This window comes from Sus scrofa, chromosome 10 (genome assembly GCF_000003025.6).
Source record: "Sus scrofa isolate TJ Tabasco breed Duroc chromosome 10, Sscrofa11.1, whole genome shotgun sequence".
In the NCBI taxonomy this organism is placed as follows: Eukaryota; Metazoa; Chordata; class Mammalia; order Artiodactyla; family Suidae; genus Sus; species Sus scrofa.
In genome coordinates, this window is record NC_010452.4 from 22178247 (window position 1) to 22322425 (window position 144179).

Here is a 144179-nt window from a genome sequence, read left to right on the forward strand (position 1 = left end):
AAACAAAAAAAGTGTCCTTCACGCGGAGAATGGAGAATGGAAAAAATTGTGACTATTTATACAATGGACTATTACTCAGCAAAAACAAACTAGTGCTATGTATACAATATGAATGAATTATGTCCATTTCAAATGTGCATAACAGGTGCATTATGCTAAGTGAAAGAAGGCAGATTCAAAAGGTTTCATACCATAGGGTTCAGTTCATGTGACATTCTGGAAAGGGCAAGACTATAAGGACGTAAATCCAATCAGTTGCCAGAAATTGGAATGAGGGGAGAGAGTGACCATACAAGGGCATGGGGGGATTTTTGAGGAGTGGTAACTGTTCTATATCTTGATTGTGCTTGCATATTTGTAAAAATTCACAGAACTACACTCAAAAAAAGAAAAACATCCATATCTTGATAAAACAAGAGAAAAGGAAAAAAGCCTACCAAATTTTTCAAATATGAATATAAAATCATGTGAATGAAAAAAGTTCTGATAAATCTAATAAAAACAGCTTTCTTAATAAAACTTATTTGTAACCCTCAAAGTCTATGCCTGTGACGCTTTCATTGTCATAGATGGACACGCGCAGGTGGCGAAAAATTGAGTTGCCCAGTGAACCCGCCCCCAGCTGAGGTCAAATGGTGATACTTCTTTTTCTTGTCTCGGGTGTCATCCTGTAGTCAAGGGTCCTCTTCCTGGTCTCTTCAGTGATATATTTTTCACATTTTCCGTGCTTTTTGTCGATGATTTTGCTTAAACAGCCAAAGCATTACGCTGAAATGCTGTCTCATGTTTTGGAACATGTCTCACGTTTCAGAACAATGATGTGTATTTTGGTAAAATCTTCCTTCATCCAATTTTTTTTTTTTTTTTTTTTTTTTTTTTTGCTTTTTAGTTGCACCTGTAGCATATGGAAGTTCCCAGGTTAGGGGTTGAATTGGAGCTGCAGCTGCCTGCCTACACCACAGCCACAGCAACATGGGACCCAAGCCACATCTATGACCTACACCATAGCTAGGCAACCCCAGATCCTTAACCCACTGAGTGGGGCCAGGGATCAAACCCACATCCTCATGGATATTAGTCGTGTTCATTCCCACTGAGCCACAACAGGAACTCCTTCTTCCATACAATTTAAAGAGCATCTCTACCTATAAGTCGATTCTTGAATAAGCAGGTAATAGGCATACTCTGATAAAATTAATTACTATAACCTTTCCATCTTTAAACATAAATAACATCTATCTAATGCATTTTTCTTTTGACCTCACTTTGGGATTACTGTCTATAGTTGTAGAAAAAGTGTAAAGTTAGTAAGTGCTTTTATTGACACTTAATTGAATCCTTTTTGCAGAATAGAGTTCAGTAATCCTTTTTGCTGAAGAGTTCAGTAATAATAGAAATGGTTAAAGTAGGTTTTAAAGTTTTCATTTTCACAATCATTTTAGGAAGCAGGCACATTATTACACAGTTTTAGAGATTAAGCATCTGGGTTCATTGCAGTTACACCTTAAAAATGCGAGAGAGCCAGCGCCTGAGGGAACAAACAGGACTAAACCCAGTAGATGTTACTGCAAAGCCTTTGCCTGCAACCATTGCAAGACTGCAATGTTTGCACAGATCTTCTTTTCCTTGTTTTGTATAAAATATTTACTTTTAAAAACAGTCGAGGTTCAAATTTTGTATTCCTCGCAGGTCACATCATCTTGCCATCTCAGCCAACAAATTTAGTTGGGGACAAAGTACAAATATAAAGCTTTTCCTATAATATCGGAGTGTCAAAAGTTAGATAATTCATTCTGTTTAATTGTTCTATTCATGCAGGAGCATTCACCTGTGTTGTTTTTATAACAACAATTAAATGTCTTTTTCTTTCTAAATAAAACTTTACATGATGCATTTTTTTTAATGCAGATGGAGGTAGTGAGAGAATGATGTGTATTCGTCTAAATACATTGTGTTTTCCAGTTTACACAATGAACAAATAGCAAACTTGTTGGCTCAAGTTTCTGCTTATTGTATATATAAATCTAGTTGGCTCTGATCAAAAAAATGGACCTAACATTTCAGAAAATACCTGAGTTGTCCTGGTTGCTATCCTGAAATTTCCCCTCTAGGGTGCCAGCCTCTGCTGAATTATGCAAAAACATACACAAAAGGCAGAGTTTATCATTTTTCGTTTTATTTGGGCTTTATATGGTTCGTTTTGAGAAATACAAAAATTCAGTATAGAAAATTAGAAAATAGAAAATTCAACGTAGAAAATTAAAGTAATTTTGGAGTTTGGGTAAAACGAAGGAAACTGAAAACTGCTATTTTGAATTCACTCTTCCCTGGTCAATGTAAATCCGAATATGTAAACGTAGTGGAAAGGCGGGAAGAAGAAGACCCTAACTGTTTTTTCCTGATATGCATCCAGTTATAAATTCCTTCATTCTCTTGTATTACTTTAGTCCTAGGATTGTTCATAATTATCAAAGGGGGAGATGCTCTTTAAAATAATAAATACTAATTATCAGAAGAAGTAATAAGGATTAACTCACACCCCTTATGAGCAGGGGCACTGATGCCCCAAAGGAAGCCCCTGGTTACTCTCTGCCTTCACTTAACTACTTGTTCTGGCTACAATATTTCCATCTTCTAATCAAGTCAACCTATCTGTTGGCCACTGAAGTATTTTGCCAAATAAGGCCATTTACTTTACAAAAGCAGCATTAATAGCAATGCATCAATAGCCAATACGATATATTTATTTTTTAACAGTTGAAGCAAACATATAACAGCTGTGTTTATAATGGCAGAGAAATTGAGTCTCAGGTGGTGGGGCTGAGAATTGCAGATGTATAATATCATTCAGACATCGAGTGTCTGCAGTCCATTTCCAAGGGGACATACTAGTTATTATTTCCTTCGATGTCATGAACCATTTCCCAAGATGTATTTCTATATCCCATCTTGTCCTCCTAAATCGATTTATCTTGAAGTCCAATTAATGACTCTTCAAATCCACTTTGAAAACAAAATTGTGTTCAGATAATTGTTATTTTTCTTCGGAAAATACGAACTATAGTAATGCCTAATTAATATGCAAAGTATAGTAATGTCTAAAAACTAAACCCTATAACAGAAGAGCAAATAACTTGTTTGGGACCCAAAATGTATTTTACTAATTCTGTGATATTTCGAAGTGAGTATTCTATTAAAAAAAAAACAACCAAAAAAGAGTCATACAGAAGCAATTGATTGGGAAATTAGATTATTTGCATATTCCATAGAATGTCTTTGTTTTTTCTTTATGTAGACAGTCGCCATCTAAATATACATTAAAAGCTTGCCCTTTGGGAAAAATGGATGAGGGAACAGCAAGGAAGAAAAAACTAATTTCTCATGCCTCTCCTTTGGCCTTGCATAATGAGACTAAACACAGGGTGTTTTTTTGGCCTTTGGCAGACTAGCAACTTTTGGAGTAAGACCAGTGGTAGATTTGATTTTAAAACTTACCACAAGTTTTCATTGACATTTATAGGCAAAGACAGATGTTAACTTGTAATAAATTTGAAAGCATAATTCCATTCTCAGAGCCATGAACCAAATCTGAACTTTTCCATTACTTCTCTATCTATTGACCCATAACTTTTCAGTATTTAGTATAGTTGAGTCTGGTAATTTACTAGAAATTCTTCCAATTGAGATTGGTTGAAATACTGCAACCCTGTCTTTTTATCGGCTTTATTAAGATATAATTCAAATACCATACAATTCACCTATGATAAAAGTTAAAGTTTTATAAATTATAAAAGTTTATAATCCAATATTTTTGTTATATTCTCAGAGTTGTGCAACTGTCATCACAATCTAATTTTAGAATATTTTCATCACCTCCAAAAGAAACCCCATACTTATTAGCAGTCACCTATCTCCCATCCCTGGGAACCATTTACCAGTTTCTAGAGCTTTGTCTACTCTGGCTATTTTACAGAATGAAACCACCTTTGGTCTTTAATGACAGACTTGTACTTAGCATAATGTTTTCAAGATTCATCTATGCTGTAGTATGGATCAGTACTTCATTCCTTCCTATGACCAAATAATATTCCATTGTGTATCTGTGGATAGATATAGATATATAGTATTTTATTTGTCCATTCATAATTAATAGACATTTGGATTGCTTCCACTTTTTGGCAATTATGAATACTTGTACTATACATACTCACATACAAGATTTTGTATGAATATAGGTTTTCATTTCTCTCCAGCACATCCCTAGGAGTTAAATTGCTACTGTAACGCTATATTTGACATTCTAAAGAACTGTCAAACCATTTTCCAAAGGCAGCTGCACGATTTTACCAGCAGTGCGTAAGAGTTTTCGTTTGTCCTCCTCTCTCGCACATAATTCTACCTATTTGATCATAAATATCCAAGCTGGTGTAAAGTGGTATATCCTGTGCTTTTGGTTTTCATTTCCCTATTGATTAATGATGTTGAACATCTTTTCAGGTGCTTAAGAACCATTTGTATATCTTCCTTAAGGAAATGTCTGTTCAGACCCTCTGTGCATTTTAAAATTGTGTTGTCTTTGTATTGTTGAGTTGCAAGAGATCTAAATATATTCTATATACAAGTCCCTTATCAGATAAATGATTTACTATTTTTTCCCATTTTGTGGGTTTTCTTTGTACTATCTTGTGTTTTTTTTTTAATATTATGGTATTTTCGGTTGCACAACAGTTTTTAGTTTGATAAAATCCAGTGCATCTACTTTTTCTTTGGTAGGTTGTGCTTTTAGTACTGTATTTAAGAAATCATAACTTAAATCAAGATCATAAAGATTTACTCCTGGAATTCCCATCATGGCTCAGTGGTTGGCGAGTCCGACTGGGTACCATGAGGTTTCGGGTTCCATCCCTGGCCTTGCTCAGTGGGTCAATGATCCAGCGTTGCCGTGAGCTGTGGTGTAGGTTGTGAACACGGCTCGGATCCCACGTTGCTGTGGCTCTGGCGTGGGCCGGTGGCTGCAGCGCCAATTCGACCCCTGGCCTGGGAACGTCCATGTGCCACGGGAGTGGCCCAAGAGATGGCAAAAAGACAAAAAATAAAAATGAAAAAAAAAAAAAGATTTACTCTTTATACTTTATTCTAAGAGTTTTATAGTTTTAGCAATTACATGTAGGCCTATGATCAATTTTGAATCATTTTTTTTTTGTATGGTATGTGGAATGGGTTTATCTTCATTCATTTGAATGTGGATAGCCAGTAATTTGAGCACAATTTGTTGAAAGGATTATTTTTCCCCATTGAACCATTTGATACCCTTGTTGAAAATCAATTGACCATAAAGATAATGGTTTATTTCTGGACTCTAAATTTTGTTTCATCAATTTGTGTGTCCATCCTTATGCCAAACACCACTCTGCCTTGATTATTCTAGCTTTGGAAAAAGTCTTGAAATGATGAAGCCTTACAATTTTGAATGCTATAATTGAAATCATTACGGTTTTGTTCTTCTTTTTTGCAGATTGTTTTGGCTAATCTAGGTCCTTCGCAATTTCATATGAATTTTAGAAATAGTTTTTAGATTTATGCAAAAAAAAAAAGCCTAGATTTTGATAATTATGTTGAATCTATGGACCAATTTGGTGAGTATTTTCATCTTGACATCTGAAGTCAAGATCCATGAACACAGGATGTTTTCCCATTCTTTTAGGTCTTCTATAATTTCTTTCAACAATGTTCTATAGTCTCCTGAGTACGAATTTTATACTTCTTTTGTTAGATTTATCCCTAGGTATTTTGTTCTTTTGATGCTATTGGACATGGAATCTTCTATTTTTAAAAATTTTATTGGGGTATTTATAGTATAGTTGACTTACAAAGTTCATTAATTTCAGGCATACAGCAAAGTGATCAGATAACTATATATCCAATCCCTTGTAGATGCATTTCCCATGTAAGTTACCACACAGTATTTCCCTATGATATACAGTAGGTCCCTATTCCTCTCTATCCTACATATTTATATTTTAGTGTATATATCAGTCCCAATACTGTAATTTATCCCTTCTCTGCCCCATGTTTCCCCTTTAGTAAGTCTGATTTTGAAATCTTTGAATGTTTCTGTAAGTTCTGTTGTATCATTTCTATTAGATTCCATAGTTTAGCGATCTCATATATTTGTCTTTCTCTGTCTGACTCACTTCGCTTAGTATGACAATTTCTAGGTCTATCCATGTTGCTGCAAATGGCATTCTTTCCTTCTTTATTATGTCTGAGTAATATTCCCTTGTATATATGTGCCACATCTGTATCCATTCCTCTGTCGATGGACAGGTTGTTTGCTTGGACATAGACTTTTCTGAATAATCATTTTCAGATTGCTTATGGCTAATGTGTAGAAATACAATTGATTTGTATACATTGATTGTATATCCTGCAACGTGGCTGAACCTATTTACTAGTTCTAATAGTTTTTAGAGAATTCCTTATTTTCCATATTCAAGATCATGTCATCTGTAAATGGAGATAGAGTTTATTTCTTTCTTTCCAACATGAATCTTTTATATTCATTGCTAGCCTGATTGCCCTGGCTAGAACTTCTAGTAAAATACTGAATAGAAGTTGTGTAAGTGGACATGCTTATTTTATTCCTGATCATATGGGGAAAGCATTCCATCTTTCACCATTGAATATGTTAGCTGTTAGTTTTTTCATAGATGTTCTTTATCACTTTGGAAAACTCTTTTGATTCATAGTTTTTGAGGCTATTTACCAGGAAAGGGTATTGGAATTTTTTTATGTTATTGACACAATTATGTGCGTATCCTTTATTAATGTTCTAACTAATTTTCATATTTTTTAAAATTTTTATTATAGTTGATTTATAATGTTCTGTCAGTATTTGCTGCAGAGCAAAGTGACCCAGTTATACATATATATAGATGTACATTCTTTTTATCACATTATCCTCCATCATGTTTCATCCAAGTGATTAGATAAATCAGCCTGAAATAAATCCCATTTTGCCATGGTGTATAATTTTCTTTTATTTTTATGTTGCTAGATTTATTTTCCAAATATTTTGGAAGTGTTTCCCTTTCTCCTGTTTTGTTTTGTTTTGTTTTGTTTTGTTTCCACCCCAGAGGAGCCTGTGAAATACTGGTGCCATATTTTTTTAAAGATTTGATAAAAATTACCAGTGAAGCCATCTAGAACTGGGACTCTCTTTGCTCACGTTTTTAAATTTCTTCTTCAGTTTGTTTTACTGATCATAAGTTTATTTAAATGTTGTTTCTTATTGAGTTAGTTTTGGTTAATATTTTTCTAGGATTTACTTCATCAAAACTTTTTCATTTATTGATATTCAATTGTTCATAGTTTTTTCTTATAATCATAATTATTTCTAGGAAAGCAATATTGATATCCACTCTTTCATTTCTGATTTTAGTAATTGAGACCTCTCTCTTTTGGTATGGTCACACTAGCTAATCATTTTTTAGTTTGTCTTTTAAAATTAATATATTTTAATTTTATTCATTTTCTCTACTGTTTTAATCCACAGATTTTGACAGGTTGGGTTTCATTTTTATTCATTTGAAAGTATTCCTCATTTCCTTTGTGATTTCTTCTTTGATTCATTGGTTATTTAGGAGCTCATTGTTTAATTTCAACATATTTGTGAGTTTTCCAAATTGCCTTCTGTTACTGATTTCCAATTTAGTTCCATTGGACTGGGAGAACATACTTTGTATGACTTCAGTATTGTTAAATTTGTTGACACTTGTTTTACAGCCTATCATGTGGTTGATCCTGGATATAATGTTCCACGTGTGCATTCTTCAGGGTAGAGTATTCTATATATGTCTCTTTTTTTTTAATTGGTTTGCAGTGTTTTTAAAGTCTTGTATTCTTACAGATGTCCTAAAGAGTTGTTTTATTCATTATTTAAAGTGAGTTATGAAAGTCTCCAACTATTTTTAATTGTCTTTATTACCCCTTCAGTTCTGTCAGATGTTATTTTATGTCTTTAGGAGCTCTGTTGTTGGACATATATATGTTTATAATGATTACATATTCCTAATGGAGTGGCCTTTTTTTTTTCATGATGCAATGCCATTCTTCATCTTTAGTAACTCTTTCTTTCTTTTTAACTTTTAATTTTTGTATGCTTTCTTTTAAGGTATATTATTTTATATTAGATTAGGCACTCCAGTTCTTTTAGGGTTGCCACTTGTATAGTCTATAATTTTCCATTCTTTTACTTTCAAAATATTTTCATTTTTAAACTAAAATTTGTATCCTATAAACAGTGTATAATTGGATCTTGTTTTATATCCAGTCCGACAATCCCTACCTTTGATGGAATTTAAGTTTAAAACTTTCACACTTACCGTTACTATTGTATAATTGGGCTTTTTGTATAATTGGGCTTATATTGTATAATTGGGCCATTTTACTTTTTGTTTTTCAAACGTCTCATATCTTTTTGCTCTCTGTTCTTCCCTTACTGTTTCTTTTCACATTATCTGACTGTTTCCTGTTATACTATTTTAATTCCTTTGTTAATTTTAACATAAAAATAATTTTTTATTGTTTGCCCCAGGCAAAAAAACAGAAAAACATACATCTTAACTTAATATAATCTATCTCAGATTTATCCTTAGTTCTAATGAGATTTAAAATTTACTCCTTTATTTCCTTCTCCCTCTATTTGTATCAGTATTGTTAAACATATCTATATATGTTACAAACCCAACAACTTAATGTTCTCTCTATTATTTTACATAATTGTATGTCTCCTAAAATATCTGAAAAGTAAAGGAGGGCAACTATATCTTTGTAGAGTTTGTTGTATTAACCTTGCTCAGCATTTCTTCTCTTCATTTATTACTTTTCAAATTACCAACTGGTGTCACTTTCCTACTTCTATATAGCTGTGTTCCCATATCGTTTGTGCTGTTATATTTTACATTATATTAAATATAACATTATATTATGTTATATTTAATACATGTATTTTAAATATATTACATTTATAATGATGTAGACCCAGTAGTACAATCATATAGATATCATTTTATGCATTTATTTTAAAATCAGTTAAAAAACAGAGAAGGAGTTCCCTTGTGTCACAGTGGATTAAGGGCCTGGTGCTGTCACTGCTAAGGTGCAGGTTTGCTCCCTGGACAGGTTTGATCCAACTTCCACATGCCACAGACATGGCCAAAAAATAAAAATAAAAAAATAAAATACTAACAATAATAATAATAACAACAATAATTCTTTAAAAGAGAAAATAACAGAAGAAACATGCCATTATGTTCTCTTTTAAAATTGCTTACATTCTTATCTTTACTAATTTCTATTTTGTTAATGTGAATTTGAAATACTCTTTCAGCCTGAAGAACCTTCTTTAGTGTTTCTTATAAGACAGGCCTGCAATCAATGAATTCTCTCAGTTTTGCCTTCATCTCTAAAAGATAGTTTTGCTGGATATAATATTCTTTATTATATCCAGCACTTGTCTTTTGCACCTACTGTTTCTGATGAGAATTCAGTTTTTAATTATATTGGGGTTCCCCTGTACATGAAGAGTTTTTCTTTTTCTGTGTTCAAGTTTTTTCAGTTTTCAACATTTGACTATGATGTGTCTGGGTACGGATCTTTGTGCTTTTATATACATTTGTATACATTTGTTGAGCTTTTAAGATGTACAGATTAGTGGCTTTTATCAAATTAAGAAAAATTCTAAGCCACTTTTTTGAATATTTTCCTGTTCCCTCTCTTTTTCTCCAGGTACTCCTATTATGCAAATGTTGGTATGCTACTACATTTCTCAGAGGCTCTGCTCATTTTTATGCATTCCTTTTGTTTTCTATTTCTCAGATTGCATCTTTATCTATTTACAAGTTTATTGATTCTTTCTTTTGCCAGTTTAAGTCTATTCTTCATACCCTCTTGTGAATAATTCATTTTAATTATTATAATTTTCGGTGCCAGACTTTCCATTTGGTTTTTTCTCATAATTTCTTTCTCTCTTTAGTAGTATTTGCTTGATGAGACATTGTTATGCATACCTTTTTGAAAATTCTTTAATTTTGGATTCTTTTAGTTCTTATGCTTATAGTAGCTGATTTGAAATCTTTATCTTCTAAGTCCACCATTTAGGCCATTTCCAAGACAGTTCCTGTTGTCTATATTTTTTCCTGTGTATGGTTCAAACTTTCTTTGAATATTTCATATTTTTTGGTAAAAAGTGAACATTTTAGGTAATATATTATAACCAGCACTGGTTGCTGGTTTCCATAACCCCATGAATTTCTGTGTGTTTGATTTCTTGTTCAGTAATTTAGCTGGCCTAGTCTAGCAAATCTGTTTCTTCCACTTTGTGTAGCCTCTGATGTTGTTTCTCAGAGGGGGCTAGGATAGGCATAATCAGAGCCCAGTGTTCTCAGTCTGCCATGGCTGAAGTAGAGCTTCCACTCTATGAGTGGGTCTGGGTGGAAGCAGTGAGGTCTCAACTTTGCCTGCCTGGAATAGAGCTTCTATAACTTGCAGCTAGGGTGATAAGAACGCTGGTGTCTTCCCCCTCCCAGGCAGAGACTGTGAGCCTAGACTGTGGACTAGGGTTGAAATGAGTCCTGTCTTCTTGAGTAAACCCACTGAGAATAGTGCCTTAGTCAAAATGAGCTGAGTTTGAGGCATGCCTTAAATATTGCATACTTTCACAGTGCTTACTCAGAGTAGTAGATTTTCTTCAGGAAATATTTCTCCATTTGCTTATGTCCTTAGGACAACTTCCAGCAACTTTTGTTGAGGTTTTAAATATTTTCCTCAGTTACGATTGTTTCATGGAGGATACAGTTCACATTAAGTATATCATCTATCCACCCCAGACATGTTGCTGCCCAATCACTTTATGTGTCTACACGGGAACTTAAGAGAATTTATAAGTTTTTATCAGTGGCAAAATAACACAGGGTGTGGCCATCGTAGGCTCCTTGGATTATTTCTTTTGATTCCTAGCTTCCTTTCTGACATGGTTAGGTGTAAAGAAAGGAGGGAAATCTATACACTTCTCTTCTCATTTTATACTTTCAATTGCTGACTTGGAAAGAGTGATGCAACTGAAGAACCATAAGCCCTACCAGCTATATTCAAGCTTTGGTATCTCTTCCTAAAAGTGCTTCTGGGTATGCATAAATCATATACATTGTAGCACTTTTATTGGGTAGGCTGATGTTGTTTTTAGATCACCTTAATTAAAGTTCACAGGAATGTGTGCTGAAAATATTTGGAACAAAGTATGTTTAAATATATCAATGACTGAGAGAAACTTGTTATGTCAATCTGAATAGTTTAGATTTTCCCCAAGTCTTCTAATACAAAAAAAAAAATCCTTTTCCCCAACCCTTTGAGAGTTCTTGAAAATTTATGTCACAAATATCATCTATAGAGGGGAAAAAAGCCATTGCTGTGAGTTACATGTGTTAATGTTGCCAAGAAAAAATATTAGGAGTGCATAAAGCAATTTTACTAGGTACATTATCCACTTTTGCCTCTATTAAGGTAGCTATTCAGAGTGTAATGCAAACTAATATGAGACAAGTGATAATGTAGTTAATGTAAATTTTTTGTTTTAAAAAAATTGGTACTTCCCGTTTCAGCTCCAACATAGAAAGAGCTTTGAAGTTGTTGCTTCAGACCTTACAAGAAGAAAAGATTTGGACAAATTGGAAGGAAAATGAAAAGAATTTTCTTGAGGTTGCAGGGCAAACTGGCCTTTCTAAATCTAGAGACAGGCAGAAAATGGAGAAGTAGGGGTGAGTTCAGCTTAGTTTCCAGAGCCACAGATGTAGGGGTAAATTTACAGCTAGATTTTAATTTTGATGAATTGCTGGCGTCTAATGTGGGCTTCCTTGAGAGTAATACAAATCCTCAGAACTCTAATTTTAAGGAATATCCCAATACTTTTGTGGATTTGACCTCCAGAAAACTCCCTAGGTTTGATGAACAAACAACAACAAAAAAACCCACTTCCTATCTTTGGCAGGAAGATGGAAAAATAACCATTTTTAAGTATGACCAGTGCTACCCCATAACAAATGTCGACCCCCCAATAGAGAACGACTTTACCATACTTTCTCACATAGGCAAGAAGGCAACTTCAATGCCCTGTAGGCTTCCAGTTTCAACTAAGGGGGGGAGGTGAGGTGGAGGCATGAAAGACAAGAAACCCCCGGGAAGGTCACAGACTCACTACCCAAAGTTCCAAAATTCATTGCCTATGGTCCCAGAGCCAACTAATGGCAGAACTAAGATGTCGAGGCATTTTTAGTAGTAGCCAAAAGGACATTCTTAAGGCCTCCAATAGCAACAACCAGGTTTAAAATAAAACAAAAATATTTCAGGTTTGTAAAATAAAAATAATTCCCATTTATCAATATAAATAATAATAGCTCAAAATACTTCATGATATTTTGAGACACAGCAGCCAATATTTGTAGATTGGCAGAAGTCCCTGGAACCACGTCTCTTAGAAAGAGTGGTTGATCAAACTAGCCTAATTTGGTCAGTGGCAAAGGTGACTAATTTTCAAGGGTGGGCCATAAATTAGTTCCAAACGAGTATACATTCTAAAAATAAGTTAGGTTTCTAAAGCAATTGGTATCGATCCAGAATGCATCAATCTAGAGAAGATATAAAAGTCATCGTAATGGAAACAAACTGTTCTCGCTGGCTCGGCTCACATCTTTGGAGATGCCTTCCCCATTGACACTTCTACCCTCTCTTCCAATCCCACTAGAAGAGTGAAAAAGTCTCCAAAGATGTCTCATTTAGTGGTCATCACAGATCTCTAGCGACTTGCCCTTTATTATGTTCCTATCTGACCCTCCGGGATGGTTCCAAGGATCCCAGGTGACTCCCTGCAGAGGCACAGACCTGGCCCCAGGGGGGAAATGCCCCTCCACAAAGCAGGAGTGCTTGCTCCCCCTTCAGAAGCCCACAGACTGGTGGTATTGTTCAAACAGCCACCACCTCTCTCCAACAACTTGGAGATGCAGATCTTGAATTGTGTGTGATGAATAGAAGAGGGAAAAAGGTCTAGACTAAATCGGAGTCATACACGTTAATGACCATCTCAGCATTGTTCCATCCGTCCTTGGATCTGGCTGCATTTCTCTTATGATAAACTTCTTCCCATGAAAAGTTTAGTCTTTCCTACAAATAGAGCTAAAGCACTCTTACAGATAGGGCTAGTTACAGCTGTATTGTTGTCAGCAGATCGTATTTTTTGGATCTTGAACCTCTTGATGTAGTAATACAGATGAAACAGGAAGATTAAAAGTTATTGGAATTTTTTTTCCAACTGGAAATGGGTGCAATTATTTTCTGAGCAGACATATTTACATTTAATGTGTGCAAAAACCTGTATAAACAGAAAGGAAATAAAGAAGTTTGTTTTGCTTTACAAGTTTCGGACTTATCAGCACAGACCACACACACACAAAATATTTTTTTTCCAGAACAGGGTAGAAACAACTCATTCAAGGTTTTGAATATTGTCTTTACAAGGCTTCTTAAACACAACAAAACAAAAAGCAATGCTTCTTATTAATCACAAATTCACACCACAGATTAAAATTTTTCTAGTATTACTTTTTCCATTATTAAGTGCTAAACACTCATCTGTTCAAGTGAAGCACATCCCTTTAGATCCCTTCAGTCATAGATTGACCTATAAAGTTTACATTTCTTAGAGGTTTGTTTTTTTTTTTTGCCTTTTTAGGGTTGCACCTGTGGCATACGGAGGTTTTCAGGCTAGGGGTCGAATTGGAGCTATAGCCACCGGCCTACACCACAGCCACAGCGATGCAGGATCTGGGCTGTGTCTGTGACCTACACCACAGCTCATGGCAACACCAGATCCTTAATCCACTGAGGGAGACCAGGGATCGAACAGGCATCTTCATGGATGCTACTCAGATTCGTTAACCACTGAGCCAGGACAGGAACTCTGAATCTATTTATACTATGACCTCTACCTCATGGTGTCAGTGTTTGTTCCATATCATTTCTGCTGTCCATGAATTCAAGATGACTAATAGGTATGAAAAAGCACTTCGATTCCCTCCATCTCTGAAATTCTGTGTTCTGAGACCTAAAGCAAATCACCTGTGATCAATAAAAAAAAAAAAATTATGTTACTTTTTCAGAGGTAGTTAGCTTAAAGCATTTATAGAGCTCCCACTGTGGGACTGAATTCTTTTCCAGGAGATGCAGTAACTTGCAGATATTACAGTCAATTTGGAAATAAAAATGCCCTATATAAGTAAAATAATTTGAAGTGCTGTATCACAGCAGGAAAAAAATGCCTATTAAGAAATAATAATACTTGGAGTTCCTGTCGTGGCTCAGTGGTTAACAAACCCAACTAGTATCCATGAGGATGTGGGTTTGATCCCTAGGCTCGCTCAGTGAGTTAAGGATCCAGTATTGCTGCAGCTGTGGCTGTGGCGAAGGCCGGCAGCTGCACCATTCATTTGTATATAGTATTATTCTTTCTTTCTTTTTTTTTTTCTTGTCTTTTGTCTTTTTAGGGTCGCATATGCCATGGGTACAGCCCTAAAAAGACAAAAGAAAAAAAATAATACTACATACAAATGTGTGATGCATAGCATACCAAACTTTCCTAAACAGTTACAGTGGTGGAATCGTATATTTTCATTTCAAAGGCCAAATCTCACACATATCTTTTGTAAACACATTAAAAAAAACTTTCTATTTTTAAACCTCTTGGAAAGTGAGTATTACTTATATGACCTTTGCATTCTTACCTATAATTATTTTCTTTAAAATAGTTTCTTATTATTAATTGCCAAGGTTCGGTTCACTCTCTTAGTGCACATAAAAGTATAGAGGGGTTAATAGTATCTCATTTCAGATGTACTTTGTTGTTATTAAAAGTACATCTGTTGCTTTAGCTGTTCTACTCTCCAAACATGGAACCAATTGTTTAGACTGAAGATGTGCCTGTCAAGTTTTGACCATATTGAAAGCTAAGTGTCAGGATTGGAAAAGACACATATCTGCCTATTCCTCTTGCTAAGTACAATTAAAATACTTTGGACATTATACATTAAAAAAAATGAGACTCTATGAGGGGAGAGAAGAGTGATTAAGAACCATAGGAACCAAGGAATGACATAGTAGTGTGTTTCCTGAGGGTTTTTTTTTTTTTTTTTTTTTTTTGTCTCATATATTTTGGAATTCCTGCTAGAGGATCTGATACCCAGAGATCCCATCAGATACAGGTGAAGGTGTCCCAAGGAAAGCCTGACCTCTAACCAAAGGACCAGAAAAGGGCCTGGCAAGACCAAACACTTTTAGAAAATAACCATCCAACTCCAGTCAAGCATCAAAACAAAGAGTCCTGCAGTCTTCCCACCAATTCTATCAGCAAAGGCTAAGAAGGGAGCCTGGACTCCACTATCCCTAGAATATGACAAGGTCTCCTAATTCCCCACCCATGGTGGTGTCAGAGGAGGCTGAGTAGCAAGGAGCCAGAAATTTTATTCCTACCCCAAGGTAACACCTCCACCCCCCTGTGGTGTCAGTGGAGACCATATGGAGAGTCTAGACTTACACTCTGACATGGGCGTAATGAGGCACCCCCTTCTCTCCTTCCTGAATTAGTGTTGGAGGAGGATAAACAGGAGTCATGGAATTTCACAACCTCCCAGCAGTATCGAGGACTGCCTCCCCCATCAGTAGAAGCCAAATGGAAGTAGGAACAAGTCAGCTCTCCTCCTTGGGGTGTCAGTGAAGACCAGGTGGTGAAACATTCACACCTGGCAGCAATGAGATAACAACCACAGGTTTCTTCAACCAGGGCGGTGTCAGAGGAGATCTGCTAAAACAGAAAATTAAAACATGACCCATATTCTCATAGCATAATAGCCCAGATATCCAGAAGGTAATAGAAAACTGCTTGCCATGCCAGAAAAATCTCAACTTGAATGAGAAAAGGTATTCACTGCCCAGCTGAGCAGAACCTCAGGGGTATGTGGGGCTGTAGCAGAGATGGAACATCTGTGTCAATGGCATATAGTCCCAGAAAGAAGGGAGAAAGAGAGTGAGACTGAAAAAAGTACTTGAAAAAATAATGGCTACACATGTATCAAATTTGGCAAAAGCTACAAACTACAGATTTAAGAAGCGTGATATCACCTAAGTAAGGTAAACCCCTAAAATTCTTTGCTCAGACACACCATGATATTATCTCTAAAAATTAAAGAGAAAGAAAAAAAATCTTGAAAGCCGCAAGAGAAAATACACTTTAGCTCTAAGGTAAAAACAACTTGAATAACAGTAGATTTCCCTTTCTTTCTTTCTTTCTTTCTTTCTCTTCCTTTTTTTCTTTTTCTTTTCTTTTTAGGGCCGTACCTACAACATATGGAAGTTCCCAGGCTAGGAGTCAAATCAGAGCTGCAGCTGCTGGCCTATACCACAGCCACAGCAACACAGGATCTGAGCTGCATCTGTGACTTACGCCACACCTTGAGGCAATGCCAGATCCTTAACCTACTGAGAGAGGCCAGGGATTGAACCTGCATCCTTACAGAAACTGTGTCAGGCTCTTAACCCACTGAGCCACAATGGGAACTCCAACAGCAGATTTCTTATCAGAATTTGTGGAGGCCAGAGGAAAATGGTACATTTTTCAAATGCTGAAAGAAAAATACTATCAACCAGAATACAATATCCAGTGAAAATATCCTTTAGGAATGAAAGAAAAATCAAGACATTCTTAGAAGAAAAACTAAGAAAATTTGTTGCCAACAGTGCTATACTGGAAAAATATGGCTAAAGAAAGTTCTTGAAACAGAAACAAATAATTTTAAAAAAACCCTTGAAAATCAGAGCAATGGAAAGATTAAAATTGTGGAAAAATGCAAGACTTTCCTTCCTTCCCAAAGTTTTCTAAATTATGTCCAATGTTTGAAGCAAAAATTATAACACTGCCTGACATGTTTTACAGCGAATATAGAGGAAATATTTAAGACAATTTTATTTTAGTCATGAGGAAAAAAAGGATTTAAAGGCAGATAAAGTTACTGTACTTTACTTGAACTAAGATGTCAACACTAAGAAGCAGAATGTGATAAACATATATATATATTCAGAACAAAAACAATCTATACAAAGAGATACACTAAAAAACACAATAAGTAAATAAAAATGGAAGTCTATAAAATGTTCTAGACTTCTGTTTTACCCACTGATAAAAGAAAATAGAGAAGTAAAACACATCATTTGCCTGGCATCTATGAGAGGAAGAAAAGGAAAGTTGAATTGGACTAATATATTTCAGGCATATATTACACACTACAAAGCCAGATACAAAAAAAAAAAAAAAATTCTGGATGCAATGTACACACTTAACAACTAAATGTAATGTAGAGATTCAAAAAATGGATGACTCCTTTTGGAAAAAATCAGGACATTGAAAAAATCCTTCCTTTGTCTTGCTGAAAATTCAACTCCCATGAACTACATTTTAATGGGGAATGAAGGCAATAAACAAGTAACACATAAGAAAACTATAGTTAATGATAAAGTTCTCTGAAGAAAATAAAGTCATGCTGATGGCAAAAAAAAAAAAAAAAAAGGACATAACTGCTGTTTATCACTGACAAGAGATGATACCAAAAAAAAAAAAAACCACTGAGTTTTTAATCTTTTGCTTCTGATATCTCTGTCAAATAAAATTATTTTTCATGCCCCAAAAAATGAACACACTTTGGATAGAATAAATTTAAGTCTACGATTGATAAGAAGATAATAAAACTGCACTTTGAATTCCTCCTTTAGACCTCCATACTATGTTACAAATGGAATGGAATATGTTATATACCAGATCAATATGTTGTCATCAGGGTAGACTGATGATGAGTCAAACTTTATATGATATAATCTGGTGGCAATAAATACAAAAATTTTCACTCGTGAGCAAAAAACCCACAACTGAACAAGAACAAAACAGCAAAGACATGCTATTTTTTATATCCTATTTCATCACTAGACAAGGTCATTATAAAATGTGAGTGATGAAAGGCTAAGGAGCAAAGATAGAAATAGCAACTGTTGTGTTGGATCATGGGGAATGGGGTGATATGGACTTTGGTAAAAAGCCCAAACCTTGTCAATGATGAAGTAGAGATTGGCTTGGTCAGATACTGTTTCCTTAAAAAGATATATCAAACTGAAACATGGAAACACCAGAGAGAATCCCTAGGAAAATCAGTGATCAAATTGTAGCAAGACGAAACACAGGTCCCCAAGCAGGTGTGTGAACAATCCAAGCAAATAGTTATGGACAGTATTTCTGCTGTATAAGTATCCCTCTTAAGGACAGATAACTTTACTATTGTACCAAAAATGTAATATGATATCAGGTAGCTTAACATGGTCCTTTAAACCTTTAGAGATTTTGATCTAAAGAGAGTCTGGTTTGAGTTAATATTGGGATGCAGATACTAAGAAGTAATAACAAATGATAAATAATAATAATATTCATTAGTATGTATTAAGAGAACTACAGTATGAAGAACTAGAGTGTGCTGTCAGTATTTCATGACTGTGCTCTGGTTCGAAGATCCATGAAATTTGGTGCCAGGAGCCATAACTTAAGAGAAATGAAAAACAGGAGGCTTTTCATAGGACAGTAAAGGTAACGAAAAATGAAATCAAATGTTCATTCTGGATTAGAGACACCTCAGTAAATACAGGTTACCCATGTTCAAGTACTTGGAGACTTACCATAAGGAAAGGGTATGATTTGTTCTATATAATCTCAAGGAGTGAATTGAAGATGAGTGGTTGATCTAAAATAGATATTTAACTTAAAGATAATAATGAACTCTAAAGATTTTTTTAAAAAATTGAATGAACTAGGAGTTCCCATGGTGGAGCGGAGGAAACAAATCCGACTAGGAACCATGAGGTTGTGGGTTCAATCCCTGGCCTCGCTCAGTGGGTTAAGGATCCGGTGTTGCCGTGAGCTGGGGTGTAGGTTGCAGACTTGGCCTGGATCTGGCATTTCTGTGGCTGTGGTGTAGGCTGGCAGCTACAGCTCCAATTCAATCCCTAGCCTGGGAACCCCCACATGCTGAGATGCTGCCCTAAAAAGCAAAAAAGAAAAGAAAAATTGAATGAACTAGATCATGATCTAGTGAATTAAATCATAGATTGTAATAAATACCTTATATAGAGAAAAACTCAAACCCTGAATAAGGTAATTCAAGTAGATGACTAGGACTTTTTTGACCCTAAGTTTCGATAACTGTAGTCATTGTGTCAAAGTGACCAAGTCGAATCTTTTATTTTATGTTGTTGACTCAACATTTGAAGAAGTATAGAATGGGAGACTCTTGGAGAAAGAAAGTACACAAAAGGCAAAAGTAATTACAACAAACCCCCAATGATCTGTTTTGTCTTTTTTTTTTTTTTTAAATCTTATCCATCATTATCACTGGTATAATCATTTAATCCTCCTTAAAATTCTTCAATCGTTCTAGCTTTCTCCTTCAGTATAATTTCTCAGCTTGGTGTTCAAGTTTTGTTTTTTTTTTGCTTTTTTTTTTTTTTTTTTTTTTTAAGGGCCGTACCTGTGACATATGGAAGTTCCCAGGCTAGGGGTCAAATCAGAGCTGCAGCTGCTGGCCTACACCACAGCCACAGCAATGTGGGATCCAAGCCATGTCTGCGACCTACACCACAGCTCACGGCAACACCATATCCCCAACCCGCCGGGCAAAGACCAGGAATCCAACCTACATCCTCATGGACCCTAGTTGGATTCATGTCTGCGGTGCCACAACAGGAACTCTGAGTATTTCTATTAATTAATCTATAATAACTCTCCAGCCCAAGATTTTAATTTAAGTAAAAAGCAAAGGGAATTGTGTATACAAAGACCTGGGAGTGGGATGCAGAAGCAGTGAATCAATGATCTGCAAAACTTTTAGTCTAAAGCAGAAGGATAAGTGGTGAAGCTGTTTAGGGTAAAAAGGAGACCATGAAAGTTCTTTGACACCATACTAAAAGTTTCTTTCTTGTTTGTAAATGATAACCTATAAGACAGTAGTAATATAAGAAGTGTTTGATCCATGAAGGAAGATATTGTTTGTGTCTGGCTATTAGAAAGTTGTCCTTCTTCAATACTTAAGTTCAGCTCTTTAGATCATGGTCTCAGTACTAAGGTAATGTTGGTAATAGGTTAGTCAGCATACAATACTGTAGATAAGCCACGTGTGTCTCAAGGAGTCAGGGGTGGTCTTTCCTAAGAGAAGCAGGTTAATGAAAGAAAACTGCTTAGATTCCCAGATAAATAAGTAACAGTATATATCTGGTCCTCAAGACAGATTTGTAGGATTTGTAGGTCATTGGCTGGAACTCATGAAGCATTTCAGCATGGATATATTATGGAAAACAGTGGGGAGACCTTCTATTTCTTCTCCTCTTCCAACCAACAGGAGCCAGGAGCTCTGACTTCCCAGACCTAAGGTGACACTTCATCAATAAAGGCAGATAATGAGATGGATGGAGGGTATGGAGATATCAGGGTGAGAAATAGAAAGCAAAAGACAGAACAACTACTCCAGGGAGAGGTACCCTGTGAGCACCCAGAATGTGATTCTTTTTTGTTGTTGTTGTTTCTTAGGGCTGCACCTGAGGCATATGGAGGTTCCCTGGCTAGGAGATGAATTGGAGCTGCAGCTGCCAGCCTATACCACAGCCACAGCAATGCAGGATCTGAGCTGCATCTTCAACCTACACCACAGCTCATGGCAATGCTGGATCCTTAACCCACTGAGCAAGGCTGGGGATCCAACCTGTGTCCTTGTGGATACTAGTTGGGTTCATTTCTGCTGAGCCACAACAGGAACTCCAAAGTCTTTCTGCTTAATTCCCTGTCCTGAGCTCTCACCTTGGGGTGGCATGAGAAATGGGCACTACTTTTCTATGGAAGGCAAAATTAGAAAATTATGCAATTAAACATGGAAAGCTAAAGAATTAGAAACAGCCCTAAACATTGCTATTTTACTCTAAAGAGTTTTTCAGATACATTTAATTTCAAAGTCATTCTATTTTAATTAATAATATAATATAAAGACAGAGATCAAGATTAAAAAATGCATAGTTCATAGCTATGTTTAAGTTATTTTCCTTGCATACATAGGCCTCATATATTTATAGTTTTGGTCAACTCTCCCTAACTGGAAAATAAGCTCTTATTTTTGGCTACAACTTCCTCAGTAAAAATGCCTTTTTAGTGGGGGAAAGTATCTTCCCATCTGACAAATGCACAATGCATAAAATATTAAAGAACTGAAAATAGCAAAGTGATGCGACCCCAGAGAGAGGACCTCTTTATACACAGCGTACTTCCCTGATCAGAACAGATTTGCTCTGTCATCTCTGAAATCCAAGCTGGGTCTTGTTCTCCTTGACCTTAACCAACCTGTGCAATAAGGTCACAATGATTTAACTGATGTTTCCAGTAGCTACAAGGTTTAACATTCAAGAAATCAATGCCAATTAATAAAATGCAACCTCAATATTGAACTATTAAACAGGTTTCCTAAAAAACATGTGAATTCAAAGAGAAAGAAATTTTCTTATTAAAACATCATTGGGGTTAACTAAAATTAACTAATTCCAGCCAAGGAAGTGTAAGCTTTTTAAAAACACAAATTTCATATGATGATAAAACATTGATTTAAAGATATATAGTATTAATCATACATATCAGCAGTTCAAGTAGTATCAAGGGAAAAGAAAAGCTTTCAACCACAAATTCTCACTATTTAGAGTCTGGCACAGTGATATTAAGTGTTTAAGAAGCAAGTCCATATCCCTGAAATTTGGAATAGAAGTGAAATATTAATATTTTTCTTTTTAACGCCTTCCAACACCAACGACAATGAAGTTTTACTTTTCTTTTTTTCTAATAATGTGTTTGTTCAAATTTGTTCAAATATTTTCCGGAAAAAAAATTAAGAATAGGAGTTCCTGTTGTGGCGCAGCAGAAACGAATCCAACTAGTATCCATGAGGATTCAGGTTCGATCCCTGGCTTCACTGGCTTAAGGATCCAGCATTGCAGTGAGCTGTGGTGTAGGTCACAAGCAAAGCTCAGATCCAGCGCTGAAGTGGCTGTGGCGTAGGCCAGCAGATGTAGCTCTGATTCAAGCCCTAACCAGGAAAGTTCCATATGCAGGTGAGACCCAAAAAGAAAAGAAAAAAAAAAAAAAAACTAAGAATAAGAAGAACATGCATGAATCATATTCAATTAAATCTATGGCAATTCAATTTTATGACACTTCAAAGATAGCTAAAAATCAAGAACCATTTTCTTTGTTCTCTTTATTTTTTTTTTATACTCTATACTATATCATTTCCATTGATAAGTCCCTACAGGCCTTTCACATTTTTGACCATTTGGATTTGACTTCCCTGTCACATTTCTTGACTTAGAGGCTTCATCAGGTATACTGCAAGCTGTGTTTCCTCTTGCAGTGTTATGGCCCAAACTGCTGTTCAGTTGCCATAATTGACGGTTCCATTCCTATTCTCTGAAGACAGAGTATGGTGTTCTCTATGGGTCAGTGATGCTGAATAAGTATATTTGTCACCACTTGATGGAATAGTTCAGTATTCTTGGGATTTGGACACCCATATTTTCTGTGATGTGGGCACATCAAGAGCTGAATTGCTCTGTCCTATGAAAGAGCTCACCCTGGCAGCCGTCATCAAAGCTACTATTCAGTGAACAGGCATGTCATTCGGTGAAAAGACACATGCCTGGAAAGTTTTCAAATGTCTTAGAAAAATAAGACAAGGCCCAGAGGTTAGGATTCCACCAATATTTATACCTACTCATTCTCTCTCAATGACTGTGCCTACCCCTTCTTTCCCTGTTGTAAGGAGCTTGCTATCTGGGTCAATAAATGAATATTGATTAAGCAGAGAATAATCTGTGCATGCTCTAAATCCAGCAGGTAGAATGAGGATGCCGTGCACCGTCCTGCAGCACCTGCCCCCTGGCCGGCCCAGCATCCTGCCCCCAACCCTGGGAAAGACCAGAGCATCCAAGCAAAGCCCACATTCCTCACCACATTTCTCATGTCCATCCCGCACCGGAAGTGTTTTCCCTGACCCAGACTGGTGATCCGCTTCTGCCCTAAAGCATGAGAAAGAGGCCATTAATTCTGCAGTGAACTGGGTTTTGAAAGGATCACTTCTGCATGAAAAACAGAAACCAAACTGCCTGTAACTCTCATGTTTCTATGTCCCTCCCATTAAGTGGAACAGGGGAGGGTTTATGCTACTTTTATTTTAAAAAGAGACATAATGACCCCTAATTAGGAATATTGCTGGAGGCTGTGTAGAGAGGATGGGATTTGATTGGAAATTAAGATGTTGAAGTGGAAAGTATCTCAGTGTCTTGCTAAGGGTGCACTGGTCTCTTTCTCTTTTAACTACAAAATGTATAAAAGGTGTTAGGGCTTCCAGAACCTTTTCATTGTTCTGTGTTACAGCTCAGAGAATGGCCCTATGGAGCGTTAACCCCCTTCACCCCAAGAGAAGTGTGACCCTTCCCGTCTGAAGGAGGGGGAAGGGGAAGAGGCAGGAAGACAGGGCTTGGTTTCCAGTACTTGGCATGAACCACCCCAAAGCTGGCGAGGGGGGCTGCCACCCCAATGTCTGTTTCCCTGTGCAGCCGGCCCTGGAGATCAGACACCTACGGCTGTTGCAAGAAGGAAGAGCTCCCATCCTACGGGCGCAGGTCACAGGGCGCTGATGTCAACACGCTCTCAGAATCTATAGAGAGGCTGGGGCTGGCCTGGCATTTGGGGGGGGGGAGGTAGATGGGGGCCTGTGGTCTTTGGGGAAGCTCTATGTAAGGAGCCACCGCAGGCTCCAACATCACCCCTGTGGAAATAGTGTGACCGAAGGGGAGAATTTTGGCCTGAATGCTGCAGGCATTGGGCTACCACGCTGCCTGCTTTAATCAGCTGGAAATGATTTAGCCTCCCTGACTTTCTCTAGTTCTTTCTGTAAAGCAGGGGTAGGAAAACCTATCCTGTCACATCTCCCTGAGGAAAAATAAAATAGGTAAAACCCTCCAGCACGTGGTAGGTTTCCTATCAGTGGGGGATCTGATGGTAGTTACCACTCTATGGGTGCTCGTCCTGGACGGTGTCATAGATTCTCAGTGTCACCTTGCACCCCAAAAACACATTCCCATCATACCTCCTTTACTTAGGGCCCTATGTTCAGCTTTCAGAAGTGACTACTGTCCTAGGAGAAAAATTATTTTGTTCCAAACATGAAAGGTTTAGATTTTCCGGATTCAAATGAACTTACTAACAAAACAGAAATTGACTCACAGATGTAGGAAACAAATTCATGATTACCAAAGAGGAAAGGGAAGGGATCAATTAGAAGTTTGGGATTAATATATACACACTACTATATATAAAATAGATAAACACGGATTACTGTAGCACAGGGAACTATAGTCAATATCCTGTAATAACCTATAATGGAAAAGTATTTGAAGAAGAATATATGTATTGTGTGTGTGTATAATTGAATCACTTCGCTGTAGGCTGGAACTAACACCATTGTAAATCAATCATATGTCAATTTAATTTTTCTTTTAAATAAAAGTATCGGAAAAACAGGTTTTTAAAAGCTTAGATTTTTCCTCTCAGGGCCCTCCCCTTCTGCACATTTCAAGGAAAGGTTTGCTGTCTCCAGACCAGCTCTTCCACTTGGGCTTTTGTGATAGGATGTTATCATTAAGGACCTCCACGTGGTGGTGAAGCAGGAGAAAGAGGTTTCTGTAGAAATGCAAACATCATGGCGAGAGGTGGGGGAATTTTGCCCCCTGAAGGCAGGCAGCAGGCGTGGGTGCAAAAGAAAGAGACGAAAAAGGAAAGGCGGGGTTTAAGAAATGTTGCAGTGAGTTTAGAAACATAAGGGGGCAAACTTACTACTTTGAACTTCCCGCTGTATTTGCCAGCGTGTGGTTTTGATCGCATCACTACATCAGTATTAAATTTTACATCAGGAGTTCCCGTTGTGGCTCAGCGGTTAATGAACCCGCCTAGCATCCATGAGGACATGGATTCCATCCCTGGCCTTGTTCATTGGGTTAAGGATCTGGCGTTGCCCTGAGCAGTGGTGTCGGTCACAGACGCGGCTCGGATTCTGCATTGTTGTGGCTGTGGCTGTGGCACAGGCCGGTGGCTACAGCTCCGATTAGACCCCAAGCCTGGAAACCTCCATATGCCCCAGGTGCGGCCCTAAAAAAACCAAAAGATTACAAAAAACAAAACAAAACAAAACAAAAAACAAAAAACTTACATCATTTCTACAGCAGGGTTAACACCTGGGAGCATCCCAGCTGACTGCTCTGCGCAGGCGCATCTGAGGAGGGTGGAGCCTCTGGATTCACCTTTCAGGTGGATGGAGGCTTCGTGGTCTGTGGCGTCCTGTCTCTCCTGACGTCAACCGGAGCTACTTCCCACCAGGAGAAAGGTACGAAGGGGTCTTTCCCTGCTCTGAGTACCCCCTGCTGACCCTCAAGTCAAGCTGTGGACCAGCCGTGCGTGGCGTGGGGGAGCCTAGAAGCCCGCGGGCTGGGCCCCTTTTAAATGGGGACATTTTTTTAGGAGACAGGAACAGCCGAGGGAGCTGAAAGCTCCCGGCTGCTGGTCCCTCGCTGTAGGCTGTCCTCAGGTTTGCAAATATCCTTCCGCTCCGTCTAGCATCACGTGTTCCCCTTCAGTGTACAGGACAGTGTCCACTCTTCCCTTGGTTTACAAAGTCCCGCTGCCTCCCTCCTCTGTCACTGCAGGATATAGTGAACGTGCTTTGAAATGCTCAGGTGGGGGCCTTGACCTTTGAGGAGCCTTACATGCCAAACCATTTGTGGTACCTCTCCCACACGGATTAAAAATAAAAGCAATTCTTAATTCATAAATGAAGACTAAAATATGCAGCGGAGTTTTTTAAATGCTTAAATTCTCGGATGCTTCTAATTGAAATATCAAATATCCTTCAAAAAATAGTTTGGGGAGTCTCAAATTTGTTGGCACCCTAAGTCTGGCTTTGCTGGCTTCTGGGTACCTTTTTACACTGATATGTGGACGGAGAAAGTAAATGAGGGATAGAGCTGCCCTGTTGAAACAAGAGAGCGTGGCAAGGCCTTGACATGGCAGCAGGTGATGACCAGGTGGAGATCTTTGTAATTTCTAAACTAGATCAGGTAATCTAGCCTATTTGTTATTTTGTCTTTCTGGTAGCACAAAAAAATTTTATGACAAAGTTTCCCTTGATAAGCCTGTTTGAAGTATCCACTATGACGTACTATAAAACTATTTCAGAACCGTTTGTATTTTTCAATTTTCTCCAGATTATATTGCCAGAGTCCAGAAAACTGATCAAATAATAATTATTACAGTAAGACTGGTATTAGTGGGACAGTAGTGATAACATCACACATACCTAACACTTGCATCCACTTTGCAATTGACAAGGAATGTCATTTCCCAAATAGCTTCTCATTTGAACCTCATTTCAGCTGTGTGATGTAACAGTTATTAAAAGTCCTAGAAGTAAGTTAATGAGCCAACCTCCTTCACATCTTAACAGGGGCTTTCTGGAGATGGACTTTCTTGACACCTAAGATCAAAGCATTGTTACTAGCTTATAATCATGATTTTATTTATTTATTTTTGTAGGGAGCAAGGGAGAAGCCCCATCAACATGATAAAGAACACGCTATAAAAGGTACCAATACCTCTTTTCATAGAATCCTTACTTAAGGCATAGGGTAGCTGCTACCTCCTCTGGGAAGCCCACCTAGCTGCCCAGAAAGAGCATTCTTTGTTCTTTCCCTTGCTGCCAGAGGTACTTGATCAAAGCTTCTATGTGGGTTTCCTCTGTCATCTTGTACATGAGCAGCACGTAATCCAGTACTTAGCGCACAAAATAGATGCTCAGGAAATAATATTGACTGATCCATGATGCATATGAGTGAACGAATTGATAACATGATTCATAATTGGGACCACTTCTGTGGGTGGAAGGTGGTTCACCAAGTCGAGATTTCTTAATTTAGCGAGGGTTTATAGGCTGGAGGGTCAGAAGGGGCTCTAAAGTTTTAACTCGGAACTCCTCTTGTCTCAATCAAGTGTAGATTGACGCTGGCCCCCTTCAAGGGGCATCTTTTGAAATGCTTCAAAACGTGAGTAGCAGTCTTAAGAGATATCAGAATGTTAGATGTGTCTACCAGTCTCCAGGAGGGCCCCTTGCAATTCTGTCCTTCCCGTAAACTAAGAAATTTGTAGGAAATGGAATGCATTCTAGTTACTGTTTTAAAGGCTTGCAAAAATTCTCAAAGGCAGCAGCTTGTAGGCAAGGCTCCTGGCAACATTCTACTGATTTCTTAAGTATTCACTTCTGAAAAAGAGCAGGCGAACGTGGAAAGCGCAGCGGTTATCATTAGTGCTGATAAGCTGCTTGTCAGCACTCTGGCTCCACGTTATGCAGAGAAGCTGCAGGCTCTTCTCACTGATGAGCAGGAGAGCTAGTAAAAGGCTTCAATGGGGATATTTGAGACAGGTCTGCTGTGGCTTCAAACACGTAATCAGCAGAGTTCTTTATGGAAACCCAGTTGAAGCTCATCCTTCACACCTCGGTACATTAATAACATTAATTTCACTCAGCCTTTATAATCAGAGAGTCCCACCTACAGACACTCATTTGAAGATGTCTGAGGGCCCACACAAGTAGGGAGGTAATAATACTTCTCCTAAAGAAAACGGCTCCATGGAAAAGGTGGAGATTAGGAAGAGTAATAATTACACCTGAAATGTTAATAACTGGATATCTTTTTCTGAACTCTTACAAGTATTTACATTTAAAAAGATAAAATTGCTAAAAAAAAAATTAGAAGACGAATAAGAGCAGTTTCAGTGGAAAATGGGCAATTTTCTTTTTTGTTGTTGATGTTACTGACTAGTTTCCTTAGTGATTCTTCTATGTGAGCCTGGAAAACTGAAGGAGACTATTATTATGCAAAGCATTCTGGCACAAATGGCATCACATATCTCATACGATGGGGGGGATTTCTTGGGGAAAAAAAAAAAAGGAAGAAAAAAGAAAAGAAAAATGAAGCATTCAGTGTTTGGGGTTTTCAGTGAAAATTCATTGCCATGCTTGCCAATAATATCCTGCAGCTGGATGCTTGCTACTGCTCTACCAGGAGGGGAGAAACTAGAAATTCAAACAGCTTCATATTAAGCTCTTAAATTCAAGGTAGGGGATAATAGAATATAACTTTTAATGAATTTTAACATTTCTCTCTTCGCAAAGATCGCATAAGAAATAATATTCACAGATATTAGAGAGTACAGGTAGAAAACATTTATTTTTAAAATTTTGAGATAATATTGGTGAAAATGAGAAAAGCAAGCATTGTAGGTTTTTAAATTTGATATAAAGGAAACAAATGATGTCCTCCCATTAACAAAGCAATGAACTCAGCTACTCAGAACCCCAAATCTGTAATATTCGCACCATCTATCTGTAGCTTCTGTACTTCCTCTTGGCCCAGATGAGGGTTGGGTTTACTTAATGTACAAAGAAAATCAATCATGTCTATTTCTAATGTAGATTCAAGGCTCTCCCATCTTGAAAGAAATTCCTGGAGGGCTGTCGGGTTATGACAACTCTTCCCTTGGACTCTCTGCCAAGGCCAAGCTAATCTTGACTCAATCCTTCGTTCCCATCTTCTTCATCCATAAGATGAATCTTCAGTCTGGAAGGGGTGGAGGAAACAGAGAGGGAATTTACATGCATTCCCATCTCCAATTCCATGCACATTATATTCCAAGCTACTTAAGATCTTTAAATGCTTCATGGTATTTATTTCTGTAACACCGTAGTAATCTTGAAGAACAAAATAGTCATCGGAAGGCTAGAGAAATGCTAATGTGATTTGGATTTTTTTAAAAAAAATCCTTGTTATTGCTAATTTCAAATATATTTGAAAATAGAAATAATAAAACAAAATCCCTTAAACTTATTATACAGCTTCAGCAGTTACAAATTCATGTACTGTACCCTATTGCCTATAATATATCTACTTCCAGCCTACAAACTTTTTTTTTTTTTGCTTTTTAGGGCCACACCCACAGCATATGGAGGTTACCAGGATAAGGGTCAAATTGGAGCTGTAGCTATGGGCCTACACCACAGCAATACCAGATCTGAGCTATGTCTTTGACCTATACCACAGCTCATGGCAATGCCAGATCCTCAAACCAAATGAGCAAGGCAACGGATCAAACCTGCGTCCTCACAGATGCTAGTCAGCCTCGTTAACCATTGAGCCACAATTGAACTCCCCAGCATGCAAACTTTTGAAGTAAATCCAAAACATCCTATTATTTTATCTCCCCCTTTCAGTATATGTCTCTAAAAGAACTCACAATATTATGAAAATGTCAATATCCTAGCTAAAAATTGAACGATAATTTAAAAAATATTATCAAATATCCGGTAAGCATTCAAACTTCCCATATCACATAAATGCTGTAAGTGGATTTATTTTGTAGATAATTTGAATCAGAACCCAAATAAGTCCATATGTGATAGTTGATTTTTTTTATGTTTCTTTTAATTGTTAGTTTTCTTCTCTATCTCTACTTTCTCTCCCTCTTTTATTTCTTGCTTTTGCTGTGTTGTTGTTAGAGAAATCAGGTTGATTTTATGTACTTGAACAGTTTCCTGTCTTCTATATTTCCTCAACACTGGTAATTGGATCTAGAGGTTTGATAAGAATTGGATTAGGTATTTTTCCAAGACAATTTCATGAGTGGTGAGGTGTTCTGTCAGAAGGCAAAAAATGTCCAATTTTCTCTCTTTTGTGATGTTAGCAGATATTGATGTTCAAGCCTTAGCTCAAGATTCCTTTTCTTCCTAATGGCTTCAGTTATTGGCCGGGATGCTATAATAATAAAGTGAAACTTCCTCTGATCTACTCTTAGATTATCCAGTGATATGTTAGCATGGGAAAAGCAGGATAAATGTTTGATTCTTTCTCTTTATGAAATCATTTCCAAAATAAAGAGTTCAGTTCCTGGCATATTCCAATGATGATCAATTAGGGTGGGATTTTTTTTGGTTGTTGTTTTTTGAAGGTTTTTTGGTATTACCATGAATTCGTGGAAGTAAATGTTTAATATATTTCAGTACATTGTACATAATTATTTTCATTAGTATTCAAATTATTTCAGCCCATGGGAGGCTCTTCAGTTTGGCTCTTGAGATCTTTTGAAACTTAGTTTTTGATAGATTCATGGCTATCGTGTCTTACAAGATATATTAGGTGTCTTACAAGATATATTAGGCATCTTGTATGTTTCCTGCCCCAGGCCTGGATAATCTTTTTGCTAAGGATCTTCGGATTCTTTTCAGTAGGAAATGGTCTGTGGAGAACAGAGCTTGGATTTTAGGTCAAAATATGTAGGCATATGTCACACCTAAGTTGGCCACTGTTTCCTTTCAGTAGACAGAACCAGGTGTAAGTTCTTATTTTTTTAAAGAGAAAATATTTCAGGCCCAGTATCAAATTTTCTTTGAATATTCAGGTTTTACATTTGTATTTTCTTCTTTGCTGTCAATTTCAGCTTTAAGAACATAATGGTTTTTATGTCAATGTCTGTCTAGTCATTTTTGTTCTCTGAAGCTCACTTTCTGGAAGATTCTTCAGGAAAGATTTAAGGGTTATTTATCATGAACCTGTATGTTGTTAACAATTTGTGGGTAACTGGATATAAAATCCTGTCTTATGCTTTGTTCTTTGGACATCTTAGAAAAGTTACTCCACTGTCTTCTGTCATTGCTGGCCTTCAAGAGTATTGCCATTATTAAGTCTAACTGCAGTGTGAATTTCTTTTTTGCTTGGAATTTTTATCTTTAAGGTTCAGTGATTTTATTAAATATTTTGGTGTATTAGGGTTTTTTTATTACTACTGTAATAAAAGACCACAAACTTAACAGGTTAAAAAAACACAAATTTGTCATCCAATTCTGTAGGTCAGATATCCAAAATGGGTCTCATTGGGCTAAAATCAAGGTATCAGCAAATATACATTCCTCTCTGGAAGCTCTCAGGGACAGTCTGTTTCTGCGTACCTTCCAGCCTCTAGAGGCCACCCACATTCCTTGGGTGATGGACCCCTTCCTCCTTCTTCAGTGCCAGCACCATCACATCTCCCTTGACCTTTAGAAGTCACATCTCCTTCCCACAACAGCCAGGAAAAATTCTCCTCCTTTAAGGATTTTGTGTGATTAGATTTGGGCTCATTCAGATAACACAAGATAATCTCATCTCAAGGTCCTTAACCTTATTACACCTGCATGCAAAGTCCCTCTATCACCCAAGGTAACACACAGTGCATCAGATTAGGGTGGAGACATCTTTGGGGAGCTGTTTACCACACATGATATTGTCTCCTCTGGGTCAGTTTCCCAGGAACATGGTGGATCAATTCAATATGGAGTTTTCAAATCTTAACCTTATGTTTGAAACCTTTTCTTGAATTACAGCTTTTTGTTCTATTCCATTGCATTGCTCTACTTTTCCAGGGACTTCTATTACATATGCTGGAGCTTCTTTACTAGCTTCTAATTTATCAGTTTCATTCTAGTTCTTTTTATTTCTTTTTTTATTTCTATTGTATTTCTTTTTTTCACTTATTCTCTTAATTGTAAATTTATCTTAATGTGTATTATTCATTTACTCTTGTGTTTAGTTTAGTCTTTATTCTTGAATACTTTTTTAAAATTCTCTTTTGGGTCTTATCACTTTATAATAGAATTTTTAAGAACAGTTTTATATAAAACAAAAACTGAGCAGATAGAGTTCCTACATGTTCCCCTCCCCTAAGAGACTTTCTCCATTTATTAGCATCTAACATTATTGAGGTTTACCTATTACAATTAATTAACCAATCTTGATATGTTATGACTAAGTCATGTCCGTAATTTACATTAAGATTCATTCTTTGTGTTGAACAGGACTTTGGGTTTTAATGCATGCACAGTGTCATATATCCTCCACTATAAAACCCCATAGAAGAGTTTCTCAGCCTTAAAAATACCCTATGAATTGGTGTTCCACCTATTTATCCAGCATTTCTTCCCCTAAGCCCCTGGAAACCATTCATCTTTTACTTTGTCTAAAGTTTTGCTTTTTCAACTATGGTCATAATATTTAGAATTGAAGAATATTTCAGCTTTTTTGATGACTTTGTTCATGTAATGGGTATGCATTTAAAGTTCCTCCACATGTTTTCATGATTTTATAGCTCATTTTTTCTTATTCTTGAGCAATATTCCATTGTACCACAGTTGTAGATCCAGCCACTCACTAATAGACTCCTTGGTTGCTTCTGGTTTCTCATGATTATGAATAAAGCTACTGCAAACATGCCATGCATGTGTACCCTTTTGTGTGGATATATGATTTCAAATCCACTGGATAAATATCTAGGAATGTAATTGCTAGATAGTAAAACTGTGTTTACCTTTCCAAGAAACTGTCAAATAGTCTTCCAAAGTGGCAGTAAAATTGTGCATTTGCACCAGCAAAGGTGACAGTCACTGCTGGCCCTGCATCAGGGCCAAAATCAAGTTTTGGAACTTAGCCATTCTAATAGGTGTGTAGTGGTACTTCATTGTTGTTTAGTTTAAAATTAGCTGCTGAGCATCTTTTCCTATGCATATTTGTCATCTATACATCTTCTTGTTGAGGTGTCTATTCAGTTCTTTCCCATTTTTCAATTGGATTGTTTTTTTTTTTCTATGATTGAATTTTAAGAATCTGTTGTGTATTTTGGAGGCAAGTTCTTTATCATATGTATGTTTTCCAAATATTTTCATCTGTTATGTGGCTTATTTTTTTTATTCTCTTAGGAGTATCTTAGAGTAGAGCGGAAGGTTTTAGTTTTAATAAAGTATAAATTATTAGTTTTTTTTTTTCAAGGAAAATGCTTTTCATGTTGTATGTAAAAACTTATTGCCATATCGAAGGTCATTTAAATGTTCTCCTGTGTTATTTTCTAGAAGTTTCGTAGCTTTGTGCCTGCCTTTTAGGTCTATGATGTATTTTGAGTTAATTGTCAAAGGTATAAGATCTTTTTCTAGAGTCAAACTTTTTTTTTTTTTTTGCATATCGATGTCCAGTTCTTTCAGCATCATTTGTTGACAAGACTATCTTCTCTCCATTGAATGACCTTTGCTGCTTTGTCAAAGATCACTTGACTTATATGTATGAATTTATTTCTGGACTCGCTACCTATTGTGTTTCATTGATATAATTGTCTAGTCTTTAGTGAATACTGTGCTGTCTTGATTAGTTTAACTTTTTGGTAACTTGAAGATACTTCTCTATTTTTTTCCAGCATTGATTTGGCTCTTGTGGGAATTTTGCCTTTCCATATAAACTTTAAAATCAGCTTGTTATAGCCACAAAATGAGATTTTGATTGGGATAGCATTAGATCTACTCAGGAATAATTGGCATCTTAACAATGTTATCTTCCTACCGATGAACACAGAAAATCCATTTGTTTCAAATTTAATTGATTTCTTAGAGTTTTCTAATTTTCTTCACTTAGCTCCTGTATATTTTTGTTAAATTTATACCTAAGTAGTTTATTATTTTCATGCTAATGTAACTAATATTGTGACTTTAATTTCAAATTCCAATTTTTTATTGCTGGCATATAATAATCAACTATTGTATATTAACCATAGTCCTGTAACCTTTATATAGTTGCTTATTAGTTCCAATATGTTTTGTTTTGTTTTTCTACTCTGGATTTTTCTTCATAAACACTTGGGTCATCTGCCAAGACAGCTTTATATCTTCCTTCTCAATGTGTATACCTTGTATTTTTAAAAGCCATATTGTATTAGCTAGAATTTCCCATACAGTGTTGAATAGGAACAATGCCTTGTTCTCATATTTAGGGGAAAGGCATTGAATTTCTCCCTAAATATATGTTAGCTATTTATGTCTGATATATATTGTTCTCCAATGTTCTTTATTAAGTTGAGAAAGTGCTCCACTGTTCCTAGCTAATTGAAAGTTTTGATAATGAATATGTAGTTTTGTCAAATTTTTTCTGTAACTGTTGATGTATTTATGATTTTTCTTCTTTAGCCTGTTGATATGATTGATTATATTGACTGATATTTGAATTGTGAACCAGCTCTGCTTTGCATACTTGAAATAAGCCCCACTTAGTCATTGCTGTGTAATTCCTCTTATACATTGTTCGAATTTTTCAATTTGATTTGCTGATATTTTGCTGAGGATTTTCACATCTACATTCATGAGAGATAGGGCCTTTTTTTTTTTTTTTTTCTTCTCTGGTAATGGCTTGATCTGGTTTTGGTGTTTTGGTAATGCTGGCCTCATAAAATGGGTTAGAAAGTAGTCTCTCCGCTACTATCTTCTAGAAGAGATTATAGAGAATTGACTCCATTTCTTCCTTGAATGTTTAATAGAATCACCAGTAAAACCATCTGGGCCTGATGCTTTCTTTTTGGAGGGTTATTAATTATTTATTTACTTTTTTTTCGTAACTATGGGTGTATTCACATTATCCCTCCTGTGTGAGTTTGTGCAATAGGTGTCTCCCAAGGTTAGGTCTATTTCATCAAAGTTACCCAATTTATGATCACAGAGTTCATAATATTCCTTTAGGATTCCTTTAATGTCCATGAGACCAATAGTGATCTCCTCTCTTTCATTTCTGATTTTAGTAATTTATGTCTTTTCTTAGTTTATAAATTTTACTGATCTTTTCAAAGTATCAGCTATTGGTTTAGTTGATTTTTCTCTATTGATTTTGTTTTCAGTTTTATTGATTTCTACTCTATAGTCTTTTCTTCTGCTTGCTTAGATTTATATTGCTCTTACTCTATTTTCATAAGATGAAATTCATGTTATTGATTTTAGATTTATCTTCTTTTTAAATATGTGAAGTCAGTGCCATAAATTTGTCTGTAAGAACGAATTCCAGTAGTTGCATATCACAATTTTAGATGAGTTTTATTTTCATTTAGTTAAAATTTTTTTAAATTCTCCCCACCCATGTGTTTTAGAAGTGTGTTGTTTAGGAATTTCTGTTGTGGCTCAGGAGAAACAAATCTGACTAGGATCTCTGAGGATCCCTGGCTTCGCTCAGTGGGTTGAGGAACCAGCATTGCCAGGAGCTGTGGTGTGGGTTGCAGACAAGATTCAGATCTTTCATGGCTGTGGTTGTGGCATAGGCCATTGGCTGCAGCTCCAATTTGACCCCTAGCCTGGGAAGCTCCATATGCTGTATGTGTGGCTCTAAAAAAGACCAAAAAAAAAAAAAAAAAAAAAAAAAAAAAAGGTGGTGTTTAATCTCTAAATTTTTGGGATTTTATAAGTATGTCTCTATTATTTTCTAGTTTAATTTTATTGTGATCTGAAGGCATCCCTTACATTATTTCTAGTCTTTAATGTCTTAAGATGTGTTTCATGGCCCAGAATGTGGCCTATCTTGGTGAATGTTTCATGTGATCTTGAGAAGAATGTATATTCCATTGTTGTTGGATCCAGTTGACTGATGTTAAGATTAACTATATCCTTAATGATTTTTTGCTTACTGGATCTATCAAAAGTGAAAGAAGGGTATTGAAGACTCCAACTGTATTTATTAAATTTATCTATTTCTCTTTGCATTTCTATAAGTTTTTGTCTCATGTATTTTAGTGCTGTGTTGTTAGTATATGCATATTCAATATTGTATTTTACTCTTGGAGAATTGACTACTTTAACATTATTCAATGCCTCTCTTTATCCCTGCTTTCTCTTGTTCTGAAGTCTGCTTTATCTTAATATAGTTATTCCAGCTTTCTTTTGATTAGTATTAGCATGGTACATCTTTCACCATCCCTTTACTTTTAAGCTATCCCTGTCTTTATTTTTAGCTGCATCTGTGGTATGAGAAAGTTCCCAGGCCAGAGATCATTCATGTACCACAGCAGTGACCCAAGCCACAGCAGTGACAATGCTGTATCCTTAACCCACTGAGCCACCTGGGAACTCCTATCTTTATATTTAAAGCGGGTTAGTGTAGACAATATACACTTAAAAAAAAATCTACTCTGGGAAGTTCCCATTATGGCTCAGCAGTAATGAAACTGACTAGTATCCATGCAGATGAGGGTTCAATCCTTAGTTCCACTCAGTGGGTTAAGGATCCAGTGTTGCTGGATCTGAGGTATAGATGGCAGATATGTCTTGGATCTGGCATTGCTGTGGCTGTGGTGTGAGCTGGCAGCTGCAGGTCAGATTCACCCCCTGGTCTGGGAATTTCCATATGCCACAAGTGTGGCCCTAAAAAAGAAAAGAAAATATACTCTGACAGTCTCTGTCATTTAATTGGTATATTTAGGTCATTCTCATTTAATGTTATTGGTATAGTTGGGTTTATATCTACCATAATTATAATGGTTTTATACTTATTGCTCTTATCTTTTTTCTTTGTATTTCCCTTACTATCTGCTTCTCTAGTATTATTTGAATACTTAATATAATTCCATTTTCTCTGTTCCCTTAGCATTGCAATTATACTTTAAAAAAAATTTGTTAGTGCTGCCCTAGAGTTTGCAAATATACATTTTCATATAGTTTAAGTTCATTTTCAAAAAACACTAGTGGTTCACAAGATACATAGATACTTTTAAACTGAGTATTCATACTTATCTCCTCCCATTCCATATAATATTGCTGTCATTACTTATCCATATAATATAATCACCCAACACACTGCTCTTCTTATTACTATTAACAAGTCACTATTTGCTATAGCCATTAAAAATGAGAAAAAATATTTTCTTTACCTTTATTTACTCCTTTAACGTTCTTCCTTTCTCTTCGGAGGTAGGCATTTTTGACCTGTATCCTTTTCTTTCTCTCTGAAGAACTTTTTATTTTTTATTATTTCTTGCAAGGAAAGTCTGCTGATGATAGATTTTTATTTTTCTGAGGACTCTGTATGTCTACTTCATTTTTAAGGATTTTTTTTTGGGTAAAGAATTCCAGGTTAGTTTTTTAGTGTGTTTTTTTTTTTTTTTTTTCCTCAATGATCTAAATATTTTACTCTATTCTCTTGTTGTTTGCCTGGTTTTTGACAAGTAGTCTGATTGGTTTCTGATAAGTAGTCTGGTGTAATTATTATCTTTTCCCTCTATAAGTGCATTAGCCTACTAAAGTTGCCATAGCAAAATATCACAGACCAAGTGACTTTCACAATAGAAACTTATTTTCTCACAATTCTGGAAGCTAAAAGTCTAAGATCAAGATACTGGCAGGTTTGCTTTCTCCTGACGCCTCTCTTTGGCTTGCAGATAGCATCTTCTCACTGTGTCCTCATGTGGCCTTTTCTTGCTGCATGGGCATCCTTGGTGTTGCTCTTCTTATAAGGGCACTAGTCATATTGAATTAAATCCCACCCTTATATAACCTTATTTAACTTTAATTACATACTTCAAGGCAGTCAGCATATGAATTTTGGAGGGGAAACAATTCAGTCCATGATAACAAGTAAGGTGTTTCATCCTCTGGCTTCTTTCAGGATTTTCTCTTTGTCTTTGGATTTCTGCTGTTTAAATATCATAAGCCTAAATTTAGCTATTTTGGTGTTTCTCCTGTTTTGTGTTGTCAGAGTTTCACAAATCTTTGGTTTTGTATCTGTCATTAATTGTGGATAATGATGGTCATTGTTGCCTTAAATATTTCTCTTTTTTCTCTTTTCTTTCTCTCTCCCTGCCTTTTTCCTTCCTTCCTCCCTACCTCCCTCTCTCCCTTTTTTTTTCTTCTCTTTCATCCATGTGATATTATAATTACATGTGTCGTATCTTTTATAACTGTTAAGAGTTCTTGGATATTATGTTCCATTTTAATTTTTTATTTTCCCTTTGCATTTTACACTAGGTAGTTTGTATAGACATGGCTTCAACTTGAGTGATTCTGTCCACAACTCTGTTAAGTCTATGGTGAGCCCAGAAAAGACCTTCTAATTTGTTCCAGTGTTTTGGATTTGTAGCCCTTCCTTTTGATTCTTTTTAAAAGAATCTCTCTGCTTACCCATCTGTGCTTATATGTTGTCTACTTTTTCTGTCAAAGCCCTTATTATAGTCATCATGGCTGTTTTAAATTCCCTGACTAATACGGAAATCTATATCAAATCTGTCAGGTTCTGATGCTTGCTTTGTTCAGACTGAGTGTTTCACGCCTTTTAGCAGGCTTTGTAGTTTTTGTTGAAAGCTGGAAACAATGTTGCGTAATAGAAACTGAGGCATTTAGGCTTTTAGTGTGAGGTTTTATGTTCATCTGGCTGGGCGTTGAGCCGTTTACTCTTTGCTGTAACTGTAGATGCCAGAGGAGTCAGTATTCTCTGGTTTCTTCAGTTTGTTTTCTCCCCTGGTGTCTTTGGATTTGTCTGAGAATTTCTCCAGGAGTCTGTGTCCTGCAGCTCTTTCCATTGTACCTCATTGTCATTATCCTGGGGCCCTATCTATATGATGGGAAGATAGTGGGGAGGAAGGGGAAATCACGGTATTGAATTTTATGATGAAATCTCTATTATTTAGGGGGTCTAAGCTTCAGACGTGCTTATTAGCCTTATTTATTTGGTCTCCCCTGATTTGAGATAGGAAGGCTGGAGGAGATTAGCGCTGGCCAGTTGCCCCTCCTGCATGGAGATAAGGCTCTGGTGATCAAGTTTTCCTTGGAGGCAGGACTTTGTTATGGAGGAAGCTCTGGGTATGGTTGCAAACAAATGACTACCTTTCCCTTCTTCCAGAAACAGGAGGGGATTTTTCTCTAATTGTAACCCCGAGAACCTGGTTCAACTTTTGGATGTAAAACTCCCTCAAGTGTGGGAGTCCCCTAACACTGGCCTCAGGAGTTTTTAATCTCTCGTGCTAGCCAATTTTTACCCTCCAGAAATTCATCAAAATTAACATTTAACTGTTTCTGCCAGTTGCTGGCTCCAAAGGCTTCTGGCTCAGGTACGCTGATCTCCGCTTGAATTTCTGGGTTCACTTGAGAAATAAAATATTGCCTGCCACATCAGTAAACAAAGGATGTCATAGCCATCAGTGATGGCAGCCACCTCCCTAGGTGAGCCAGTGATCCCTGAGGGAACTCAGGAAGGAAACAAAGACTACCTGATGTCTAGCAGCCATCAGGCTGCAGCCACTGCTGAAGCTGAGCTCCGAGGAAACTCAGGATGTGAAATCACAGGATACTGGCCCCAGATAGCTGAGGTGCATATCAGAGGAATGATTTCGGTGAACCCTGACTCCTGCATCCTCTCATGCATAGAAAAGTGCTAAATTCCTTAACTTGAGCTCCCTACTTTTATTAACAGTAATCTTTTGTTCCCACTATCTGCCCTTTGTTGCAAAACTTGTATGTATCTTTGCTCTGACCTCACCTCCTCAGAGCAGTTTTCTCAGAGATGCTGCCTCCCAGTTTTCGCCACTGAATAAAACAACTCTCAAACTTTTAGGATTTTTTTTTTTTTTTTTTTTTTTTTTTTTTGTCAGAACACATGTTTCTTCAGATTTTGGCTAGTCAGTCCTGTGACCTCGGTTCTCTGATGAATCTAAGAACAATGATTTTCAGTTTGTTCAGCAACTTTGTTTTCGTGATGGAGTGACTTCTAAGATCATTGTATATCGGAGTTAAAACTCAAAGTCTTATTTATTTTTAATTCTTATGTCTTTATTTTCCTATCTTCTATAATTTTCTTTATTTCCCTGAACTGATTTTGAAACATGAGGTTACAGGTTTTAATCTATTTTGTGCATATGCCCTTCTGACATTTTTCTCTTGTTTTTTATTATTCCTTTAACTGTGGTGAAATTACTAAGGATTCAACCACAACTATTTTCTGTTGTTCATTCTTGGTTTCAGAAATTTTAAAAAAGAAAGAGTGGATCAAGATAGCCCCTTTAACTTTATGACCCTAAAGTTCTTTTACTTTTATTTTCAGGGCCTCACTAATGGCATATGGATCTTCCCAGGCTAGAGGTGTCAAATCAGAGCTGCAGCTGCCCGTCTACACCACAGCCACAGCAACGTGGGAGCTGAGCCACATCTGTGACCTACACTACAGCTCACAGCAAGGCCGGATTGCCAACCCACTGAGCGAGGCCAGGGATCAAACCCGCATCCTCATGGATACTGGTTGGATTTGTTTCCACTGTGCCACAATGGGAACTCCTGACCCTAAAGTTTCATGTTCCATTATTTTCACAAAGTGTTAAACTTCATATAATATAAATGGTCCTTGGCTTCTTGAGATTTCTTGTCTTTGTCCTTCTTCCCAAGTGTTGTCTAGTTCTATTTCCTTTGACCTGTGGACTAAATTGTGCCCCCCCCCCCCCCCCGCAACCCAAATTCATTTGTTGAAGCCCTGACACTCAGTATAACTGGATTTAATGGTAAAAGGGCCTATAAGAAGGTTAATAATGGTTAAGTGAGGTCATAATTGAGGCCTTAGGCCCATAGGACTGGGGTTTCCACACCAAGTGAGTAAGACGCCAGGGACCCCTCTCTTTTCATGTGCACATGATGGAAAGGCCATATGAGGACCCAGAAAGCTGGCAGGTGTCTACAGCCAGAAAGAGAACTCTCATCAGGATCAGATTTTCCAGCACCTTGACCATGGATTTCTAGCCTCTGGAAAATCATTTCTCTTGTTAAGCCACCAATCTCTGGTGTTTTGTTCTGGCAGCCCCAGTTGTCTTATACACCCCCTTAGCCACGTCCTATTCAATTTACATTCTGTTCCTCTGAGTTCCTCTGTAGTGTAGGACTTTGTCTTGGAGGAGAGATTTGGAGAGTTAGTTTGGGGGACATAATAGGGTCTATGCTGCTTTCATTTCTGGACACCTTATTCACAAAACCCCTCACATTTTTAGCTGCTACTAAAATTGGCCCATCACTCTACCCAGTGTAGCTTTAGCTATTTGGGTTCTCTGATTTTCAGATTTTTCAGATACCGCATTGCTTCCCTCTTCTTTTTTATACGCAGATACTACATGTGTCTTATCCTACGCCTACCCCTAGTCTAGTTAATATATTTGTTGGGGTGGTTAACTTAGATACACTAAACGACACTACCACTCCTGTTTCCCCAGTATTCCAATAATTAGTTATTACTGGACTTGCTATTAATACCTATTGATATTTTATAATTGAATATTAAATACATTATTTCCAAGCAGAGAGCAAAAGAAAATCAAGATTAATAGGTGCCAGAAATAATTATACCAATTTTTAAAGATTATCAAACCATTAAAATACCGTAGACAAAGCGTTCTTGATTTTTTTTCTGGTAATGTATTAAAAGAACGTATTTTACTATCTCAGCAGTAGTATGATGTACTAGTAGATACTTTAAATTGCAAGGGACAGAAATGTAACTCAAGCTAGCATAATAATTTATTTCAAGCTAGCGTGATAGACCTCTTGGCTCAGGAAACCAAATTGCTTGCTTGTAGTGAACTAGGTCCCTGTAAGGATCTTCCAGAAGGAAACCAGAGCCTCATTGCAGGATCTCCCTCTTTCCTACATCTGCCTTTGCTTGACTTTGTACTCACTTCGTATAAATTTTCCTGATAACAACCAAAAAACTGCTAGCACTCCTCCTTTTACATCTTTCTAGGAAAATACTCAGAAAAAGTGCTTTTCCTCCAACTCCAAATATAACAATCCTGGAGAAGCGCTTTCTTGGTCTAGATTGTATCACCTGCTCATGCTGCAACAACTGCTGGACAGAGAAATGAAATGCTTTGATTGGACCTGGAACAGTAATGGTCCAACTTCATGTCTGTGGAGGGAAGGTATTGCAGCTCCATTTAGCACCACAGTCATAGAGCAAGAGAAGCAGATCTTGGACAGAAACAATTTCCTGATGTCAAGAACTAAACAAGGTGCATCTGAGATTAATGTAGTAATTGTACATGAGAGGTGCTGGTTAGGATTCATGATCTGCTGGAGATTAAGCTCTAGTGGTGAACAAAACGATGTAGCACTTAACAAGCCTGATTCCAAAACTTCACCAAGTGCAATGGAATTAATAAGGGTATTTGAATTATTTGCAGAAGGCACAAGCCTTGAGGGGCAAAGCTAGTGTGCCTGTAGGTAGTTGTCTTTATTTTTATGTTCATCAGTAGGAATTGATATTTATTGAAGTATAAATACAGTGGCAACAGACACATCTTAAATATATAGGTTAATAAGTTTTGACAAATATAACTCAAATTTCAATGAAAATACAGAGTGCTTTCACATTCTTAAAGTTTCCTTTACTGCCTGTATCCATTAAATTCTAACACTGAGAGGCAGCTACTCTTGCAGTTTCCGTCACTGTAGATTAGTTTTGCCTGTTTCTGAACTGCACACAAATGGAACTATATGGAAGCATTCTTTTGTGTTGGATTCTTTCTCTCAACATAATGTTTTTTGAATTCTATGCATACTATTATGTGTATTTTCATTTTTGTTACCAAGAAGTATACTATTAAGAATTTTGTGTATCTATTTTCTTGTTGTTGGATGAAGAATTTGTTTTCCTTTTTTTTTTTTCCATATGTGACGGACACTTTTTTATTTTTTTGAAAGTATTGTTGGTTTACAGTGTTGCATTAATTTCAGATATACAGCAAAGTGATCAGTTTCATATATGTACTATGTAACAATATAAAAATGATAAATATATATTTTAGATTCTTTTCCATTATAGGTTATTACAAAATATTGAGTATAGCCCTGTGCTATAAAGTAGGACCTTGTTAGTTTTCTGCTTTACATATAGTACTGTGTATACATTAACCTCAAACTCCTAATTTATCACTCATCCTCAGCCCCACTACCACCTTGAGTAACCAGAAGTTTATTTTCTATATCTATTTCTATTTCATAAATATTTTGTTCTTTTGTATCAATTTTATTAAATTCCACATATAAGTGATATCATATGATATTTGATATTCATATGTCCTGACTTCACTCAGTATGAGGACCTCTCGTTGCATCCATGTTGCTTGAAGTGGCATTATTTCATTCTTTTTATGGCTTAATAATATTCCATTGCATATATGTACCACATCTTCTTTATCCATTCCACTGTTGATGGACATTTAAGTTGCTTCCATGTCTTAGCTGTTGTAAATAGTGCTGCAGTGAACTTTGGGGTGCATGTAACTTTTCTAATTAGAATTTTCTCCAGATATATGCCCAGGAGAGGGATTGCTAAAAAATAGAATGGTAGTTCTATTTTTAGTTGTTTTTTTTTTTCATTTTTTTGGCTTTTAGGAATAATACTTTTTGTTCAAGTCTTGTTGTAGACATATGTTTTTATTTCTCCAGGAGTGAAATTGCTGGGCATGTGCTTGTTTAAAAAAAATATACCCAATGGTTTTCCAAAGCCATTGCACTCCCATCAGCAGTATATGAAAAATCCAGTTGCTTCATAACCTCACCAACATTGTGTATTATCAGTTTTCTTAAATTTAGCCACTCTAGTGGGTGTTAAGTATCTCATTTTGGTTTTTAACTTGCATTTACGTGATAACTAACACTAGACTATACTTTATTGAGTACTTAGCAACCATTTTATGTATTTTTTAAATAATGGCTTTTTAAATGCTTTATTTGATCAATAGTTATTTTAGGTATAAGTTCTTTATTAGATATTTGTAATATGCATATTCTTTTAGCTGGCAAATTCTTTATAAACTTTCATTGGTCTTGAAGCATCTTTATTCTCAAAGGGTATTTATGCTGGTTATAGAATTCTAAGTTGTATACTTTCTTTGACACTTTAAAGATGATGTTTCATTATATTCTAAACTGAATTTTTCTGATAAGGAGTTAACTGTCATTTTTATCATTGTTCACCTGGAGGTGAAGTATTTTTCCCTCTGAATTCTTTTAAGACTTACTCTTTATATCTTGTTTTCATCCTCATAGAAAAACATCGTTTCTATGTTGTCCCGGATTTTCTTATGCCACAGTATTTCAAATTCTACATCCTAACTGGAAGCAGAAGTTTGATAAATAGTATAATAAAGGTTTTAAAAGACCAGAGTGAGCTTGAAATTAGCCAAAATCACCAAAAATAAAATTTTCTATATGAAAAGAATACTTTTTTTGTTTGTTTTTGCTTTTTAGGGCCGTACCCATGGCATATGGAGGTTCCCAGGCTAGGGGTCTAATCGAAGCTACAGCTGCCAACCTACACCACAGCCTCAGCAATGCTAGATCCAAGCTGTGTCTGTGACCTACACCACAGCTCACAGCAATGCTGGATCCTTAACCCACCAAGCAAGGCCTGGGATCGAACCTGTAACCTCATGGTTCCTAGTCAGATTCGTTTTTGCTGTGCCACGACAGGAACTTCTAGAAAACAATACTTTTTTATTATTAAAAATTTTAATAGAAAATTGACAAAACATAAAAATTAAACTTGGTTTAACCCATAACCTCATTTTGCTGAATAAATCATTCTTAATATTGTAGTAGGTTCATCTAATGAAAAAACACACTGAGATACCTATAGCTACATAGTTATATAAATTGGGATAACATGCTTACAATTTTAATATTATTTGTTCAAATTTAGTTTAATTTGTTTTAATTTAATGTTTTTGAGCATAAATATATTAAGTGCTAAGAATGAACATATGTAAAACCCAGATCCTCATTTCAGGATTTTGCCAACTGATGAGAGAGATACATAAGGATGCAACAAAGTATCTGACAATATTTGTTCTTGTCTCTCTCAAGGATATTTGACTAGAGCTTATATAACATGAGGATTCCATGAGAATGGGTGTGGGTATTGTGTGTGTGTGTGTGTGTCTGTGCACATGCACATGTGGTGAGCAGTTGCTCAGAAAAGGGATGAGGACATGCCAGTTAGAGTGAGTGATGTAGAGGCAGAAACATTTAGGATATACTCAGGGAGAAGCATGCAGCATCTCATATGGTGCAGAGAAAGAGTCCGTGGAACGGCTGGTGGGAGAGTAGTGGATGAGGTTGGACAGGAAGATTCAAGGCAGGTTGTCTGAGGACATGGAGGCCCGGCCAATGATTACAGATCATTGCTTATAAAGACTTGACTTTGCAGCCCTAGGGAGCTGCCTCAGCCTTGAAGCTAAGGAATCACATAAATGTCTCTGTAACCTAGAGAAGTCGCTCTATCCACAGTATAAATGACAAGATCAAGAGGGAGGAGACCATGCTGGAGGCAGGGAGATTCATACTCAGGCTGCCTCATTAGCTGAGGGTCAGGGTGAGGATAAAGAGAAGCTGAACTAAGAGGCCATGGGGCATCAGGGTAAAGGTGTACTCAGGAGCCAGCGTTTATATGCATACTTTAGACTGTGACATTGGGAGCTCAGGTAGCTTCTTTGTATCTTGAGGAGAATAATAGTGTGGCCCCTCCTAGGTTATAAGGAGGATAAAGGGCGTGTTTTTTTTTAAGCACTCGGAACAGTGTCTGGCACTCCGTAAGAGTTGAGCATTTGTTAAAAAATTAAAAAATAAATATAACTCAACAAATAAGGCAGTAGATATTTAAAGAAGTCAGATATAGGGTGATTTCAGGAAAACTGACCGTGTTTGTTGATTGTACAGATATGGCCGTGGCTGATTTTCTAGCTTCCAGCATAGATTGTGGCACCAACATGGGAAGGAAAGCAGAATATCCATGGCTCAGAGGAAAGAGAGAATAAGTTTAGCTGAATGTGCTGTTTTAGATTTGCTTCTTTTTTTTTTTTTTTTTAAGTCTTTTGTCCTTTTAGGACCACACCCACGGCACATGGAGGTTCCCAGGCTAGGGGTCTCATCAGAGATGTTGCTGCTGCCTACACCACAGCCATAGCAACACAGGATCCTAGCTGCATCTGTGACTACACCACAGCTCATGGCAACACTGGTTCCTTAACCCACTGAGTGAGGCTGGGGATCGAACCCACAACCTCATGGTTCCTAGTCGGATTTGTTTCCGCTGCCATGACAGGAACTCCTAGATTTGCTTTTTGTCTTTTGTCTTTTTTGATCAATCCTACAAGGCCAGAATTGAAGAGACTTGGTGTGAAAATAATTTACATAACAAACCCACAGGGGTTGAGTGACCACAAGCTTATGTGGGCAGCGCCGAGGCTTGGCTTAGTCTGACTTTATAGACAAGTGGTGTTTACCCTGTACTCAGCATGAGCTGGACTCTGTTCTAAGCAACAGTGTTAAATTGTGGGCCTACGTGAAGTCTGGTATTTACACTCTGGAGGTGACCAGAGAAAAGTAACAGGGAGAAAGTGATTTTTTTCAGTTGTGTATGTTGCATAAAGGTCCTGGGAGTATTTGGTCTATGTGTCCCCATAATCTATTGCTTCTACAACATGATACAGCACACATTTGGTGTTAGTATTTAGACAACATAATATAACACACCTTTTGGCGTTACTACACTTGTATCTGCCACCCCCAGTATATTATAATCTTATTGCTCCTTGCTGAGCACCTACTATATGCTAGACATAGTAATAGGTACTTTCCAAAAATGATTGTATTCAATTCCTACAGCAGACTTGGGTGGAAAATATCAGAAATAGTCATAGAATGGATTTTTGTCTGAGTATAAAATATATGACACTATAACTGAGAGGCAAAATCATCTGAAAGAGGTAGGGAGTTGTATGGGCCTTATAACACACTTAAAGAGAATTTCGATCAGAAGAAAGCTTGATTGTAGAGATATAGGAAAGAAGATACAGCAAAAATGAGAAAGTCTTTTTAAAAAGAGGGGGAGTTCTTGTTGTTGCTCAGTGGTAAGAAACCGGCTAGTAACCATGAGGACATGGGTTTGATCCCTGGCCTCAGTGGGTTAAGGATCCAGCGTTGCTGCATGGCAGACATGGCTGGGGTGTAGGCTGGCAGCTTCAGCTTCAATGTGACCCTAGCCTGGGAACTTCCATATGCCGCAGGTGTGGCCTGGAAAAGACAAAATTTTTTTTGGTCCCAGTAGCTCAGGCTCTCATCAAGGTAGAAATAATGTAAATCAGCATCTTTAACCTTCAAGTGTTTCTGCTTGCATGTGAAAAATCACCTTATGATATGAGTGCATCCAGATTCTTTTAATGGTTTGATGCCTTTAAGTATCTAATTCTTTGTATTTCCTTTATTCTATTTCCATACTCAATACAGCAGTCTCCTCCCCACACAGGGAAAAAGCACTAATCATATAGGTATTTTTGTCCTGCTTCACAGTAATTTTTCCTGAGAAACCAAGAAAGTGGTTTCTGATTAGGGTCTGGCTTTCTTTGCAGCCTGACTGCAGGAGAGCATGGGCTGAGCAGATGGCCAGCACATATTTCTGGTCTTTGTGACAGCAGTGCTTCACTGTAAATCCGTAAGTTAGCATTCTGATTTCCGAGCCCATCTTGTATATGCCTCTGTGCTCATGAATCAGGCTGTCGGGGTCTGATCATCCCTTGATATGATAGGAGTTAGTCCCTGTGTCTTCCAGGCAGATGGTTAGAACACATTGCTGGCTTCCTTTAGATGATATTCGTACACACACACACACACGCAGATTATACATATATGCATATATATATATACACACATATATATGCATATATATATGCGTGTATATATGCACATATATGCGTGTATATATATGCGTATATATATGTGTATACATATATATGCATATATAATTTTTAAATTTTTATTATTTTGGTACACAAAATAAGCATGATATAGATTCTGAGCTGCAGAAGGCTCATGTCTTTATTGTTCATCACTGTTTGTTCTATGGTTGGTGATACCATGGCATGTGTTGGAAGCTTAATGACCGTGTTTTCTTAATTGACTAATCAGCATGTTTGCTAAAGAAAAACTAGAGAATGTGAATAAGCAAAAAGAAGACAACAAAAAGAGAAAGAGTTCAAATGGGTGGAGACAAGGCCAGAGGCAGCCTAGGCCAGGGAACAGCACAATGTTTCTGTAAAGGATTAGATTGTCAGTATTGTCGTCTTGCCAGCCTACAGTAAGTTCTCTAAACCACTAAATTCTGCAGTAATGATATGAAGACTGCCATAGGTAATATATCAGTGAAAGAGCATGGCTGTGTTCTAATAAAACTTGAAATAAGTAACGGGACATATTTAGCTCATGGGCTATAGTTTGCCGACCCCTCGTCTAGATTATTAATCCTGGAGGAAAGATGATGAGAAATTGAATCTTGGACCTTATGGTTATAAGTGTTAAATACAGTGTCCCAGAAGGAATCCAGGGTTTAAGAATGTTGTGGGTGTCTTTATCATGTACGACTTCACATCTGCTCACTGTACTCATCCTCTTACCCCCTGCCCTGTGTAACTTCCCTGAGAGGGTACAGAGGATCAAAGCCATTGAGGAAGGTACCAGCATTCCTCAGAGGCTCTGTAGAGGGAGAATTTGCTTGTGGGATGGACTCTTCTACTTCAGTGGGAATCATGGGGTCCTAAAGAGCCCAAAATCATGTTGGCAGCACTTAATTGCCAGGAACATGATGGCACCTTGACCATAAAGGAAAGCAGGGATGAGATGGTGCTCAGAGTTTTTGACTTTCAGTGGTCTTTCTCATTGGTTGGTTAATTATGGTTTCCCCATGGACTTATGACCCATTCTGTGAGTTGTCAGTAAGAATTTCCTCCAGCATCCCTAGTGTTGTTCAGTAGGTTCAAGTACAAAATGTTCTTTTTAGGTGGGGTGATGTTTATGTATTTAACAAGGCTATCCCCTCACAAAGGCTTACTATAAATACACTCATTTTCCAAGTGCCTAACTAGCCTAGAGAAGAGACCAATGCTCAATTCTGATATGAACCATTTCCTAAGGAAACAAAGTCACTAACTAGTGGAAGGTTGAGTGATTTCCATCATGCAAGAGGAAGGCTTTCCTCACTGTAGTAAGCATTTATTTGGAAAATAGATCTTTCCTGCGAGCAGTACTTTTGCCAGCATATAACTGTCCCTTGGACTTGATGACATTCTGATTCACCATCCTGATGGTTTACACAGCATTGCTTCCGACAAGGAGGCTCATTGAACAGGAAGAAAAACAACAACAAGTATAGCAATAGGTTAATTCTCAAGAAATGTGTTGATGGCAATTGCATACCTGATTACCCAGCAAGAGTTTGACTAATAGAGGATCCAGTTAATATGCTGACTGGAAGAAATAATTGCAGGATTGGGGCATTTTCCCATAGGATATGCTTTTAACAAGCAACCAGTAAAAAATATAGGAGTCTGAAAGTAAAATGATGGAAGTTGGAAAAGGACCCCTCGTTATTATACGAAATGGACAATTTGAATAACTTGGGATTCCTAACACTGTAATGCTAGGCTCTAGTACTTTAGATATCTTAGTCTCCAGAGAGAAAAATTTCTACCAGGAGAGTCAGCAATTCCGTTCTACTGAGTGGGGAGCTGAATTTCCACCCGACCATACTTGGTTTCTCATGCCACTGAAATCACAGGCAAAGAAGGGAATGTCTCTGCTGGCTGGGCTTATTGACCCTGAATACTAAGTAGAGACTGAGTGGTTAGAGCAAAATGGGAGTACAGAATACTACATTCAGATTCCAGTAGATCTTGGGTGAGGATCTTGTTAGTCTTTGCATTTTCCTTTTTTCCTTTAGGAAATTTAAAAAACTAGAGCAACAAAATAAATAACAGTGCTTCTGATAATTCGTATTCTCGCAAATAAAGTTGCGTGTCACTAACAGATGTACAACTGTGACCAGCTGAGGGCAACGGGACAGGAAATAGAAGAATAAGGAGGATATAAATATCATGTGTTCTTGAAACCAGATTTACAGTTGATGACTGGAGCAGCTAAGCTACATTTCCTCATAACAGTTCATCTATATGAACTAAAATTTTCTTCTGGGTAACCTTTCCTCTATTCTTTTAGGTAGGGGTTGCTTTTAGTGGTCAATTTAGTCTTTATGGTAAAGAATATTCAGGTAGAGGTATGAGTGAATTAAAGAGAAATAGCATCACCCAGAGATGAGTGTGGTACCTCTAGGAACTTTGTATCTTCTCTCTTGGGAGAGATGAGGGAGAGGGGAGAGAGTTTTTGTTTTTATGCAGGATAGTTTCATCTTGTTAGGAAGATGCATGAAGTTGTTATACAGAGATTTAAATGGAGGTGAGAAAATGCTTAGGGATGCTACATGGCTAAAAAAGTAGATTTTGCTTGTTATCTACCTGTTGTGTCTTAGCATCAAGCTTACCTTTACTTACTTTACTTTGTGACACTGTGGTTGGGATTCTGTAAGTAACATTTTCCAGACTACTTTATAAACTCCCTTCCAGTTGGTTTTTGCATATGTTAGTCACTGATGGCAGGCAGGAGGGAGAGAAGATGGGAAGAAGGACTTTTCTTCGTCAGCTTTCTCAGACAGTCAAGGACAACTATGGCTTTAATCTCCAGCTTCATTGCACCCTTATTGCCAGTTGTGCAAAGTCCCTTCAGAGGTCCAGAACCCAGCGGAGCACCCTGCTTCTGGTTGTCCATGCATCAGCTGCAAAGCATCCTTGGCCCCAGGGAAAGTGAAACCCCAGCTATGCTGTGCTGCTCGCAGAGGTCTGAGCACCCACCACAACAAGGCACAATTCTGTTAGCTTCACCCCTTCCCAGTGGTGACCATTGCTTCCTACAGTTACTGATAATATCTCAGTTAGCCGAGCCTTAGGGGTAGTAACCGCTTCCTGCAGATACTAAGAGCTGGCGATCTCAGCATCCTAACCCTTTTAGCCCTTCAACCCTTTGTGATTACTTGCTTGAAATTCCTACTATACTTTTCTGTCTCAATTTTTTTACTTTGGGGAGCTAGCCTCTGGCTGGTATACTACTTGAGGTCAGGCATTAGCTCTGTTGAATCATTAATTCTTGGCACTCAGCACAGCACTTGACATACAGGATTACTGAATAAATGCAAAATGTGAGGCATAATGAATTTTATAGAACATTTGAAGCACTGCCAGAGAGGTGAGCTTTCAAGCTTTGTGGCTGGGTATACTAAAAATTAAGGAGATGATTTCAGTTCAACACAAAGAGAATATTTCTATTTCCATTAATAGAATAAACAACCTACAAAAACGCCAAATTGCCCATCACTGGAACTATTGAATTGGAAGATAAATGACCTTTGGTCAGGGGTGCTGTAGAGGGCAATTCCTTAAATGTGTTGAAGATTACAAAACATCATGCTTGAATTACCTTCCAGCACTAAGATTCTGTGATCCTTGTTTATAAAATATATCCTAAATCAACTAATATGCTTCAGCACAGGAGAATAGCAATCATATATATGCCATTTGCCATTTGCAAAATACCTTATTTCATTTTCTTTAAATTTCACCAGTTTTTGTGAGGTAGAGAGCACAGTAATGATATGTTACAGATGAGAAAACTGAGGTTCCAAAGCTATAGCTCATTCCTTGTTTGTTTACCTTAAAAAAAGGTCAAGATTGCAACTACAGTTCTGTTTGAAGTCTTTAAATTCTGGTGTGTGTGTGTGTGTGTGTGTGTGTGAGAGAGAGAGAGAGAGAGAGAGAGAGAGGAGGAGGAGGAGGAGGGAGGGAAGGAAGGAAGCAGAAAAGATTGGAATCAGAGGATACTGAGATAAAATCTGGAACTTCTGGATCCCTAGAGGCTTTAAACTTTGATTTGTATAAAAAAAAATTGTCACTTTTCAAACCATTATTCTTGTTTTCTGGTACAAAATACTCTTAAGATCTATCCATTTGCCCAAAATTCCAAGAACAGCTGAGTCTTTTTTTTTTAAAGAATGTTTTCTTTACTAAAAAGCAAATAACATACTCCATCTTTGTGGAATATCCATTTTTGAAATATTGAGGTTAGGCCTATTCCTGGTTTTTGACCTTTCTTCCTGCATTTATCTCAGTGGGTCTCTGAGTTTAGTTTTACATTGGAGAGCTAAGTGGCGTAACCCTTCTGATGATTTTATGTGTGCAAAAACAAAGGAATGACACCAAGCAAATATTTCTGCTAAAATTAGGGAGGTCATGGATGCATTCTTTGGCACCAGTATCTTCAGAAGTCAGACTTTTCTGACCCCCAAACAGAGTGGCATTTAAATGCTAAATGCACACAAGCACTTTGTGTCTTCTGTTACTAATTTTAATGAACACTGAGCTTTAGAAGTCTGCTCAGTGCTGAACTCAACACTGGGAGTTTAATATGCACTTGAACTAGGAAAGTTACCAGAGAGTGTAGTTTTAGGCCCAAGAGACATCTGGTAGGTTAATAAATATTCCCTCTGGTTCAAAGATACCCTCCTACATTAAATGTTGAACTGTATAAAATTATGCTTGTGTATTTCCCTTGGCATCAAACAAATATAAGCATACACCTCTATCTGATAGCTTGTTCTTTAACTTGTGTTAGAATTAATAAGCATTAGTTTCATAAAATAAACCAGTGGGCCCTGGTCTATTTTCTACTTGCTAGCTAATACTTGAAACTGCTTCTTCTCACTGTTCACAGTGACTTTAACAAATAGATGAGGTATTGTTTGTCCCCTGGGGGCCTTCTACTCTGGAGGGTGATAGGCTATTTCTAAGAGGGAAATGAGCCCCAGGGATGTTAAATCAGTGACTGGACCAAGTCCACAGAGTTACTAAATGGTAAAGGCTTAAGGCATCTCCAATAACTTGTGAGTTAATTGCTAAGCTCAAGAAGTTCTTCCATCTAGTTTCTTAAATTATTGAGCGAATATTCATTGCCTCTTCCCATTGAAAAGTAAGTGATTTTGGCAGGTGATGCTGGGTAATACATGACTTAGAGTTCCTTCCAATTCTCTCCATTTTGGAATTACCTTCAGGCTATTTTTGTTTCAACTCATAAATATGTATTGAGTGCCTACTCTTTTTGACACTACGGGTACACCAGTGAGTCAAGGAGACCAAAGAGGAGGTGGGCGGCCAAGATGGCAGGGCAGGAAGACCCTGAGCTCACCTCCTCCCACAGAGACAGCAAAATTACAACTCTTTGCAGGGCATCTATCAGTGCATTTGACATGAAGGTAGGCAGAAAATGTCTTGCACAACTGAAGATCTAAAGAAGAAACTCCAATGAGATGGGTAGGAGGGGCAAGACCCACACTGCTGGTTAGGTGACCCACAAAACAAGGGGCTAAGCACAACTGCAGAAGTTCTCCCCAAGAATTGAGGGGTCTGAGCCCTGCATTGGTCTTTCCAGCCAGGGAGTGCAGCACCAGGAAGACAAGCCCACAGAACGTTTGGTTTGGGGGCCAGCAGGACTTGCTTTGGGGAGAGCAGAGGGCTGTGAGAAACAGAGACTCCACTTAAAGGGCACACAAAAAAATCACACACACTAAGAGCCAGGGTGACTGGAAAGCAGCTTGGGTCAGACCCACTTGACTCGAATGCACCTGGGGCACACAGTTGCTGGTGGCAACTGTTTGGGGGAGCTTTTCTACCCCAAGGATACTGAGGCTGGCAGGTGCTATTCTGGAATCCTGCCTCTAGCTTATTAGTCTCAGGACCAGCCTTGCCCCCACCCAATAGCCTATGGCACCAATACCAGGATGTCTCAGACCAAGGAGAAGGTGGGAAGGGACACAACTTCATCCTCCAGTAGGCTGGCTGCCATCAATCTGGCCCCCAATCCTCAGTTGCTCTGGGACCCAGCCCTGCCCACCAGATGCCCACAGCCTGGCCCCACCCACCAGTGGATAGGCACTAGCCCTGGGAATTCTGGGGCCCTGCAGCCAGCTATTGGGACCTGGCTTCTTCAACCAACACCAGTTCTGAAACATCCAGCACAGCAGCCAGCAACCTGGGACCAGGCTCTACCCATAAGTGGGCTAGCAGCAGCTCCAGGACACCCAGGTTCTATAGCCAGCCAAGTTGTGACCCAGCCCTACCCACCAGTGGGCTGGCAACAGGACTGGAAATCCCTGGACATGTAGCTAGCCATGCCAGGACCTGACCCCCAGCAGCCAGCAGTCTTCATGCTAAGTGGATCCTGGCAACCAACCAGATCAGGGGCCAGCCACACCCACCAATGTTCCCAAAGTTCATACTGCTACAACAAAGGGCACCCCTAGTATTATAGCTCTAGTGACCAGAGGAGAGTTCACTTCTGGGCCTCATAGGACAACTCTTTTATTTTATTTTTATTTTTTGTCTTTTTGCCTTTTCTAGGGCTGCACCTGTGGCATATGGAGGTTCCCAGGCTAGGGGCCTAATTGGAGCTGTAGCTGCTAGCCTACACCACAGCCACAGCAACACAGGATCCAAGCCATGTCTGCAACCTACACCACAGCTCACGGCAACACCAGATCCTTAACCCACTGAGTGAGACCAGGGACCAAACCTGCAACCCCATGGCTCCTAGTTGGATTCGTTAACCACTGAACCACAATGGGAACTCCCAGGACAACTCTTATATAATTTCACTTCTCCAAGATTTGGGAGATATAAATGACCTACAAAATATTTAGAAGTAAAAACAGATAATTAGGCAAATTGAGGTGATAGAAGAATATGTTCCAAATGAAGGAACAAGAAAAAGCCTCAGAAGAATGGACAAGAAATCTACCTGATGATAAAGAGTTCAGGTACTGATTGTTAAAATGCTTAAAGAACTCTGGAGAAGAATGGATGGAACAGTGAGAAATTGGAAGTTTCTAACAAAGAGTTAGCTCTGATGGTTCTTTATATTTTCTGAGGAATACAATAACTGAAATAAAAATACACGAGAAGGAATTAAAGTAGACTAGATGATACAGATGAATAAGCTGGTGAACTGGAAGATAAGAGTAGTGGAAATGATGTAAGCTGAACAGGAAAAAAAGATTTAAAAAATGGAAACAGTTTGAGAGACCTCTGAAACAACATCAAGAGTACTAAAATTTGCATCAGGGGTCCCAGAAGGAGAAAAAAGAGGGAAAGGGCAAATACCTTCTTTGAATAGCTAAAAACTTTCCTAACCTGGGAAAGGAAACAGACATCTGTCCAGGAATCACAGAGTCCCAAACAAGATAAACCAAAAAAGTCCACACCAAGACACACTGTAATGAAAATGGCAGTAATTAAAGATAGAAGAGATTCATTTAAAAGTGGTAAGGAAAAAGCAACTAGTTATGTATAAGGGAACTCCCATAAGATGTGGAACTGATTTTACAGTGGAAAATCTATAGGCCAGAAGGAAATGGCATGTTTTAAATGATGAAAGGAAAAGAGCTACAAATAAGAAAACTCTAACCAAAAGGCTATGATTTGGATTTGAAGGAGAGAGCAAATGTTTTACAGAAAAACAGTCTATACACTTCTTGGTAACCACAAACCAAAAATCTGAAATGAATATGCATGCAAAAAAGAAGGGAATCCAAATATAATACCAAGTAAGTAAGAAGTGAAGAGAACAAAATAAGAAACAAAAAGGAGTGACAAAAACAAGTAACAAAATGGCAATGAATACATACCTATAATCAATTACTTTAAATATAAATGGACTAAATGCTCCAATCAAAATAGTGCTTGAATGATACAAAAATAAGATCCAAACGTATGCTGCCAACAAGATACACATGTCAGATCTTAAGACCCACAGGCCAAAACTGAGAAGTAGCAAAAAGTTATTTCTTGCCAATGAAATTTAAAAAGCCAGGGTAGCATACTTGTATCAGACAAAATAAACTTTATGACAAAGATTTTAATAAGAGACAAAGATATAGTAAATCTAAGAAAGAGAACTAGCAACTGTAAATATATATGCATCAAACAAAAGAGCACTTAAATGAATAAAGCAGATATTAATAAACATAAAGGGAGAACTTGACAGTAACACAATAACAGGAGGGGAATTTAGCACTCCACTTAAATCAATGGACCGATCATCCAAAGGGAAAATCAATAAGTAAACTTGGCCTTAAATGACACGTTAAATCAGATAGACTTCCATTTGGATGGAATATTGGATGAAACATTCTATCCAAAAGCAGAATAGGCATTCTTTTCAAGTGCATGTCCTGAAACATATTCCAGGATAGATCACATCCTAGGCCATGAAACAAGTCCCAGTAAATTTAAGAAGATTGTATCTAGTATCATTTCTGACCACAACACTATGAAACTAGAAATCAATTACAATAAAACTGCAAATAACAGACATTTAGGAGGCTAAACAGTATGCTACTAAACAAAAGTGGGTTACGGAAGAAATTAAGAACTTTAAAAAGTACCTGGAGCAGTTCTTGTCATGACGCAGTGGTTAACGAATCTGACTAGGAACCCTGAGGGTGCGGGTTCAATCCCTGACCTTGCTCAGTGGGTTAAGGATCCAGCGTTGCTGTGGCGTAGGCTGCAGACATGGCTCCAATTAGACCCCTAGCCTGGGAACCTCCATATGCCACAGATGCAGCTCTAGAAAAGGCAAAAAGACAAAAAAAAAAAAAAGTACCTGGAGACAGAACACAACACAATAATCCAAAATCTGTCATGCAACAAAAGTGGTTATAAGATTATAAAAGGGAAGTTTGTAGTGATACAAGTGGACTTCAGGAAATAAGAAAAATCTCAAACAGCCTAACCTTATATCTAAGGGAACTAGAAAAGAACAAATAAAGCCCAAACTCAGTGGAAGAAAGGAAATAATATGTATCATAGCAGAAATACATAAAACAGAAACTTAAAATACATTAGAAAAGATCGGTGAAACTGAGAGAGTTGATTTGAAAAGATAAACAAAATTGACCAACCTAAAGCTAGACTCATCAAGAAAAAGAGAGAGGGCCCAAATATCTAACATCAGAAATAAAAGAGAATTACAACTGACACCACAAAAATAGAAAGGATCATAAGAGATTACTATGAACAACTACATGCTAATAAAATGTACAACATAGAAAAAATTCCTAGAAATGTACAATCTCCCAATATTGAATCAGGAAGAAATTGAAAATATGAACAGACCAATTACTAGTAATGACATTGAATGAGCCATTTTAAAACTCCTGACAACAAAAGTCCAGGACCAGATGGTTTCACAGGGGAATTCTACCAAACATTTAGGGAAGAGTTAACATCTATCCCTTTTTTTTACACTATTCAAAAAAATTACAGAGGAAGGAATGCTTTAAAACTCATTGTATGGGTGGATGGGTCACTTTGCTGTACAGCAGAAAGTGAAGGAACATTATAAATCAACTATACTTTAATACAATTTTTTTTTAAAAAACTAAAAACTCCTGAGAACAAAACCAGCATTACTCTGATACCAAAAACAGGCAGACACAACAAAAAAGGAAAATTACAGGTAAGTATTTCTGACTAACATAGATGCAAAAACCCTCAACAACAACAATAAAAATTGGTTAACCAAATTCAACAATATAGTAAAAGGTTCATACACCGTGATCAAGTGAGATTTATCCCAGGGATGAAAAGATGGTTTGATATCCATAAATCAATTGATGTGATATGCCTTATTAACAAATTAAAGACTGAAAACCATATGATCATTTCAATAGAAAAAAAGCTTTTGACAAATTCAACATCTATTTAGGATAAAAACTCTCAAATTGGGTGCAGAGGGACCATACCTCAACATAATAAAGGCCACATATAACAAGACCATAGCTAACATCATACTCAATGGTGAAAAGCTGAAAAAAAAAAAAAACTTTCTCTAAGATCAGGAACAAAACTACTTGCCACTCTTGCCACTTTTATTCAACAAAGTATTAGAAGTTCTAGCCACAGCAATCCAACACACAAAAAAAATTAAGTTCAAAGTAAAACCGTCACTGCCGACGACATGAATCCATACACGGAAAATCCTGAGGATGCTACAAAAACTCTGATGGAACTCATCAATTCAGTAAAGTTGTATGATACAGAATTAATATACAGAAATCTGTTCCATTTCTATACAGTCTAATGAACTATGAGAAACTAAGACAGCGACAGCAGTCCCATTACAATCACACCAAAGAGTAAAATACCTAGGACTAAATATAAGGAGGTAAAAGATCTATCGTACTCAGAAATTGAAGACTATACAAATTGAAAGATAAACTGTGCTTACAGATTCAGGAAATTAATAGGGTGAAGATGATCATAGTACTCAAAGCAGACTACAGAATCAACACAATCTTTTTAAAAATATCAATGTCATTTTTCACAGAACTGGAACAAATAGTTACAAAATTGGTGTGGAAACATAAAAGACCTCCAATATCTAAAATCATCTTGAGAAACAACAGAGCTGGAGGTTTTATGCTCTGTGATTTCAAACTATACTACAGCTTAAGGTAATCAAAACTGTATGTTAGTGTCACAAAAGCATACACATAATAGAACAGGAGAGAGAACCCAGAAAGTAACTCAGACTTATATGGGCAATTAATCAGTGACAAAGGAGGCAAGCATATGCAATGGGGAAGACAGCCTCTTCAATACATGGTGTTGGGAAAACTGGACTACTTTACTGCATAATATACAAAAATAATCTCAAGTGGATAAAAAGTCTATACCTGAAACTAAAACTTCTAGAAGAAAATAGGCAGTATGCTCTTGACATTAGACTTAGAAATATTTTTGGATATGTCTCTTGAGGCAAGGAAAACAAAAGTAAACAAGTGGAACTACATCAAACTAAAACATTTTAAATAGTGAAGGAACCTATCAACAAAACAGGCCAACTACTGAATGGGGGAAGATATTGCAAATGACTTAATCTGATAAGGAGTTAATATCCAGAATATATAAAGAACTCCTACATCTTAACATTAAAACAACAAACAAACCAATTAGAAGTTGGGTAGAGGACCTGAATAGATTTTTTTTTTTCAATGAAGGCACAGGAATGGCCAATAGGCACATGAAAAGATACTCATTGCTGCTCATCAGGGAAATGCAAATCAAAACTGCTATGAGCTATCAGCTCATACCTGTTAAAATGGCTATCATCTGAAAGGCACCAGTGAACAAGTTTTGGCGAGGATGTGGAGAAAGGAGAACCCTGGTGCCCAGTTGGTGGGAATGCAAATTAGAGTAGCCACCATGGAAAACTGTATGGAGAGTCCTCGAAAAAATTAAAAATCGAACTACCATATGATATAGGGGTTTCACTCCTGGGCATCATTTGAAGAAAACAAAAACTAATTCAGAATGATATAGCATTATTTAACATAGCCAAGCTAAGGAAGTGATCTAAATGCCCATCAGTAGATGAATGGATAAAGTGTGGTATATGTTGCAATAGAATATTATACACTCATAAAGAATGAAATCTTGCCATTCATGACAACAGGGTAGACCTAGAGGATATAATTATTTAGTGAAATAAGTCAGAGAAAAACAAATACTACCTGATTTCACTTGTATGTGGAATCTTAAAAACAAATGAACAAACAGAATCATAGATACAGAAAACAAATGGTTGCCAGAGGGGAAGAGTGTGTGTGTGGGGGGGGAGGTGGGAGAGGATAAGAGAAATAGGTAAGAGAAAATAAGAGATGCAAACTTAAAGTTATAAAATAAGTCATGGGTATGGAATGTACAATGTGGGGATATAGTCAATAATTAGGTAACATCTTTTTGTCTGAGATAAGATCCCTATCCAAGCAGGTTAGAGGTAAAATGCCATGAGAGGGATATGCTTTGTAATCGTTTCTAAATATTTTGACCATCGAACTGTTTTAACATGAAGTCACTCCTAAGATTAATTTGCAAGACCTTCACTCTGAGAAATGCTGTTCTGGGTTTTATACTTCCTGGTAACTAAGTGTAGCACCAGTCCCAACATTAGCACACCCGCTGAGCAAAACAACAACAACAACAAAAAAAAAACACTGTAGTCTTCACCTGACTCCCTCAATCCTTACAGGATGCAGTTGGCTTTTGAGTGTATATGATAGCTAATATCAGCAGGGATTTCACATGTGGGAAATCAGTGGAGAGTTGGTTCACACGCATTTCCAGTCTTCAAACCTAAACTGATGACAACTACTTTGTTTTTGTTGTTCTGTCTACGTGGTTCTCTGAAGTAAATATATTAGTGATAGGAATAAAGTCTAAAACAGGAGACAGTGGCATCAGGTACCCTGGTGGCATTCTTTATTCATCTGCTTCATGTATTTTCTTTCTTATTTTAAATTCTATCTGAAAGAGGAAGTTCTACTATTTTTCAAAGATGAGGCTCCAGCTCCTTTGACATGAGGCACTTGCTTTTTATGGAATTTTTCTGATCTTTGCAATACTTAAGCCATACTTAGTTCAGTATTTCCTTCTTTTTATTATCAAAATAATTCTACAGAAAGATTGATCAATATAGAGGATGGGAATGAAATGGCCAAAATCATGGGCAATATTCTTTACAATGTATACACATGGAGCAATGCATAAAGGATGTTACTATTTGCAACCGAAGAAGTTGAGTGATAGAGGGCTTAAGGAATTTACGGGTCAAACAGAAACTTCGTAGAAGCTTGTGAGATATGTTACAGAATGATAAGTGGTTCACCCTGTGTCCTGCTACTGCAACAACTGAGTTTCCAACACCCTCCAGATAGAGAGTAGAAGAATAAGTGATGACATGTAAAAAGATTGAGGTTTAAGAAGGGTGTTCAGAGAGGTAATTCCTGGAGTTCCTGCCATGGTGCAGGGGTAACAAACCCAACTAGAAACCATGAGGATGCGGGTATGATCCCTGGCCTCGCTCAGTGGGTTAAGGATCTGGTGTTGCGTGAGCGCTGATGTAGGCTGCAGATGCAGCAAGGATCCTGTGTTGCTGGGGCTGTGGTGTAGGCTGGCAGCTGCAGCTCCAATTCGACCCCTAACCCAAGAACTTCCATACGCCATGGGTGAGGCCCTAAAAAGCGAAAAAAAAAAAAAAAGTAATTCCTTTCCACACTTTTAAAATCTAGAAATTGGCACAGTGTTGTAAATCAACTATAATTTCTTTTTAAGGGAAAAACATCTATACATGATCCTAATTCAATCTGTTCTTAAGGCAGACAATGGAGGTGGGAAATGCCAGATTTAAAGAAAACTATGTCCCACAGGCAGAGAAAAGGATGGCATTCAAGGGGGACAGCCCTTGGGAGCGTGAGGAGGTCTCTGGGAAAGAGGGGGTTCCTGGGGATGAAGCAGAGTTCAGGCAGTACTGTGAGCCTTTGGGTCAGTTTCTCATTCTAAGCTCTTGGGATCCTTAACCAACATGGAGTATTACAAAACCAAGTCCAATTTTATTTATTTATTTATTGCCTTTTTAGGGCTGCACCATGGCATATGGAGGTTCCCAGGCTAGGGGTCTAATTGGAGCTACAGCTGCCAGCCTGCCCCAGAGCCACAGCAATGCCAGATCCTTAACCTTCTGAATAAGGCCAGGGATCGAACCCTCAACCTCATGGTTCCTAGTAGGATTCGTTTCCACTGTGCCATGATGGGAATGCCCCAAGCCCAATTTTAAGGTGAAAAGTTTGAGGATTCATTTGGCTTCACTTTGTTTCTTAAAATGTAAAAGCCAAGCTTCTAGTGTGTACCTAGCAACACAGTGGTTATCCATTATCAAATCTTTATTAAATTTTGCTGCCATTTTGCATTTTAATATTTAAGTTTTGTTCAGTCTATTGAGTGCAAGACATTTAATGTCTTAGAAGAAAACAGATGGAAGCCAGGTCTACTTAACCACCTGTGAAAGCAGGAAACATAGACTGCAGAGTCTATCAATATATTTATCAGTACATCTTCTTTAAATTTCTGACTAAATCACTGATGTCGATAACAAATATCGTCACAGCTGCATTTCTGAGCAAGTTTTGAGTTCTACCTGTGAAATTCTGCCTAAAGTTCCTCTAAGAAAGATTTTGCAAATTCTCTCTTACAAGGAATCTCTAATAAAAGGAAAACTTGGCAGAAAAAAAGGCAGTTTTGGTCACTGAATTTCTTATGAATGTATTTTTTCTCTTCTTTATGTGGATTAAAATCTGTATATCTGTGCTGGTCCCCTTAGGATGTCTAGGTCCTAATTCCCAGAAGTTTTGACTGTGGTGTGTTACCTGGCAAAGGTGAGCTGAATTAGCAGGTAGACCATGGCTGCTAATCAGCTGAATTTAATGCAGGTAGATGACACTGGGTTATCCCAGTATAATCACAAGGGTCCTTCAGTGTGGAAGAGAGAAGCAGGTGAAGAAGCCAGAGTGATGAGATGTGAGAAGTACTCAACATATGGCCGCAGCTTTAAAGATGAAGAAAGGGAGGTATGAGCCAAGGAATGTGGGCAGCCTCTAGAAGCAGAGAGAACAAGTACACTAATTCTCCCTGAGGTCTCCAGAATGAAATGCAACTCTGTAGTCATTTCATTTTTTGGCTGCACCCACGACATGTGGAAATTCCTGGGCCAGGGATTGAACCCAAGCCACTGCTATAACCAGAGCCACAGCAGTGACCACACCAGACCCTTAACCCACTGCACCATCAGGAAACTCCTGGAGTCACTTTTTTTTTTTTTTTTTTTTTTTTTTTTTTGCTTTTGCTTTTTAGGGCCACACCCACAGCATGTGGAAGTTCCCAGGCTAGGGGTTGAATCCGCTACAACTTCAAGCCGACACCACAGCAAGGCGGGATCCGAGCCTCATTGCAACCTATACCACTGCTCATGGCAATGCCCACTGCTTAACCCACTGAGTGAGGCCAGGGATTGAACCCCCATCCTCATGGGTCCTAATCACTTTTGTTACTGCTGAGCCTCAGTGGGAACTCCTGTAGTCAATTTTAATAATTGTTTATAGACCTGTTTCAGTCTTCTGACTCCAGAACTGTAAGATAATAAATGGGTGTGTTTTTATTGGCGGTATAACCGACATAAATAGTTACATTAGTTTTAGGTGTACAACACAGTAATTGCATATTTATGCATTGCAAGATAATCACCATGATCAGTCGAGTTATCATCTGTTACCATTAAAGTTGTTACCATATTATTAACTATATTCCCTATTCTGTATTGTACATTCCCATGACTTATTTTGTAACTAAAACTTTGTATCTCTTCAACTCCTTCGCCTATTTTGCCCATACCCTCCATCCGTCTCTGACAACCAGCAAGTGTTTCTCTGTATCTATGAATCTCTTTTTTTGGCCTCCCTGCAGCATATGGTGATCCTAGGTCAGGGATCAGATCCAAGCCAGAGTTGTAAACCTATGCTGCAGCTGCAGCAATGCCAGATCTTTGAACCCTCTGTGCCTGGCTGGGGATTGAACCTGCATCCTGGCCCTGCAGAGATGTTGCCACCGATCCTATTGCATCACAGTAGAAACTCCTGTTTTGTTTTTTAAATTGCACATATACATGAAATCATATAGTATCTGTCTTTCTCTGTCCACCTTATTAAACTTACCATAATTCCCTCTAGGTCATCCATGTTATTGCAAAAGGCAGGATTTCCTTCTTTTTGTGGCCTAATACTGCATTTTGTGTGTGTGCGTGTGTCATATCTTCTATCCATTCATCTTTTAATGGGCATTCAGGTTGCTTTCATGTCTGGGTTATTGTAAATAATGCTGCACTGAACATGGAGGTGCATATATCTTTCAAATTAAATTTTTTTTTGTCTTTTTGCCATTTCTTGGGCCGCTCCCGCGGCATATGGGAGGTTCCCAGGCTAGGGGTCTAATCGGAGCTGTAGCTGCCAGCCTACGCCAGAGCCACAGCAACGCGGGATCCTAGCCACGTCTGCGACCTACACCACAGCTCACAGCAACGCTGGATCCTTAACCCACTGAGCAAGGGCAGGGATCGAACCCGCAACCTCATGGTTCCTAGTCAGATTCATTAACCACTGAGCGACGACGGGAACTCCCTCAAATTAATACTTTTGTTATCTTTGGATAAACACACAGCCCTGGAGTTGCTGTGTGTTTATCCAAACACTGGAGTTAGATGGCAGTCCTACTTTTGTTTAGCGGTAACCTCCTTCCTATTTTCCATAGTGGCTGCACCAGTTTACATTCCCACCAACCATGCATGTATGAGGGTTCCTTCTTCTCCACATCCTTACAAACAGTTGTGGCTTGTTATCTTTTTGATAATAGCCATTCTGATAAGTGTGAGTTATATCTCTTTGTGGTTTTGATTTATATTCCCCTCATTAGTGATGTTGAACATCATTTCATGTGCCTATTGGCCATCTCTAAGTCTGGAATAACATCTGTCTGGTCCTCTGCCCATTTTTATAATTTTTTTTTTTTGGTATTAAGTTGTATGAGTTTTTGGCATATTTTGGATATTAACCTCTTGTCAGATACACTGTTTGCAAATCTCTTCTCCCATTCAGTAGGTGGCCTTCATTTTATTGATAGTTTCCTTTGCTGTGCAAAAGCTTTTTAGTTTTATATAATCCCATTTGTTTATTTTTGCTTTTGTTGCCCTTAACTGGGAAGACAGATTTTTTTTTAAAAAATGTTGCTAAGACTGATGTCAAAGAGCATACTGCATGTGCTTTCATCTAGAAGTTTTATGGTTTCATGTCTTATATTCAAGTCTTTAATCAGTTTAGAGTTTGCTTTTATATACAGTGTAAGATAATGGTCCAGATTCATCCTTTTGCACAAAGCTGCCAGTTTTTACAACATCAGTCATTGAAGAAGCTCTTTTCCCCATTGTGTATTCTCACCTCCTTTGTCACAATAATTGCCAATATACATGTGAGTTCCTTTCTGGGCTCTTTGTTCTGTTGATCTGTGTTTCTGTTTTTGTGCCAGGACCATGTTGTTTTGAACACTACAGCTTTGTAATATAGCTTGAAGTTGGGGCACATGATACCTCCAATTTTGTACTTCTTTCTCAAGATTGTTTTGGCTATTTGGGGTCTTTTGTGGGTCCATGAAAATATTAGGATCATTTGTTCCAGTTCTGTGAAAATGCTATTTGTATTTTGGTAGGGATTACCTTGAATCTGAATTTGCTTTGTGTAGTATAAACATTTTAACATAAATTCTTCCAAACCATTAGTACAGAATACATTTTCATTTGTGTCATCTTTAATTTTTTTTTATCAAAATCTTAACAGTTTTCTGAATATAGGTCTTTCACCTCCTTAGTTAAATTTATCCTTAGGTATTTTATTCTTTTGAAAGTAATTGTAAATAGAATCCCCAATTTATCTTTCTGATAGTTCGTTATTAGTGTATAGATATGCAACACATTTCCATACAGTAATTCTGAACTCCCAAACTTTACTAAATGCATTTATTGCTTCTAATAGTTTTTTGGTGGTACCTTTAGGATTTCCTGTAGTACCGATAGTATCACGTCATCTGCAAACAATGTCAGTTTTACTTCTTCACTTCCAATATGGATGCCATTTCTTTTTTTTTTTTTTTTTTTTTTTCTGACTCCTGTGGCTAAGATTTCCAAAATCATGTTAATAGGAGTGAGAGTGGACATCCTTCTCTTGTTACCAATTTTAGAGGAAAAACTTTGAGTTTTTCATTGTTATGGTGTTAACTGTGGGTTGTCATAAGTGGCATTTACTACGTTGAGATATGTTCCCTCTGTACAAACTTTGGTTAGAGTTTTTATCATAAATGGTATTGTAATGACAATCTTGTGAAATGCTTTTTCTGCCTCTATTGAGATGATCATGTGATTTTTATCACTTTGTTAAATATGCAAATTTTGATTCTCCTTGCATTCCTGAAATAAATCCACTTGAATATGAGATTAAAATCCTTTTAATATTAAAAATTAACATCAAACATTAAAATTAAATATTAAATACTATTGAATTCAGTTTGACAATATGTTTTGAGGATCATTGCGTCTGTGTTCATCAAGGATATTGGCCTGTAGTTTCCTTTTTACTTTTCTAATATTTGTCTTGTTTTTGTATCAGGATAATTCTGGCCTCATGAAATGAGCGTGAAAGCTTTCCTTTTTCTTCAGCTTTTTTCTTTTTGGAATAGTTCGAGGATAGGTATTAACTCTTCTTTAATTGGTAGAATTCACCTATGAAGCCATCTTGACCTAGACTTTTCTTTATTGAGCATTTTTTTTTATTACTAACTCAATTTTATTACTAGTAATAGGTCTATTTAGATTTTCTATTTCTCCCTGACTCAGTCTTAGACTATCGTACGTCTCCAGGACTTTGTCCTTTTCTTCTAGGTTTTCCAATATATTGGCATATTAATTGTTTGTAGTAGTCTTATGATCTTTGTATTTCTGTGATATTGGTTGTAACATCTCTTTCATTTGATTATATTTATTTAGTCCATTCCTCTCTCTCTTTTTTTTGTGAGTCTTGTTAAAGTCTTGTCAGTTTTGTTTATCTTTTCTGAGATCCAGCTAGCTCTTACTTTCATTGATATATTCTATTGTTTTTTAGCCTCTATTTCATTTATTTCCACTCAGATAGTTATTATTTCCTTCCTTCTACTAGCTTTGGGCTTTGTTTTTTATTATTTTTCTAATCTCTTTAATATAAGATTAAGTGATTTGAGATTTTTCTGGTTTATTAAAGTGGGCTGTATCACTAGAAACTTCCCGATTAGAACTGCTTGTGTTGTGTCCCACGTATTTGAGAAGGGTGTGTTTCCATGTTCAGTTTTCTTAAGACATTTTAAAATTTCTTATTGATTTATTTTTTGATTCATTAATTATTTATTACTATACTATTTAGCCTCCACATGTTTGTGTGTTTCCAGTTTTCCATTTGTAGTTGTTTTCCAGTCTCATAGTGTTGTGGTTGTAAAAGATGCTTGATATGATTTCAGACTTCTTAAAATTACTGAGATTGTTTTTGTGGCCTAATATTTGACATATACTGGAGAATGTTCCCTGTGCACTTGAAAGGAATGTATATTTTGGTGTTTGGGGATAGAATGTTTTGTATATACCTATTAAGTTCACTTGGTCTAATACATCATTTAAGGCCATTTATTGCTTTTCTGTCTGGATAATCTATCCATTGCTGTAAGTGGAGTATTAAAGTTCCCTACTCTTATTGTATTACTTTCATTTTCTCTTTGTTAATATTTGCTTTATGTGTTTAGGTGCTCCAATGTCAGGTGAATACTTATTTATTTTTTATGTTTTTTTTATTTTTTTGTCTTTTGTCTTTATATGGAAGTTCCCAGGCTAGGGGGCTAATCAGAGCTGTTGCTACCAGCCTACGCCAGAGCCACAGCAACGCCAGATCTCAGCCACTTCTGCAACCTACATCACAGCTCACGGCAACGCTGGATCCTTCACCCACTGAGCAAGGCCAGGGATCAAACTCACAACCTCATGGTTCCTCATCACATTCGCTTCTACTGTGCCACAGTGGGAACTCCTCAGGTGAATATTTATAGTTATTATATCTTATTGTGGATTGATCCTTTATCGTTATGTAATGTCGTTCTTTGTCTCTTTTTACTGTCATGTTTTAGAGTCTTTTTTTTGTCTGAGTATTATTCTTTTGCTTCTATTTGCATGGAATATCTTTTCATCCCTTTAAGTCTCTGTGTGTCTTTAGACATTGTGAGTTTCTTGTAGCATATATATCGGTCTTTTTTTTTTTAATTCAGTCAGCCACCCTGTCTTTTGACTAGAGTGTTTATTTCACTTACATTTAAAGTAATTATTGATAGGTATTTACTTACTGCCATTTTAACTTTTTCTAGGGGTTTTGGTAGTTTCCTCTGTACCTTTTTGTTTCCCTGGCTCTCTCTCCTTTTATGATTTTAAAGGAGAGAACTTTCTTTAATATTATGTTTGAACTCCTTTTTCTTTATTTTTTGTGTGTCTATTATGGGTTTTTAGTTTCTGGTTGCCATGAGGTTCATGTATAATAACCTATATATGTATTAGTCTGTTATGACTTTATGGTCTCTTAAGTTTGAACACAATCTAAAAACACTACCTTTTTTACTTCTCACTCCCTGCTTTACATTTTTATGCTATAGTTTACATCTGTTTATTTTGTGTATCCCTTACCTAATTATTGTAGTTACAGTTGATTTTACTACTTTTATCTTTTAACCTTTTTATCTTTATAACCTTCATAAGTGGTTGATCCACTACCTTTACTCTTTGCTTTTACCAGTGAGATTTTCCCTTTCATAAATTTTCTTATTTCTGATTGTGGCCTCTTTTGTTCCTGCTTAAAGAAGACCCTTAATCATTACTTGTATGGATGACTCAGTGGTGATGAAATCCTTTGCTCTTGCTCATCTGGAAAACTTTATCTTCCTTTAACTTTGTATAATAAACTTTCTAGGCAGACTACTGTTGGTTGGAAGCTTTTTTCCTCTCAGCACTTTGACTATATTATGCCATTCCCTCTGGTCTGTAAAATTTCTGCTGAAAAATCAGCTGATAGTCTTATGGGAGATTTCCTGTACCTGAGCCACCAGGGGAACTCCTAAACTGAAATTTTAGAGAAAAGGAGAAAAATGCACGGATAAACTCATGAATCTGGGTATTTTGGAGGCTGTGAGGTATTCTGGAGAAAGAAGAATAAAGGTGGAAAAGTTGTCCAGTAATGAACTTGGAGAAGATAGGAGATTGAGAGTGATGCTTTTGGACTCAAACATTCAGTGAGGCTAATAAGCACATTTTGCTCACAGCTGTTTTTCTCCTGCTGCTTTTAAGAACTTCTCTTTATGTTTAACTTTGAAATTTTAATTATAATGCACCTTGTGGTGGATCTCTTTAGGGTCATCTCATTTGGGATTCTCATTTCAGTTATTGTGTTCTTCAACTCCAATTGGCTCTTTTTTGAAGTTCTTACTCTGTGTATCCATCCTTCTATCAAGCTCAGTGAGCATTTACAATCATTATTTTGACTGTATTAGGTAGATTACTTACCTATCTATGCTTTGCTTAGTTCTTTTACCCTGAGGTTGTGTCTTGTTCTTTCATTTGAAGCATATTCCTCTGTCATCTTTGTGACACAACAACTTTGTTTTTGTTTCTATGGATTCAGTAGATCAGCTAGGTCTCCTGGTCTTAAATAAGTGGCTTATGTAGAAGGTTTCCCATGGCCCCCAAAGAGCAATTTCCCATGGTCATCAGAGCCAGGGGCTCCAGAGGCTCCCCGTGTGGGTTACACGCACCCACCATGCACCACAGGTGCAGGTGTTACCTGCACCTGTGGTGGTGCCAAGGTTGCTGCAGGCACCTTGGGAGTGGGGCTGGTTCCCAGTGGAGCTGGCTGTGAGGCCTGGCTGGAGTGTCTGCAGGCACATGGGTGGGCAATAAATTGTTTTTTTAAGCCATTAACCTTATAGTAATTTGTTTCAGCAGCCGTAGAAAACTAACATGATCTTCAACATGACATTGATTATAACTTTAAATAGAAGTCTGTAATGGAAGGTTTCTTCATGAATAAAGATGTGTATTTTAGAAATAGTGAAGTATTTTTTCATAATTAAATCCTATTTTTTGTAAGTTACAATTAAACTATCGTATATAGATCTTTGACTTTTTTTAATTTAAAATTTTTGTGCACTATGTCATGCAACATTCCTCTCTTGGTTCATAGAAGATAAAATTTCCAAACCTTATATCCTTTTATTAGTAGTAAAATAAAAAACATTGTCCAGATCAAAGCCTGTATTACCCTCCTAGTAACATCAATGTCTATTTGTTCTTATCTGAACTAATTCATCTATCTTCCCAGGAATAGAAAACAAGGCAGGAGAAACTTTGTAGCACTATAATTATGCATTAAATTTCTGAACTTACATTCTGTTTCTTTAGAAAAGCAGGCAAGAATGGATTTCTTTAGTTATCGTTTAATCTTATGGTTTCAAAATATCATAATTACCTAAAATATCCTGTTTTGAACCCCCAAACGGACTTAGGAATCCCTTAAATATTGAGAACTGACTTTTTAAGATGCTGTATTCACTAACAAATTTACTAGCAAATAAATAGAGAAAGTGTTAATTCACACAAGGGACTTTTTTTTCTCTCAAATTTTCATCCTGCTTCCTCTGAGACTAAGACACCTGGGCCCACAGTCTCATCTCTTGGATAAAACCCCATCAGCATCAGGAGGGAGCAGCCCCATAAAAGAGGCTGTCTCAGCAGTTCCAGTGCATTTTTATTTTCAGTGATTCCTAAGTTTGCCATAAAAAAATCTACTGTTGATTGAAACTTGACACATCAAAACCTCAGTCTGGGAGCCGTCTTGTTTTTCTTCAATTTCGAGAAAAGCATCTCCATGGATTGAGTTTCTGGAAACATTAGGAGTTAGGTGTTTCAAAGATATCTTGTGTTTTCTTATAATAAGACGTCTTTCTTCTTTTAATTACAGAAAACAGGGATGACACTATCAGTGCGGTCCCTCCCACCCACAAAGGGCTTGTTTACTGAGTAACCAGTGGCTGTGAAAACACTCCATTGCTGGTCTGTTAGTTAAGATAATGATTAAATGACATGAAGTCGTTATTGACAAAGAACATCTTACAGTAAACCCTCTCCTAACAAGGCCATTCAAAATTCTATCTGATAACTGGCGCGGGGAGGGGGGAATGAAAATAAAGTCCAATACAAAATACAATGATGTTAGTCACTTGCACTAAATGACAGGGGGCAAAGGCCAGACTGAATTTGTCTGAACTTGCAATCTTTTTAAAGAAATGATCCTTAAAGAAGGGCGTTAAGGCTCAAAATAGGCAGAAAGATGAAAAGCGAAGAGTTGTTTTAAATGAATTCAAGACTCTAGGCCCACACAGATTATACACCAGGAGACTATAAAAACCTGGAGATGGAAGTGCAAAACCACTGTTGGTTTCTGAGGAAATGTGGACGTTTCCAGAAAAACTTTAAAAGGGGCCTGTGTTGTACAGTCTTCAACAAAGGAATAGATGGGTTTAGAAAATGACAAATCAGGAAGAAGTTGTCTGTCTTCAGAAATATCATAGAAAAAAAATGTTTAGCCAAGATTTGTGTGACCTGAGAAAATAACCAAGGCTTTACTCACTAGGAATCAACATGAACAGACTCTCTGCATCTCCACTCAGCCTTTCACCGCCAGCACACCTGCTGCTTCTCTGCATCCTCCATCTCTCTGCATAGACTGTCATTCCCATTTCAAGGTTCAAAGCCAAGCCTTCCTTAACTTCTCCATATTCAGCTCAAATCCATTGCTTGGAAGACACTTTGAGAATATACGATCCCAGTGTCTTAGAGGACGTTTTGTAAAATATTTGGGGACCATTTTCTATTCTCTTTGTGAAACCCTCAAAAGCAACAATTTCTGCAATTCAAAAACTTTATTATGGGCCTTCGAGGATGCTGTTATTATGCCAATTATTTCTCATGATGATTTGACATCTTCCTGGGTTTAGTTAAAGTCAACTTGTATTTTTCCTTTTCTGATTCTTCATGAACCTAAGAGAACAAATGATCAACACTTCCCTCATAAGACTCCTTATTTTTGAGGACAGGATGCTCCCTGTGCCGGTACTCTTTTCTACTCTTTCCTTAATTCTCTATAATCTTGCTTCTGTTCCCATCCTTCTGACAAACTGCTCTCTCAACAGTCGCTTATGACTTCATTACTGCCACTTTTGGTGCCTTCTCCATCTTGATTTTCACTTTGATTTTTCTGTAACCTTTGATTCATTCTTGAAATAGTCATTAGCAAGTGCTTATCCTAGACAATTCATTTCAAACTATAACCCCTATGAAGGTGGGGACTACATCTATTTTTTCATCAGTGTGTACTCAGTTTCTTGCTTTAACATGTGACAAGGTCTGAGTAATAACTGTTTAATAAATAAATTACAGTCATGACCCTGACTTACGATACCTTTCAATGGAACAAGTTGCCATTGCTTTAAGTATACATGTTAAAAAAATTTTTTGTTTTTTTCTTTTTTTCGTAGCTATTTATTTTTTATATAATGGTTTTATTTGTTTCCATGATAGCTGGTTTACAGTGTTCTGTCAGTTTTCTACGATATAGCAAAGTGACCTAGTCACACATACAGATATACATTCTTTTTCTCACCTTATCATGTTCTATCATAAGTGACTGGACATAGTTCCCAGTGCTACTGAAATTTTAATTCATGAATTTTTTGTCCCTTCTCTACCCAGTTCCTCTTCCTCAATTTATCATGTCATTCAATGACCTAATCACACAGCCTGTAAAATTTAAGATTAGTATTTAATTCATGACATATAAACGTTACCTTCATCCAGCTTCTTTCATTCACCACATCTTGCTGATATTTACTACATTGTCCTCCTCTCTAGTTTTATGGACATTTTACACCAGGGGTTTCTGTTCTGCTCATCTATAACGATGAAATCTATCCATTTATGAATCAATAAAAAATTAAAATACAAGTGATTCAGACAAAATTTTGTCTTTTATTTTATTTTTATTTTTATTTTTTTTTTGTCTTTTGTCTTTTTGTTGTTGTTGTTGTTGCTATTTCTTGGGCCGCTCCCGCGGCATATGGAGGTTCCCAGGCTAGGGGTTGAATCGGAGCTGTAGCCGCTGGCCTATGCCAGAGCCACAGCAACGTGGGATCCGAGCCGCGTCTGCAACCTACACCACAGCTCAGGGCAACGCCGGATCGTTAACCCACTGAGCAAGGGCAGGGACCGAACCCGCAACCTCATGGTTCCTAGTCGGATTCGTTAACCACTGCGCCACAACGGGAACTCCTGTCTTTTATTTTAAACTATAGAGTAAGATAATCAAAATAAAACCATCAGAAAAAAAAAAAAAAAAACTCCATCATCTACTTTTGTCCATTTAATTTTTAAAAATTTCATGTTGGAAATCCTAAGCCAATTCAGCCTTTCACGGCTGTAGGTTTTTTTGATAAATGTCAGGAGCTTGGACAATTGGAAGTGAGTGGGGACTATGTGCTTCCTTCCCCACACCCTCACCCCCTGTTACAGTTTATGAACCAAAAGTCTAAGGGTGGATTTGCTGTGAATGCAAATAGCAAACACATCGAGGCCATCATGAGGCCATTTCTAGGAGGTGGGCAAAGCCCTTTGCTTTCTGGCTTTTCATACATTCTAATAAGCAGATGGAAAAAAGGTCACTCCAGGGTGGAAGCAATGCAATACTTTTGGTAAGACCCGTGGATCTTTTCTTGTTCTGCTTTGGTGGAAAGAACAAAACCAGTTTCCTCTAAAGGTGCTAGGTGCTTGCTATTCTTGTTTGTTCATACAAAGATATAGATACCTGTACAATCTTCCCAGCCAGTGACATACCTTGAATCCTGCTCAGCTGGGCAATTCTAGTATCTTTTATCTAAGTAACGAGCATCTAGTTCAGCCATTTATATTTAAGACCCTTGCTCTAGACACCTCTGTGGTAGGGGTTCTTGAATGCCAGGTGCAAACCAAGGTACCCTGTAGTATTGATTCTGGATTAGGGTACTTCGTATGCTAACTAACAACTTCTACAGATCTTCTGCCAGGGTACAGATTAAAGAAAATATATATATATATAGTGTTTATATGGAACTATTTTAAAGAGAAATCATAGACCATCATGTTCTAAAAATGTTTAAAATGTTATAAATAGGATTACTATATTATATATTAAAACCAGGATACTTTAAAAAGTGACAAAAATAGTACCTTGAAAGATGCCAGGAAAATTATATCTGGCCACTCTACATGCAAAGGATACTTCTTTAATATTAATTTATCTTTGTACAAATAATTTTTTTAATCACATATCTTATTTTGCTATGGATTAGTGTCTGCCCATAGGCACTTATCAGGTATTGCAGGCTATCCTTTTTGAGTGAGTTATATAATTCTGACTAGCAACAAGCATGATATATTTTTTGTTTTTATTTTTGTTGTTTTGATTGTTTTTAAGTTTAATCCTTTGGAGAGTCATTGTCAATTTTGCCTCATATTGCTTTGTAAAATTCACCTGAAGGTGCTTTTTAAGTTACAGTTTATTTTTCCATAATGAGTGTTTCTCTGCGCAGATTGGTTAGTATGATTCACAGTTAGGCAATGATGTTATTATGACATAGAATGCTCCTTGTCTCAGGTGATTTTTCCCCAGTGCATACATGATTCTGTTCAACCGAGTAATAGCAGCTGAACCTGAAGTGTACCCTGGATTGAGCTCAGCCCTCCATGAGGATGTGGTACTAGATGCACCTGAGCATCCTTCCTCTTGGCTTCTTCCAACCAGATGCTCTGTCTTGCAGGTGCATTTGGCACTTGTCTCCATAACTTTGCAGCTTAATCTTCCCCTCCAGTTCTCCATCATTTTACCTTTATTTTTTCTCTCCCAAAGGTAAAGTCCTATATTTAATAATATTTTATAGGGTTTTAACATGTTTTCTTTCTTAGCCAAGCTTGAGCATTTTTAGGATTGCTACTGTTTCTATTAGTGCTCTGAAAAAAGCTGCAGAGGTTTTGCATGGTCTTCCTCAACTATGTGTTTCCTTTAAACAATATTATTTTTAGTGTGAGTGTTTTTAGAACATGAGTTTTTGGGGTGAGTGTTTATATTACATTGGCAGGAACTTCTGTTATACATACAATAAAATAATAGTTAACTACCTATTGTTCTTGGAGAAAGATGAAAAAAGCTTAAATGTTTATGCAGATGCCGTACACTGAGGAGTCAAGAAAATCTGATGGGGGTGAAATAGGGCATACCTCTGTCTAAAGCATGCTGCTATAGAAAGAGGAATTGTTGTCCAGAAAAATAAGAGATTTTTTAAAAAATTTGTTGAAGTATAGTTAATTTATGATGTGTTAATTTCTGTTGTACAGCAAAGTGATTCACTTATACACACACATGTACGTGCACGCACACACACATATATATACATTTTTTTCATACATATTCTTTTCCATTATGGTTTGTCATAGGATATTGAATATAGTTCCCTGTATCTTATATGCAGTAGTTTACATCTGCTGATCCCAAACTCCCAATCCTTCCCTCCCCTATTCCCTCCCCCTTGGCAACCACAAGTCTGTTCTCTATGACTGTGAGTCTCTTTGGTAGAAGTTCATTTGTGTCATAGTTCAGTTTATATTGTTGACCTAAAACAAATGGACAGTCAGACATTCCTCCAGCAAAGATGAGTTTATTTGGGATCAGCAGAGAATTGCAATTTGGGAATCTGTAAATATGGTGAGCCACATGTGAGTCTCTGTTTGACAGGGAAGGAGAACTCTTTTATAGAGGGAAAAAGGAAATCTATGTAAACAAAGAGTCCAAGGCTTTTCATTGGCTGAGTCCTTGCCAGTAAGGAGTCGTCCTTCTTCCTGTCTTCCTGTCGGGCTCTCCCATTGCCACAGAGCACAAGAGCTCCCGAGCTCTCCCCCTTCTTATCTCCTGACTCTATTTAATTGAGTTTTCTCTTTATTAATTTTTTTTGCAATATTTAGTATGTAATCATTTCCTTTCAGACAAATCTCATAAGTTATTCCACCATGACCAGAGGTGAAAATTAAAAATACTTTTTAAAAAATGCATGCTTTTAATCCTAGCTTTTATGAGGGGAATCAAATAACTTATAAAACTATGTATTTATTTGGATAACAATAGAAAGGCAAGATGGGTGTATATATAAAACTAATGATTATGAGGATTGGTAGTGAAGTTTTTGTTGTCTTTAGCTTTATTTGACACATTTTCAACTAGCCAATATGCATTTATTTTTCAATTAGAAAGATGTTATTTTAAAAGTTCTATTTAATATAGAAAATGATATGATATAGAATATGGTATGGTCTTTCTATACCATTCACTTCTTAATAAGCCTCATTATAATGACATTAAATGAATAAATAAATGCTTATTAATTTTAGTTATTAAATTTAGGGAGAATTGTTCTATATGCTGCAATGGATAAGTAGGTTCATTGTAATTTAGCACTTAAGAATGGCCATAGACTTTAGAATTTACAGGAACTTCAAAAGCTCATCTGGTTCAATCTCTGTAAGTAATTGATATTTTATGAAGTAATTTCATGGAGGTTTGATAGCTAATTAATAGCAGAATCAGGACTAATTCCCACTGTAGGGCTTTCTGATATTCCTTCATGCCACATACTTCTTTGAAGAGGTCTCGAGGTAACTTATAGGTTAATAAGCCATTATAAAATTAAAGATTTAGGTGTCCATAAGAATTAAATAAGAAAGGAATCAGGACTAGATGTTACTAGTTATCTAAGATTGTAAAACTGGGCAGAAAATTAAATTTTCTGTTGAGACAAAATTGGAAACACACTTCCTGCTAAAACAAGCATGCATTTTTTTATTATTTATAGAGGCATGCTTTGGAGGAGGATTTATCATAAATAGAATTTTACTGTGTGAAAATGCACTCATATACATATTTATAACAAATGACTCATTTGTAATTAACAGAATCAGTTTAACACACTTATGTACAAATACCACAGAAAGAATACTTCTAGGCAAGTTAAATATCTGTAATATCATTTGTATTAATAATTTGCTGAGCAAACGTAATCTTCAAATACCACAAAATAGTAAGCTTTAGTTCAGCTCAGGCCAGAAAAAAAAAGACAAATTCTAAATCAATTTATCCAGAATGAATGAGGTTTTATTAAAGGTAGTGATGATATTCTGGCATACACTTAATTCTCTTTGTAAGTCCCACTTGTAGCTCCCACGTTAACCTTGGCAAAGTCAGGCAAAGACGTGCAAGGACAGCCATTTGGGTCAATCACATTTTCACTCTATCAGCATTTCCACTTCTTCATCAAGAATGCCAAAGAATTTAGTCCTCAGAAGGAGGGAATAATTAGAATTGATTGTTCATCTCATCTCAAAATGCAATCAGGATTAATTCTATTATTCTCTCCATCCAAAATCATTTTAATCTTCACAAGAAGCTCAAGATTCAGTCTCAAAACCTCCTCCATCCCCAATCCCCTCCATTGTGCCCATGAGACATGTTGCTCTTCATGAGGAAAATTCCCCTATGCTCATCCTCTTCTATGAAAGTATATCTTCTACTAAAGCATGGATGCTCCCTAAGGATACAGATTGTACAAAAAAATCCCTTCCTTTCACACTCATACAGGTGAGATGCGGGAGGGAGTTTTCTTATTCTTAGTCGCTGCTTCCAAAAAGTTTTCTTCCTTCTCTGGAAACTGCCCAGACTCTTGGAAACCTCATCATCTACTGCAGCCAGATTGCACGGGGGCATGAGAGTGCCTGCACATAACTTCCAACTTGATAGGCATACCTGGAGCTCTTCTTGCTAAGCCAGGAGCCCTGGCTCAGGGATGCATCCACATGGGGAGTGAGGTTCTTGTTTCTACGGTACTCAAAGGAACCATTCACTTCCACATGGACCTTCTGTACTCTCATTCCTCCAAATTTTTTACTATCTGGTTTATTGCTACTCTTTCCAAAACTACCGCCAGCATAATCTTTGGTGATGCTTCAGCTCCCCTTTTCCTCTCCTGGTTACTCTCCAGATATACTCATTACCAGCAATTGCACTGGTTCCACAAGCTCTATTTCAATGTCTTTCTGACTTCTACGGCCTTCATTTCAAGCTCATTCACTCCAGTATCTAAACAGCAGAAATGTTTGACACTCCTGGAATTTCCAAGCCATTGATGATTCTTTACTCTAGGTCCTCCTCCTCTCCTGGCTCGGTTTAGATTCCAGTAGCCATCAAAGGAATCACTCCTTAATGCCTATCTCCAGTTATCTTATCACTGTCTCCCTTCGTCCTACATGCTGGTTGAAATCCCAACCCTGGCTAAAATCCAGCTCTCCACTTACTCTCAACACCTTCACCCAAACAACTGACTATAACTGAAGAAAAAGAAACTGTGAGACTGATTAGTCTCATTTTCATGTTATGACCTCAACCCGTATAGAGGCCTCAGGGTTAACGGTGATACTTTCGTAGCCCAGAGAGTGTCCCTCTTTTCAGTGACTCTTTCACACGCTCTCCAACCCAGCAATACTCACCACACATTCACATGCTCAGCTTCTTAGTCCATGAGAAAATAGGAGCCATCTGATGAAACTTCATACAAGTTCCCACCAATAAATACATGAATCATATATAGGATGTCTTTCCATGAGTTACATGCTCAGATGTCAGTCCAACTTTTCTACTTATGTACCTGATTTTACCCCTTCACTATGAAAGGGTTTTATGGATGCAATTACCTCCACTTATCCTATATCATCCATTTTCCCCGAGACACTGGATAATTCTCACAAGAACACAAATATATAATGCATCTTATTTTAAGATCTTTCATATGACCATGAGGCTGCATGAAAGGTACATAGGACCTCTGTAATACTTGGGCAGCATTTTATGTATCTACTGTCATTTGAAAGTTAAACATTAAAAATGTAATAATCTATACCTCTAGACAAATCTATGTCTAGCCATACCTCATGTATCTAATCTTTTCATAGTAAATGTCCCATAAAGAACTGCATATACTTACATTTCCACTCTTCTTTCAATTCTCCTGAATACACTCCAATCAGACCTTAGCCCCCACCACTCTGTTGAAACTGATTATGGCAGTGTCTTCAATGGCCACTTCGTTGCCAAGTTCAGTCCATAATTCTCAAATCATTATTCTAATAACATGGCTTTCAGCATCATTTGACCCACTTGACCACCATCCAAAAACTCCTACATATTTTGGCTACCTGGACATCAAGGATAGAGGGGCACAGCTTTTTCTCCATCTTCTTCTCTTTGACTTATTTTGACTAAACATCGAAGTGCCCAGTCCCCTCAGTCGCTGATACCCCTCTCTCCCATATCTATATTCATATCTACATAATATATATTCACCATGTTATCTCACCCATTTCCATGCCTTCCAGATTTGCATCCCCAGTCTTACATTATCCCTGTGCCACATCACCGTTGTTGTCCTCTGCTCTGTGCATCTCCACCTGTTTATCAAACAGATACCTCAAAGTAAACATGTTGACAGCGTTCAGGATGTGCTACCCCAAAAATGGCACCTTGGTATATTAATTATCTTAAGCCAAAGGAATTTTTGTAAAAGAGAGAAACAGGAAGGATATCCTAACCATGCCTGCTCCTTTTCTGAAACAGTGAATGCAACTCTCATATGAAAGATACCAACCCTGTATCACACGCTTATCACCAGAGACAGGGAATCTGGGACTGAGAATTGTGTACCAGCAAACCTTGCTAAATTCACCGTCATTTTCCTAGCCACCCCGTCGCCATTTACTCCCTCAGTCCAAACCCCTTTCGTGTCAATTCTTCATAAATGGATTGTTCCTTTGAAAGGCATCAAAGCTTACTGCTCTGGTCACTTCTTCAGTTCTTTATTCTCTTGTGAAAACCTCTATGTTCATGAAACATTGAATAACACTGACATGCTTTTCCCATTAAAATGTCTCTGTTAGTTTTATTTTCAGACCTAACCAGGAAAGGGTTAGTTTTATTTTCAGACCTAACCAGGAAAGGGTTAGGAAAACACCCTCTGCCCAATCACCCCCCAGAGCAGAGCTCCTGATCCATCTGCTGCTACCTTTTGTCCCCAAACTAGCTCTTCCCCTTAGTATTCTCTTCTCAGGATGGGAGTTGGTCAAGCCCCACATCCTAAGGAATCCTTAATTCAGATGAGCCGCTAACCATCCACTTCATTGCTTTAGGAAAGGCTTGTGGGCTCTGCCTTCCAGACGAATCCAGAATCATCCCAGTTCTCACCGCCTGGGTCTCAGCTCCAGGCAGCTCCCCTGTGCTCTTGAGGTGACCCTCAAACCAGTGTCCCTGTGTTCACCATTGCTCCCTACAGGCTTTGCTACTGCTGTGTTCACAGTGACACTTTGAACACGAAGGTCGTGTCAGTCATGCTTTAATATCATGTCAATCTTACGTTCTAAAACCTTCTAATGAATTCCCATCACAGAATCAAATCCAAAACTTTTGTCGTGACTAAAAATACCTCCATAAAATACTTTGTAGACCTAATTAGCTACCATCCTCTTCCTTTGCCTGCACTTTGTACTGTTGCTAAAACACAGTGAATGCCACGTTGCCTCCCAACCTTTGCCTTCACTGTTCCCTGCAGCCCTGATAGCCACACCATCTGTTTCCACATGTCTTTTTTTTTAATGATTTTTATTTTTTCCATTATAGTTGGTTTACAGTATTTTGTCAATTTTCTACTGTACAGCAAAGTGACCCAGTCACACACATATATACATTCCTTTTCTCACATTATCCTCCATCATGCTCCATCACAAGTGACTAGATACAGTTCCCTGTGCTACACAGCTGGATCTCATTGCTTATCCATTCCAAAGGCAACAGTTTGCATCTATTAACCTCAGACTTCCAGTCCATCCCACTCCCCTCCCCGCTTGGCAACCACAAGTCAGTTCTTCAAGTCTATGAGTTTCTTTTCTGTGGAAAGGTCCATTTGTACGGCATATTAGATTCCAGATATAACTGATATCATATGGTATTTGCCTTTCTCCTTCTGACTTCACTTAGTATGAGAGTCTCTAGTTCCATCTATGTTGCTGCAAATGGCATTATTTTGTTCTTTTTATGGCTGAGTAGTATTCCATTGGGTATATATACCACATCTTCTTAATCCAGTCATCTGTCGATGGACATTTAGGTTGTTTCTGTGTCTTGGCTACTGTGTTTCCACATGTCTTTAAATCTTTGCTCAGATATAACCTCTTTTTAAAAAATGTTCCAAAGACTTTTTTGTAGAGAATGACTTTAGTAATTGAAAATGAAGTTTTCTGATATTCGTTTCATACCCCTACATCTATTTTTTTATTTATCTCCTTTTTAATTAAGTATAATTGATTTACAATGTTATATTAGTCTCAGGTGTACAGAAAAGTGGTGCTGTTACACGTACATTTTTTTTCAGATTCTTTTCCCTCATAGGTTACTACAGAACATTGAGTATAGTTCCTTGTGTGATACAGTAGGTCCTTGCAGGTTATCTATTTTATATACAGTAGTGTGTATCTGTTAATCCCACACTCCTAATTTGCCCCTCTCCCTGCCCAAATATAACCTTATCCAAGGTGGCCATACCTTTTGGAACTGCTCTCTTCAAAAGAGAATAACCTCAGTCTGGAGCCCTCTTTATTTTTCTACTTGGCTTTATTTCCTTCAGATCACGGGGCACAACCTGATACTTTTGCTATTTACTTGTTTATTGTCTTTATGCCCTACTAGAAAGTAAACCCAATGGGGGTTTTGCTTCCTTTGTTCATTGGACCAAGGCTAATGCCTAGACAGTATAGGCTTATAGCAGATACTCAAGGTGTGTTTATGGATAACTGACTGAATGAATGAATGACCTTTTAAGGTTCAGCTCTACCAGGACACAGTTAATACTTTACCTGACTTTTCCCCTTACATGCAACATTTAATGAACATCCAAATGCTCTCCTGGTATCCTGGTAATACAAAGGTAAAAAAAAATAGAAGTTCCCCCATCGTGGTGCAGTGGAAACAAATCTGACTAGGAACATGAGGTTGCAGGTTCAATCCCTGGCCTCACTCAATGGGTTAAGAATCCAGCATTGCTGTGGTGTAGGTTGCAGACGCATGTTGCTGTGGCTCTGGTGTAGGCCAGCAGCAACAGCTCCAATTAGACCCCAAGCCTGGGAACCTCCAGATGCTGCAGGTGAGGCCCTAAAAAGACAAAGGACAAAAAAAAAAGGTAAAAAATATTTGTACACATAGACTATGGTAGAGAAAGAAAAAGTGACAGCTATTAAAATAAATGCAACTTGTGATTAATTCTAACAATGAGACCAGGTATTTGGAAAGCCTACAAAAAAGAAAAAAAGAAAAAGACAACTAACTTAGCCTGAGGAAGGAAGGATTCTAAAAGGAATAAATATTTGACAGACAAAGAACAACTGATGAAGATGAGTAGTGCATACAGAGGAAACAGGATGCAGGATGTACAAAGGGATTCTCCCTGCTTGTAAGGGTTGATAAGGTCTCCTGATGTTTACGATAGTTGGAAAAGTAAAGTAAAATTGGTTCTGAAATCCAAGCAGCCAAAGATAATTTGGTCTTTGGCCAATTTATATCCTCCTCTTTTCCTTCTTATCTTCATCCTTCTGTTTGCTCTGTGTAGAGAATAGTTTTCAAGGGAACTGATTTGGGAAAATTGATTTTCAGGGACAGAAAAATTCAAGGTCATTTGGTGTAAAAACCTAAGAAACATAGCTATTTAGGATTCCCTTTACTTACCAGTATCCAAATACTGATTTTTTTTTTTTTTAATCCTTTTGTGCCTCCTTAAGGTACCTAGATCTAGGCTTTGGTTTTTTTTTTTTTTTTTTTTTTTTTTGGTAATTGACATATAGTTAATTTACAACATTGTATTAGTTTCAGGCGTACAACAAAGTGATTCAGTATTTTTATAGATTACACTCCATTTAAAGTTATTACAAAAAGCAACAATATTTTCCTGTGCTGTACAATTATGTTCAGCCTTGATATTCATTGTATGCATACGAGTTTGCATACTGTGCATACTTTTTTTTTTTTTTTTTGGTCTTTTTGCTATTTCTTGGGCCGCTCCCGCGGAAGTTCCCAGGCTAGGGGTCTAATCGAAGCTGTAGCCACCGGCCTATGCCAGAGCCACAGCAACGCGGGATCCGAGCCACGTCTGCGACCTACACCACAGCTCACGGCAACGCCGGATCCTTAACCCACTGAGCAAGGGCAGGGACCGAACCCGCAGCCTCATGGTTCCTAGTTGGATTTGTTAACCACTGCGCCACGATGGGAACTCCTGCATACTGTGCATACTCTTGATCTCATACCTCTGTTTGCCCCTTCTTCCCTTTCCTCAGTGGTATCCACTGCTCTGTTTTCTGTGTGTGTGTGAGTCTGTTTCTGTTTTGTCATATACACGTATCTGTTTGCTTTATTTTTGTTTCTCTGTAAGTGATGATACCATATTCCTCTTTCTCTGACTTATTTCACTAAGCATAATACTCTCAGGAGATCCCTTCATGGCTCACTGGTCAACGAACCCGACTAGGATCCATGAGGACTCAGGTTCCTTCCCTGGCCTTGCTCAGTGGGTTAAGGATCCACCCTTGCCATTTGCTGTGGTATAGGTCACAGACATAGCTCAGATGCCATACTGCTGTGGCTGTGGCTGTGGCATAGGCTGATTCAACCTCTAGCCTGGGAACTTCCATATGCCATAGGTTCAACCCTAAGAAAAGCAAAAAAAAAAAAAAAAAAAAAGCATAATACTCTGGGTCCTCCCACCTGTTACAAATTGCGGAACTACATCATTTTTTAATGGATGAGTAATATTCCTGTGTGTGTGTGTGTGTGTCAAGGTCCTTTCTGCAAGAGAGGAAAGGACCTTGAGCCATCTCTTCTTCCTTGAGCACCTCCACTAATGGCCGCTTCATGATCAACACAGGTGCCAGGGCCTCTGGCACCTGGGCAAGCCGGACACTGGGGAATGCCATAAGTATCTTCCCAGTGTCATACTTTTCTGAGGTCTGGTTCTCTCTGTCCCTCCCGAGTGCTGGCCCAGTCCCTGACATGCACATCCTGGAGACTCTGGAGACTGGGCACCAGGGGATCCTGACTCCTCCATGCCAAGGTCTGGTGAGGGGCTAGGGCACCCAACACCTGGCAGAGGGTGCCCCTGAGTCACCCTCTCCCAAACACACATCTTACGGTTATGAGGATGCAGAATGTCTGAGCATCCTTGCACTTTCTCCACCCCAGGATGCTCAGCAGGACTCAAGTGTACTTTATGGCTTCTAGTTCTGGGATGCAGTCCTACCAACCACAGTCCACATCTTTATCCATTCATCTGTTGATGGACATTCTGGCTGCTTCCACATTTTGGCAACTATATATAATGCTGCTATGAACATTAGGATGCATGTATGATTTTGAATTAGCATTTGTGTATATATTTCTGGACGTATACCCCGGATTAGAATTGTAGGTGAAATTATATGGTGAAAATAAGGTGTTCTATAAATGTTCTTAAAATGTTCTTAATACTTAACATGACGCATAGTTAAAACTCAGTATTTAGCGAAGCGTGACAATATTTTGAAATATCAACTAAGGTTTTCTACCTATGTTTCCTTCTATTACTTAACCCTTCTCTTGTTTGAGTGATCAGGCTATTATGTTTTCAGTGCCTTAGGGAAGAGGTTTTATATGATGCAAATGGAAGGAAAAGACCTATTTCTTCCCTTTTTATTGCCCAAATCACAACCTTCAAGGGGATGTGGGGCCAAATAACAGATTCAAAACATACATGGAGGAGTTCCCATCATGACTCAGCAATAATGAACCCAGCTAGTATCCACGAGGGTATAGCTCCATCCTTGCCCTTGCTCAGTGGGTTAAAGATCCGGCATTGCCATGAGCTGTGGTGTAGGTTGCAGACATATCTCAGATCTGGCATTGTTGTGGCTGTGGTGTAGGCTGGCAGCTGTAGCTCCAATTTGACTCCTAGCCTGGGAACTTGCATATGCCACAGGTGTGGACCTAAAAAGACCCCCCTCCCTAAAAAAAATGGAGAACTCAGTGTAGGGCCCCTCATCAAGAGACAAATTTTACTTTTTCGAGGTTGGGCTGGGACTCCTTAGAAGGAAGGCAGGAGGGTTTAATCTGTGGGGCTTGTGAGAAACACTGCCCTCTCCTTTGGATGTGAGTCCAACACCCCATACAGAAATGCAGAATCCTAGGTCGTTTTGCAGAGCCACTAAGAGCAGAAACCCATGCCCATGTAGCCTGCTATAAAAGACAAAACAGGGTCAGTCATACATACACTCAAGGGTGACCTAGAAGTCAACAGGGTTTTAATTCCACGGAATGTCCATGGCTGGTGTTATCTGGGAGCAGGAAAATCATGCTCAGGTACCAAGGGGAGGCACCAGGTGGCAAGGGTCACACCCTATGAGGCCTTGAGGTTGGGAGTAAAAGGCAGGGTGACTCAGACATATAAGGCATTGAAGGACCAGAGAGCACAAGGCTGTTAACAGTGTCAGAAACAACTGTAAGACCAGTGGCCAGATCAGCCCTCCTCTCCCTCAGGCTTTGATCTCCCGTTAAAGAACCAGAACTGAAACTGGAGTGAAAACTGAGGGCAACTGAGGTTAAAAACAGAACGTGGGAGTTCCCATCATGGCTCAGTGGTTAACGAATCTGACTCGGAACCATGAGGTTGCAGGTTCGATCCCTGGCCTTGCTCAATGTGTTAAGGATCCGGCGTTGCCATGAGCTGTGGTGTAGGTTGCAGACGCGGCTCAGATCCTGCGTTGCTGTGGCTCTGGCATAGGCCGGTGGCCACAGCTCCGATTCGACCCCTAGCCTGGGAACCTCCATGTGCCGTGGGAATGGCCCAAGAAATGGTAAAAAGAAAAAAACAAAACAAAACAAAACAAAACAGAACGTAAATTCAGTTGACAGAGAAGGAAAGGAACGTCTACTTATTACACTTTTGAGTTGTGGGCTAAGAACTAGACTTGCTCCATTTGTTCTCCCTCTCTCTCATACAGACACACACACACACACACACACACACACACACTCTCTCTCTCACACTCTGCCACAAGCAAATGTCCAGAAGTTTATAAGGCTGTCAGTCTGTTACAAATCCGAATGTACAAACATCTCTTGCTCTGGGATTGAACACAAGGATAGGAGGGATTTCCTCAACCTGGCTAATTCATTATCTTCTTAAATCTCCATGTGCTTAGCATTTGAGAAAGAGTCAATGTTTTTGACAGAGAAACACACGAGAGTGGATGCAGGCATGCCAAAGCACCTCTGAATGTTTTCTTCTTAAGTGAGTTTTCGGCATTTCATTTATATAAAAATGGTATGAGACCTACGAAGAAGAGAGTTCTTCCGTTGCCATCGTTTAAAAAAAAAAAAAATTAGCTTACCAGACCTAAAATCCTAGTTAAGAATACAGACCATCAAAGATTGAAGGCATTTGTCAGGCTTTAGAAGAAAACCATTTGAGTGTTTGAAGAGCTTGAGCATATTATTATTACTAGTAATGCGGCATTGGAATGCTGATCTCAGAGAAGACAGCCGCTTGGCAAACATCAGCAACTCCCATTTGCAGAGCAGTTCAGATGAGTGTCAGTCCCTGACGAGGCAGATTAATTTCCCGTGAACACATCATTAAAGCCAGCTCTGTATGCAACACGCACCGTCTCAGCAATCAAAGATCTGCGCCGTCCCGAATATGCGAGAGCGGCAGCTGAGATACAATTTACTTCTTGCTGAAGGAAAAGTGATCACCCAGGCACAAAATCCAGCCTGTGGAAAAGAAAACGTGCAGGAGAGGGCCACCTGAGGCTTTGAGTCACTTGCTTTTATCATATTTCTTGGGACTCAGCAGCTGTGATTTGTATTTTCCTTGAGATTAGCTGTGGCAGACCACTGGGGAGAGTTGGAAGGTGTCCTCTAAGTATTTATGCAGAAAAGTATGGAAATGTCAAAAATAAAGTCAAATGGTTTTTATATGCTTCTTGCATGTTCTCACAGAGTGCATTAATTTAAAATAGCATGCACTTCACAGTGTGCAACATATTAATCGCTGGTCCTTGTGATGCAATGAAAAGAGGCAGCTGCGTGAAAATTGAGAACAGAGGGCTACTTGGGGATACTTTACCAGAGAGGGCCAAGGACCCCTAAGACCACAAGTGAATTCTCTAAGAAAAGCCACCCTGTGCCTTTCACTACATTTTGTATTTTTCATGCAGAGGCTAAAATTTGTTGCTATGATTCAATGCACTCATCACTCCTTCATCTTAAAAAAAGGATTTCTGGAGTTCCCGCTGTGGCACAGTAGGTTAAGAATCTGGTTGCAGCAGCTCAGGACACTATGAACATGCAGGTTCCATCCCCAGCCCTAGCACAGTGGGTTAAAGGATTTGGCATCCCTGGAGCTACAGCTTGGATTCATTCCCTGGCTGGGGAACTTGCCTATGCTGTGGGTGTGGCCATAAAATTTTAAAGAAAACAAAGGACTTCAAAGTAGATCTTGGACTTGAACATCCTAATTCACTTTCAGTTATGCGATATCATATGACAATGTTACTGGAAAGATGAGAGGCTTTAATGTATTGGGTATAGTGTAGGTCAGATCGCTTGCTAAATATTAGCATGTGTGAATTCATGAAGCGTCTGAAGTAGATACTGCCTGCTGCTTACAGGTAAGGAAAATGGGGTTAAGAAAATACCCAGTCACACATCTCAAGAATAACAACAACTGAGTCTCCAAGGTAGGTCTTCTGGATTCCAGAGTCCTTGTTGGTGCTACTGAACCATGATCTTCCTTTTCTCAAAGACAGAGTATAGCAAACAGCATGCTTTCTTTGACAGGGGAGCCGCCGAGGTTAGGGAAGATGGGTACCTTGAGATGCTGTGCTGGATGAATTCTTGGAGCGTCAGGCAGGATGCTCGTTTCCCAGGAGCCATCCTGCCCACATCCCCCACCCCGTGGGGTGACATCTCGTGTCCAGATTGTTTGGGGGAGCTCACATTATCCCTTACCCCTTGAGGGAGCCTCACAAGTTACCAGCTGAAAAAGAAACGGAAAACAAATCCGCTGAGCGGTGAAACACAAAACCAACAGAGGGAGAGGCATCAGGACCCTCGGTAAAAGGAAATTACGCCAAACCAACCTGTGTCAGTTCTTGGAGCAGGTAAGCAAACACAGATAAGGAAGAACAAGGGGTCGTCACTGGAAATGGATCAAGGCTTTCAAAAATCTGTCTGCAGTGAAAGCTGTCGGGCAATATAATTACCATAAGTTTTGTGGCCAATTTTGCTGGGCCTAGAGAGCCATAACAGATAGAGGCCAGTGAAGGAAAGAAAGAGCTGCCTTATATAATGGGGAAATGTGAATGGTATGGTACCCCAAGGATTAAAGCTTGGGAAAAGTTTACTTCTAAAATTTTATACATAATCTTAAGGAATTAAAAAAAAAACCTCCACATTCACACACAGCAATGATTCTAATTGGCAAAACCAAGATAACAAAGAAGCTGGAAAATTTCTCCAAGATCATGTGGATGGGCCAGAGGATGCGAGCTGAATTTGAAGTGGCCAAGAATTAAGTAACAAATATTCAGTCATTCATTTTTTTTTTTTTTTAGGTTTGAGGCCAGACACTAGAAATAAACATACGGCTCCGGCAACAAATTAATTCATGATCCTTGGTTTGTAAGTGCAACATTGTGATCTATTGCGCCAGATGATTTGCATAAAATGGAGAAAAGTTTCTTTCTCTAAAGGATATAAAATGCAGATACAAACAAAGAACCATAACAGGACAAGGAAAGTACAAGAAGAGGAACACACAGAATGCCGTAGCAAAGGGCATCTCTGCCTCCATATGATTGGCATTTAGGCTGGATAATTGTTCATCGTGGGGTCTGTCCTGTACATTGAAGGGTGTTTAGAAACATACCTGGCCTCTACTCCATAGATGGGGGTAGCACTGCCTCCCCACCAAATTTTGAAAACCAAAAATGTCTCCAGACATTGCTCAGTGTCACAGAGGGGGAGTGTGGGATGTGAGAGCCCCCACCGCTTCAGCCTCGGTACAAGGGGCACCTCACTCAGCCCTGAGATGATGGTGGGGAGGGGGCACTCCAGGGGGTAAGAGAAGGGTGGGAGGCTGAAGGAAGGTCTTTGGAGGTGATACCGGAGCCAAGGTTTTGAGAATGAGTAGGTGGTAGCCAGCCAGGTGCAAGACCAACCAGATCAGAAGCATTTCTTTTTTTCTTTTTTTCTTTTTTTTTTTTTTTAGGGCCACACCCATGGCATATGGAGGTTCTCAGGCTAGGGGTCTAATCAGAGCTACAGCTGCCGGCCTACACCACAGCCACAGCAACACGAGATCCGAGCTGTGTCTGCAACCTATACCAGCTCATGGCAGCGCTGGATCCTTAACCCACTGAGCGAGGCCAGGGATCAAATCTGCAACCTCATGGTTCCTAGTTGGATTCATTTCCACCGCACCAAGATGGGAACTCCCAGAAGCATTTCTGAAGGTAGGCGGAAGAGAAAACCATGGCTCCTCGGGCTGGAAATTCAATCTTCTCCACTTCACTGAACGTTTAGTGAGTGCCTACTATATGCCAAGGGCACAGAATATAAAAGTTCAACAGAGCTCCCAGTCCAGTTCAGCAACTCTCAATCTCAACATCTCCCCTCTGCCTTGTGGATTGTGATGTGGGGATTGTGGGGTTTGTCTTACATAAATGGTCACTAATGCTTCATTTTAAAAAGTGTCTGGTATGGTTTGCTGTTTGCAATAGGGGTTCCCTGAAACGAAATCATTCTCTTTCCCTGGCTTTCTCGTATTTGTTTTGAGTGATGGGTAAAGGGCTGGTGTTAACGGAAGCCTGTCTTACTGGGTGAAACATGGTTCATCCTAAATTTGCCTCATTTGGGATACAGCTCAGAGAGAGTTGTCCAAGGCATCGTTCTTAGTTTTGGCAGACAATGCCCGAGATCTATTTAAATTAGGGGAAAGAGAGAAATAATTAGAGTGTGTAAAACAGAAGTAGACTCACAGGCATAGAAAACAAATTATGGTTACCGAAGAGGAATAGGGGGTATATACCAGGAGTTTGAGATTAGCAGATAACACACTACTATACATAAAAAAAACAACAGTGACCTACCATGAGCACGGGAAACCATACGCACAAATCTCGTAACAACCTATAAGAATGTATAGAGATAGATGCGAGTGACTTTGCTCTACACCTGAAACTAATACAACATTGTAAATCAACTATACTTTATTTACAATTATTTAAAATAGAGTGTGATAGCTCACCCCCATGTTTTTGACAGGTTTTTTTTGTTGTTGTTTTTTGTTTTTTGTTTTTGTCTTTTTGCCATTTCTTGGGCCGCTCCCGTGGCATATGGAGGTTCCCAGGCTAGGGGTCTAATCGGAGCTGTAGCCACCAGCCTACGCCAGAGCCACAGCAACGCAAGATCCGAGCCACGTCTGCAACCTACACCACAGCTCACGGCAACGCCGGATCGTTAACCCACTGAGCAAGGGCAGGGACCGAACCCGCAGCCTCATGGTTCCTAGTCGGATTTGTTAACCACTGCACCATGACGGGAACTCCCCTTTTGACAGTTTTTATCTTGAGTTTTTTATCTCTTTTCTTGGTTTCCTTGGCATTATCTTTCCTAGTTTTGTTTCCGCCTCTTGAACCATCTTCTATCTTGGTCCCACTGGGCATTTTCTGTTGTTCTGGTCAACATTCAACATAGGTTTTTTGAGAGCCTACTGTGTGAGCGGCACTGTTGGAGGCAGTTTTGCTCTTCCTTAGGGATGCTTGCGTTTATTTATGTCAGTGGCTTTTGATAATTTGGGAGATGGAGAATATGAAAAATGGGTCTTTTTTTTTTGGTGGTTCTGGCTGCTGCCCCTTTCACATTCACTGGGGTGAACTCGTGGCCACGCTGAAAACCACTGTGGGTGGGGAGGGGCTGGTAATGAGGGGCGTGAGCCTTAGGCTGCCAGTGTATTGGGCAAAACAGCATCAACAAAAGAGGTTTAGAATCTTAATTGTTTGAAATATTCTTCCAGAACAGAACATTCAACCACCACCTGGGCATTGGTGACCTGGACTCCCTCTGACGCATCCAGACCTTCTGGGACCAAGGCCCAGAACCATCTCTAGACACTCTGGAGATGGCCCAAAGCTACCACCACACACTGAGCACATCTGGAAATCAATGTGTTATCTATCCCCCAAATCTTGTCTCTTCTTGCAGTTTTCTACAGCAAAGTCACAACCCTCCACCCAGGAACTCAGCCAAAGCCTTGTTCATCTGACATTCCACCCAGCCTGGTGTCTGCTTCTTACCACTCATCAAGAGCTGGATATTCTACTTCCTTCATCTCTTTTATGTCATTATATCCTCTCTCTCTCTTTCTCACTGACTCTTCTAAAAAGAAATCCAGACTACCTTTGTTCCATTGGACAAGTACACTCTTGTCATAGAAGAGGGAGATCAAGTCACATCCCTGCTTAAAACTGTAAAGTCCCCTATTTCCCTAGAGCTGGAAAATAAATTGATCCTTGCAACCCAAATTCTCTTACATCTCATCACTCCTATTCATCTCTTTTTAAAGAATTTTTACTATAGTTGATTTACACTGTCCTGTCAATTTCTGCTGTACACCCAAGTGACTCAGTTATACACATATACACCTGCCTTTTCTCATTATCTTCTATCATGTTCTATCACAAGTGATTGGATATAGTTAGATTATCATCCTAAGTGAAATCAGAAAGAGAAAGACAAAATACCATACGATATCACTTCTATGTGAAATCTAAAATATGGCACAGGTAAACCTATCTACAGAACAGAAACAGACTCACAGACATAGAGAACAGACTTGCGGTTGTCCACAGGGAGGGGAAAGCAGTGGGATGGACAGGGAGGGTGGGATGAGCAGATGCAAACGAGTCCATTTAGAATGGATAAGCAGTGAGGTGCTGCCGTAGAGCACAGGAAAGTAGCTGTCTTTCTTCAACCCCAAGACCACAAAGCTAGCCCAAATCACGTCATACCTTGCCTGGGCAACGAAAGTCTTGCTGTTGTTTTCCTCGTGGTCATTCTTGGCTCCTCATAATCTGCTCTCCACATGGTGTCCAATGTAATCATTTAAAAATACCATCCCTCTGTAAAACCCTTAATAGCTTCTCTGAACTGAGGACAAAATAGAGTCTTTAATTTGTCCACGAGTCATTGCATGAGCTGGTCCCTCCCAGCCACCCAGCCTGACCTCTGTTCCTTCTCCTTCCAAAGGATGCTCCAACCACGTTTCTCTTCAGGTCTGCACATGGGCTCGTTCCTTCTTTCCCCAGGGCCTTCCCACACACTTGTTTTCCCTGCCTAAAATACTCATCCCTCCATGTTTTCCCTAGCCAGACCTTACTCATCCTGTGGGTATCATCATACCAAATAACTTGTGGGTTTTCAAAAATGCTGAACTATTTGTGTCACCATTCCTTGCTATTTTTATTTTTTCATTTGCAATGGTCTCTTCCCCACCCAATTTCTTGTTATGCTGTCCTAAAGGACTTGGTTTATTAGAAGTTTTCTCGTTTGGGAACACTTTCTTGAAAATCTTGGGCTGACGTGAAGAGCGCTTCTCGGCGATCCTGTCGATTTTGATCTAACTTCATCTACCTCATTTCAATTAAAGTCTCCGGAGAGATTTTGCTGTGTTGAATTTCTCCTTACTTGTGAAAATATTAACCAGCCACATTTGTTCAGTAAATAGTAAGAATGCAGTACTGACTTTCCTGGGAATTTAGGTTTTTTTGGGTTTTTTTAAAAGTCAGATTTTATTGCTTGAATTTAGTGATTTTCTCCAGCAACCCCATAGTGCAAAAACCATAAGGACCCACTTGCTTAACTGCCCTTATCTTTTCAACTCTTTGGATGAGTCTGAGCTTTGCTAGATTGTTTTGAGATATGAAGAGAAGGGGGAAATTAACATTGTTTTGCTTTGTTTGTTATTGGTTTTGTTTCCATAACTTCGTATTTTTGTGGCTCATATGCAAAGGTATTTGCTTGCCCTGTATTTCTCCACCTTTGCCTCACTAGGAGTCCCTGCCAGTCAGTTTCCACAGGGGTGCAGGGATGGGGTCTCTTTTGCACAGGACAGACCCTGGAACATTCTACAAGAAGAACACCTATGGATAGTATTACTCCCAGGGGCTGTGGGGATAGTTTTCTTCAGAAAGTCCCACAATGTGGTTGACAGTCTCAAGATGCTCCACCTAAACAGATTCAACGATCCCCTTTACCATCTCCAGGATTCATGTCCAACTAATAGAATGGACTCAAGAATCATACTGGTAAAAAAAAAAAAAAAAAACACCCACTGATTTATCCTTTAGGTTATTACAGCTTTGGCTCTATCCTTCTCTCTTTCTGTTTTCCCTCCTATGTCTTTGGCATCCAATCTATTTATTAGACATGCATCTGTGTCTGTCACTCAATGTTTCTTTTTATTTTTCTTTAAATATGCTTTCTGTCTCTGTTCTTCAATTGCTTTCCTTAGGAAGAGCAATTTTATATACATCGCATCATGTCTGCATATTTTTCAATTGTGTATTATTTTTTGTTCTGTTTTTTTTTTTTGTTTTTTTTTTTTTTTTTAATTTTATGGCTGAACCCATAGCATATGTGAAAGTTCCTGGGCCGGATTAAATCTGAGCCACAGGTGCAACCTGTGCCACAGCCACAGCAATGCTGAATCCTTTAATCCACTGCACCAGTCTGGGGATCAAACTCTGTACCTCTGGAGTGACCCAAGCTGCTGTAGTCGGATTCTTAACCCACTGTGCTATGGCGGGAACTCCGTGTTGTTATTTTTTTTTTTTTAATACCTTCTAAAGTTCTTGTTCATTTTTGGCTTACTTCTTTTTAACATATCTCATGTCTTCTTGGTTTGGGCAAGTCTTTTCTCTGTGTTGATGCTGACGTGGCTTTACATAAGTGGTCACTTTTCTCCAGATCTCTTATGACTCATCTCTGCAGAGGCTTCTCCCCTCAGCCTTTCTGACTAACTGGTTCATGCAAATGTGGCTTCTTTCACATGAAGCATGATACCTTCGTAGAGAATGTGGTTCCTGCTGTCAATTACCAGTTTGAAATCAGTCGAGTAATGCTTTTTGAAAATGCACATTCTATCATACCATATTTTATGCTGTGTTAAAAGTGCTAGTTTATTTTCTTTCTTGCCAGATTGCTTAAAAATTCCCCCAAAGTGGCAACCATAAAATTTTTTCCTTGAATCTCTACTTCATACTGCCCTGAACATTGTAGGTGCTCAATAAATAAGAATAAATCAAGTTGGCAGGTAAGAAAATTAAGCAAATAGTAGTGATTAACACTGTGAAAAGGAAGCAGAGAGGTTTTACAAACCAGGAAACTTCTAAATTTTATTTTGAAAGATGAGTTTTCCAGGACAACAAAGCTGGACAGGACATCGCTAAGCTGATAGGACGCTGAAAACAACTTTAGCACTCATCCTTATTGGATTTTAATGATTCCTCTTGAATCAAGGGCCATCTTTGAACTGGTCACAATGTTCTTTATGCCCAAGTCTGGTTTATATGCTGATAATTGTTTGGCTTCTGGTTGAGGCAGGTCCCACGGCTAATAATAACTGCTCAAAGTGAGAATGGATGTTAGGAAGGCAAAACCAATATATATCTAATGTGATCTAACTCCTGGCTACTTAAATTCTTCTTTCAATATGTAGACTTTCAAGAACCTCTCTGTTTAACTTTATGCAATTATGCCATCTACAAGAGAATTTATATTCACTCCTTCCCAAGCAGGAGAAAACCAAAGTCATATCCAGTGACACTGAACTCCACACACCCAAGATCTCAAGGTAATGTTCATCCACCTTCATCAGATTCAGTGTAGCTTTTTCAAGTCTTTGCGGAAAAAAGCTCAATGCACCCACTTCAAACCACTCACCTGCCTGGTAGAGGAAAATCAGAGCAAATGTAAACTCGTGTGTGTGTGTGTGTGTGTGTGTGTGTGCTTAAATGTATAATTTTTTTCATTTTTAAAGTTTTATTGAAATATAGTTGATTTACAATGTTGTGACAATGTCTGCTCTACAAGAGAGTGATTCAGTTATACATGTACACACATCCATTCTTTTTCAGATTCTTTTTGCGTATGGATTATCACAGAATACTGGGTGGAGTTCCATGTGCTACACATAGGTCCACATTGACCATCCATTCCCTATTCAATAGTGTGTATACACCAATCCCAAACCCCCAGTCCATCCCTTCCCCTCCACCTGTCCCCTTTGGTAACCATAAGTTTGTCTTCAAAGTCTGTGAGTCTGTTTCTGTTTTGTGGATAGGTTCATTTGTGCCATATTTTAGATTCTACATGTAAGGGACATCATATGATGTTTCTCTTTCACTGTCTGACTTCACTTAACATGATAATCTCTAGGTCCATCCATGTTGCTTCAGATGCTATTATTTCATTTTTTATGGCTGAGTAGTATTCCATTGTGTGTGTCTCCATATATACCACATCTTCCTTATCCATTTCTCCTCTGTCGATGGTTGCTTCCATGTCTTGGCTATTGTGAATAGTGCTTCTGTGAATATACAGGTATGTACATCGCTTTGAATTACGGTATTCTCTGGATAGATGTCCAGAAATCCCACTTAAATTCACCCTTGAAGCTCACACTTCCACAGAATATTGCATATTCTGCTACAATAAAAGAGCAGAAGTTTACTGACCCAGATTCTCCTTTTTTCGTTCTTGATCATTGTCCTCTGTGAATACCTGAGTGATGGGCACTAGGAGGTTGCTCCTCTGAGGACTGTGCCTCTACTGGTGCAGCTTTGGAATCTGAGGAGTACCTTAGTGTTGACGTCATTAATCATAGGTCTTTATGTTCTAGGCTTGGTGTTTACAGTCAATTTTGATTTGTTAACTCATGTTAACCAAAGTCAGATCTTGTCACATTGTGGCTCTTAAACTATGGCTTGGGATTATCCATCTCTTTTCATATATATATAAAAGTAATATATTTTATTACTCAAATGAATTTATCACATCTGTAGTTGTTTAATGATCATAACAATCTGATTTCACAGGATTTCCATCCCACAGCCCAAGCACATCCCCCCATCCCCCAAACTGTCTCCTCCAGAGACCATAAGTTTCTCAATGTCTGTGAGTCAGCATCTGTTCTGCAAAGAAGTTCAGCTTGCCCTTTTTTCAGATTCCACATGTCAGTAAAAGCATTTGATGTTGGTGTCTCATTGTATGGGTAACTTCACTTAGCATGATAAATTCTAGGTCCATCCATGTTGCTAAAAATGCTGGTATTTCGTTCTTTTTAATGGTTGAGTAATATTCCATTGTGTATATGTACCACATCTTCTTGATCCACTCCTCTGCAATGATTATGCTGCAGTGATTATCCATTTCTTGAAAAGCACACTCAGCACTCCGTGCAACCTCTCGCCCTTAGATGAATGGCTTCCCTGTTAGCCAACATCTTGGGTGAATGGAAAGCCTTCTGGAAGGAGCACGTTCTGTCCTGCTTACAAGCTTCATCCCAGTGATGACCCTTTATGTTGGGGTCACTGTCCCCATGGACAGACAGGAGGGCGTGTTAAGGACAGGAGTTTAGGATGGGTCTCCGGAGTCGGGAAGTATCTCCTCCAAGGCCCCCTCCCACTTTGTTCCAGACTCCTCATTTTTGCTCTCATATCCTTCAGTTTAGGACAGTTTGGCTCTTTTGACCCAACAAAGTATACAACTATCTATCTAGGCTTTCAAAGACTTAAAATTTCCAGCCAAAGGCAGATAGAGTTACTCTTAGCAAAACATATTTCCTTCTATTTTCCGTGTTCTTCAACTTAAGTTTTGCCTTTCTCACTGGATTTCACCGAAATCTTCCAGAAACTGTAATCACAGACCTGATAGTTTTTATGAAATTGCTCAAGCTCAGGCTCAATGAAGCATGGAGTTTGTATCTCCAGAAACATCAGGCGTCCACCTGAATCAGTTGATTTCCTGACATATAAAGGAAATGTCCACATCTCCTCTTGAGACAAAGATATTCTCTCTGCCCATAACTTCATCTTGACACAGACAAGCCTGTATTTTAGGAGCCACCAGGTGTAACATTCTATTTCCAAGTACTAATTTCTGTATTATTTAGGTTTTTTTAAAGACATGAATGACAGAAACTCAGTTCAAATGACTTGCACAGAAAAGGCTTTGGGCTGAATCCAGATATTCAGTGAGGGTTTTCTCTATCTACTGCTTCTCATCACGATTTTATTGACTGGCAAGGTACCCCTCAGTCATGGCGAAATAGCCTCATGTGTGTCACCCAGATTAGCAGCTTTGGGGAAAAAAAAAAATTCTCTTTTCCAGTGATTCTAGAAGTCTCCTGACATTTCCTAGGTGTATTAGTTCGCTACAGCTGCTCTAACAAATTTCCACAAACTGAACAGCTCTGAGCAACATAAATTCAATTTTTTGCCCACAGTTTAGGAGGCTGGAAGTCCAAAGCCAAGGTGTTGGCAGGGCCATGCTCCCTCTGAAGGTCTAGGAAAGAATCCTTCTTTGCTTCCACTTACAATTCTTGGTGTTCTTTTGCTCATGGCAACATGACTCTAAGCTCTGCATCTGAGATCAGATGGCCTTCTTCCCTGTTCTGCATCCAAATGTTTTTCTATTCTTTCAAGAACACTAGTTATTCAGTGAGGGTCCACTCTAACCCATCTTAACTTGGTTATTTCTGTAAAGACCCTATATCCAAATAAGATCATATTTTGAGGTTCTAGGCGGGTGTGAAGTTTTGTGCAAACACTATTCAACCCCATACATGGGGTGTCACCAAGCTCTTTCTCTGCCTAGAGCCTTTGCACCACCTGCAAAGTAACTGAGATTCTTTGATTCTATCAGTACTTTTTAAATCTCACCTCCTCAGAGAGGAGTATGTCTACCTGGATTTTTTGTATTTCTCACAACATGTAATTATTTGTTTACTTTCACCTTCAGAAGAATACAATCTCCCTGGGATTGCAGAGTCCATGCCTGTTTCACTTATTTATCTTAGCATCTGGCATTATCCTTGACACATGGTAGAATTAAGAAATAAATCAATGGATGAGTGATTAGAAGGAGGAATGGGTGCATGGATGGAATGAGTGACTGTAAACAATGGACATTTTCTATTTAATTATACTCGTTTAATATTTTGCTTTTTGCTCTAATGATTATTATATTTGTATGCTTATCTGTTTATATCTGAGTTAATATCTACAGAAAATATTGAGGGCCTTTGATGGGGCAATGTCTAGGAGAAAAAAATGAGAACACCTGGATTCAAAACTTGCTCCCAGAAGCTTATAATTTAAGATAGAAGAAACAGATATTTTAGAAAGAAAATAATAATCACCTTTAGGAGTTTTATCTTAATGGTTGCATTAACTCAACATAATCAAAAAACTGCAACGTTTTAGGTTCATATATAGTTTACATTCTTCTAAAGTTTACACTGAGTAGCAATAAACAAGGCTTTATTAAAGGGTCTGGCACATAAAAAACATTCAATAACTACTAGTGGGATAAATTAGGGAATGGTTTGTAAAGAGGCAGAAGAACCCAACCATTATCTCTAAGAAACAGGCACAGTTTTTGCAGAGCTGAAACTGGCAGAAATCATTAATACCTATAGTGTTCATGAAAGTCTTTCCCAGCAGAATTCCTGGTTGGACTGACTTGTGTGTGGCAAAGTTTGTCTTGCTGTTTGAAAATTTGCGAGAAAGAATCTCCAAATGATAACCAGCTTAGCTGGATGCCTCTCTATTTAATTTGGGAAGACTCCATGATCCCTTTCAGAGAAGGATTGATTGGATTTTTCGTTAATTAAATCCTCCATCTAAGCACGAAAAAGCTCAGGAGTAAACTGAGGATACCATGTGAAAAACAGCATGTTTCACATATATGGGCTGGATTGCAATGGGGCACTTTAAATATATATATTCTTGTCCTCCCCTGGATAGGAGAGTGAAATTTGACTTTTCTGACATAGTACTAAACATGTCTGCTGACAGTCTGAGCCATGGTGTTGGCAGTTGTCTTGGCAAAATGCCTGAGGCTGTGTTACTAATTTATCAGCATTGCCATGCGTATCTGAGCTGGCTTTCTATAATTTTCTTGCTCTCATTCTCTTGGACCCTTAACTGCATTCTCCATATTAGGAGTTAACAGCACTTCTTCCTTTCACGGCACCTGCCATTAGATGAATAATTGTATTCATCCCTGTCCAGGAACCCTTTGAAAATTCCTTTGTTGATCAGCCACACAGCTGTATCCTGAACCTCCGCTGTCAGAGGCCCTTGGAAACGGCTCTCCTAACTCCTTATTGTCCAGCCCGGGACACCGCTCCCCTTGCCTGTGTGCTCCTTGCAAATAACGTCGTCTTGCGTTTCTGACATGATCCTGGACAGTCAAGCTGGTGCTTTTCTTCTCCTGGAGATGAAGGAGCGGGAGTGATTAGTCCTCCTCTCCCTCCCCCCCTCCCCATGTGCTCAGATCTGGGAGCTGCTCTGAGCCTAGACCTGCCTACACGCGTCACAGGCGCTGTCAATTAGGGGAACAGACGTCAATTGGGAGAACCGACAAGCAGGCAGGGCCCTGGCGCTGAACTGTGTCATGTGCCGACTCTGGTTTACACAGAATGAGAGTGGGGCAGTGAGGATCTCTCTGACTCATGGAGTGTTCTTTTTGAAGAGGGCTTTGTGATGTTTGACAGAGGAAGGAAGGAATTCGGACAAAACAAGGGAAGGAAGAATTTGTTATTTCTTGCCACCAGCCAAGTCTCTGGTTCCGGTTCCCAAGAATATAACTTTAATGTATAAGACACATACAAACCTAATTATATATCATTTAAAATTTGATCGGGAGCAACACCATGTCTTTGGAGTCAAGTTCTCTCTTTTGAGCTTACAAAAATAGGAACATGAGAAAAAAAAAAAAAGAGAGAATCATAGTGGATCCCCTACTGCAAATTCCATCACTGATATGTGTGGTTAACACCAATATGGGTGTTGAGTAAACCTAATGCATTATATCTTCTTTAAAAAAATTATGTCTGCTGCATATACATACCATGCTACAATAAGGAGCATGTTTGGATCTTCAGCAAAATGTAAGTAGGATAGTGGTGGGGAAGCGAAAAAAAAATAAAATACAAATTGAGACACAAAAATGAATAAGTTTGGAGAATAATAACAGCTTACACATAAAGCAAATTAATGCCAGATTAATTCAATTATTCATGAAAAGCTATGTGTTATTCTCCTTTATTCAGATAAAATTAAAAGGGATATATTTAATAGAAAACAAAACACAAACTTGGCACATAGATGTGCACATGATAGAAGTTCTTCCATTAATTCAGTAGTAAAGAATTCTAAGGTTCAATTAAACTTTTAGATAATGTGATACCACTTCAGTACACAAATGGCCATGTAAAAGAAACTTGGATTATATAGTAAAATAAATTGTTCTGTGTACTCTTAAAGGTATAAGTTATTTGGAGTACAAGGGAGTCTTCAAATATTAACCCTTAATAAAATGCCAAAACCATCTTTTAAAAGGTAAATAGAAGAAATAAGGTAAATACAACCTGGAAATATTATGGCAATGCTGTTGTCCAGAAAGTTTAAAACCTAGAACCATGCTTCACTGTGTCACCTGCAAATAAGCTAAGGCACAAAGCTTTACATTAAAAAGATGTTAGGAGTTCCCGTCATCGTGGCTCAGTGGTTAACGAATCCCACTAGGAACCATGAGGTTTGCAGGTTCGATCCCTGGCCTCGCTCAGTGGGTTAAGGATCTGGCGTTGCCATGAGCTGTGGTGTAGGTCGCAGATGCAGCTCGGATCCTGTGTCGCGGTGGCTGTGGTGTAGGCCAGTGGCTACAGCTCTGATTAGATCCTTAGCCTGGGAACCTCCATATGCTGTGGGTGTGGCCCTAAAAAAGACAAAATAATAATAATAATAATAAAAGATGTGAGAAACCTGAAATCATGCTGAAAGGATCTTTTCCTGTTTTTTTCATCCAAAAGTAAAAATGTCCCCACTGAAGCTCACCATGGAGAAAAGTATCTGTAAGGGATAATATTTCAGTTGTGCTGACCCTTATTTTCTTAACGTGATAGTTTGCATGTCACTACAAGGCTTTCTGGCATGAACACTTTTAAGTTCTGAACAATTAGCTTCAAGAACAAAAGCATGAAGTGGTGCACAAGTTCTCCACCAGTCAGCTTCAACTGACGATTCACACAGAGGCAGCCACCCGAAGCCAAATTGACTGTTTTTGAGAAATGGCGTTAGGGCTAATGCTCTGCCAATTCCCCAGTTGCTAGTGAACATAGGTTACCTGTTGGCTTTTCGTGTTTACATACACCTGGGAATAAAAATCATAGAAAATGTGAGCCAAAAATACATGGAATGAGATAGAGGTTATATATTCAAATAACAAATTCAGGAAATATGGATGTTAAAGTCATGCTTAGCAAAGTTAAACTGAGAACACTGTTCACTGCTCTTACACGAAAGCACTTATTAGAGTGTAAAAATTCCTATAATATATTATACAAGTGAAATATGATAAAATTAACACTCCACTAATAAGAAAACTCAGTAGAGAAACAACCACAAATGATCCATTATTTATTTTACTTTCACAGAGAAAAATGAGCAAAAAACCATAACTTTTGCATTTTAATAGCAATATTCAGTGTTCACGTTTCCCTATAGATCTAAAAATGCTTTGGTATGTTTTTAAAGTTAATCTATTCTCGATTTAGGATTAAAAAACGAACATTTATTCTATGGTTATGTTTATTTATTCTGAAGAGAACAGGATAAAACTCCCACTGCATTTTTCTATGAGAAATTTCCATTTCTAAAGGAACAACATATTTTTCCACTTGGCAATTCAGCAGTTTTCTAGGGGTCCATGTGTTCTAACACATTTTTGTGGTAAAAGGCCACTTCTGCTGCCTCATTCACGTCATGGAGCAGAAGCAGCACGTACCATTCCTGTTTGTAAGACAACCACGTACCTTTGGATGATGTCAGGAAAAATGCATCAGTTAAACACACTGCTTAGAAAGCTATGAAAATTAAAACATAGTATTTATTAAAGTAGAGTACTGTGCGGTTGGAATTTCTAGGTTAAGTCAGTGACAACAGGAACCATATGTGTTTGTGACCAAAACAGTTTCACCAGAAAAATTCTGTGACTCTCCAAGGCCTTTGCTGTGCCAGTGTGCCATCCCTACCTCCGTGCATCTTTAAAATCTCCCTTTGAACCGAACCAGCATAGAATCTTAGAATGGTGTCTACATGAGAAAGTCCCTTGACTTGCCCTTCTCCATCTGGCCTCTGCCCCATTTCCCTGTCCCTCTTTACAAAACACAGATAGGATCTCTCTTCCCCATATCCAGTTCTCTTCATCTGCAGCCTCTTTAAACCACAGGTCAGGTTTTAGTTCCCACTGAAAACTGCTCTTGCGGTGCTCAGCGCCACCAACGACTTCCATGTTCTCCAACCGAGTGTTGAATTCTCTGTCACTGGCGTTATGAGCCCTAAGCACCATTTGCTAGACTGGACCATGCCTTTATTAAAAACTTGTCAGCATCTGTCCTGCATAGACCAGTGCTCTGACCTCACCAAATGCTTCTTGTCACTGTTCTTTTAGTGACCCTTCCCTTTCCTCTGGCTTCACGGGTTATTTTATTCAAAAGGGTGCTTCCTTTTTATCCCTCCCACATAAGGGCACCGCTATTTGGACAGCTGTCATCCAATCCTTAGGACTAGGTTTGCTTGACTTTGTTCAGTTAGTGGGAGTTGTGGCAATGGGAGTCATCGATCCTTTTGTTGCCTTAGCAGTAGTTTGTTCTTTTAGGTTGTTGTGTAGTATTCCATTGTATGAATATTCCAGTGTGTTTCTTCCATCTTTTGCCGATGAGAATTGGGCTGTTTATGATTTGGGGATATTATAAATATTCTTGACCATGTCTTTGGTTAGAGATAAGCACTTATTTTGGTTGTTAATATGTTCAAGAAAGGAATTGCTCGATTCCATTCTTGCCTGTAGGTATAATTATATTTATTTTAGTAGGTACTACCAAAGAATTCCTGAAAGGTTTGTTTGAAGTTACACACCTAAAAACAGTGTAAGAGTGTTTCATTTAATTCACATTTACACCAAACTTGATACTGTTTTTAGTTTTACCCACGGTGGATGTACAGTGGTATCTTGTGATTTTAATTTGCCTTTTTTTCCTAATGATGAATAATATTCAAAATCCTTTCATATGTTCAGTGTCAATATTTATATATTCCTTCATAAAGTGTCTTTGCTAGTCTTTGCTTATATTTAAATGATCTCTTTATTATTAATTTGAAAGTTACTTTTTAGAAATCCTAAAGAGCCTTGTGCACTTTATGTATTTGAAGTATCTTTTACTTGTATGTGGTGTGCTTGCATTTTACAGTCTTAATAGTGTTCAAATTTAATGAAGTCCAATGTATTCATGATTTCTTTGATTAGTGCTTTATATTTTATTCAAGTATTTAATTGAAGTATAGTTGATTTACAATATTATATTAGTTTCAGGTGTACAATATAGTGATCCAATAATTTTTAGAGATTATAGTCCATTTAATTTTTTTGTGAAATAATAACTATGTTTCTCTGTACTGTAGAATATATCCTTTTTGCTTACTCATTTTATACATAGTAGTTTGTGTCTTTTAATCCACAACTTCTGTCTTCCCCCTCTACCCAGTCTTCTCTCCTCTGGTAACCACTAGTTTGTTCTCTGTATTTGTGAGTCTGTTTTTATTTTGTTATATACATTTGTTTTATTTCTCAGATTCCATAGCTAAGTTACAGCATAGAATATTTGTCTCTAAGTGACTTATTTCACTAAGCATGATACTATATAGGCCCATCTATGCTGTTGCAAATGACAGAATTTCATTCTTTTTTATGGCTGAGTAATATTCCATTGTACATATGCATGCCATGTATTCTTTATGCATTCATCTGTTGATGGGCACTTACATTGCTTTCACATCTTGATAACAGTAAATGATGATGCTGTGAACATTGGGGTTCATGCATCTTTTCAAATTAGTGTCTTTATTTTCTTTGAATGTAAACCCAGCAATAAAACTTATGGATTGTATAGTTCTAGTTTTAGTTTTGTGAGCAAGCTACATAATGTTTTCCAGAGTGACTGCACCAATTTACATTCCCAGCAGTGTACTAGGGTTCCTTTTTCTGCACATCATTGCCAGCATTTGTTACTTATAGACTTTTTGGTAATAGCTATTTTGACAGGTGGGAAGTGATATTGCAGTTTTATTTGCATTTCTCAAAAGACTAGCAACGTTGAACATTTTTTCACATGCCTGTTGGCCATCTGTATATCTTCATTGGAGAAACACCCATTCGGGTCTTCTGCCTGTTTTTTAATTGCGTTCTTTGTTTTTTTGATATTGAGTTGTGTAAGCTGTTTATAAATTTTGGATATTGACCCTTTATCAGTCATCTCATTTGCAAATATTTTTCCCACTCAGTAGGTGGCTATTTCAGTTTGTTTATGGTGTCCTTTGCTATGCAAAAGCTTTTGAGTTTCATTAGATCCCATTTGTTTATTTTTGCTTTTATTCGCCTTACTCTAGGAGATGGATCTAAAAAGATACTGTTGCAATTAATGTCAAAACTGCCTGTTTTCCTCTAGGAGTTTTATAGTATCCAGTCTTAACTTTAGGTCTTTAATGCATTTTGAGTTTTTGTGTATGGGGTGAGGAAAGGTTCTAATCACATTTTTTTCTATAGAGCTGTCCAGTTTTCCCAGCACCACTTATTGACGAGACTAATTTATTGTCTCCATTGTATTTTGTTGCCTCCTTTGTTGTAGATCAATCAACCATAAATGTGTAGATTTATTTCTGGACTCTATTCTGCTCCATTAATCTATGTGTCTGTATATTGCTTTGATGACTATAGCTTTTGTAGTATAGTCTGAAGGCAGGGAGAGTGATACCTCCAGCATTGTTCTTTTTTCTTGAGATTGGTTTGTAATACTGAGTCTTTTGTATAAATTGAGATGATTTGCTCTAGTTCTGTGAAGAATGTAATGGATATTTTGATAGGGATTGTATTAAATATATAGATTGCTTTGGGTAGCATGGCAATTTTAGCAATATTAATTCTTCCTATCCAAGAACACATTGTATCATTTTCAAATATCTTTTTCAATGTTTTATAATGTTCAGAGTATAGCTCTTTCATTTCCTTAGTTATGTTTATTCCTAGATATTTTATTCTTTTTGATATGATTGTAAATGGGAATTTTTCCCCTAATTTCTTTTACTTATAGTTTATTATAAGCGTACAGAAAATCAACAGATTTTTATATTAATATTCCATTCTCCAACTCACTGAATTCATTTATTAGTTCTAATAGCTTTTTGGATGAAGACCTTAGGGTTTTCTATATATTGTATCATGCCATCTTCAAACAGTGGCAGTTTTACTTCCTCCTGTTCAATTTGAATTCTTTTTAATTCTTATTTTCTGATTTCTGTGGTTAGAACTCCAAATACTATGTTAAATAGAAGTGGTAAGGATGGGCATCTTGTGTTCTTGATTTTAGAGGGAAAGGTTTCAGCTTTCACTCTTGCATATGATTTAGATACAAATTTTTCATAAATGGCCTTTATTATATTGGAGTATATTCCCTCTATACTCACTTTATTGAAAGGTTTTATATTGAATGGATGTTGAATTTTGTGAAATATTTTTCCGCATCTAAGATGATCATTTGATATTTATCCCTTTCGTTAATATGCTATATCACATTGATTAATTTGTGAAATTGAACCATCCTTGCATCCCTGGAGTAAATCTTACTTCAGCAGAGTGTATGATCTTTTTTATATATATCGTTGAATTCAATTTGATAATATTTTGTTGAGAATTTTTACATCTATATTCATCAGAGATATTGTCCTGTAATTTTATATTTTTTGTGGTATATTTGTCTGATTTTGTATCACAGTTAAGTGACTTTGTAGAATAAATCTGGAGTGTTACATTCTTGTTAATTTTGGAGGAAGAGTTTGAGAAGGATAAGTATTAGCTCTTCTTTGTGTTTGGTAGAATTCCCTTATGAAAGCATTTGGTCCTGGACTTTTGTTTTCTGTGAATTTTTTATTACAAATTGAATTTCACTATTTGTGATCAGTCTATTTAGAGCGTCCAGTTCTTTCCAATTGAATCTTGGAAGGGGTAGTAGGTTTCTAGAAATTTGTCCATTTCTATATTGTCGAATTTGTTGGCATATAACTGTAGTGTTCTTTTGTAACTTTTTGTATCTCGGTAGCATCAGTTATTATTTTTCTTTCATTTCTCATATTGTTAATTTATGTTCTCTCTCTTCTTGATAAGTCTGACTGAAGTTCTATCAATTTTATCTTTTCAAAGTTCTAGCTCTTGGTTTCATTGACATTTTGTCTTTATATTACTCATTTCCTCTCTATTATTTCCTTCCTGCTGACTTTGGGCTTTGCTTATTCTTCTTTTATTAATTCCTTTTAATGGAAAGTTAAAATGTTTGAGATTTTTCTTCCTTCTCAAGGTATGTCTGTGTCACTATAAACTTCATTTCCATTTTCATTTGTCTCAAGGTATTTTCTGATTTTCTCCTTGATTTCTTTATTGACACAGTGGTTTTTTAGTAGCATGCTATTTTGTCCCCATATGTTTGTGCTTTTCCCATTTTCTTCCTATAATTGGCTTCTAGTTTCATACTGTTGTGGCCAGAAAAAAAAATTTTATGTTATTTCTAACATCTTAAATTTATCAAGATAGGTCTTGTGGCCTTGCATGTGAGTGATATATCCTAGAGAAGGTTCCATGTCCACTGAGAAGAATGTCTGTTCTGTTCTTTTTGGATAGAATTTCCTATAGATATCTATTTTAATCCAACTGGTCTATTGTGTCTAAGACCACTGTTTCCTTATTGATTTTCCTTCTAGGGTAATCTGGTAAGTGGGTTGTTAAGTCCCCTACTATAACTGTGTAGTTGTCAATTTCTGCCTTTGTGTCTGTTAATATTTGCTTTATGTAATTGGGTGTTCCTGTGTTGGGTGCATGCATGTTAACAACTGTAATAGTCTCTCCTTGTACTGATCCTTTTATCATTAGATGATGTTCTTCTTTGTCTTTTGCTATAGACTTTGTTTTAAATTTTCTTTTTGGCTGATAAGAGTATTACTACCTCTGCTTTCTTGTCATTTCCATTTGCATGAGCTATCTTTTTTCCATCCCTTCATTTTCAGTCTGTGTGTCTTTAGTTTCAAAGTGAGTTTCTTAAAAGCAGATGGGTCTTGTTTTTTAATCCAGTCAGCCACTTTATGCCTTTTGATTGGAACATTTATTACATTGACATTTAGGAGTAATTATTGATAGATGTGTACTTACTGCCACTTTGTAAACTGACTTTTTTGTATTTCTTCACTGTTCTTTTTCTTGTAGTTTCCTCCCTTGTAGTTCGATTATTTCCTTTAATCGTATAATTGTCTTTCTTTTCTCTTGTTTCTGTGTATCTATTATAGGTTTTTGGTTTGTGGTTACCACTTTTTTTACTTCCTTTCTCTACACTTTGTGTTTTTTTAATTGAAATATGGTTGATTTACAATGTTGCATTAGCTTCTGGTATATAGCAAAGTTCTTCAGCTTTTTTCATTATGATTTATTTCAGTATACTGAACATAGTTTCCTGGCTATACAGTAAGACCTTGTTGTTTACACTGTATTTTAGTGTCATATTTTACATCTTCATTTTTATCCCTTAACTGATTATTATAGTTATTCTTTATAATTTTGTCTTTTAATCTCATACTTGTTTTAGTTGATATTCAGCCTTTGCCATATATTTACCTTAACTACTGGTATTTTTTCTTTCATATAGGTACTTCTTGTTATACCCTTTTCTCTTCCATTTAGATAAGACCCTTTCACATTTATTTTATAGTCACTTTAGTATTGATTAACTCTGAAATTTTTCTTCTCTGAATAGTTAGTTATCTCTGCTTCAATTCTAAATGATAGTCTTGTTGGATAGAGTATATGAGGTTTCAGGTTTTTCCTATTCAGCACTTAAAATATATCATGCTACTCCCTTATGGCCTGCAAAGTTTCTACAGAAAATGCAGCTGATAGTCACCCTTGTATGTGACTCTTTATCTTTTTTGCTACTTTTAGTATTCTCTCTAACTTTTGCCATTTTTATTATGATATGCCTTAATGTAGGTCTGTTTGGGTTCATCTTTTTTTAAGGCCTTCTGTACTGTCTGTTATCTGTAAAGGAAACTGGATATCTGTTTCCTTCTTCATGCTTTGGTAGCTTTCAGCCTTAATTTAATTAAATACATTTTCAAACACCTTCTCTCTTTCTCTCTATTCTTCCAGCATCCTTGTAATATGAATGTTGGTACACATGATGTTATCCCACCAAAGGTCCCTTAAACTGTTTCTTACAGTAAAATGAACACATAACAGCACTGTTTGAAGTTCTGCCCACTGGAAGTAGTCCCTTCACAGTTCTCTTTCAGGGTTACTCCTAGATAGAGCTGTAGTGCTCCAGCTGCACTTTGGGTAGTGCCAACATATGCAGAACTACCTATAAACTAAATTTGACGTTTTTATTCTCAGTCAATTGGCTATAGAAAATTCCCCATAAGGTCATAGGTGAAGGTTGAGAAAGAGAAGACAATCTAGCAAGAGTCAAAGATATGGAAAGCTGGGCTACTTTCTCTGTAACTACTTGTGCCTTCAGGATCTGCTCATACATGATTTCATATGTATTGCTTTTTAATGATGAAGTTTGGTGATGCATGCCCAATTTATGGCTTGGTGGGTCAATAACATCAATGCTGTGCTGGGCAGCTCACATTGCAGGATAGCTTGGTGACCTGTGATCAAGTGTTGAGTCTTTAGGAGGATCCAGTAACAAGTCAGAAATTGTTATCTTTAAAAAGTACAATAATTATCTCCAAATAAAGGCATGACTCTGGTCCCAAATCTTCAATGTCTGTATAGGTTTATTTGTGTCCATGCTTTGCACAGGCTGCTCCTGGCAAATGATAAATGCTGTGTACACCCTCAGTCAGGCCAATTCCTAAGAAATGTAAACCTCTTCAGAGAACTAACTCTACCTTGAGATCTTCTTGATGGCCTTGCTGAACTTTTACTAGACTGCGTGGCTACCTAGAGCACTTTTACCAGCCTCCCTTTCCTCTTTCCTTCACTTGTAGACAGACGGATCTCCCTCCCTGTTTTTTCTTAATGCAGTATTTCCTCTCATAAAATCCTTACAGGTTTAATCTTGTCACTGGATTGTCTCTCAGTGGCCTCCTGTTAGTTCAAACAATTGTCTGCCCAACCTGGGCAACTGCAATAGCCTCCTGACCAATCTCCACGTTCTCCTCCAGCCCTGAAAATCTACTCACTGATGTTTTCACCTATCTGCAGTTGAGGATTTTAGGACCAAAAGATCTTACATAATCACAGTTTATATTTTTTTCCAGATATAAATTGATAGTTAGTGTGACAATTCTGAGTGTCTTGTTCACATCAAGGTATTTGGATGAGAAAAGAAATAGGAGTCACTGCGTCTTTTTTCAGAACTCATATAATTTGTACAGAGAAAAAAATGAAAAATAATGTAAATGTTCATAAAGTCAGAGCCTTTGCCTTCTGTGTTCCTGACCTTCTTTCAGCTCCTAGAATTATGTGCTACACACAGAAAGTTCTCAATATCTGTGAAATGTGTGAATACATTAAGATGCAATCAATTTCAGGGTTATTCCTTCCTTCAACAAATATATATTGGCCACCAACTATGTATCAGGCACTATTCTAAATGCTGGAGATAAAGCAAGGAATTAAATGAGCAAAGATAACTGTCTATAAAGCTTATGTTTGTACATGTGTGTGACAGACAACGAATCAACAAAATAAATTAGTGAAAGAGATGCAATGATAGATAGTGATCAGTAAACATTATGACAGGGAATAAAGTAGGAAAGAGGGAGAGTTGTGATGGTGGTGGTAGACCTCAGTGAGATGATGACATTGCAGCAGAACAAGAAAGGCAGGAGCACCTCGGTTGATTCCACTGGCCACTGAAAGGATGTTGGTGTGTACTCTGAATGAGTGTGGAGTTTTGGAGGGTTTGATTTAAGCTGATGTGGTCACAGAAATGTAGTAAAACCTCATAGACATGGAAATCTTTGTGGAGGTCATTCTCCAGCAAACAGGGATTCTGGTGTACTTATTCATATCACACATCAAGCCACTACTAGTCTGTATCAGCCACAGGCTGAGGACTCAGAACGCAGAGCCAGGTGACAGTTCCTCCTGATGGGAGCCTTTAGTAGAAAGAGTGCTTAAAGTCAGTAGAGAGCATTTGCAGGTTAATGGATGTGGACATTAACGAGGAGGCTGAAGGGGGTGAAGTTGAAGGCACAGCCTCTCATTGCAGACGTGGAGGTTGGCGAGTGAGCACCTGTCTGATGGCATTACCTTCTCTGGGAAGCAGGAGACAAGGTCTCTGCTGAGAGTGCAGGAGGAGGCTGAATGCTCTGATAATTTATTCATGTGCTCAGTGATCGGAAAGTCTCTGAGCGTGAGTCATTGTTGTGGCCAGTTCTGTTGATGCTGTCTGTCTCCAAGCGTAAGGAGTTTTCAAAAGCTCTGTGATATTTACAGTGATGACTGTGGTAAGAGCTAGCAGTTCAGTGACAAAGCATTGTTGGATAGAAAGATGATAGATAAATAGATAGGTAAGCAGACTTAGATTTGCTCACAACTCCTGGGGACGATGGTATTTCCCATGAAGTGTATTTTAATTTTTTTTAATTTTTTAAAGTTTTTTTTTAACTTGTATAATGATTTTTATTTTTTTCCATCATGGCTGGTTTATAGTGTTCTGTCAGTTTTCTACTGTACAACATGGTGACCCAGTTACACATACATGTATACATTTTTCCAACATTATCAGAATGTCATGATGTCATGCTCCATCATACGTGACTAGACATAGTTCCCAGTGCTACATAGCAGGATCTCATTCCAAAGGCAGTAGTCTCCATCTATTAATGCAGTCCATCCCATTCCCTCCCCCTCCCCCTTGGCAACCACAAGTCTATTCTCCAAGTCCATGATTTTCTTTTCTGTGGAAAGGTTCATTTGTGCCATGTATATATGCCCAGAAAACACAATCCAGGGTGGAAAATCCAAAATAGAAGAGAAGCTTAAACCACGAGGAGGACAGAGCCCAGAGGAGAAAAATGAACACTAAAGGGCAGGAGCACAAGCTCTATGGGGAAAGGCATAGTGAGGGGGCCATGAGGGAACACAAATTCCCCCACAAAGGGATGTGGCTCATGACAGTTTTCAAACACATGGACCTTTTTTTTTCCTCCCCTGGGGAGGACAATCAAATCACCATGACATAAATGTCAGTAAATCAGAATAGAATAGCGTGCTGTTGTGTTATGATATGTACCTGGCTACTGCGAGAATGAACTAGCACGGTTGCCGCTGACTGTGTGGACGGGGGCTTTGTCACACTGTGGAAGAAACCCTTACAGGTACCATGGGAACCTCCAAGCCAGAGAAGGGTCGGGGTATCGGGAACTCTTCCTGTGAAGTGGGGGGCACAGGGCACATTTTAGCGAGCTGTGGTCATTTGTAAAATAAAGCTGAAGAGCCAGATTCAAGCAGAGAGGCCAGTGAACCAGAGGTGGGCAGGGGCCAAGTTCACAGGACATTTGTTGTTAAGGCTGCGAGTCCCTTAGGAGCCAGAACTGAATCTGGTTCATCTTTGCCCAGCACAGCTCTTGAAACATGGTTAACTCTATATAAACATATCGATGAGATTGTCTTATTCTAAAGGCCAAGGAGCCCTTGTAGAATGAAGTATAGAGGAACAGAATAATTATATATGTTTCACAGAACTTGAGGGGTTCCAGGAGCTGAAGTAGACGTAGGATGGCGTCCAGTGCCCTTGCCATGTAGTGAAGTGAGGACTCCAGGCTCAGAAAGAGAGGGCCGGGGCCAGGAGTAGTGAGAGATCAGATTAGGGGAGGGGAGGCTGCTGCTGGTGGTCTTTCAATGCTGAAATGAGCAGTCTGGTCTAAAATCACACAGGAAGATAGACAGCCATTGTAGGGTGACCGATGGGAAAAGTATCTTAGCAACCTTGGTTAGACAGTGAATTGTAGGAGCACAAGCCTAGAGCTGAGTGCTCGGTTTGGGGGCTTTTCTTGGAGGTGATTATGTACAAGCAGGTAGAAGTTTAGGTCAGGGTCCTGGGGAGGAATCAAGAAATAGCACTTGGCAATTACATTCACGTCCTCATGATTATTCAATTTCTTCATTAATAGTTTATATCATTTGAAAAGAATTTAAGTGACATATGAACAACAGAAAATAAGGTGACGAAAGGGTCAAGGTTTTGGTCCTGGGGAAAAAGGTGTCCCTGTGCTGAACAGAAATTTTCATGTGAATGATGAGAAATCAGTTTAATGTGTGCATAATAATAATAATGTAAAAAAAAATAGAAAACCTTTGATCAGACATGTGCAATGTGCCCATTTTGCTGCCAAGCCTTATGTTTATTATTTCTCACTGTCCTGTGAGATGGACTCTTACTGGTCCCATTCTGCCCTTGTGGGAGCTGGGTCCTGGAGGTTATCTGAGTTGGCCAAGGTCATAGCACTATAAATGCTAAGCGTGGGATTCAAACCAAGCTAGATGACCCTAGAGCCACACGTGGGATCCCTGTGTGACACTGTTCTCTGTGACACCTGTGGTTCTTAGTGATGGCTGGCCACAGGGATCCCCTGGCTGAAGGTCTTAGGCAAGATATTCCCCTTCCATGTCAGCAACATCATGGGGATACGTGCTGCTCAAAGTGTGGACTGGTTTCAAAGTGGGAGAAACTGCTCAGTGGGAACTGGATCTGAAAATATTTAAAATCCTGTCATTTTAGGATGTGCATTGTATTTTTCCATTTCTTATTGAGGTCCCTTTGGCGTGTTGTTTAGGCAGTCAGATGGCTGAGTACACGGTGGTGTGGAAGGCTTCCTGGAAACCTGAATGATTTGTCCTCTGCTCAGTAACATAGATTGGGTTGCTTAGCAGAGATACTTTTCTTAAATATGAGCTTAGAGTTCCTTGCTTCTGAAAACTGCGGTTGGGGAACAGGTGTGCGTGTGTGTTCTGAGCAGGAGGCCGCAGGAAATCAGGCTTATAGACCCCCTCGTATCAAGAGGCTGGACAAATAGCCCCGGAGTCTTCATTCACCTGGATGATTCACTCGTTCCCCGAATACACTGTAATGGTGAAGAGCTATACTGAACTTTGGGGACGACCCCTGGCGTTTGTGCTTGCCCTCTCAGGAGAAAGGGGTAAGGGCTGAGAGATGGCTTTGTTTTCCAATCTCAACTCTAACCTTGCAAAAGCTGCTTAACTTCTTCTCTAGACCTGCAATAATACCAATAATGGTAGATTCTTACCTCACCGGGTCAAACATATGCAACGTTCTTAACACTATGCCTGGCACAGCACCAGTGGTTCACAGGGGCTAGGTTCTAACTATTAATGATCATGATACCTGAGAGGTAGGCTGTGCTTATTCAGGCAGGTGCAATACTAGGCCTTATCTCATTGGACCTCCGTATCAACCCCACGATACAAGTGCCCTTATTATCCTCATTTTAGTCATGAAAAAGCTGAGGCTGACACTCACACAGTTACTATAATCCCAGGAGGTCTGGGATTCAGACCTGCTTAATCAACGGAAATCATTCTCTGTTAACCATCTTCCACAGGAAAGAGGCCTTGGTGTGGGATAGGGAGCAACTCATTTTTTTTCTCTGGGTCCCAAGAGAACTGGTCCCAGATTCCAGGCTAGGACTTTCCCCTTGTTAGAGGCCAATCCCCTGGAAGGCCCCCTGAATGCTGGGTTTGAAACAGTGGGCCTTCGGAGTAGCCTTTTCTTAGAGTCAATTTCAATCACTGCTCTTTGTGATGCCCGAGCCTTCTGGAGGAATGCATCAAACATCCCAGCTGTCTTCGGCTTTCTTCAGGGGAATAATATGGGTGTACACCAGGCAACATCAGCCTGGAGTAACCAGGCATGAGACAGTGAGAAAGGTCTAACCATAACTGTTTCAACCCTTAAAGCAAGAGCCGTCATGAATTTGTGTAATATTATAAATACTGGTGTAGCAAGAATTCCCAGAAATTATATGACGGGAAAGTGAGAGAGGATCAGATTTCCTGCTGTTTTAGAGGGGTTTTTTTTTGTTGTTGTTCCCCCCCCGCCCACTGTCTCTGAGACTCTTGTTTCAATTTTAAGTTTTCATTTGGCTGGGAATCTTTTTATTTCCTGTTACATGAGTGCATTTTATTATTTTTATAATGATTTTTATGTTTTCCATTATAGCTGGCTTACAGTGTTTTGTCAGTTTTCTACTGTACAGAAAGGTGACCCAGTTAGACATACATGTCTACATTCTTTGTTTTAGAGTTTTTAAATGGTGTGCTGCAATGTTACAGGTCTAAAAGCAGCATCCTCCTGGGCCTTGGGCTTTGGAGGGAAATGATATTTCGAAGGCAGTGTGAGTGGTACCCTCTAGGATTGTATAACACAGCCCTCCTGTTTAAAGAAAAATAGTACTCTCTGAAAATTGCAGTGATGAGAGATATTTGAATTGCATAAAAATCAGCGTCATCCTTATTTAGTTCTTCCTATGAGCCAGGCATCGCACACTCATTACAGCGTGAATCCTGACGACAGTGCTGCTGACTGGCTAGCACTGTCTATCCCTGTTTTACCGAAATAGAAATTGAGACTTGCAGAGGCACAGGGACTGTCTCAGGGTCACATGGCTAATAAGTGGTCAAGCTGAATTTAAGCCTAGGTCATTTCATGCTGTGGTCTGGCCTCTGCTCATCATACTCTGGTGCTAGGACTGAGCCTTGGGCAACAAAGGAAGAACAACATGGGAGACAGAGGAGAAACTGAGAAGTGGGAGAGGCAGGGGAGCTGCGGGCGATGGCAGTGGTGGGATGTCAGGACTGAGTCACAGTCCACGCTAGGAGAAGCAGCAGAAGGAGAACCTGTACAGAATGAAGGCAGGAACAAAAGAGCAAGATTGCAAGGGTTTGTAATTTTTAGTGCAAGTTAAAGCCACATTTACCTCTCAGAAGTGACAGGATAGTCAGGAAATAGCAGCAGCATCCAGAAAACCTTCCACTTAAGACATCAGGAATTAAACACATTAAAATAACAAAACACCAGAATGGTAAGTGTATCCATCAAGATAAGCCTTTTTTTTTTTTTTTTTTTTTTTTTTTTTTGTCTTTTTGCCATTTCTTGGGCCGCTCCCGAGGCATGTAGACGTTCCTAGGCTAGGGGTCGAATTGGAGCTTTTAGCCACCAGCCTACACCAGAGCCACAGCAATGTGGGATCTGCACCCTACACCACAGCTTACGGCATCGCCGGATCCTTAACCCACTGAGCAAGGCCAGGGATCGAACCCGCAACCTCATGGTTCCTAGTAGGATTCATTAACCACTGAGCGAGCCACAACAGGAACTCCCAGAATAAGCCTCTTTAAGCCACAGTAACACACAGCCTTCAAACCATAATGGATTAACCCAAGTTTTCACTCACCGCCTGTCTTTTGGCTGGTGTTCTGTTCTGCTCCATGTCTTCTCACTTTGGGTCCCAAGTTGATGGACCATCCCCTGTCTCGAGTGTTGATAGGTAGCAGCAGATGGAAAGGGGGCTCTGGACAGTTCTGCCCAGACAGGCACTTATTTCTGGCCCAGAGAACATCTGTCCCTTCCTTTTGCAATTCCTGGGCCAGATCGACTCATAGGGCCCCACCTAATCACAGCACTTTCAGCAGGGGACACAAAGCAGACACAGGTCGAGGGCCCTAATCCCTCTATAATATGGGACCTAAAAGGGGTGATGGTGCCCAGGATGGTCTCTCCAAAGGCAAGTTTTATTGTCCTTTGTTTTTGGATGCTCAGGGGAAAAAGGCAAAGAGCCAGTTGACTGAAACAGGAAATATAAAAACGCATGTAAAAGTGGCAGAGCTAAGTCCTCAGAGAGGTGGAAAGGAACACAGGAAATGGATCGGCTTGAGAATGGACAAGCTTCGGAGACCCTGGAGATACTGGGAGCAAGAAATATTTAAAGAGAAACGTTGGAGGGAGAAGTCAGAGGAAACCTGAAATAGTTATGGTGAGGACTGGGCTGGAAGGCCTGGCGATGGCTCATCAATCCAGCTAGGACCACACCAAGCGAGTCCAGCTGAAAGCCAAGCCCAGAGGGACAGAGGAGAGCTCACATCTAGACAGCCCCTGAAATAGTGTCTTAGTCCCATTTTTTTTTTTCCTTAGGAAAAAAAGGCCTTTTAAAGTTACATGGTTTCCTTCATGCATGCAAACTACCACCCCAAGCCTACAGCTTGATATATTCTATCCATGTGTATAAATGCTCAAAAAGAGATAATTCATGGGTATGAGAATCTCTCTCCGTGGCCCCACTCACCTTGACTAGGACATCTCTTAATGTGAGACTGGACAAGCAGGCATCTTGTATCTTGGTTTAGTGAGCTAGAACAAGAATTTGACTCATATTTCTAAGAAAAAAGAATTCTATTTTAAATTGGAGCAGAACATTCCCATAGAAGAGTCTAATCAATGCCTGGGAACATATTATTGTTTTCCAGAATCAGAGAGCACAAATGTAATTTGCTATATATATATATTGCTCAGGACTTCATTCCAAGTAGCAGGAAACCCAGTTCATACTGACTCCAGCAAACAGAGAATGTTTTGTATCTTAGAACTAAAAAAAGTCCTAGGGTAGAATTAGACTCCTACAGCATCTAAGGGTCCTTTTCCTTCTTTTCTCCACCTCCCTCTCATCCTCTGAAGCCTCCTTTCTACTTTTTCTGGTTTTATTCTCACACAAACTCCCTTAACATGGTACCAAGATGTCCAGCATCACCTCATGTTTTCAGTCTATACGTTTTAAATCTAAAGAGCAAAAGACATTTCTTACTAACAGTGTCAATAAAAATTACACAGTTGCGTTTTGCTGGCTTGAGATATGTGACCATCCTAGCTGCCCCCCTCAAAGGATCCTAGCAGGCAGACTTGGGTTGCCTGTTCCCTCTCCAGCTGGGGGTGGATAGAGGACAGGAATGTCATCCTAAGGAAAAATCCGAGCATCCATAGTAGATGATGGAGTAACAGATGGTGTTCAAGTCAAAACAATGTTTACTACATTGAAAACAATTTAGAGTATAATTTCAGTACGCTCCTTTGTTCTCCAAAGTTTTGGACTCCTAGGAGTAATGTCTCAAGTCAAAGAGAATACCATTGTCCATAGCTTTTTATGCTCATCTTGCTTTCTTTAGGTGGCACTTTGCATAAGGACTGTATTGAAAACAAGCAGACGGTATAAGGGAGAAAATGCATAACATAAGCTGAAGTCAGAATATTTTCAATAATGGCTAACTAGAATTATTCTATAATTACTCCACCATAGCCCTGAAAGTGAGTCACCAAGGACTGAATATTTATAAGCTTTCTGACCTCAAAAGATTCAAGATCTTAAATGAGGTCACCTAAGGAGACTGTGGAAAACTTCCATGCAACTTATTGGCAGATGATTTTAGTTCTTGTTTCAACAAGCTTGGTATGAAATGCATGCCATCTGGTTACTAGGAAAATTCTAGTTCTTATTAACTGCTTGTGAGAAAGACATTCCTGCTATTTAGTTGTAAATGATTGCACCTGCAAATGGAGAGAAAAAAAAAATCATAGGAGCACATCTTATCACTTGCTCCTGGGGCTGGAAGATTTGATGACACAATACTGCTATCTCATCCACTTTTAGAATCTGTGTCTGATCAGTACAGCTGTTCTCCGGCACTATTTTGAATATGCTGTGTTGTGTACTAGATCACAGCATTGCCGAGAGAAATTTTCAAATAGCACTAAATGTAAAGGTGGCAGTGGTCCCTTCTTATTTCTTTAAGGCCGTTCTAACTATTTCAAGATGAAATGCACGTACTCCTGATTATGATTTTAACCCTGTCAAAGAAGTATATTTTAGGAAAGAACGTTCACACAATTCCATACTTTCCAGGCTGGACTCACCTGAGATCTTGGCAGGTCTCTGTTTAAGATGAGGTTGTATAGGCACAAGAGAAAATCTGCATGAACACCATCACTTTCCCAGTAAGAGAGTGGAGATAATCTATGCCTCCAGCCTCAAACTGGGAGATTCCTAGACTTTGAAACTGCAAACCCTGTTCCAAAGAGCCTTGCAATGCCACCCTCCATTTTGGGGACCTGACTTTTCTTTCATTGGTGATACTGTATGTACTTCCTTCAATACTGCAGAGCCTTGGAGTTCCCTTGTGCCGCAGCGGAAACAAATCCAACTAGTATCTGTGAAGATAGGGGTTTGATCCCTGGCCTTGGGATCCAGCATTGCTGTGAGCTATGGTATAGGTCGCGGACCTGGCTCGGATCCCGCATTGCTGTAACTGTGGCGTAGGCCAGCTGCTACAGTTCTGATTCGACCCCTAGCCTGGGAACTTCCATATCCTGTGGGTGCAGTCCTAGAAAGTAAAGAAAAAAAAAAAGTATTGCAAAGCCAGCAAAGAACAAACAAGTTCTTGGTACCGTGGAAAGATAATAAAATTTAGAGTTTAGATGGAATTTATTCACTTATTAGCAGTGCAATGGTAGGAAAAGTACTCGCATTCTTTATGAACTTTGAGGTCTTTTGTTCCTTGAAAGAAGTTTAAATACAATTATCCTAAGACAAATAAGTTTGTGGGGTTTTTTTGTTTTTATTTTTTTATCAAAGTATAGTTGATTTACAACTATACTTTGTGTTAGTTTGTTAGTTTCAGGTATACAGCAAAATGATTTTATGTATTATATATAATATATATGTAAAATATATGTATTTTTATATAATATACATAATATATATTATATATGTATATATTCTTTTTCAGATTCTTTTCCATTACAGGTTATTACAGGATATTGATTATAGTATATAGTTCCTTGTGCTAGACAGTAGGTCCCTGTTGTTTATTTCATATATAGTTTATTTCATATATAGTAATGTATATCTGTTAATCCCAATCTCCTAATTTATTCCACCTCCTTACCCCTGCTTTCCCCTTAGATTAGGAAAATAAATATTGTAAAAATTACTGTACTATCCAAAGCAATATACAGATTCAGTGCAATCCCTACCAAATTATCAATGGCATTTTTCATAGAACCAGGACAAAAGTTTTGAAATTTGTATGGAAACACAAAAGACCCCAAATAGCCAACGCAATCTTGAGAAAGAAATATGGAGTTGGAAGAATCAGGAACCTGGACTTCTGGCTATATATAGTATTGTCAAAATGACTATACTACCCAAAGGCAATCTACAGATTCGGTGCAATCACTATCAAACTAACAGTGGTTTTTTTTCACAGAACTAGAAGAAGATATTTTAAAATTTGTTTGGCAACACAAAAGACCATGAATAGGCAAAGCAATCCTTAGAAAGAAAAACAGAGCTGGAGGAATCAGGCTCCCAGACCTCAGACTATACTACAGACCCACAGTCATCAAAACAGTGTGGTGCTGGCACAAAAAGAGGAATATAGATCAGTGGAACAGGATAGAAAGCTCAGAAATAAACCCATGCAGCTATGGTCAGTTAACCTATGAAAATGGAGGCAAGAAAAAGATAGTCTCTTAACAAGTGGTAATGGGAACGATGGACAGCTACTTGTAAAAGAATAAAATTTGAACATTCTCTAACACCATACACAAAAATAAACTGAAACTGGATTAAGGACCTAAATGTAAGACCAGAAACTATAACAATCCTAGAGGAAAATACAGGCAAAACACTCTTTGCTATAAATCTCAGCAACATCTTTTTGGATCCATCTCCTATAGTAATGAAAATGAAACCAAAAATGAACAAATAGGACCTAATGAACTTAAAGCTTTTTCACAGTAAAGGAAACCATGAACAAAATGAAAATACAACCTATGGAATGGGAGAAAATATTTGGAAATGAAACTGACCAGGGATTAATCTCCAGAATTTATAAACAACTCAATATCAAACAAACAACCCAATCAAAAAAAATGGGTAGAAGCCCTAAATGGACAGATAGCCAAAGGGCACATGAAAATATGCTCAATATTACTAATTATTTTTTAATAATTAAAAAGCAAACCAAAAACACAATGAGGTACCACCTCACACCTTTCAGAAGGACCATCATCAAAAAGTCTACAAGCAATAAATGTTAGAGAGGGTGTGGAGAAGAGAGAAGCCTCCTACATTGTTGGTGGGAATGTAAGTTGGGAACGCAGCCACTATGGAAAAAAGTATGCAAGTTCCTTATAAAATAGAGTTACTATATGATCCTGCAATCTTGCTCCTGGGCATATATCCAGAGAAAATTCTACTTTGAAAAGGTACATGTACCCCAGTATTCACGGAAACACTATTTACAATAGTCAGAACATGGAAGCAACCTAAATGTTCATCAATATATGAATGGATAAAGAAAATGTGGTACATGTCTGCACAATGGAATACTACTCAGCCATAAAAAAGAATGAAATAATGCCATTTGAAGCAACATGGATGAACCTAGAGATGATCATATAGAAGTAATGCAGAGAAAGAAAAATATCATGTGATAGAAAATATATGTGGAATCTAAAGAAATAACACAAAAGCATTTATTTACAAATAGACTCACAGACAAAACTTATCAATCAGGAAAGCAGGGGTAGGAAGGAGAGATAAATTAGGACTTTGGGGTTAACAGATACACCCTACTATATGTAAAATAGATAAACAACAGGACCTTATTCTAGCACTGGGAATTATATTCAATATTTTCTAATAACCTATTATGGAAAAGAATCTAGAAAAGAATATATATATATATGAATCACTTTGCTGTATACCTGAAACTAATGCATCATTGTAAATCAACTGTAGTTCATTTTTTAAGTGCTTAATTTGTGTAATTTTAAATTAGTTTATTAAGAGGATAAACAGAATCTTTCTATAAACATCTGATCCATTAGTGCAGGCTTATTAGGTATGGATATCTTTAAGGATTTAAACTGTTTTTCAATGACCTATTCAGTGCTTCCTAGAACTTTCAAACATTCTCTGCTGTATTTCATAATCATTTAAAAATGTCAAAGAGTAGAATGTATATATGTATGTGTGACTGGGTTACCTTGCTGTACAATAGAAAATTGCCAGAACACTGTAAACCAACTACAATGGGAAAAAAAATCATTAAAAAAAAAAGAGTAAAACATTTTCCACCAATCAGGGAGTTACTATTGTGCAACTCATGAAATGGATATTACAGTGTAGAACAGCAGCCAATGGGAATGGTCAGAACACAATTGATATTGAATACATAATATTTTTCCATGACAAAAAAAAAAAAAAAAAAAGGACAGGCAAACCAAATAGAGGGTTTTTTATATTTTTTGTCTTTTTGCCTTTTCTAGAGCCGCTCCCGCAGCATATGGAGGTTCCCGGGCTAGGGGTCGAATTGGAGCTGTTGCTGCCGGCCTATGCCACAGCCACAGCAATGCGGGATCCGAGCTACATCTGCCACCTACACCACAGCTGACAGCAACACCAGATCCTTAACCCACTGAGCAAGGTCAGGGATTGAACCCACAACCTCATGGTTCCTAGTTGGATTTGTTAACCACTGCACCACAACGGGCACTCCGATAGAGGTCTTTTTGACTCCAAAATAGTTTTAGATTTTCTTTTCTTTTCTTTTTCAGTTTTAACTTAATTATTTTGGTAAACTTTCTTCTGAAAATCTTTTCATAGTCAACTGAAGCAACATTATTTGCTTGTGTCATTGTAACAGACTTGAGAGTTCTCAACTTTGGCCAATCCCATATCTTAACTGCTCATCTAATTAAAAAGTCAGGAACACATTTTACAAACTATTGTTCTTGGTTTTGTATAGCTTTCTCATCAGCACTCAAATGTTAATCATCTAAACTAAAAATCAAGTCAATTATGTTCTTACAGTTATTGCAATTGAAAATCTGATCACCCAGTTCTTTTGAAGAATAGATTTCTAAGGCAAAATATACCAATATATTTTCTAAAGAAAAAATATGCAGAATTATCTTTTTCTTTTTAGCGCTAGGCTTGCAGCATATGGAACTTCCCAGGCTAGGGGTTGAATCAGAGCTACAGCTGCCAGCCTACACCACAGTCACAGCAATGCCAGATCCCCGACCCCATTGAGTGAGGCCAGGGATTGTACCCACATCCTCATGGAGACTAGTCCAGTTCATTTCCAGTGTACCACAATGGGAATTCCCCAGAATTATCAAGTCAGAGAGGAAAGCTCCTATAATCCACTCTGAATAATTCACTATGAAAAATCAATTTAATTTATCAGACAACTATGAAAATCAATTTATCAGACAACTTATCACCTTAGTAATAATTTATTTCTATAATTTAATTTACTATGATTTCTTTGTCTTGACACGCATTGAAAAGTATAGAAAACAAATGTCATTGATGATTTCCAAAAGTTCATAATCTGAAATACATACCATTAATAAAAATATTTTATTATAATGATAACTAAATGAAGGATAATTATATAAAGTGCCAGTACTTTTGCCACAAGCATCCTTACTCAGCAGTCTGGTAACATCCTCCCCATCTGGGTACCTGCTGAGACCAGTGTGTCCCTAGTCCCTAACTCTTAGGACCAAATACTTCTGAAATTTAAAATGTTCCAGATTGTAGAAAAGTAAAATGGCATATGTACCATATGTGATTTAAAACCTCCAGTGGGTTCTGTATCTTATAATTAAACACATTAACATTTTTACAGTGAAACATGAATATTGATACTAAATGGCATAAGTAATAACTAAATAACCATACATTATTTCAGATCAGGAGTTACCACGAAATGAGTTTATTCAAATTTATGTTTAAATGTTTCATTTTCAATTAATAGGCAAGCCACAGACTGTGGGGAAAAAAATATTTGCAATACAGGTACCTGGCAGAGAGCTTATATCCAAAATAAATAAAAATAACCTTAGTGATTTAAAAATCTATTAAAAAAAATGGGCAAAAAAAGAAGATACTTCATAGAGCAGGAAAAATAAGTGGCCAGTAAGCACCTATAAAAGCATTCAATATTAATCATCAGGAAGTATAAATTACACACCATTTCACTACAACGTGTACCATTTCGCATTCGGTAGAGTCCCCAAAGTCCAAAAGACCAGGACCAACCATGTCAAGTACTGAAATAAAGAGCATCCAGTATTCTCCCACTTTGCTGGTGAGAGGACAAAACGGTAAACCTATCTTAGAGAACAACCTGGCACTTTGCTATTATGTTAAAAACTGCCTCATAACCCCTCAAATCTACTTCTACCTGTTGACCCAAGAAAAGTAAAAATACTCCACGGGAAAAAAAAAAAAAGGCTTGTACACGGATGGCCATATCAGTGTTGTTCTTAAAAGCCAACAACTGGAAACAACCACAACTCACCAATAAGGGTATGCAAAGTCTGTTGTAATTATAGAACGGAATATAATTTAGGAGCAAAGGAATATACTTTTGATACAATAAGGATGCACCTCAGAACTCTTTTGAGTGGAAGCATTCAGGCACAAAAGAGAACATGTTACGTGACTACATGACATCCAAGAACAGGCCAAACTAACTTATGGTAGAAATCAGAAAATGGTTACTGGAAGGATTGTGGGTTATGTAAATTCCATATCAAATTCTTAAACTGTGCATTCAGAGTTGAGTTTGGAATTGCAGGTATAGGACTGTACTAATAAATGCTTATTTTCTGAAGAACCTTGCCTCTGATGGAAGAAGTCAAATATATTCTGCAGAACAGAGGGATTCAGTTGCTAAGAACAACTGGCCTGGGGTTTCCATAGTTAGTTACTTTGGCTTTTCCCAGACAAACCCTACATACTTAAGTTTGCTAAACTGATTGGGCTTGCTGCAAAGACAAAATGTGGTTTAGAATTTAAAGCCTCAAAGCGCACCAGAGTCTAATAAGCCTTGTAACAAATGTTTACATCTTAAAGGAAAGGCCCAGAGCCTTTTCTAGCTACCACATCTCTTGCACTCCCTACCACATCTCTTGCACTCCCAATCATAGCTTGTTAACTTTCCTACTGATGGGGAGAGTGAAACTGAGCCATGAGGCTTCACGGTTCACTCCTGTGGTCCTACGGAGCTTCTATGAGTCACATAGCAGTGCTAGGCCAGATGGTGGAAAAAACAACACCACTCCGATGAGAAAACTCTTCCTGGTGGCAGAGAGAGCAGTTGATTCCCCAAGATTCTTTGGGGAATGATCTAATGAAGACTCCAAAGCAGAGTTTGCTCTCTTCATTCAAATGCTGGCTTTGAAGAGGGTGAAAGGCTAGAATGGTCTCTTAGACAACTGTCAAAGTCAAAATGTTTGTATCTCAGCATGTTTCTATTCTAAACGAAATTCAGAGTTGGAATAATATTAAATTATTCTGAGGAGAGCAAACCAGGGAGAGAGTCACACAGATGATTAGTACCATTGCCTGGCTTATCCTGGTTTGAGACACTCAGGCAGGGGCTGGCCACTGAGGCGTGGGCTTCTGAGGTCAGTCCCAGGGAGAGAGCAAGGGTCGGCTGGTTGGAAACAGCCTGAGGGGGTCTAGAGAGTGGTTCCCACAGCCAAGGGAATGTAGGAGGAAGGCTGGGCCCAACAGAGGAGCAAAGTGCCATTGCTGGGGAGTGTGAGAGGGGATTGGGGGTGGGACTACCATAGAAACTTCATACAGGCTCTCAGATGGTGGGACACCTCTTACATGGGCTATGGGGGTGGGTGCAAACCACTATAGCCATTTCATACTCTCCAGAGTTAGACATAGCCTGACAGTGCCTGTCACCCCCACCACCCCAGGGACTGATGCCACTGTGAAGGGCCCTGCAACTGGATACCACCCTTCACTCCCGCCTCCCTGGGAACATAAACACCATGCCATTGCCACTGTCAAGGGTTCCATGACTAGGTTCTGCCTCCACCTCCCTGGGTGTCACTACCACCAATTAGGGCCCTGCACCAAAGTACAGCCTGCCACCCATACCTCCCTGTGGGTCACTGTCACTGCCAAGTACCCAGCATCCAGGCACTATCTGCAGGTGCCACCCATTGCCCCCACCTCCCTGGACGTATGCAGGCATGCACCTGCATATCCCCTATTAAGAGAAAAGGGCCTGCTCACGGAAAGAAAAAGCAAGCATCTAAACGAAAAGCAGCTCTCATGCCAAAAATAAAAAAAAATAGTAAACACACACAAGCTATCCAGAGACACTCCTGCATATAAGCAACCCTCCAAGGCTACAGTATATAATTGTTTCCCCTAAAATCAAAAAATAAGAAAAAAGTGAGGAAAATGAAGATGGACAAGAGCCATTCCCAGTTAAAATAACAGGAGAATTTCCCTGAAGGAGCAAACAATGAAATAGATCTCATCAGTCTAACAGACACCAAGTTCAAAAAGATAAGGAAAATACTGAAGGAGTTAAGAATGGTTATGATAGTACTTCAGACTACTATAAAAAAGAATTAGAAACTGTAAGGAGGAGCTAAGAAAAATTAGAAAATCCATTTGCTCAGATGAAAGCTGAGCTGAAGGCAATGAATAGCAGAACATATAATGAAGAGGACCAAATAAGTGACTTGGAAGATAGAATAATGGAAATCACCCAGTCAGGACAACAGACAGAAATCCAAATGAAGGAAAAAAAGAAAGCAATATAAGAGATCTGTGTAATAACATGAAGTGGGCCAATCTATGCATAATAGGAATTCCAGAAGGATAAGAAAAAGAAAAGGGGATTGAAAATATATTTGAAGAAATTATGGCTGAAAACTTTCTATACCTAAAGAAGGAAACAGGTATCCAGATACAAGAAGTACAGAAGGTTCCAAATAAGTTGAACCCAAATAGACCTGCACCAAGACACATTATAATAAAAATGGTAAAAATTAAAGATAGAGGATTATAAAGGCAGAGAAAAAACAAAGTTAATTACCAGGGAACCCTTTAAGGCCATTAGCTGATTTCTCTACAGAAATACTGCAGGACAGAAGAGAATGAAAATATATATTCAAAGTTCTAAAGGGAAAAAATTTTCAACCTGGAACAGTCTACCAACAAGATTATTATTTAAAATAGAAGGAGAAATAAATTTCTCAGATAAGCATAAACTAAAAGAATACAGCAATATTAAGCCTATAAAGAAATACTGAACAGTTTCCTCTCAACCAGAAATAAATAAGAAGATATAGGATGGAGGAAACCACAATTGGAAAGTAATTACTTAGATAAGCCAGTATACAGATCAAAAAGAAAAAAACAATTTTGTGAAAGCAATAGGAAACACAAGAAACAGCTAAAAGAGAAATATGAAGATGTAAAAAAGGACAACAGAATTATAAAATGTGGGACAGGAGAGTAAGAACATGTAGTCTCTTTTTAGAATTTGTTTGAGCCTTTATGATTGTTAGGCTGAAGCAAGCAGATATAGGAAGGGGGTTAACATACTTGTAAAACAAGGCAATGACAAATCAAAAAGAACAGATGCACAGAAAACAAAGAGGACATTAACATAAAATGAAATAATCATAAAAAGAAAAAGGAAGAAGAAACATATAATCAACTGGAAAAAGTTTAAAATGATAATACATGTATATCAATAATTACCTTAAATATCAATGGACTGAATGTGCCAATCAAAAGAGAGTGGCACACCAGATTTTAAAAAAAGAACCTACAAAATGCTGCCTAGAAGAGACCCACCTTAAGGCAAAGGACACACACAGATTAAAAGTGAGGGGTTGGAAAGATATTTCATGCAAATGTAAATGACAAGAGAGTAGGTGTTGCAATACTCATATCAGACAAAATAGACTAAAACAAAGGCTATAAAGAAAAATAAAAAGGACACTAATGATAAAAAGATCATTTTAAGAAAAGGATATTACACTCTTCAACATATATGCATCAATACAGGAGCACCGAAATATATAAAGGAAATACTAACAGACATAAAAGAAGAAATTGACTATAGTGGGAGACTATAACACCCCACTCACATCAATGAACAGATCCACTAGACAGAAGAAAATCAATAGGCAACAGAAATCCTAAATAGAAAAGTTAGACTTAATTGATATTTTCAGGACATTATATGCAAAAAGATACAGAATATACATTCTTTTCAAGTTCGCATGGAACATTCTCCAGGCTTGAACACATACTGAACCACAAAACTAACCTCAACAAATTTAATAGTATGGAAATTGTTTCAGGTATCATCTCTGACCACAATCTAACCTACCACCTAAAAGAATTAGAAAGTAATAACAAACAAAACCTAACATTAGAAAAAAGAAAGAAATCATAAAAGATCAGAGAAATCAATAATATAGACATTTAAAAAATTAGGAAAAAATTAAAAAAGCCAAGAGCTAGTTCTATGAAAGGGTAAACAAAATTGACAGACCTCTGGCCAGACTTACCAAGAAGAAGAGAGAACCCAAATAAGAAATGAAAAAGGACAAATCTTAATACTTCAGAAATCTAAAAAAATAAAAAGAATATCATAAACAAACTTATATGACAACAAATTTGACAATGTAGAAGAAATGGACATCTAGAGACATACACCCAACCAAAACTTAATCAAGAGGAAATAATTTAGTACAGCCACTATGGAGAACAGTATGGAGGTGCCTTAGAAAACTATACATAGAACTACCATAGGACCCAGCAATCCCACTCTTGGGCACATATCCAGACAAAAATTTCCTTAAAAAAGATTCATGCAGCCGTATGCTCATTGCAGCACTAGTCACAATAGCCAAGACATGGAAACAACCCAAATGTCCATCGACGGATGAGTGGATTAAGAAGATGTGGTACATATACACAATGGAATACTACTCAGCCATAAAAAAGAACAAAATAATGCCATTTGTAGCAACATGGATGGAACTAGAAGCTCTCATACTGAGTGAAGTAAGTCAGAAAGAGAAAGACAAATACCATATGATATCACTTATATCTGGAATCTAATATATGGCACAAATGAACCTTTCCACAGAAAAGAAACTCATGGACTTGGAGAATAGACTTGTAGTTGCCAAGGGGGAGGGAGTGGGATGGACTGGGAGTTTGGGGTTAATAGACGCAGACTATTGCCTTTGGAATGGACTAGCAATGAGATCCTGCTGTGTAGCACTGGGAACTATATCTAGTCACTTATGATGGAGCCTGATAATGTGAGAAAAAGAATGTATACATGTATGTGTAACTAGGTCACCATGCTGTACAGTAGAAAAAAATAATGTATTGGGGAAATAAAAGAAGAAATAATTTGAACAGACAAATCACTGTAAGTAAAACTGAATGTCTAATTTAGAAAACTTCCTACAAACGAGTCCAAGACAATATGGCATCACAGGTGAATTCTACCAAACATACAAAGAAGAACTTATACCCATCCTTCTTAAACTTTACCAAAATATTGAAGAGGAAGGAACACTCCCAAAGACATTCTATGAAGCCACTATCACCCTGATACCAAAGCCACAAACAATTACCACCAAAAAAAGAAAATTATAGGCCAATATCTCTGAATAAGATGCAAAATTCTCAACAAAGTTTGAGCCAACTGAATCCAGCAACACATAAAAAAGATCATGCACCATGTCCAAGTGGGATTCATCCCAAGTTCACAAGAATGATTCAACATAAACAAATGAATGTCACATATCACATTAATGAAAAAAAAAGCCAAAAACCACATGATCATTTCAATAGATGCAGAAAAAGCATTTAACAAAATTCAACATAGGTTCATAATAAAAACTCTTACTGAAGTGGGTACAGAGGGAACAAAATAAAAAACATTTACAATAAACCCACAGCCAGTGTAATACTCAAAAGGGAAAAGCTGAAAGCCTTCCAACTAAAATCTGGAACAAGACAAGGATGCCCACTCTCACCACTTTTATTCAACATAGTACTGAAAGCTGAAAGTCCTAGCCACAGCAGTCAGACCAAAAAAAAAAAAAAAAAGATATCCACAAAGGAAAAGAAGAGGTAAAATTGTCACTGTATGCAGATGACATGATACAACCAACATATAGAAAACCCTAAAGATGCCACACAAAAACTACTCAAACTGATCAATTAATTCAGAAAAGTAGTAAAAGATTAACATTCAGAAATTGGTTTCATTTCTCCATACAAACATTAGAAAATACCTTTTCAAATTATACAAATTTCAAATTACAAAAAATAAAAGACCTGGGGATAAACCTGAACAAAGAGGTAAAAGACTTATATGTTGAGAAGTATGAAACATTGATAAGGGAAATTAAAGAGGGTTCAGGAAGTAGAAAGATACGCCATGCTCTTGGATTGGAAGAATTAATATTGTTAAAACAGCCACACTACACAAAGCAAAGCAATCTACAGATTTAATGCAATCCCTATTAAATTAACCATGACATTTTTCACAGAACTAGAATAATCCATAATCTTATATGGAAACATAAAAGACATAGAATTGCCAAAGCAACCATAAGAGAAGAACAAAGCTAGAGGCATAACCCCCTCCCAGACTTCAGACAATATTACAAAGCCACAGTAATCCAAACAGTGTGGTATTCATACAGAAACAGACATACAGATCAATGGAACAGAATAGAGAATGCAGAAATAAACTAAGACACCTACAAATCTTCAACAAAGGAGGCACAAATATACAAATGGGGAAAACAGTCTTTTCAGCAGCTGGGATACTGGACTTCTGCATGTAAATCAATGAAATTAGAATACACCCTCACACCATGCACAAAAATAACCTCAAAATGGCTTAAAGACTTAAACATAAGACATGACGCCATAAAATTCCTATAAGAGAACATAAGCAAAACATTCTCTGACATAAATCATACGTGTTTTATTAGGTCAGTCTCCCAAGACAGTGGAAATAAAAACAAAAATAAACAAATGGGACCTAGTCAAATTTACAAGCTTTTGCACAGCAAAGGACACGATTTATAAAATCCTATGGAATGGAGAAAATAGTTGCAAATGATGCAAGCAAAAAGGGTTTAATCTCCAAAATATACAAATAACTCATACAACTCAACAACAACAAACTGAAAAATTAACAGATCTAAATAGACATTTCTCCAAAGACATATGGATAGCTAGTAGGCTCATGAAAAGATGCTCCACATCACTAATTATTAGAGAAATGAAAATCAAAACAATGGTGAGGTATGACCTCATACTGGTCAGAGTGGCCATCATTAATAAGTCTATAACAAATGCTTAGAACAGTGTGGAGAAAAGGGAACCCTCCTGTACTGTTAGTGGGAGTGTAAACTATAAAGCCACTATGGAAAACAGTATGGACGTTCCTCAGAAAATGAAATATGATAATACCATATGATTCAGCAATCCCACTCCTGGGCATATATATGTTCAAAAACTCTAATTGAAAGATACATGCACCCCTAGGTTATAAGAGCATTATTAACAATAGCCAAGACATGAAAATAATCTAAATGTCCATTGACAGATTACTGGATTAAGAATATGTGGTACAAATATACAATGGAATACTACTCAGCCATAAAAAAGAATAAAATAATGCTGTTTCACAGCAACATGGATGCAACTAGAGATTATCACGTTAAGTTATAAAGAGAAAGATAAATACCATAAGATATCATTTATATGTGGAATCTAAAATATGGCACAAATGAACCTATCTACAAAACAGAAACAGACTCACAAACATAAGAGAACATAAACAGGAAATTTAGGGTTAGTAGATACAAACTGTTACATTTAGAATGGATAATCAATGAGGTCCTACTGTACAGCAAGGGAACTATGTCCAGTCTCTTGAGTTAGAACATCATCAAAGATAGTATGGAAAAAAAAGAACATATATACATATATATGTCACTTTGCTATACAAGAGAAATTGAAAGAACACTGTAAATCAACTAATTGTTTAAAATATGCACTCATCCCAGCCTGTGTTTGTGCTTCATGACACTAATTACTCATTTAAACAGCACATTAGAAGCCTCCTCATCTATCTCTACCTGTATTCCGGGCTCATTCCTCCTAGAGTCTCTGCCCAGCCCTCTAGTCCCCACTTCATTCCCCCTCACACTTCTCTACCCTCTCCCACCTCATAGTGGCCAGCATTGTTTTCAGGGCCTCAAATGCTTCCCCTTCTCTTTGCCTTCTTAACTCCTCCACATCCATCCACTCTCATCTTAGGGACCATTCTTTAAAGATGTCTCCCTGGATATGTCTGCCCTAATGGAATCCTCTCACTAGATTGCAGCAATGAACCAAAGAGCTCTCCTTCACTGATGTTGTCATGTACGATGCCTGTTAGTCACTCATCAAACAACTGACAGAATGATGACTAAGAAGCCCTTTACAGGTTTGAGTCAGGTTAGACTTGCAGTCCAAAGCAAGCTCCAAGATTGGGCTAAACCCAGTGCCACTCCACTAATATCGTGCTATCTCATGGAGCTTTATGACCCTGTGGAAATAACTTCCCTTGCTTGTCCTCTCAAGAGATTTTGGTTATATAGCAGGGAAGAGAATTTCCCCACAGAGCAACCTCCCATATCCAACCCACAGCAGCATCTGTTGCCATAAACTCTGCCTTCCCTCCTGTTACTAGAGATGAACTATCTATTTTCTTATAAAAACCTTTCTGCACTTCTGCCCTCAATGCCTTCTGTCTTCTGCTTCAGGAACTGCATCTAGCAATTCTTCATTCTTACTCACATATCACCAGGTTTTTTCTTTCTTCTAGACCATCCCCATAGACCTTAAAATACTCTACGATGTCTCTTGTCTTAAAAAATAAATGAACTCAGTGTTCCCATCGTGGCTTAGTGATTAATGAATTCGACTACGAACCATGAGGTTGAGGGTTCAAACCCTGGCCTTGCTCAGTGGGTTAAGGATCCGGCATTACCGTGAGCTGTGGTGTAGGCTACAGACACAGCTCAGATCCCACATTGCTGTGGCTCTGGCATAGGCCAGCAGCTACAGCTCTGATTAGACCCCTAGCCTCGGAACCTCCATATGCCATGGGAACGGCCCTAGAAAAGGCAAAAAACAAAACATACATACATACATACATAAATGGACAAAAAAATTTAACTGAATCCTTGTCCCCAGCTAAATACTGCCTTATTTATTTGTTTCCTTTTGCAGCAAAAATCTACAACAAAGCCTCCCATCCTCTACCTCCCTCTCCTACCCTGATCACTTGGGTGCACTTTAGTCAAGCTTTTGCTCCAGCTACTTCACTGAAATCACTTCCAGGGAACACCTCTGCTCCAGGTCATCAGTAGCTTCCGTACTGGCCCAGGTGACACCATTGACCTTGAGCCACACTTGTCACTTTCCAGCTTCCCTCCTACTTCACAGCTCACTCCTTCTCAGGGTGTCTGCACCTCTACAACCTCTTTATATTGGACTACACAACTCTCTCTTCCCGTTCTCTCTACCTACATGGATCGCTTTGGTGAGCTCGTCCATTTTCATGTCATTAAATGTCAAATTCATACTCTCGCAGACCCATTGCCCCAACTCCAGACTCATGTATCCAGCTCCAACATATCCACTCCATTGTCTAACATGTCTTACATTCAGTGTGTCCAAACCAAACTCCTGTTCACTCACTGCCTTCCCCACCTCAGTGGACAGCAGTACCATCTGCCTGTTGCTCAGGTGGGAAATGATGTCATCCCTTTCCTTCCTGTTACCATCCGTTCCTTCAGGAAACCCTGCTGGCCCTGTATTCAAATCCATAATCAAATCTCTTTTCACATCCTTGTTGGAGAGGCCAGTAATTATGCCTTCCTTGAATTACTGAAATGGCCTCCTTACTAGTTTTTTATTTCCACTGTTGTTCACCCTCATAGTCTTTCTCGATAAATCCTTTAAATGCACCAACCAGATCATGTCACGCTATCAGTCAAAGCCTCACAATGGCTTCACATTTCACAAAGATAAAAACAAAATTCTCCCAAGGGCTACATGGCCCCACCTCATCTGGACCCATCCATCTCCTTTTGCCTCTCTGACCTTCTCTCTCTCATTTCTCTCCTTAGTCAGTTTCAGCCACTCCAGCTACCTTGCCCCTGGTCCATGCCAGGCATGCTCTTACTATAGTAGTTGAACCGTGCTGTTTGAGCTCTCTGGACCACTCTTCTCCAAGATGCATGCTTGTCTCACTCCATTCCCTCTTTCAAGTATTTCTAGTATTTGTTCAGATGCCAACTTTGATTCTTATTTAAATTGAAATCTGCCTACTTGCATTCTCCCAGCCTTCCTTCTCATGTCTCCACCATTCTCTATTTCCTCCACCCCAATAGGATTTACCACCCTCTAACAGGTGATGTAACTTACTTAATTATCATGTTTATTGTCTGCCTATCCCTATTAGACTGTAATTCCATGAGGCAAGTGGTTTTAATGGTTTCAAACCCCCAAAACCTAGAATAGTGCTTGGCACTCAATCCAGGAGGTACCTCCTAAATATCTGGTGGATGAAGAGGGAGATAAGAGGTGGGCTGGGCTCCAGAGACAACTGGCTCCCACAGCAGAACCTTGTTAGGTGAAAGCTTTCTGCATCCATTGTCTCTGTTGTGTTTTTGCCCTACTCTCTCCTACTACAGGTAAATTTATTTTGCAGTATGGTGGGAAGTTGGAGTTGGGACATAGTCACAGAGAGTTTTGCTATCCCATTTATGGGATCCAAAAGTAAAGAGAGCTTTTCTCTTTAGGAGTCAGGAGAAATCTGTGGAAGGACTCTGATTCATTTTGTCAATGGACAAATAATTGGCCAGGTCTGGGTCACAGGGCTGTCTCCTGGGGATAAAACCTGTGAGTGACAGCCTCCTACAAACCACATGCAGGTGCCAAGTGGTATCACCAAAATGTAACATAATATCACAGAATAGAAAAGGCTAGAAATATCAAAAGATGATTGCTACACGTTTCTCTCCTCTGATTTTTTTTTCTTTTTTATTAGCTTTTTTCTAATTTTATTTTGTTCCCTCTTCTATTAGGGCATATGTTGTTTGTTAAAACCATGTCTCAAATGAGAATATTCAAAACCTGGAAAATATCACCGGAGCCTTAAGATGCAGGAAAAAAAAAAGTGTGAAATGGAACATTGGAGAAGGGAGTATCACACATTAACAAGTGATGCCTCATAAGTACATCATGACAATCAAAGTAACTTAAAGTGTGCAAAATATGTGCCCATGCTAGTTATCAAAGATCTGTAAGACAAGTTACCACTATAACTACATTTTGGTGGATGACAAATCTGAGGGATAAAATGGATTCTGGATTCCAGATCTGGCCTTTTGAGCCATATGTTACAAACTGCTTACTCTCCAGCACTGCTTGCTCAGAAAAATGTTACTAGCAAGTAACATTTTTTCCTATCACTTTCAGGTTTTCACAGTGGCCACTTTCTTCCTCATAGCCATGAGTAAATAACTCTAGAATCCTCTCCATGCCAGGCTGAGTCCAGTTCTTGCTAACAGAGCTAAACATATGCTTTTACTTCTTCTGTAGCATCTATGCAAGAAACACTGGTGTGCAAGAGATGTATGGGTGTTCTGTGCTTTCCACTCAATCTTCATGGCCAGCATCCCTAGAAAACATTTTATCTGCTGTGACTGAATCAGTCTAAAATCATTAAGAAATGGAAATTCTTTCTAAGATTAAAGATAAGACTGTTCAGCCACACTGCCCTATTTTTATCCTCTCTGTTGCAATGATTCATCTTAGTTGCAAGAGAGGGTTTTATGAACGACTTTTAAAAGCAAATCATATTGGCTGGGTGTGTGAATGTATACCTCCTACTGATTCTGATAGTGAATTTTAAACACAATTAGCTACGAGTTTTTAGATAATACTTTCCCTTCCTACACAAGAGTGCAAACACAGTCACTAACATGCTTAAAGGAATACAGAAGAGCAGTTAAGGACACGGGTCCTGAGGCCAGAATCCCCTGGTGCAAATTTCAGTTCTGTCGTTTACTGGCTGTGTGACTTGGAACAAGCTACTTCTCTTGCCCCTCCCTCCCTGTTGCCAGCTTTGAGAAAAAAGAATGAATAATAGATCTTACTCCATAGGATTGCTGTGAGCCTTTAGCGAATCATATGAAAAGCACTTAGAACTGTGCCAAGAAAAGAATAAATGCAGTATACGGGTGGACTATTATGATTTAATCCAACCCTGTCATTTTACAGATGAGGAAACTTGGCAAAAAGAGTTTAAGTAACTTGCCCAACATCATAAATCTAATGTATAAACATCTGCCAACTCTTAATCCAATTGTTCTTATATGTCATCTTCTCTTTTATATCCTATCTTTTAACACATAAAATATTTATTAACACATAAAATATTTTCCATTTATTAAAAGTAAATGTTTAAAAAAAAAACCCTAAAGCTTGGAGTTCCCTGGTGCCACAGTGGGTTAAGGGTCCTATGTTATCACTGTAGCAGTTCAGGTCACAGCTGTGGCGCAGGTTTGATCCCTGCCCCAGAAACTTCTGCATGCCTTGGGTGCAGACAAAACAACCAACCAACCAACCAAAAAAAAAAAAATCCTAAAACTGTACACTACATGGGAACCAACTTTGTCCACCAGGGTATATACCACACCCTTGGTAATGAATGGTTCTAGATACAGAGCTGAAAGACTCTGCAGGTGATGCATGAGCCCCAGTCATATTTTAAAACTTTGTTAGCCACCTTGATAAGGACAATGGGGGACAGGTGTCTGGTGTTTCTGGGATTATGCCATTGCTTTGCATGTGTAAAGACCTATCCCTCATTCATCTCAGCTCATTTGCTCTACAGATGGACATCATCAGAGGTGCACTTAATAAAGGCTGAGTCATAAAAGTGAACAACTTAATTTGTTCCAACACAGATGGGAGAGAAGCAGTGCACTCCTCAACTGGCCATGCATCTATCAAGGGGCAGTGTCAAAGTCAAGAGTGGTACAGTGAAGAGTGTTGCATTCAAAAGTTGGCCTCACCATATGAGGTGGAGCAGAAAGCCCAGTAGACCATCCAGGCTATGAATTACCTTTCTCCTTCCTGCTTACTTCCCCTTCCCCTTTATTTTAATGATGATGAACATATTACCACATTGTCCTCCACCACAGGACACACTTCCAGGCTGTGCAGCCTCTCTGCCTGGGACAATGCATAAGAACAAATCTGAGGTTGACAGTGAGGCACACAGATGGAATGTATATAAGGTGTCACACTGACCAGTCACCCCAGAAAGCACTGCAGGGCCAGCGGATGCTGCTTGTATGCTGAGCGCTTTGGGAGGAAATTGATGGGAAGACAGAGTTTGATTTCCAGATCATCTGAAGGTAAAAGAATTGGTATCACTTCTGAGGAAACATTACTACTTGGTCAACCCTTCCTTCTCAAATATTTCATTATGCTTCAAATAGGTAGTTTTTCTTAGAATGCTGGCTTCATTTTATTGTATAATATTAAGCAAATGATATGATTGAATGTAAAGCATCATAGGAAAGAATTCCCATCATGGTTCAGTGAGTTAAAAACCAACTACTATCCATGAGGATGAGAGTTTGATCCCTGGCCCCGCTCAGTGGGTAACAATCCGGCATTGTACAGACCATAAATTCTTGCCTTTTCACTATCAGCATCCTCTCTACTTCCCCAAACCTTTCCACATCATTCTTGGGCACCATCAGACTGGAAGGTGGTCACTGTGAAAATGAGTGGGTTGAATGGTCGTCCCTCAAAGCTCTTTCTACCTGGAACCTTTACATGTGGCCCTTGTTTGGGAAAAGGGTCTTTGCAGATGTAGCTAAGGACCTTAGGGTTAAGGGGGCATTAAATCCAGTGACAAATGACCTCAGAAGAAAAGGAGATGGAGGCAGAGACCCGAGGGGTGGGTCTGCAGCCCAGGAACTACTAAGGATTGTCAACAGTCACTGGAAGCTGGGGAGAGGCAAGGAACAGACTTGCCCTCACAGCCTCCGCAAGGAACCACTCCTGCAGACGCCCTGATTTTGGACTTCTGGCCTCCAGAACCAAGAAAGACTAAATTTCTGTTGTTTTCAGTTTTCCGCTTTACAGTAATTTTTTATGGCAGCCAAGGAACACTAATAGATGGGCTTGTTCTAAGACATGTGTTAGCACCCACAGCCACCCACATTTGGGGTGTTCAGACTTGAGTCTCCCTGGCCTGATGTAAAATGCAACTGCAGATTTGTAATTTCAGGACAATTCAAAGATTAAAACAGCAAATGAACTTTTTAAATGCCACTCTGGAAAACCGTTTTCTCCATGTATATTAGAAGAAAAGGCTGCTGTGGGTCCATTTTGATTTTTTGGACATTCTGGTCGATGTAAGATTCAGTCTCTAGGGAAGGACAGATAGAGGAATACGCCATGGTTGCATCGGCGCCTGAGCTAGCCAAAGCAGATCCCTTTTGTAACAAGGTTGCCCTCAGTTTTACTTCTACATTCATAATGACTCTCATTACCCCTTCCACTTGTGACATTCCTATTTGCCACTAATTTACCAAATTAATCAGTGAGACGGGAAATAATCGCTCACTAGCTGTCAGGCAAACCTTGCCACTTTGTGATTTCCAGGGGCTCAAAGCCATTCGATTCAATTAGCCCCAGTGTTTTACATATGGCGCTATACATCCATTTGGAAAATTCCTTCATGTTCTGTTCTTTTTCCCCCACTAGGCTATGGCACATCTTAATAAACATGCTAAAAAATAGATACGGCTCCAACAGCAATCAAAAGTGCTGCTTGGGAAAGATTCACTACCCGCTGCCTCAAAATTATCCACTACAAAAGTTCTATCCTTTCTGAGTGCCCTTTTAATGTCTGGAGGAAAAACAAGATTTTCTGGTTGTCCAAAAAGATCGGTAGCTAATTACAGCTAATTACAGTCAACTTTCACCTCTCCTTGCTAATGGAAGGAAATCACTGATGCAGGCAATCCCCAAACGGCAAGTCTTCCATTAGGCTTCAGCAAATAAAAACACAAAAGACGTTGCTCTTTAAGGTTTTCCTCACAGTTCTTCTAGAAAACGCCTGATCAGATCAGGGGGTTGACCTTTAGATTGCTTTTATATTCTTCAAAGGTAGCATGGACATGTTTCTAGGACCTGCTAAACTTAACCACCACAACTGCACTTTATACTAGAGTTAAAATGTAATTACATCCCTTCCCAGACACTGGCTCAGAACTGGGAGGAACTGGGAAGGCTCCTGCACTAGGACATAAAGTTATAACCTGCGCTTCGACCACAGGCAGTAATTAATAACAACAGCAGCAGTAACAATTACTGTTACTGAGCACCTGTCATGTGCCAGGTATGTTACCTTCCTTAGCTATAATCCCGGTAACAATCCTGCAAGCTGTTATTATCTACACTTTTACAAAGAAGGGACTGAGTCCTGGAGAAGTTACCTGATTGAATTTGTGCTACCTGAACAGAAACTAATCAAGGTGAGGTTCAAAATGGATCTGACTCCACACTTAGGCTCTTTCCACGAGGCTGTTTGGATAACACAAGTGGACAATGTCTACTGATCAACTTGAAATTCTCCTGTTACAATTACAGGTGCCTGGTGCATGTATTTAGTTATATCATCTTATAAACCTAGACTTTTGCATGATGAAAACTAATCTCTCTCTAAAGGGCAGAATTTATTGTATGATAGATGGAACTTGTGGGTTTAGATACTGAAAAACTTAAAGAACCTAGTTAGAGGTTGTTTTATTTGGAAGGCAACTGACAGTTAAAAGATCAGTGAAAAGCCCATTACATCAGTGAACAGACAGACCTGTTATACCAAGACCCTGGTGTATACATGTATTATAATCTTGCTCCTCTGTTAAGTTTATCTACTGTCTAGTTGAGTCCTAGATCAAATTTTTTCATCCAGTTAATTCATGTCTTCTCACTCTGCAAATACTAATTTTCCAGAAATGGACTTTATTTTAAAAGTGAATAGGCTATAAAAAAAGTTAAATATAGGACTCCTCACTAAAGAGAAATTACCCTTCTGCAAAATAAAAATAATGATGGAGACATATTATAAATGTTTTTTGTACTTAATGAGCTCATTGTCCTTGAACAAATGCTGACTCCATTAGAAATTTCAAGCCATGATGATGGTGGTTATTACCAGCAAATACCTCGTGTGCGTCCACACATACGGATTGAGTCAGGTATGCAGTCAGATACTAAATGCTGGAAAACAAATTATTCACAGTTCTGGCCACATTCGAATGGAAGAGACACACATACACACCAATGATTATATCTAGAAGTATAGTTTCTGTTGCCAGCACCTCCATTCACAGTGACCCTAAAACAGAAATCTAGAATTACGGATTTCTTCCTCCTTGAAACCTCTGCTTTCAGTCATTCTCAGTCTTGATCATTTTACCTCATAAACATTTTCAAATTCCACCTCCTCTGTTCCATCTCTACTCTCACTGCCTGTGGCCAGGCCAGGCCCATGTCATGTCTCACCTAGACTTTTTCCTATCTAACATGTGTTCCATTCTCAAATGTTTCCCCACAGATTTACCCAAGTGGAAAATCCAACCATGTGATTCTCATGCTTTCAGTCAGTTCATGGATGTCTCTTTGACCCATATGGGACTTAGTGGCAAAATGAAGCAACAAGAGTAGTAGTTTCAAAGTGAAGGAACATGATAAAATCCCAGAAGATGAGCTAACTGAAGAGGAAATAAGCAATCTACCTGATAAAATGTTCGAGGTACTAATCATAAAGATGCTCAACAAACTAGGAAGAAGAACAGATGATTACAGTGAGAAGTTTAATCAAGACTTAGGAAATACAAAGAACCACATGGAACTGAAGGATACAAAAGTTGAAATTAAAAATATACAATAGAAGGAGTCAAGAGTAAATCAGATGATACAGAGAAGTGAAATAGCAAACTGGAAGACAAAGATGTAAAAATTAAGCTGAACAACAACAAAAAATATAGAGATATATAGAGATAGATAGATTAAAATTAGGACAGTTTAAGAGACTTCTGGGACAACAATAAGCATACTAACATTTGCATTATAGGGGCCCAGAAGGAGAAAGGAGATGGATGGGGCAGAGAACTTATTTGAAGACATAATAGCTAAAAACTTCCCTAAACTGGGAAACACTATCCAGGTCCCAAAAGCACAGAAAATACCAAATAAAATCAACCCTAAGAAGTCCATACCAAGACACAATGTTATTAAAATAGCAAAAATTAAAGATAGACTATTAAAAGCAACAAAGGAGATGTTCCCTGGTGGCCTAGTCGTTAAGGATACAGCACTTTCACTGCTGTGGCTTGGGTTTGATCCCTGGCCTGGGAACTCCTGTATGCAATGGGTATAGCCAAAAAAAATAAAATAAAATAAAAGCAGCAAAGGAAAAACTACTACTTGTGTACAAAGGAATTTCCATAAGACTTCCAGCTGACTTTTCAGTAGAAATTCTGCAAGGCAAAATGGAGTATCACAATGCATTTAAAGTGCTGAAAGGAAAAAAAAACCTAAAACCAAGAATACTTAACCCATCAAGGCCTTCATTCAGACTTGAGGGAGCAATCAAAAGCTTTACAGACAAGCAAAAGCTAAAAGAATTCAGCATCACCAAATAAGCCTTACAACAAAAGCTAAAGGAGCTTCTCTAGGCAGAAAAGACAAGACCACAACTAGAAATGAGAGAATTATGAAATTGGAAATCTCACCTCTAAAGGCAAACGTGTAGTAAAGGCAGGAAATCATCCACACACAAATAGGATATCAAAAACAATAATTATGAGAGGAGGAGAGTAAAAATGCAGTATATTTGAAATGCATTTAAAATTAAGAGATCAGCAACTTAAAACAATCATGTGTAAATATAAATTCCTATATCAAAACCTCATGGGGAGTTCCCATCATGACTCAGTGGAAACAAACCTGACTAGAATCCATAAGGACACAGGTTTGGTCCCCGACCTCATTCAATGGGTTAAGGATCTGGCATTACCATGAGCTGTGGTGTAGGTTGCAGACACAGCTCGGATCTGGCATTGCTGTGGCTGTGCTGTAGGCTGGCGGCTGCAGCTCCAATTTTACCCCTAGCCTAGGAACCTCTATAACCCTTGGGTGCAGCCCTAAAAAGCAAAAAAAACAAAAAAAAAAACCTCATGGTAACCTCAAACCAAAATCCATAATAGATAGATATACACACAAAAAAAAGAAAATCCAAAAACAGCACTAAAGATAGTCATCAAATCACAAGAGAAGAGAATGAAAGAGGAAAGGAAGAGAAAAAGACCTACAAAAACAAATCCAAAACAATTTTAAAAAATTCAATAAGAACATGTATCTTAGCAATTACCTTAAATGTAATGGATTAAATTCTCCACCCTAAAAATTTAGATTGGAGGAATAGATATAAAAACAAGACTCATACATATGCTGTCTACAGTGGACCCACTTCAGATCTAGGGACAAATACAGACTGAAAATGAGGGGTTGGAAAAGTTATTCTATGCAAATGTAAATGAAAGAAAGCTGGAGTAGCAATATTTGTATCAAACAAAAGACTTTAAAATACAGACAGTTACAAGAGACAAAGGATAATACACAAGGATCAAGGGATCAATCCACGAAGAAAATGTATATGCACCCAACATAGGAGCATCTCCATATATAAGGCAAATATTGACAGACATAAAAGGACAAATGGGCAGTAACATAATAATAGTGGGAACTTTAACACCCCACTTACAGCAATGGACTGACCAACCAGTCAGAAAAACAATAGGAAACAGAGGACTTAAATAATACATTAAGCTAGATATTTATAAGGCATTCAAACCAAAAGCAACAGGAAAGACCTTTTTTTTTCAAGTGCATATGGAACATTCTCCAGGATAGATTATGTGCTGGTCCACAAAGTAAGCCTTGGTAAATTTAAGAAAATTGAAATCATATCAAGCATCTTTTCTGACCACAATGCTATGTAAAAATTTACCACAAGAAAGAAAATATAAAAAACACAAACATATGGAAGCTAAACAATATGCTACTAAACACCAATGGATCACTGAGGAAATTAAAGAGGAAATCAAACAGTACCTAGAGATAAATGAAAACAAAAATATAATGATCCAATATCTATGGGATGCAGTAAAAAACAGTTCTAAGAAAGAAGTTCATGGCAATACAAGCTTTCCTCAGGAAACAAGAAAAATCTCAAACAACCTAACCTTACACCTAAAGCAACCAGAGAAAGATGTACAAACAAAACCCAAAGTTAGTACAAGGAAAGACAGCATAAAGATCGGAGCAAAAATAAATGAAATAGAGACAAAATAACAACAACAATAGAGAAGATCAATGAAACTAAAAGTTGGTTCTTGGAAAAGATAAACAAATTTGATAAACTTTTAGCCAGACTCATCAAGAAAAAAAGGGAGTGGGCCCAAGTAAATAACATTAGAAATGAAAAAGGAGCAGTTACAAGCAACACCACAGAAATACAAAGGATCATAAGCAATTACTGTGAGCAACTATACACCAATAAAATGGGCAACCTAGGGGGAGGGAAACTGATGAATTCTTACAAAGGTACAAACTCCCAAGACTGAACCAGGAAGAAATAGAAAAGATGAACAGATCACTTGCCAGTACTGAAGGTGAATCAGTAATTTAAAAACTGCTGACAAACAAAAGTCTGGGATGAGATGGCTTCACAGGTGAATTCCACCAAGCATTTAGAGAAGATTTAACAGCAGACCTTCTGAAAATATTCCTAAAGATTGCAGAGGAAGGAAAACTTCCAAAGTCATTCTATGAGGCTACCATCACTACCAATGTCTACCAAAACCAGACTAGGATACCATTTAAAAAAAAGAAAATTTTAGGTCAATATCACTGATGAACATAGACACAAAAATGCTCAACAAAATACTACCAACCAAATATAGCTATATATTAAAAAGGATCATACACCATGATCAAGGGGGATTTATCCCAGGGAAGCAAGGATTCTTCAATATCTGTAAATCAATCAGTGTGATATATACCACATTGACAAACTGAAGGATAAAATCCATATAAACATCTCAATAATATAATCATCTCAATACTCAATGGTGAAAAGCTGAAAGCATTCCCTCTAAGATCAGGAACAAGACAAGGAAGCCCACTTTCACTTCAGCATAGTTTTGGGAGTTCCCCATCATGGCTCAGTGGTTAATGAACCCAACCAGTATCCATGAGGACATGGGTTTAATCCCTGGCCTCTCTCAGTGGGTTAAGGATCCAGCATTGCCTTGAGCTCTGGTATAGGTCACAGATGCGGCTCAGATCTGGCATTGTTGTGGCTGTGGCACAGACCAGGAGCTACAGCTCTGATTCCACTCCTAGCCTGGGAACCTCCATATGCCACAGGAGTGACCCTAAAAAGACAAACCAACAATAACAACAACAACAAACCAGTTTTAGAATTCCTAGAAACAGCAGACAGAGAAGAAAAAGAAATAAAAGGAATTCAAATTGGAATAGGTGAAACTGTCACTGTTTGTAGTGACATGATGCTATCCATAGAAAATCATAAAGACACTTCCAGAAAACTACTAGGTTTATCAAGGAATTTGGTAAAGTTGTAGGATATAAAATAAATATACAAAAATCTGTTTATACATTTACAATGAAATAGCAGGAACAGAAATTAAGGAAACAATCCTATTTACCATTGCAAAAAAAAAACCACAAAAAACTAGGAATAAACCTACCTAAGGAGGCAAAAGAACTGTACTCTGAGAACTATAAAACACTGATGAAAGAAATTGAAGATGTCACAAACAGATGGAAAAATATACCAAATTCTTGGATTGGAAAAAT

The 144179-nt window shown here is 38.2% G+C and overlaps 2 long non-coding RNA genes across 3 annotated transcripts; one reads left to right on the forward strand and one right to left on the reverse strand.

The window, feature by feature from the left end:
- On the reverse strand, positions 9609 to 15899 carry LOC110255608. Its single transcript, XR_002336148.1, has 2 exons — positions 15641 to 15899; positions 9609 to 13423 (listed from the first exon to the last, which is right to left on the reverse strand). It is a non-coding gene; the product is annotated as an uncharacterized LOC110255608 (long non-coding RNA).
- Positions 25444 to 91381, forward strand: LOC110255654. Of its 2 annotated transcripts, XR_002336257.1 has the most exons (4): positions 25444 to 25607; positions 26813 to 26861; positions 87637 to 87959; positions 88413 to 89071. It is a non-coding gene; the product is annotated as an uncharacterized LOC110255654 (long non-coding RNA). The 2 variants fall into 2 exon arrangements; XR_002336258.1 differs by lacking the exons at positions 87637 to 87959; positions 88413 to 89071 and adding an exon at positions 90875 to 91381.